The sequence below is a fragment of the Brassica napus genome, chromosome A7, assembly GCF_020379485.1.
Source record: "Brassica napus cultivar Da-Ae chromosome A7, Da-Ae, whole genome shotgun sequence".
NCBI lineage: Eukaryota > Viridiplantae > Streptophyta > Magnoliopsida > Brassicales > Brassicaceae > Brassica > Brassica napus.
This window is the reverse complement of record NC_063440.1, coordinates 11,202,008-11,332,776: the sequence shown is the minus strand read 5'-3', so window position 1 is coordinate 11,332,776 and position 130,769 is coordinate 11,202,008. Positions and strand designations below refer to the sequence as shown.

At 35.4% G+C, this 130,769-nt stretch overlaps 19 protein-coding genes, 2 long non-coding RNA genes and 2 pseudogenes across 24 annotated transcripts; 8 read left to right on the top strand and 15 right to left on the bottom strand.

Annotated features, from left to right (window-relative positions):
• Positions 1-5,640: 5,640 nt before the first annotated feature.
• On the top strand, positions 5,641-6,943 carry LOC106357704 (ethylene-responsive transcription factor ESR2-like). Its single transcript, XM_013797396.3, has one exon. The coding sequence runs from the start codon at positions 5,741-5,743 to the stop codon at positions 6,626-6,628; it is 888 nt and encodes a 295-aa protein (XP_013652850.2). The 5' UTR covers positions 5,641-5,740; the 3' UTR covers positions 6,629-6,943.
• Positions 6,944-12,114: 5,171 nt separating this feature from the next.
• LOC111199348 lies at positions 12,115-12,751 on the bottom strand (annotated as a pseudogene).
• LOC106357722 lies at positions 12,529-18,322 on the bottom strand. The gene is made up of 11 exons (XM_048736684.1): positions 15,400-18,322; positions 15,048-15,325; positions 14,879-14,962; positions 14,681-14,799; positions 14,496-14,597; positions 14,321-14,434; positions 14,179-14,235; positions 14,033-14,099; positions 13,874-13,927; positions 13,651-13,764; positions 12,529-13,479 (listed from the first exon to the last, which is right to left on the bottom strand). The coding sequence occupies exons 2-11, from the start codon at positions 15,228-15,230 to the stop codon at positions 13,360-13,362; spliced, it is 1,014 nt and encodes a 337-aa protein (XP_048592641.1). The 5' UTR covers positions 15,231-15,325; positions 15,400-18,322; the 3' UTR covers positions 12,529-13,359.
• A 6,681-nt stretch (positions 18,323-25,003) lies between these two features.
• On the bottom strand, positions 25,004-26,691 carry LOC125576487. 2 transcript variants are annotated; one of them, XR_007314873.1, is made up of 5 exons: positions 26,347-26,691; positions 26,199-26,261; positions 25,619-26,100; positions 25,459-25,531; positions 25,004-25,360 (listed from the first exon to the last, which is right to left on the bottom strand). It is a non-coding gene; the product is annotated as an uncharacterized LOC125576487 (long non-coding RNA). The 2 variants fall into 2 exon arrangements; XR_007314872.1 differs by having other exon boundaries at positions 25,459-26,100; positions 26,347-26,686.
• Positions 26,692-31,491: 4,800 nt separating this feature from the next.
• Positions 31,492-32,056, top strand: LOC106369769 (uncharacterized protein At4g04775-like). The gene is made up of 3 exons (XM_048735503.1): positions 31,492-31,566; positions 31,627-31,680; positions 31,766-32,056. The coding sequence occupies exons 1-3, from the start codon at positions 31,492-31,494 to the stop codon at positions 32,054-32,056; spliced, it is 420 nt and encodes a 139-aa protein (XP_048591460.1).
• Positions 32,057-32,268: 212 nt separating this feature from the next.
• LOC106370442 lies at positions 32,269-34,965 on the bottom strand. 2 transcript variants are annotated; one of them, XM_013810449.3, is made up of 4 exons: positions 33,792-34,965; positions 33,279-33,693; positions 32,673-33,190; positions 32,269-32,604 (listed from the first exon to the last, which is right to left on the bottom strand). In XM_013810449.3, exons 1-4 carry the CDS (start codon positions 34,815-34,817, stop codon positions 32,479-32,481), a joined length of 2,085 nt encoding a protein of 694 aa, XP_013665903.2. In that variant the 5' UTR covers positions 34,818-34,965; the 3' UTR covers positions 32,269-32,478. The 2 variants fall into 2 exon arrangements, with proteins under 2 accessions (XP_013665903.2, XP_048592640.1); XM_048736683.1 differs by having other exon boundaries at positions 32,269-33,190.
• Positions 34,966-36,905: 1,940 nt separating this feature from the next.
• On the bottom strand, positions 36,906-38,432 carry LOC125576127. Its single transcript, XM_048735502.1, has one exon. It carries the CDS (start codon positions 38,430-38,432, stop codon positions 36,906-36,908), a length of 1,527 nt encoding a protein of 508 aa, XP_048591459.1.
• A 3,770-nt stretch (positions 38,433-42,202) lies between these two features.
• Positions 42,203-44,322, top strand: LOC106373270. Of its 2 annotated transcripts, XR_002653359.2 has the most exons (5): positions 42,203-42,906; positions 42,988-43,122; positions 43,278-43,525; positions 43,600-43,835; positions 43,921-44,322. It is a non-coding gene; the product is annotated as an uncharacterized LOC106373270 (long non-coding RNA). The 2 variants fall into 2 exon arrangements; XR_001274810.3 differs by having other exon boundaries at positions 42,208-42,906; positions 43,278-43,835.
• Positions 44,323-59,311: 14,989 nt separating this feature from the next.
• Positions 59,312-61,158, bottom strand: LOC106358068 (protein JINGUBANG-like). Its single transcript, XM_013797807.3, has one exon. The coding sequence runs from the start codon at positions 60,693-60,695 to the stop codon at positions 59,439-59,441; it is 1,257 nt and encodes a 418-aa protein (XP_013653261.2). The 5' UTR covers positions 60,696-61,158; the 3' UTR covers positions 59,312-59,438.
• A 1,899-nt stretch (positions 61,159-63,057) lies between these two features.
• Positions 63,058-63,698, bottom strand: LOC106356347 (anther-specific protein BCP1-like). The gene has a single exon (XM_013796114.3). The coding sequence runs from the start codon at positions 63,611-63,613 to the stop codon at positions 63,254-63,256; it is 360 nt and encodes a 119-aa protein (XP_013651568.1). The 5' UTR covers positions 63,614-63,698; the 3' UTR covers positions 63,058-63,253.
• Positions 63,699-66,145: 2,447 nt separating this feature from the next.
• LOC106358069 (T-complex protein 1 subunit epsilon) lies at positions 66,146-68,945 on the top strand. Its single transcript, XM_013797808.3, has 9 exons — positions 66,146-66,451; positions 66,653-66,971; positions 67,060-67,408; positions 67,499-67,631; positions 67,713-67,765; positions 67,858-67,960; positions 68,120-68,286; positions 68,398-68,511; positions 68,606-68,945. The coding sequence occupies exons 1-9, from the start codon at positions 66,253-66,255 to the stop codon at positions 68,774-68,776; spliced, it is 1,608 nt and encodes a 535-aa protein (XP_013653262.2). The 5' UTR covers positions 66,146-66,252; the 3' UTR covers positions 68,777-68,945.
• A 141-nt stretch (positions 68,946-69,086) lies between these two features.
• LOC106358070 (ALBINO3-like protein 1, chloroplastic) lies at positions 69,087-72,283 on the bottom strand. Its single transcript, XM_013797810.3, has 10 exons — positions 71,747-72,283; positions 71,559-71,669; positions 71,404-71,478; positions 71,125-71,185; positions 70,941-71,014; positions 70,739-70,843; positions 70,406-70,519; positions 70,130-70,233; positions 69,807-70,037; positions 69,087-69,729 (listed from the first exon to the last, which is right to left on the bottom strand). Exons 1-10 carry the CDS (start codon positions 72,092-72,094, stop codon positions 69,456-69,458), a joined length of 1,497 nt encoding a protein of 498 aa, XP_013653264.2. The 5' UTR covers positions 72,095-72,283; the 3' UTR covers positions 69,087-69,455.
• A 107-nt stretch (positions 72,284-72,390) lies between these two features.
• Positions 72,391-74,894, top strand: LOC106358071 (cyclin-L1-1). The gene is made up of 7 exons (XM_013797811.3): positions 72,391-72,556; positions 72,751-72,907; positions 73,018-73,099; positions 73,237-73,377; positions 73,581-73,750; positions 73,972-74,245; positions 74,341-74,894. The coding sequence occupies exons 2-7, from the start codon at positions 72,756-72,758 to the stop codon at positions 74,761-74,763; spliced, it is 1,242 nt and encodes a 413-aa protein (XP_013653265.2). The 5' UTR covers positions 72,391-72,556; positions 72,751-72,755; the 3' UTR covers positions 74,764-74,894.
• A 233-nt stretch (positions 74,895-75,127) lies between these two features.
• Positions 75,128-77,766, bottom strand: LOC106355178 (uncharacterized protein At1g24485). The gene is made up of 5 exons (XM_048735501.1): positions 77,706-77,766; positions 77,519-77,617; positions 76,886-77,414; positions 75,830-76,449; positions 75,128-75,528 (listed from the first exon to the last, which is right to left on the bottom strand). The coding sequence occupies exons 1-5, from the start codon at positions 77,764-77,766 to the stop codon at positions 75,386-75,388; spliced, it is 1,452 nt and encodes a 483-aa protein (XP_048591458.1). The 3' UTR covers positions 75,128-75,385.
• Positions 77,767-84,274: 6,508 nt separating this feature from the next.
• LOC106356349 lies at positions 84,275-85,351 on the top strand. Its single transcript, XM_013796115.3, has one exon. The coding sequence runs from the start codon at positions 84,476-84,478 to the stop codon at positions 85,196-85,198; it is 723 nt and encodes a 240-aa protein (XP_013651569.1). The 5' UTR covers positions 84,275-84,475; the 3' UTR covers positions 85,199-85,351.
• A 996-nt stretch (positions 85,352-86,347) lies between these two features.
• On the bottom strand, positions 86,348-95,424 carry LOC106358072 (very-long-chain 3-oxoacyl-CoA reductase-like protein At1g24470). Its single transcript, XM_048736682.1, has 4 exons — positions 94,802-95,424; positions 93,445-93,730; positions 86,896-86,965; positions 86,348-86,765 (listed from the first exon to the last, which is right to left on the bottom strand). Exons 1-4 carry the CDS (start codon positions 95,121-95,123, stop codon positions 86,526-86,528), a joined length of 918 nt encoding a protein of 305 aa, XP_048592639.1. The 5' UTR covers positions 95,124-95,424; the 3' UTR covers positions 86,348-86,525.
• A 4,050-nt stretch (positions 95,425-99,474) lies between these two features.
• Positions 99,475-101,260, bottom strand: LOC106358073 (E3 ubiquitin-protein ligase AIRP2). The gene is made up of 4 exons (XM_013797813.3): positions 100,881-101,260; positions 100,463-100,619; positions 100,285-100,351; positions 99,475-100,202 (listed from the first exon to the last, which is right to left on the bottom strand). Exons 1-4 carry the CDS (start codon positions 100,958-100,960, stop codon positions 99,769-99,771), a joined length of 738 nt encoding a protein of 245 aa, XP_013653267.2. The 5' UTR covers positions 100,961-101,260; the 3' UTR covers positions 99,475-99,768.
• Positions 101,261-101,605: 345 nt separating this feature from the next.
• Positions 101,606-103,987, bottom strand: LOC125576126. Its single transcript, XM_048735500.1, has one exon. The coding sequence runs from the start codon at positions 103,985-103,987 to the stop codon at positions 101,606-101,608; it is 2,382 nt and encodes a 793-aa protein (XP_048591457.1).
• A 4,094-nt stretch (positions 103,988-108,081) lies between these two features.
• Positions 108,082-110,431, top strand: LOC106358074 (lysine histidine transporter 2). Its single transcript, XM_013797814.3, has 8 exons — positions 108,082-108,101; positions 108,196-108,395; positions 108,573-108,956; positions 109,135-109,528; positions 109,611-109,716; positions 109,803-109,894; positions 109,983-110,051; positions 110,158-110,431. Exons 2-8 carry the CDS (start codon positions 108,214-108,216, stop codon positions 110,254-110,256), a joined length of 1,326 nt encoding a protein of 441 aa, XP_013653268.2. The 5' UTR covers positions 108,082-108,101; positions 108,196-108,213; the 3' UTR covers positions 110,257-110,431.
• A 474-nt stretch (positions 110,432-110,905) lies between these two features.
• LOC106358076 (3-oxoacyl-[acyl-carrier-protein] reductase 4-like) lies at positions 110,906-113,527 on the bottom strand. The gene is made up of 11 exons (XM_013797815.3): positions 113,156-113,527; positions 112,913-113,073; positions 112,596-112,649; positions 112,180-112,260; positions 112,046-112,091; positions 111,875-111,969; positions 111,769-111,801; positions 111,547-111,681; positions 111,353-111,446; positions 111,184-111,266; positions 110,906-111,083 (listed from the first exon to the last, which is right to left on the bottom strand). Exons 1-11 carry the CDS (start codon positions 113,304-113,306, stop codon positions 111,051-111,053), a joined length of 966 nt encoding a protein of 321 aa, XP_013653269.2. The 5' UTR covers positions 113,307-113,527; the 3' UTR covers positions 110,906-111,050.
• Positions 113,528-113,702: 175 nt separating this feature from the next.
• LOC106358079 (uncharacterized membrane protein YuiD-like) lies at positions 113,703-115,026 on the top strand. Its single transcript, XM_013797819.3, has 5 exons — positions 113,703-114,032; positions 114,179-114,335; positions 114,423-114,473; positions 114,564-114,656; positions 114,798-115,026. The coding sequence occupies exons 1-5, from the start codon at positions 113,902-113,904 to the stop codon at positions 114,870-114,872; spliced, it is 507 nt and encodes a 168-aa protein (XP_013653273.2). The 5' UTR covers positions 113,703-113,901; the 3' UTR covers positions 114,873-115,026.
• LOC106358078 (2,4-dichlorophenol 6-monooxygenase) lies at positions 114,925-118,325 on the bottom strand. Its single transcript, XM_013797816.3, has 10 exons — positions 117,837-118,325; positions 117,666-117,748; positions 117,462-117,597; positions 116,903-117,396; positions 116,765-116,812; positions 116,515-116,689; positions 116,297-116,409; positions 116,115-116,211; positions 115,809-116,028; positions 114,925-115,665 (listed from the first exon to the last, which is right to left on the bottom strand). The coding sequence occupies exons 1-10, from the start codon at positions 118,036-118,038 to the stop codon at positions 115,104-115,106; spliced, it is 2,130 nt and encodes a 709-aa protein (XP_013653270.2). The 5' UTR covers positions 118,039-118,325; the 3' UTR covers positions 114,925-115,103.
• Positions 118,326-128,436: 10,111 nt separating this feature from the next.
• Positions 128,437-130,692, bottom strand: LOC106358080 (annotated as a pseudogene).
• Between the last annotated feature and the right edge of the window lie 77 nt (positions 130,693-130,769).

The window sequence follows — 130,769 nt, the reverse complement described above, 5'->3', positions numbered from 1 at the left end:
CCTTTTGCAATACTATAATATTTATTTTGAAAATACAAATATTGGTCTTTTAAATGTATCATCGTTATTGAAGAGTTAACGTATTACAACTCACTTTAATTATTTTTAAAATTTCATATGCTAAAAAAAATAAATTAAGTTTTGTGGCTGATACAAATCACAATAAAATGACGAAAGAAGATTAAATTTTTTGCTCTCGTTTTTTTACTATTGACTCTCCATCAATGATTTCTTCTACCTTTCTAAAATTGTGCTTTCGTTCTCTATGTTTCACTGGTATAATTTTGTTTTTTTTACTTTTTATGTGAATTCGATGAATTACATAAGTGTCAATTTAAGAAGATAGACATATGTATGTAAAAATTAGTTCCACCCCAGGTACATATTTAAAAATCAAACTTTTGAAGAAAATTACTGGCAAACTATATTCACAGGTTAGTGTTATAATGTATCAAGCTGTTATAGAATATAAGTGCAGACACGAAATATAAATGTATGTCTAGTAAATATTCACCAGTTCGGTCTAAAAATTATCTAATTCTAAAACAACAAAATAAATTACTTATTTTATTAACCTATGCTTTTGAGATTTAGTTACTTAAGAGTATACCAATAAAATATATATATATATATATATAATACTTTACCATTCTAGTATATGTAAACTATGTATAAATTAAGAATTGTTTGATTTATTAAATGATAAACCAGAAAACTTATAATAAATAGTTCAAATCTCAAATTCTTACAATTATAATAGCTAGATATAATATTAATGAGAAACAAACATTAGACGAATAATCAAGTCTTTCATTCTTCGAACAAATTCAAAATGAGGTGATTGAAGTTTTGTCATGATATTTCATTAAAATATTTTTAGAAATAAAATCAAGACTAAATCTGAATAAATTAATATATATATATATAATGCTTCCACTATCAAAAATCACTTCGATTTGAAGAAATGTATTTATGGGATTGTGAGGATCATATGACATATTAGAAATCACCTATTTAAAAAATAATGTGTATACATGAAATTATATACATTAGCGTAAACACATAAATTAAAACCAATACATTTTGTTTATTTACAATCATGTTTTTTGTAAATAAATCAAAACAATCATTTTATTTACTTTATATTGTATTTAATTAAACTTTAGTGATATTGACATAAATATTTATAGTATATTTAAATATAAATATTTATTATCAATATTTCCTACTCATATGATTTTATTAACATTTGTATATTCGTTGTAACAAAATTTTAAATCATTAATCATAAAAATTTTAATGCGAGATTTTTCAATACAAATTTTAAAACTAAAATATTAAGATCTCAATATTATTTCAATGCAAATTTTGAAATTAACATATTTTATTTTTATATAGTATATAATTTAATTAAAATGATATTAATATATATATATATTTATTATTATCATGATACTTCATTTTCATACGATTTATGATCATTTGTATCTTGCTTGGACAAAAAAAAGTTAAACCATTGATCACAAAATTTCCAATGTGAGATTTTTATCATTTTTAATAATTTATAGTCATTTTAAAAAATTCAAAATATAACTTATAAGAAAAAAAACTTATAACAAAAAAATCTAATTTTTAGTATATGCTCAGTGTGATTGTTTAATTTATCTTAATAATATAAAATTAAGCAAAAAAGAGAGAGGAAAATTTATTATCAAATATGTATTATTCATAATAGTTAATTATCATATATATGTTAATCATATTAGGTAATTCTGTAGCTTTTATTTAATGAAAAAATGAAGAAAATTATTTTGTACAGTACTAATCGATTTTATAGTTAGTTTAATAAAAAATATAATATATATTTATATGAACCAACTTATTTTTTTAAAGATTCTAAGAATCATCCTAGTGATGACATGTGGCTACAAAAACATAATGTAATGCTCTATGATTAATATATATACCAAATTAACGGTTTTCTCCGTGGTTACAGAAAAACAGAAAATTTATAACACATTTTTTCTTGTTAAGGCATCTTAGATTGCATTGTATGTAAGAGCATTTCTAACTCACTTCTATAATAGAAATCTCTAAAAAAAAATAGAGATAAATTTTTTGCTCTAATGTGTTTCTTTATAATTGAAGAATGCTATATTTACCTATATAAATAGAGAAATGCTATATTTGCATCTATAAATAGTTGAATGCTATTTTTCCCTCTATTTATATAGACAAATATAGCATTCCTCTATTATAGAGAAACACATTTGAGCAGAACGTCCATTTTTTAGAGAGATCTATTATAGATAAGCGTTGGAGACGGCGTATCTAAACGTGCGTTATTTTGTTGAAATGCATGCGTAGACATGCAAGTTGCAAAATGCCGTAGTTGACCATGTAAATGTAGAGTAGTTTGGATTTTGTAATTATTCGCGATCTGCATCACATTATATAACATGAATGCGTTCGTGTGTGCAATAAAAAGTCAAACAGATGCATACTACATATTCATACAGAGTGAGGCATTGTGCAGAGAGAAACCCACGCGTTTAGAAGAGAGGAGACAGTTCTGGTATCAACTTTAATGTTGTACCGTTGCATGTTACCTACTTTCCTAGCTTCGCCCTTTCATTTTTGTCTTCTATTTTTTTGTAACCTACTACTAACCAGAATAAGATACTTTAGTTGAGCAAGGTATTTTCTGTTTCTGTTTTTGATTTAGGGTCTGACTGGTTCAAACGCAGCGGTTGCGGTTGCGGTTGCGGGCGTTTGCGGATGCGGGTGGTTGTGGTTTCTAGCGGTTTTAAGAGATTTGTACGACTGGTTCTGCGGTTAGAAATTGGTGCATTTGCGGGATACTTATGACTGGTTAACTACTAGATACAGCAGCGGTTAAATAATAAATTAACAATATTTTCATTTTATATAATTATAAAAATATCAAAAATCATTATATTATAATAAATATATAAATTATATTTTCAAAGTTATAGTTTAAAATTATAGAAAATATTTTTATTTTAAAATTTTGTAATATTAATTAAAATATCATAGATATATTTTAGTATTTTTATAATTTCATTTTTAAAAATTTATTGAATATTTTTATTTTTGTATTTATATGGTATTTTAAAAAAAATAAAAAAAATTATCCTCCCGCAACCGCCCGCAACCGCAAACGCTAGCTGGAACCAGCTTTTGAATTTAAGAGGTTCGGAGCGGTTTGAAGCGATTTATAGCGGTTTGTATGATTGTTTCGAAACGCTGTCAACCGCTACCAACCGCAAAAGCTGCGTTTGCGGGTGGTAGCGGGGAAACCAATCAAGCTCTTATTATAACCTGGCCTTTCAAGAAGGACATTCACTCATGCCATGCACGATTTAACATTTTGCCACGATTTTCCATTTACCCTATTTTCACCCCCAAAAAATGAACTTGTTCATAAATCTCGCATAGCATTTTGACCATATATCTATGTTTCTATGTTTCATAGTGTATAAATACTATTATCATCTATAAAAAAAATGTTCTATATCCTGCGTAATCACTTGGCCACGAACATTTGGTTGGCTGCCACAAGGAATTCAAGACTTTGCTTTCTTTAATCTCATATCTTCTCCTAGCTAGACAAGATTTTGCTAACGTTTAGTTGAAAACCTAGTTATTGTTTTTATTGAGAAATGACCGTTACCTTTACATGCACTGAGCAAATTGCAAATCGTTGTTTATTGGTAGCGTGGAAAGTTCCCAAATGAAAAGAGTTACTCTTGCGATTCGATATATAACAATAGTCGTGTGATAACGTACATGATAATCTCCAAATAAAAAGAATACATGTTGCTCAGAGCACAATATATATATAATATATATATAATATATATATATATATATTGCATGCAACCTATGTGTATTGCGTTAGGGTTTGGAGACGTTAGGGGACGTGATCACTTTATCAGTTAAAAGATAGGCATGGGCATTCGGATATCCGTTCGGGTACGGTTGGTTTTTTCGTGTATCAAGTTTTTTGGGTTTGAAAATTAGGCCCCGTTCGAATATTACAAAATTTTGGGTCGGGTTTGAGTCGGCTACTCCCGGGTCCGGATGGGTTTCGTTATGATGTAAAAGAACCTGATAACCGAACAACCAACGTATCTGAAACGGATTTGGATAATAGTACCCAAAATAACCATATTAACCGATTTGGTTCGGGTATTTTGTATCTAAACTACCCAACCATACGAAAAAAGTAAACCAAAAATGCTCATTATATACTTTTTTTGAGGATTTATATCCAAACTATCATATTTTATCCAAAAACTATACAAAAGTATTGAAAATAACTAATATATTTAATTTGTAGTTTTAATTTAAATTATTAAAATAATTATACATATAATTATAAATAATATTTGTAAATATATATATATTTACATTTCAGATATCTTCAGATATTCATTCGGATCAGATTGGATACCGGTTCTTTGGATACATAAATTTTGGATCCATTCGGTTATTTATCTCATATCTGATCGTGTTCGGATCCTGTTTTCGGGGTCGGTTTTGGATCGGTTCTTCGGTACAAGATATTTTGCCCAGACCTAGTTAAAGATTACCAACATTGATCAAAATGGTGAAAGAGATGAAGTTAGTGAATGGTGATTAATTATGTTAGTTGTAAAACCTATGTGGACTTTAACTAACCAAAACGATATGAAATTAGTGGTGGAGGTTAAATTCTGCAAATGCGAGAAGGTCATTTAGTCACAATCGAGTAACAGTAGGAAACCAAAGAGGCTACACCATGAAGAAAGAGCCCTAGTTGAGACAAATCCACGTGACTTAGGTTTTCATAAAAAAATAAAAATATAATAAAACCCTAAATAAGCGAATTGACCACATAATCTAGTAAAAAAGAACAGACAAAACATAACCTCATGTAGAAGGAACAATTTCTGAGCGCCGCCAGTTATTAATTCAGAATCATAATTTTACGATTTTCAACCCCTCTCCTTACAACTCCCAACATCATAATTTCCTTTCCCATCCACAAAATACTGTCTAAATCAACTTTTAACTAATTTTATTGATTGTTATAACCATAGTACTTATTGACACTGTTCTTCTTTGTCCACAATACTATTCACGAACAGGTCTCTAAAATACAACACTAGTGTTACATTAGAATTGTAATCTTTGAAATAGTTCCAAACTTCAAAAATATTTAGTGTGAAAGCGAATTAGTGTTTTTCAAAATCGTGATTCAGTGTTCCAATTTTATAAGTTTAGTTTATTTTTTTCAAGAAAATAATGTTTTTGAGCATTAAAAACAAAGAACAAATCAAAAAGATATATATCCATTATCGAGACATCTTGAAACTTCTGAGAATAAGGAAAATAAAAATAGTATGTATAATAATTACGTTATTGTTACTTATCAAAAAGACATGCAAGTTATTACCCCAATTTTATGTAAGTCCGTAGGAAAATAAAGAAAGACACAAGACGTGGAACATGAAACTTCGTTAAACGTACTTTTACTTTCTCTCTCATAGAGGAGTGATCACAAGTCAAAAAGACGCAAGTCTCTTCGATTTTAAAGAAATGATGTTATTTTTCCCTCTATAAATACGTTATCAGCTACCAATATACATTCAGGTACCTCAAAAAACTCTAAGAGAACCACATAGCAAAGCAAATACTTTCTTTGCTTATAATAAAACTTCCCTCAGGTCAAACCATGGATGAAGCAATCATGAGACTAGAAGGTGCTGAGCACAGAGAAACCAACAATCATTCTCTGAAGAGAAAGCCATCAAGAACTTCCTCCACCGCTCCATGCTCTCCCGGAAGTGTACCCACCGCAAAATCTGTCCCCGGAGCTGGCGCTTCCGGTGGCACCACCATCAGGTACCGCGGCGTGAGGCGTAGGCCATGGGGTCGTTACGCTGCTGAAATACGCGATCCGATGTCCAAGGAGAGACGTTGGCTGGGGACATTTGACACTGCTGAGGAAGCAGCCTGCGCATACGACTGTGCTGCTCGAGCCATGCGTGGTCATAAAGCTCGAACCAATTTCGTCTACCCAAGCCCTTCACTTGACTCTTACCACCATCGTATTTTCTCGTCTCCTCCGATGAACATGTTCCTTCGACGCGACGTTTTGAACTCTCAGTCTCTTTCTCATTTTGCTTACCCACTCTCTAACGTAAGCGGCCCGGTCTACGATTCATTCGCTAATGTTAACGATGTCTCCGAAGATCACTCACCTAAAGCGAAGCGGTTTAGCACCTTTGACAACGAGAGCATGATATCAATCCTCGAACCAGAACCAGCTGGGTCTGGTCTTCTTCAAGAAATTGTTCAAGGCTTCTTGCCCAAACCTATCCCTCAACAAGCTGCTACACCTCCAACGACCATTGGTGTATTCCCGACAATGGTAGAGACTGGTTTTCAGTCTGAATTTCGTCTACCGGATCACGTCAATGTTGAAGGAAACGGGTACGGTCAGTTAAAATATCATGGAGAGTTGGGTTGGGTGGATCATGAGGGTGGGTTTGATTCAGCCAAGATGCATCAGAATGGAAATGCCGGAATGTTATATCAGTATTGCTTTCATGATTATTAAACCATAATGGTTGTGTTTTTACGTGCTGATCACTCCACTGTTTCTTTAGGATTATGACAATAGTTTGGGTTAGCTAACTCAAAAGCCTTTTGTCTTTTTTTCTTCATCTAGTTGTATGATAGTTTATCTTTTGAAAGGAAAAATCATCGGAGAGTATGAGAGATTTTACCTTTTTTTTGGCAAATCAGCATGGGAAAGCTTAATTGAATTGTATATTTATATGACATGTCGAGTCAGCAAAGTTAAGAAGAAAAAGATATGACAAAAAATATAAAAATTGGAAAATACTCGTCGTGGAGGGGGGAATGAAGACAACTCCAAAAGGACAAAATATGAGATATCTAGAAAACTAGATCTCTTCTAATAAGTTGACTTTGAAATCCATAAAAACAGCCTTTGTCTTCTTTCTTTGTCTCCTCTCCTTTACCCTCTCAAATCATCAGAAGCGCATATTTTGAAGTTCACAATATAGTTAAGGCTCTTGTTTTAAGTTTGATCAAAGGTCCAAGTAACTGGTCCATAAAAACTCCATAGATAACCGTATATTTACTCGAATTTGCATCATTGCATGTTAGTAATGTAGCCTAGTTTCCGTGAAGTAATCATATATAAATAGCAAACAATCGATAGAAAAGACTTATTAAAAGAAATAAGTTTGACCAAACAAGGTTGCATTTCAAAAATACACACACACACACATATATATATATATATGTTTTTGTTGTTAACCCTATATATTTTCTCGGACATAGGCTATAGTAGGCATACGTATTCAGTTATTCTGAGTCGGATTCATGTCGGTTTCTTTCATATCCAAGTCTTTGGAATTCTTGACGTTTAGATTTTATTAGGTATTTAGAAAATTTAAGTTGTAGTTATAAGTTATGGTCGGTTCCTTTCAGATCTAATATATTAAAACAGAAATCATGACTTTTTTTCATGTGTGATTTTTTTAGTTTGGACCATTCCTAGAAAATATCATATTTTACATAAGTTCATTATTATATCTTTTAATTTCTTTATCTTTTTATTTGAAATACAAATGAATATATTTAAAATGTTCTAACAAAATCTTTTTAAAATCTTTTTAGAATCTTTTTAAATTTACTTTTGAAAATTAGTTAGTTTTAATTTAAATTATCATAAAATATAATTAGAAACTAAAATTGAGTATAGTTTTGGTTTATAAACGAAAATTTAAATAAAATGAAATTAATTAATTTCAAAAATACATTTACTAATAATTTTTAAAGATTTTGTTAGAAATAAATAATTATTTCTATTTTAATTTTTTCAAATTTGTTTTCTAATAAAATAAAAATCATGATTTTTTGATGAGTGATATTTTTATTTGGACCATCATTTAAATTTTCTATTAAATGTATATCACTAATGCTAATATATACAATATTTTTAACTACTTTAATCATAATATCTTTTATATCTTTTATTTTTTTTAATTTTTTTTTTAAATTCTAACAAATCTCTTGAAAAAGATTATAATAAGATCTTAATTGTCATAAATTAAATATAAATATTTTCAACTAATTTTGTAATCAGTAATGAAATGTTTCTAAAAGAATAAAATTATATCCTATTTTATCAATTTTATAATAATATCTATCATTTTAAAACAAAAACGTTATATTGAAAAAATATGATAAAATTATTTTAAATTGATAAGTTCACATATTATTTTCATAAATATAAAATATTTATGCTAAAAATATAATATGTTGGTAGAACTAGGGATGTTAACATGGGTAGTTACCCATGGGTTTACCCAAACCCACTAATAATGGGCTGGGTTTTTACCCATCTAAGATTAATTGGGTCAACCATGGGTATTAATTTTAAAACCCATATTTATGTTGGGTAAATACAAAAGGGTAATGGTGTACCCATGGGTTTTCAATTATATATATAGATTTTTACTATTTTAATTAAATTATATAAAAATTGCAAAAACGTTTTTTTCCGTCAGAACCAAAAAATGATTTTTTTCCGCAAAAACCCTACCTAAACTAATATTTCTCACAGAAACCAAAAACGAGTTTTCCCGCCGAAACCGAAAAATCGAGTTTTTCTACCGAAACCACAAAACTTGTTTTTCCGCCAAAACCATAAAACTAAGTTTCCCGCCAAAACCGCAAAACTGAGTTTTCTCACCAAAACTGCAAAACTGAGTTTTCCCGTTAAAACCGTAAAATCGAGTTTTCCGACTGAAAGCCCCAAAATCGAGTTTTTCCGCCAAAACCGCAAAAGGTGTTTTCCCGCCAATGCCGTAAAACTCAATTTTCCCGCCAAAACCGCAAAAACCGAGTTTTCCCGCCAAAACCGCAAAAAATGAGTTTTCCCGCCAAAACCGCAAATGAGTTTTTCCGCCAAAACCGCAAAAAATGAGTTTTCCCGCCAAAACCGTAAAACTGAGTTTTTCCGCCAAAACCGAAAATTGAGTTTTCCCGCCAAAGATGAGAAACCGAGTTTTTCCCCCAAAACCGCAAAACCGAGTTTTCCCGCCAAAATCGAAAAATCGAGTTTTCCCGCAAAAATCGAAAAATCGAGTTTTCCCGTCAAAGCCGAAAACCGAGTTTTTTCCCAAAACCGTAAAAACGAGTTTTTCCATCAAAATCAAAAACGAGTTTTTCCGCCAAAACCGCAAAAGCGAGGTTTCCTGCCAAAACTGCTAAACTTCAGAATAAATAAGATAATACTTTGGGTACCCACGGGTAAACCTATACCATATTGGGTTTATTTTCTGGGTTTGGATTTCAACCCTGATGTTTCTGGGTTTTTGCAGGTTGGGTATAAACTGGGTTGGGTTATTTGTGGGTTGGGCTGGGCTGGGTTATTTTACCCTACGTTAACATCCCTAGGTAGAACGGGTTAATATTAGTAAAATATATAATACATGTATAAAAATTTATCTTATCTTAAACTTTTTAATATACAGTAATTCACTATATAAAATTAATAAACATTAAAAAAAATTACTAAAAAATCTAGCAATTTGAATTACGGATCATGATTATAATAAACTAAATACAAAATTGTTTTCACATATATTATTTCATGCATTAAAAAATATAGTCTAACACAAATTAAATAGGACATATATATAATAAGCAACATATATATGTGATGATTTTAATTTACAGCATGAAAACTATAAAATTATTATATTTGGCATAATTATACAAATATTTAAATATGTGAGTAACAATAAAAATATATAATAATTATGTAAAACGAATATCTATATATATAAATGTGAAAATATATACTCGCACGGTTGTGCGGGTGGAAATCTAGTTTATATTTAAATTTCTTATAAAAAATTTATAATTCGGATACATAGCAGGTCCGAATCGGTTCAGATATTTAAAATCCGAAAATACCGAAAGTACCCAAAATCGGATCCCTACCGTATCTCTCCATTTGGCTGTCCAGCCGGATAGTAGCATTTCTCATTTTCGTTATCTAATCCATGCCTTGTATTTATTGGTTTGTGGAAGGGTTTCTGTCACTTTAAGTGTGTGTACTACATATCTTCAGTCTGAAATTAAATTATAGATAATTTCTTCTTACTTTTTGATCTTGCTACAATATTTGAAATGTTTTTACGTTTTATCAGAAAGCGATTTTTTTAAAAAATGGTACAAACGTATATCCCCTCTAGATGCCTTCAACGTGTTTCAAAGGGCAGTATTAGATTAAATTTAAATGTTACTTGTCATGACAGAATAGTGCTACAATGGCAACACAAGTCGACTTTCATGATACTACAGAGAAAGACGACTGTAAAATTCAAATTAGTAGTGATGGTTGGGTTGTAGCTGACTACAGTCAAAACCTAATTTCGTTCTCATTTAGTTGGATTTCTGTCTGGAACAACTTTGCTGCTATTAGGCCAATTACATGTCAACTTCGATCCGAATATTTAACATGATGTATTTTTTTTTTTTTTGAACAATAACATGATGTATTTATATCCAAAACGAACTAACGCAGCTCCAGATTAGTGGGTCCGAATTATCGAGTTTATTTTCAAAAAATGTAAAAACGATTGCAAATTTAACCTGGGCCTGTAACAATCTCGTCACTTCTTTTTAAGGCCATTGGGCTTTTCTTATTTTTCTTTTGTTGGTATACAGTCAAATGCTGCATCACTTTTTGACCAAGCAACAAGGGCACTATATAGGACAAATAGAACCACGTTTTTCTTATGCTCTCCATTCAAGCTTTCGCATTAGATCAATCCAATGATGCATCATTATGAAAGCATCTAATTCTAGCAAATTATGACAAATGACCAACAACATTAACTACTATTTACCGTTCCATTTATACTGATGGCATATACCTTTGAACATTATAATCCCTTGGCCTACACCTCAAGGATCCGACGCCGTTTGAATAGTTTGCTCCACGTTGTAAAATGTTATTGAATCAATAATAATGCTTGTTGCTGAAGCTCAAATCTTACACCCCTATAGCGTATTAGATGCTAATCTATTAGACTATCATTATACCAAATCTATAGACATGTGCACCTATATATTTCTATATTTGCTTGGAAAAGACATAAGGAAAAAGGGAATGTGATTCACCTCTTCGTTTTATGTTGACGTCAGGTACCACACTACATCTCTATATAAAGATACCTCCGATAGTTTTCAAGGGTATCTCTAACAAAACCATACTCAGAACAAGCAAAAAGAGCAGAAAGGGTTTTATTTTCCAGAAAATGGTACTTGAATACTCCTCCAACCACAAATCTCATCACCGAGACTCAATGAAGGAGTTCCAAGTTTCCTATGTAACTGAAGAACTTATGCAGGTCTTCGAACATGCAGATTTGAGGAGGAAGAAGAGCGAGAAGATGGGTAGGAGAGAGGCTGCGAAAGAAAAAAAGGATGTTGACAAGGAAGCAGAGGAGTTCATCAAGTTTGAGCATAGCAAGTTCTGTAAGTGGATGACTTAGAGCGTCTAGTCTAGTCCACTGATGATGAAGAATAAGAAACAATAAGGACATACCATATTTTATATATGTTGTACTAATGATATATAGATATTGTGCTCATCTTCTTTTTTTTCTTCTTTTGGTGCAACCATCTTCTGGTTTTTATTTTGGTTTTTGTAACAAAATGGATTGATGTTGACTTTTTCTAAAAAGATGCATCTAAATAAACAAATAAAGACTATAAATGGTATTGTTCTTCACTTCCGAACCTTAGTCCCACTTTAAATGCAAAAGATATCACATTTCCATGAGTTTTTTTTTTGGTAAAACATTTTCCATGAGTTTCTAACATAATTTATGAGTTGGATGAGTGTTCGATCCATGGTTTAATCTAATCCAATTTGTCCGTTTGTATGTTGTTCTCCCCATGTATGGTCCAAGGTTTCTAGATGTCATGCCTTATATGAAAAAAGTTGTGATTTTCATATATTATTTAAAACAATTTTAAGGTAATTAAACACCCTAAAAAATCCCCAAAGTTCAACCAAATATGTTTGAGACGCGAAGCCATTATCGTATTAATTTACGTACACAATAAATAAAATGTAAACACAAGAGTCGAAATCTGATTTTTGCATTAGACAACAAAACACAACAATGAAAAAAACCTCTTTTCCATACCAACAGAGGGAAAACAAAAACACCAAAAGGGTAAAAAACATAGGATGTAGTAGAGGAAAAAATACAAAAACAGAGGAAATTGAATGTTGGTATCTTCCTTAACATAGCAAAAGCTAAAAAGAAACTGCAAAGAGGACAGGTCGTGTGATTATTACCAAACCAGTTGTCTAAAAAAGCTCTGTGGAAGAAATGCTTGCAAGAAACCAACTCACTCACTTCCTCTTTCTCTTTAAACCCACAATGACACACACAACACTCTACTCCTTTCTCTTCTTGTTATCCTCTGTTTTAACACAGAGACTTGAACTGCGTTATCGAGACTCTTCTTCTCCTATCCTATTTAGGCTTGTCTTCCTCTATCTCTATGGAGGGTTCAGTATCGTATCCAACAATTTGAAAAACAGAAATCACCATGCTCTTTAAGAAACAAGAAGTGGTACTACTCCTTCTGACGCTGTCAGAAATAGCGAAATACCCATTGGTAATAACGTTTTATTGTTGTATTGTATTCACAGAGACTGTACAGCGCTTTTGAGAGAGAGAGAGAGAGAGAGAGAGAGAGAGAGAGAGAGAGAGAGAGAGAGAGAGAGAGAGAGAGAGAGAGAGAGAGAGAGAGCCATCACTCATATTACGATGGGCGATTAGAGTTTTCTAAAACCAGCGGTGGTCTAAACATGTGTCACCACGACAGAGGTTGTCGTTAGAGGATCATCCCCACCCAATGATTGTGTTATGTTGTCTGCTGTTCCTCTGACACCTGTTCTGATCAGCCAACCAGATGGTGCGTTGCGGAGAGCTCATTTTTCTCCCGTGGTCGACTCACAACTGACGTGTGGAGACTCAACTCACACCATGGCAGCATGGCTAGGCAGGACGCGCTGACACACCTGTTCTGTCTCAGCTCTTTGAACTTCATTGTTTTGGCAAAAGTGATTTGATAAATCTTGAAGAGTTTATTAACAAGCCTCTTTCTATTATCCAGTAGAATCTGATATAAGAGGTATTTATATATATATTACTACTATATAGATCTGTATGTAAATATTGGGAAGAATCACTCCAGAATACAACAAAAATGGTTAAGGTCCTATTGAACGGTGGTTGACTTGGATTGGCTTTGAACTTGTAATGATTTGAAATAATCCTTCTCTGCGTTATCTACTCTGCTCTCGAACATTTTCCATTCCATATGGCATCTGTCCCTCACCTACAATAAACAACAACCACACTGAAACATAAATATGGGACACATCTAGTTGCTTGCTTATCAAGTTATTGTTCTAGAGTATATAAAAAAGACAAGCTTCTTATTCAGACAAGACCAAACCCTCCAAAACAAGACCAATCTTCTTATTCTGACAAGATCAAGCTTTCTTACCCCTTCCAATGGAGATTTTCCATTTTCTTCCTTTCCCTGACTGCCAAGTGAAGGGATAAACTGATGAACAATCCACTGAGAGTCTACAATTCCTATCTTCTCGTAAGCAGGCTCCTTCATTTTTCAGATATAAATATGAAAGCCTATTTGTTAATCTATTGAAAACAAGAAAATTGATTTTAATTAACAGTAAGCATCTGGTGATGTTTAATGTTTTTTGTACCTCAACACATCTTCTGAGTGCAAAGTCAAGACCCCAACCGTGAACCAAATCATTCTGTTATCGGTTCATAAAAAGGTGTACGTAAGAGTAATTGAAAAAATGGTATCTTTGAAAATAGAACAGAGCGAAGAAGACAAGAGATGATAAAGTAAATGTAACCTGGATCATATGCCACACGCAGCGCCATGCATCCCTTGAGAAAACAGGAGCCATAATCTCTACAAATCTGTTATATTATCAAAGACCTAAAGTTTTATACGAGGACATGTGAACATTGAGTTTGATAGAGAGGTTATTAAACATACGCAGCACATGGAGGCCGAGGAGGATTGGAGCACCATTCAAGTTTTTCATCTGTTTCCCTGGTAAGTTGCAAAGCCATATATGTAAAAAAAAAATGTGACAAAAATCTTGTAAGAGATGAAGTTGTATATGAGTCATATATACTTATGGACTTCGACATGTTTTCTTCTTTTAGTGATCTGCCATGTACAACCTTTCTCTGGGTCCAAACCAGGCTGTGAAATCTCAAGGCCATGCTTCTTGACCATGTGTACATATCTGCAACAATAACTTTAGTGAAATGATTAAGAAAATGCAAGTTAATGTAAAAGAAACTCACTCTTCTGCGTTAAAGTGATCAACTCCAAGATCTTCATCCCATATGAATATATAATCGTATCGCGCTACAATGTCCGGGTGCAAGAATCTCTTTGCGTACCACCTTAAAATTCATAATATATAGGAAAGTCAAGAAACTCGTATGGTTAGAGAAAAAGAGAGAGGTGTAATTAAGCAAAGCTATACCATTTGGTTTGCTTGAGGACACTTATGTGTATTACATTCTTTGACCACTCAAACTCATCATCCCACTCACTTACTCTCCCGTCATAATGAAACAGAACAATGGTGAAACTATCTGAAAACTGTTTTTTTAGGAAAACACAACATAATGAGTTTACTATTAAGCACAAGAACAGAAAATTATAAAGGGCATGAAGCAACCTTCTTAATACATGCATCTATATTGTGTCTCTGGTTATATCCCACGGTAAATGTTACTAGATATCTCGGTTTATTCTTCAAATCCTGAAGAAATAGAGAAATGAAACTGAAGCTATCACACATGAGAAGTGTAAAATCCAAGAATGAGATTGTGTTAAGAGAAACAAACCTCTTCAGGGTTCCCCCACAATCTGCGCAAGTACAAGTCTGATTCAGATGCAATAATACCCGGTGGCAATCTCTCAGCGCCTTGAGGATTTGAAGGAACCCATATCTGAGAATGTGAATCACATTGTTCTTGAAACATGCAAACAAAAGTTGTCATTCTTCTCAAAACAAATACATAAAACATGCCTTTGAGTTATCAATGGCCTGTGTAGGAGCTGCAGTATCTGAATCTATATGTGAGAGAGCAACAGAACGAAGAAGGGTTTTTGGTAGACTAGCCTGCACAATACAAAATGGCAACAGATGAAGAAAGATCTAAGAAGAAGAAAAGATTGAAGAGAAAGAAGATTAACCTTAGTGATCCATAAAGATGGAAATGATAGTCCAATCAGAATACCAAAAGTTACAGAACACAAAGCAGTTGCAAGAAGCTTCATGCCATGATCTTCTGATCTTCTACATTTAGTTGGACTGTACTAACAACAATTATCATCTGATCTAAAGCTTTATCTGCATCTATAGAGAGAAGAAGAAGAAGAAGAAAATAAACGAGATAAAGATGCTTGTTTACCTGCGTGACAAGATTCCCATAGTTATGTTTTAGTGTACCACTTTTGATTCTAAGCTCCAAATGCCATCAACACCTTTACTCCTGTTAATTGATATAAACAATACTATAAAGAGCCAAAACACTCGAGCGATACAATTAAAACATGTGACAATAGGAATGATCTAATCAATGATCAGAGATTTTGTTTACGATGTTGAAGCAAACGGCATTTGTATTACAAAATAAAACATGACATTACAAATCAGTAGAAGGCCCTGGAAAATTTGAGATGAGCAATGCGTTTTGATCAAGGTAGTGATAGCTTTCGGAGATCTTTGACTTTTCAGAACAGACGTGGGTTTTAGTTTTCTCACAAATTAGACGTGAAAGCAGTATGCTCTATTGTTTTTCCCATAAAAACGTTTAGTGAGATTTCAGATTCTCTGTGATACGGTTAGTGATTTGGCATATGGAAGCTTTCCCAAAGTTTTAGAATTTCTAAATTAATTGGCATTGATTTTGTACTTAGTTAAGTATTTTCCCTTTCTAAATCATATGTGCGAATATTATCCCTTTCTGAAAAAGAAGGTCAAGAAGTAAAAACCTTTTGTTTTAATTTTGAACGCTTCAGAATGAAAAGTTATATATCATCCTTTTATTTTAGCAACTATAATACATCACATAGCTATAAATTTAACATTAGAAAGGATAGTAATAATTTTATTTATGGTTACTGAATCACATAAGTATAAAATAATCAACAATTAATAAAATAACAATTTTAATTTACAACAATGATGATCCAATTTATGTATATCAAATTATAAATAATATACTAGATGGTTTCTTGTACCATGCGAAAAATAATAACTTTTATTTTTTGTTCAGAAAATATTTTTATTACATTAATTTTTAAAAGTATAAAGTAATCATTTGTAATTTTTTATCTATTTTAATTTTATAATTTCATTGTATTTAAATTATTGTATTTTAAAAAATAATTTTCGTTTTTTGAAATAATAATTTTTATACTATTTTACTTATTTTTTAAGAATAAAAATTTATTTGTCGGTTTTAGTAAAACATATTTAACTTATAAAAGATACCTGAATGCTAATGATCACTACATTAAATTATTTTATCACAATTAAATTTTAAATACAATTCAATAGTTTACAAACTTGATTAGATATAGCTTTACTTATCTTTGATATTTTACAAAGATTATTAAATGTCTAAAAATCTTATCAAAATGTAAATATCTATAATAAATTGGTCATGTTACAATAATCTTAACATCATGTAATAACTGCCGAAAATAATATAATATTATTTATAAAAATATGGTAGTGACACAATATCTTATTACAATTTTACCATAGATTGATGTTCTCTTTAGAAAAATTAAAATATATAAATTACTATTAAAATAAATAAATATTTTATTTATTTTTTATTAATTTGTTGAGTGTATAAGTTTATGATAAATTTTATCTAAGATTTAATTTATGTTGCTTATAATTTTTTTATGGTTACTACTATATATTTATTGTTTCTATTTGAATTTTATGTCATAATTGTGGTAAGACATGTCATAATTAAACCCATATTGTAGACTTGAAAACTCTGAAAGTCAAATCTTGGATGAATTTTGGTCAATTGCAAAAAGTAACATTTTTAAATTGTACACTGAAATGAAAGCCTACATTTACAAAATCACAACTTTTATTCAACTATAGAAAGCAACCCGTAAAATGGTCAATTGCAAAAACCAACCCAAAGAGTAGACCTATTTGACAGTCTACGTCTGTAAATTGAAAAGAACGTCTACATCTTCAGAGACTAAATATTAAGTCTGCATAGAAAAATCTATAAAAATGTGAATTTGTGTATTATTCATTAATTTTTTTCTAGTTTTTTTTGTTTGACAGTGTGTGTTAGTTAATCCTAATGGGTTTGAGTGATTTTGAAAAGAAATTTTTTTATAATTATGAAGATATAATTCATTTGATTTGACAATGTTATTAGCTAATAATTGTAGACGTATTTGTAAGTCTTCGTTTATAGTTTTGCTAGTAAGGCTGAGCTTGTTTCAAAGCTGAAGTCGGTGGCTGTGGAATATAAATTTACATTCTCAGCATATAAAACAACGAAAACTCTGTATGTGGCTAAGTGTCGTGTTCGAGGATGTGGTTGGAAACTTAGAGCGAGTGTGAAGCATGGGCCAAATACATTTTGGGTGACAAAATATTCGAAAGGGATGAAGAATCGGAAAAGTTGAAGAATGTTCCTTGTGCATGATGACTGTATACATGGTAAACTTTTTGAAATGACACAAGAAGATTATGATTTGGACAACAAAATTGAGAAGATGGTGCTAACATATTCCTTACCAAACATCATTTAAAACAAATGACTCCGAATAGGCAAATACTCCTCTTATACCTGTCACGAATAATCAACAAGTACGGAACTTGATCGAGTTATCTAAGACACACTTTGTACGCCTTTGTGTATCAGGCATGCGCCAAATACACTAGAAATTTTTGGATTAACTATATGTTAGATAATAAGTGTAGACGTTTTTGTAAATCTACAAATGTAGACTGCCGTTGAAGTCTACGTCGTAAATTCTATTAAAAGTGTATTTGTGTATTATTCATCATATTTTTTCATGATTTAATTATTTTATAGTGTATGTTAATAAAATTTTAATGGTCTTGGATGAATTTCACAATTTAATGTGTTATAATTATACACTTGATACTTATTGCAAATTGTTTTGATTAGTGTTACTCTTGAAAATTTTTGGGAAAATTTTGTATAGATTTTCTTCTTCTCACATGTGTGTTAGTTATTATTTTAGCTTATGGTGGTTTTACTTGTTTGGTTGGTTAGATCTTGTGAAAAAATTGATATCTAACAAAAAATTAATAATATCATACAAGTGAAAACAACTAAAAATGAATACAATGTTTATAGATTATGCATTAAAAAATTATTTAAAAATTAATATTTTATTATGAAAGTTATTACAGAGCAATATAATAAAAAATTTTCTTGAGTATGTTTGATTTTTCATAACCTTGATGCCTCAAATAAAGTCTTGGAAAACGTACCTGCAAAATAAGATAGAGTTATGAGAAAAACATAAGATAAAAAATGAAATCATATTTTAGTAGACTTTTTATTAAGTCTACGTAAAGTTATTGTTTAGTAGATTTTAGTTGAAGTCTACACTAATGGAAAACTTTCATATCTAAAAGTATGCCTTTAGAAAATTTGAAAATACTTTGTTCTGGAAAATATTTCAAAAATGGTTTTTTTGTCATCCTTGTAACAAAGCAAAAAAATAATGTATGAATCTATAAATTTAGTTCATTATAAACACAAAATATCTTATAATGAATATAGGGAAAGCTTGCATTTTTGGGAAGATAATTTGAAAACATTGGAAGAGAATACCTGTAAAATAAAATAAAATTATAAAAAATAAGATAAAAATTAAAATCAGATTTGAGTAAACTTCTAATGAAATATGCTTAAAAGTCAAGGCTAGTAGACTTCATTTGAAGTCTACCAGCCGTAAGTTTTAAGTAGATTTCAAATGAAGTCTACTCTATCAAAAAAAAAAAATAGTTCTGACAAATAAATACATTAAAAATATGAAATAAATTTAAATCTAAAAAAGTTTTAAAAATATAATTTAATAGACAAAATAGTTATAAATTAAAGACATATTAATATGAATTTTAATATGTAACTTTATTTGAATATAAATACTAGAACACATATTTTAAATCTATAGATGTAAACCTTACATTTCTAGGAGGAGAAGAGAACAACTATGGAAGAAAATACCTGCAAAATAAGATAAAATTATTAAAAACATATAAAAAAAATTAAAGTCATATTTTTGTAGACTTCCAATTAAGTCTGCTTAAACTTTGTGGTTTAGTAAACTTCATATGAAGTCTGCAAGCTTTAGTAAACTTCTTTAGAAGTCTACACTGTCTGATAACTTTCAGATCTGAAAAAATCTATATATTTTGAAATGTGAAAATAATTTTATATCTGAAAATACTTTACATAATAGAATTTATAAGGTAAACTAGTAGCAAATTAATGTAGAGAGCTTGATCTATAAATTTATTTGAATATAAACATGTAAATACATATTTAAAATCTATTAATCTAAAACTTATATTTTTAGAGGAGAAGATGAAATCCATGAGTGATAATACCTACCAAAAAAAGATAATATTGTGAGAAATAAATAACATAAAAATACACATTTAAAATCTATAGATCTAAAACTTACATTTTTTAAAGGAGAAGATGAAAACCATGAATCATAATATCTAAAATGACAAGATAATATTGTGAGAAAGACTTGAGAAAATTTTAGAGAGAAAGAAGATAATGAGAGAGTTTAAGAAACAATTGAGAGAATTTTAGAGAGAAGAGAGAGAGTTTTGGAGAGAATGGAGAGAGTTTTAAAAACTTGTGCAGCCACTTTAGAGAGAGACTGTATAAATTTTGTTTATATAGGGAGACAAAAATGTAACTAGGTTAAAATTTACGATACTGTAGACTTCGTTTGAAGTCTACTAAAATTAAAAATTTGGATTAGATCTTACTATAACTTAGTAGATCTTTTTGGAAGTCTACTATAATAATTTAATTATTGTTGTTTATTCTTTATTATTTTAATAATTTTAATATATGATTTATTAAATTTATTTCTTTATTTTTTAATAGTTATTGTATATGATTTCACTTTTTTATTCGTAAGGAACTTAACTTAGTTTAAATATAATGATTTTTTGTAAAACAAATTGAAAAATATAGACTGAAAAAGACGTCTTCAGATAAATAGACTTTATTGTAGGTCTACAAAACCCTAAACCACAAATCTCAAACCCTAAATGTTTTGCTTGATAATCAAAAAGTCTCATTTATACAAAATATAAACTACTAAACATTAATATGCAGATTTAAGTTAATAAAACAAAAAAAATAAAATCTAAAATCTAACCCTATGAAATCAACTACTAAAAGACATAACATGTTAGAACCTTTTGTTTCTAAACTATGAACATAGTCTAACACATGATAACCAAATTAGTATATATTCTTCAAAATTGTTTGATTATATGAAATTTTAATTTATTTACTTCATATTATCCATTATATTGATGATTAGTTAAAAATATCACAATAATTATTTTTATACATTTTCAAAATTAAATTATTAGATCAAATTAGAGTGTAGACTACAAAATAAGTCTATAAGGTAGACTTCGTATGAAGTCTATATATATGTAGACTTCTTTTATTACGTGTAGACTTCCAAATGATAGAAACGTAAAATACATTTCTGTTTTTTGTTTGGTCATAAGGGTTAAATAGTACTTTCACTACTCTTTTAGGTTGGTTTTGCATTTGAGTGAAAGTAGAGTACACTTTTACATTTGAATTAAATATTTGGGTTGGTTTTAACAAATGTCCCCTTGAAGTATTGAGTCATATTTGCAAAAAAAAATCATTTAATAAATTAGTCTAATGAAGAATATTATAAAACTAAACATTGAAACTCAAATAAATATTAAAAATATAATGCTATTTATCAAAGAACAGTGAAGGTTATTGTCATTATAATTCAAAACAAAAATATTTATTATAATGATCTCATAATTCTTTCATTGTTATTTTTATTTATAGTATTTTTAATCTATAATAGTTTTTAAATACTTCATAAATTAATATAAAATAAATTTTATTATAATTTCTCACCCGCAGAGCGGGCAGACCCAAGTATAAAATAAGAGGTTGTTTTGTAAGGAAAAAAAATTCTCTGAAAGTAAATCAAGCAGATGTGTTATTCTACATTTAACGTATAATTACTGTTCATATTTCTTTATTTAATGGAAGATGTAACACACCATTGAAAACACTTTTTACTCTCTAAATAGTAATTAGAAGGAAAATAAAATACCATTAAATATGGTCATCCAAACAAAACAACTTAGGTCGTCAAAAAAAACAACTTGGTGTGTCCGAGGAAATTGTCGCAACAAAGTTAATTCATTGTCGTTTTGTTAAATGGCCAAATCTTTTAATCCCACTGGATAATGCATATCAATTATTTTCTCTATTTCTAAATAATGACTTTTCTACTGTTATTATTATTAATGAAGATAATTATTTGGTTTTAACTAATGACCATTAAAACAATAAGAATGAAAAGTAAGATCAGAAAAGAATAAAATAACAAAAATAAAGAAGAATTTTTGTTATTTATGTTTTTCTTTCCAAATTTTGTGAAGAGTATGTATGTTCTATCTTTCTTTATAAATACTAGTGTCTTTGTCCGGGCTACGCCCGGATAAATTTCTTCTTATAATTTTTAATTAATTTTAGCTTGTTTATTTTTTATAAAAGCATGTATATATATTATTTCAAAATTGACTACCAAAAATATTAGTAATAATACACAAATTAATTTATTATATTGTCCAACGAATTTGAAATGAATAAACTCAAGGGTTGATTGGTAATGGTGGTAAATGTTTTAGACATCCACTCTTTTCTAAATTTTTTTTTAAAAAAAACAAACATATTATAGCTTTTAAAATTAAAGATACAATATAAATTTTTTTGTAAAAAATAATATATTAGTTTTCAAAATCAACTTTTCTAAAGATTTTATTTAGTGCTTTGAAAATAAATATACAGCAAAACAATTAAAGCCGAAGCAAAACAATTCACAACTTATTTTCTAAAGTAAAAACAAAAACAAAAACTACAGAACAACCAAACAACCACTCACTTTTTGTTGTTTATTTATTATTAAAATTAACGGAAAGTGATGAATAGTCAATATTCTTATGTTTCAGCTAAAATATTTTGTTCATATAAAATAATTGTTAAATCTACATTTAATTTTACAAAACAATTATGTATTTAGAATTATTGATTTTACATTTTAAATTTTTGCCCTCTCTACAAAAAAATACAAACTGACATATATACATGCTTTTTCCGATCAAATAGTAATGGAATTAAGAGAAATGAAATTGCTTTACATGGTTTCTGATTAAAATAGATGATTTAAATCGGTTATTTTTACAAAACCAAACTATTTTATGATAAAGAATAAACTGAATAAAAATATCAAACAACAAAAATGCTATTTTTTTTAAATGTCGGTTCTTCACGAAATTCCCATCCCTTTTGATGAAGATTGTTTCAGGTTTCATTCATATGAAGATTTTGAAGCTAAATGTGATCTCAAAGGTGACATCTACGGTAAGCTCTCTAATTTTACAAATCATCTCTCAGTTACATTACTTTATGTTTTGTTGTAGTTTTTAGTCTATCTTCCTGCTTAGATAAAGAAATCTGGAATTTTTTTGGGTTAACGTAATAAGTTCAAGTTTTTAGAGTTTTGGTTTGTCTTGAACATTCTCTGAAGTCACTCTTAAAAGAGGCACATGTCGATGAATTATTTTCGGTCATTCGGTTTGTGAAAGTTAGTAAGTATATACCAAGAATTTTTATTAGCCATCTAACTTACACCCTTAATAGATGTTGTTGGGCACCAGGCCCGGCTTAATTTTGTAGGGGACCTTGTGCAAATTCTAAATTTTCAAGAGTAGTAAAAGGAATTTGCAAAACAGGGCCCTAATTCTACAAAATTAGACCCTAAATTCTAGCTAAATTCTTCTTAATTTTTGGTGGACCCTGTGCAAATGTGCCTTGTGCACATGGCAAGAGCCGGCACTGTTGGGCACATGAAGCTGGTCAATGAACAGACTCTTATTGAGCATCCCATCCTTGACGAAGTGGAGATTGCTACCACTCTGCACATTTTGGTTCATGTGCAATCACATGAGTAAGTGTTTTTTTTTTATTTTCAAGTCACCATCTCTCGGTAGTTCCTAAATCCGTAAGAACTTATTTTTTGCAGCGGAAAGCTCTACCTTTGGGACCAGGCTGCAACAGACTTCTGCAAGAAATTCAACTCTTATGAAAACACTCTCACAGTGCTTTTGGTCACGACTGTTAACACCAAACGTCTCGGAGGTTACCATTTCTCTCTTTAGTCTCACATTTTCACTGATAATTGTGACATGTTTTCCAAAAAGTTTGTCATTGTTCGCTTATGTGATACTAACTTATTAACCATACAAAAACGTTTTGTTTTTTTTTTGTCATTGGTTGCTAATTTATCATGCATCACATAGATTGTATATTTTTACAGCCTTATTAATCATATATAGCATGCAGAGTTAGTCCATTGAAGCAGAGCATTTTTATCTAAAATTTTGAGACTATCAGGTAACATGTAAAACTATTGTGGTTTCTAGCATGATCATTATTGATTCATTGGTCCCTTATGTTTCTCATGCTTGTTTACATCCATGTTTTAAGAAGAACTCAGATGTGGAGACTTCTCTTTTGCTTAATCAAACTCCATTAGTGTGCTATCCTTCAAGTAAGACTGACATTCTTACAGCAAACAACAATACAATGTAGTATGTTTGTTTGGAGGAACTGCCTCTATGGAGAAGTTTTCTTTCATGAGTTCATTGAAGATGATTTTGAACATGTCTTTGTTTCTGTGGTTGCGAAAAAATTGTTGGGACTGTATACGGAGTTTGGTTTAAGGCGTTCTAAATAACAGTTGCCTTTCGAGGCAGAAACAATGTTTAGGGTGAAAATACGTTAGTTGTTGATGTGTTTATAATCATTTAGAGAATGGATGAAAGCGAAAGTTGCATACATGTTCGTTGATGAGAAGTATTTTTGAGCTAGATGAGTAAACCATCTTTTGTTTGATTCCGCACCGTCCATAAATAGATGACTCCTAAATCCAGTTTTTCATTGATTAGTCTGATATGACACCACTCCAATTTTTTTCCTCTCGATCTCACCAAAAAATATTTTGGATTGTGTCTTTTAGGAAACGTAACCTCGCTGACGAACTGTTTATTACTTGGTTATAGGAAATCCCAGAGAAACACTAAAGGAACAATAGATAAAAAACCAAGGATTTGTTCAAAAAGAAAAAAAAAAAAAAACCAAGGGATGTGGTGGGAGGAAGAAGTAGGTCACAGTCTGAGTTGTTATCAGGTTGTATGAGTCGGTGTGTTTTCTGCTAAAAGATCTTGGGAGAAGATCAATTACCTGTGATGTTTTTTTTCTTCTACGTTTTAGAAGTACGTTTGTTTTTTTTTTTTTACTATGTTCCTGTAACCGTTGTTAGTCTCTGTTTTCTCTGAGTTAGTAATTATGTAGGTCTGGACATCATTTGCACCATTATGGTTTATGTGCAGGAATGATCATGAATTGTCTTTGCACTCGATCTGAAGTAAAAGCAGGGCTACATGTTAAATTACGTATTTTCAAATAATAATAAGCCTTGGTATAGAAAATAGGAGAGGTGCCAATGCCAATAACAAAGATTCATCACAGGAAGAAGACAAATTTATGAAACATGATAACATACAATATTATGTTTTGATTACAGGGAGTAGGATTTTATATGAAGGCTAAGAGATGTAAAGAGGATTCAAACAATGGTGCAGCAGCTCCATTATCATATGTACTAACTGTTACCATGTCACATGTATTGTTGTATGGAAGGCAAGGCTTGTAAGACTCTGGCTCGGGCTTCTTCCTTAGCTGTTATGCAATGCAGACCAGATTCATCGTACCCACTACCGTAAGAAAGCTCTTCTCTTCATCGAGCATAAAACCTGATTCACACATGCATTCAAATCTCAATATTTGTATTGCATCTCTCATACATCTGAGGGTTTGGAAGAAAAAAAAATTGTTTGTTTTAGAATCATACCTTATAGCTCAGTGACATCGCATGATTTTGTAATTGCATTTCCCACAGTTGATATGCATTTTCATCTGACTTTCTGCTCAGAAACGAACCAAAACAAAACAGGAGTCATGAAAACAAACCATATGGCTTTCATATTAACAGTATGAGCATGTTTTGTTACCTTGGCCAGTTAGCCGCCACGATGGAGAAGAGATTAATGGGAAAATAATGGAATTTGGAAATGAATAGAGGAGTTATGTACATGTTTTGTCTCCTATTGTTCTCATTTCTCAGCATTTATGTTACTGTTATGAGCGACTTTACTTTGAAATAAGTCTTTTTCACCCGAAACTTTTTGTTTCAAGGAACTCAATGTAGCTGTGTATACATATGTGATACATTTGTCTACATCTAAACTATTTACATATATACATTTTGAGTCATTGAACTATAGGTTTTCTTGATGGCATTTACCTGGTTATTGTCGTGGACCCAATCCACAAAACCTTATTTGGCTGGTCATCTCATTTGGCATCTTCATATCAATAGCATAAACATATCAGCAACAACATGAGACAAACTACTTTAAAAAGAACTTGCGGTTTATAGATTATAATTCACATTGACATTCCTGTTACCGTAAGAAGAGCCAGCCCATTGTTCCTAGAGATAAGAGAAAATATAACTTGATTTCAGAATAATATATGTTGCTGTAGTGTATTTTGATAATTGAAAAATATATTTCAAAAAAGAAAATCTACCCCATCTGCTTGCCATTCATGCTCGTACTGTCGTACATGATCAATAAGAGCAGAAAACATCGCCTGAGAGAGTGGAATTAATATCATATAGGTAACTGGATTTGAATGTGAAGAGTTAAAAATCAGTTTGAGGATATCGATGAGGTACCTACTCGTCGATCAGAAGCAGCTATGCGACAATTAGAATTCCTCTTCCTCATCCCAGAAATGGATTAAGACGAATCGGAACTCGGACTCTCCCAATGCAAGACAGAGATCTTTGAAGAACTGGGCATTTACTGGTGAATATGCTGAAGTAGGTGAAAGTGAGGGATTTATAAACTTTTGAGCTGCGAGAATCTGAAGCGATAAAATAGGGTGACTGATGAAGTAATTAATGGGATATTATGAGTAGTAGCTGTGAAGGGCGTGGGCGTTGAGGATGAGAATCGGAGAAGACAATTATTGATTCTATTTTCAGATGAGATGAAGCTCAAAAGACAGAGCCGCCTAGGTTTAAGGAGATGATGACGTGGCTATAGAAAGTTCTCTAATTGGTTGATTTTTTAAACCAACGTGGACACTCTCTTTGGACAGCTTATTCTCCTTTTATTATTGTTAGATTATTATTTTTGGTTCGAAAATGAATTTCCTTGTTCACTTCATTCATTTGACACAAAAGAAATTAAAGCCTTTAAAAAAAATTAATGCATATTTTATTAATTTGTTAATTTCGGAAGGAAACAATAAATTAATTAAGGAAACATAATACATATCGATTCTTAATTAATCGGTTCTAGCAAGGGTACTGACACAAACAAAGACGAGTATTACCAATGGAATTACAAATTCCATGTCCACCGGCATGCAGCTTTGCGCAGTTCGTGTCACAGCAATTGTCCGAACACTGTTCAGTGCATAGAGTAGTTCCACTGTTGCAAGTGGGCGGTGTCGGCGGCGACGGAGGTGTAGGAGGAGTACATTGGTAAAAGCACGTGCATAATGCCACTCCAACACTACGGTCGCAGCTGCTTTCGCTTGATGGTCCGTGCTTAGTTTTACATTTCTGGTCGCAGTCCTCACAAGTGCCTAGACCATCTCTGCACAAATTCCCTTGTGCCTCAATCATAACTGTAATAACACATACAGACAAAGCATAAATATTTGTATAAAAATAGACAAAGCATAAATTGTGCAAGAATGATTAGACATTACAAGAACAAAAAGCGTATAAGATATTAAATATGTTAACTGAATCATAGTGAGAACTTGTAAAATTGTATAAGGTATATTATACCCCAAAAAAGAAAACGAAAAATAGAAGACGTAATATACCTAACGCAGACATGATAAAGAAGGTGACGAATAATACATAAGAAATTGTCCTCTCCATTTCTGATCAAATGAGGAAAAGTGTTGTGCTATTCCGTTAACAAAGGCTAAGTATTTATACAGCAGTCATGAGATTCACAATTAATACAGAGAATCATGATGTGTATATATACTAATTATGTCAGTAACTATGGTGTATATTCGGCTTTAATTGGTGATCTGATTAGAGGAAATATAAGGAAAACGTGATGCTTCTCTAAATATACACTATTTAAGAAGAATTAATACTTTCTTGGCGCTCACTTTCCACAGATAACCATTGTATCTAAACCGGTTTAATCAATGTTTCTAGGTAACGACATCGTTTTTGTCATTGCGTCCTCACGTTACTTTGGCGCTTACGTCACATCCCACATATAACCATCGAATACTGAGAACTAATAAAAAATGTGATTTTTATAGTAAAGTTGTAAGATTGTATAAGGTATACGGGAACTAGAAACACTCTTGCTTTTGGGATCGGTCTCTACAAGTGGCGAATATACTCGCTGAGGTTTAGGAGCAGAAGAGCATAGAAACAACATCAAAATCGAACCGTGTCTTTTTTTGTACTAGAGAGCTTTTGTCTGGATCCCAAAGTTGTTGTGTTCATGTCGTGAACATATTTCTGTCTCTGCAGAGCATGATCAATATGCTAAAGCAAGACACAATATGCTAAAGTTTTTGTGGTTTGCTCCGTAGCCTAACCTTATTGGCCAGCTTCATCTTCATCCTCTGTTCCAGGAGAAGCTTCTCTTTAGCTTCTTTTGATTCCAGTGGGTTTCTTGGGACAGCAGCGACAACAGTCTTAGGTGGTTCCTCATTGCTCTTGGGCTCAGCTCCGTCTACTCTAGAAGCAGCTGCCTTCACAATTGTTGATCTTCCATTCCTTTTTCTCAAGTTGTAAGCACTGAGTGAGACTCTGTTCTTTGACTCGATGGTTTTGGGATTAAGGATGAAACTGAAACCCATGTGAAGAAAAAAAAGAAAGAAAAAAGATCAGAGCTTTCACACCAAGTAAAAAGCTAAGAAATTAATGTGTTCCATAAAATGTCTTGATGAGCTTATGTTTACTATTAGATATAGAAAAGTGTACATAATACACGTGTACATACATGTATATATATACTCACATGTACATTAATTAATGAGAGATATACTTTAAGTTTGTTACATTCTTGATATTTACTTATGAGCTTTTAGCCATCCACTACCACCTAATCTGCATCAACCAGGCAGGATTATTTCAGCTTATATCCACCTATTATTGTTGATTCAGTGGCAAGCCTGATCATGATAGCTTCAGTTTTCGCCTTCAGAAGCTGGGGTAAGGTAACAACAGGGACGCAACCGTCAAGAAGATAAGTGTCAATGAAGGCGCGGCATCGATTGGTTTTTGGTTTATTAAGAACTATCGAACTTGCGGAGAAATTCAAACCTTGGAGTGAGATTCAAGATAGAGCAAAGATCGGACCAAATAGGTGTGAAGTCTTACCTCTCTTGGTCGTGAGAAAGAAAAAGAATAGTATTAGCCTAGTGGTTTTCAGACTGATCAAACTTCAGAGTACGAACCAGGGACAAGCCTATGGAGCATCCAGCGATGCAGTACATATAAAGAAATACATTTTTACTTTAATTTAATAGAGTCTCATTCACACACATAGCTTTGAGATCAATACCCAAATCGAACCAGCTTATCCCAAACCAATTTGGTTTTGATTCAGACTCGATTATATCTTAGCTTCAATTTGAAAATAGTTTTATTAAACAAATTCGATGATACCGTCAATCAACTCCAATCCAAGTTAAATAAGTATAGAATATAATATAACTTAATAAATTATAAAATAATATTAAAAATATTCGGTGAAATTCTCTTCCAACGACTGCTGTGAAACATTCGGTGATAGCGTAATGTTTGCTTTTCCCCATATCCGTAATGCCGATGAGCAATGGAATAAAACATGATTTACCGTCTCTACTCCACCATTGCAAATTTTACAGTTCGTCTCGACTCCAAGTCCTCTTGAATTTAATCTCTCTGCCACTGCCAAGGCTCCTGAGAGCGCCCTCCATAGAAACATTCTGATCTTTGGTTTTCCAGACTTTCTTTTTTAAGTCAACTCGAACTTATTCCTGTGGGGAGATTTGACCTGCTGCCGAAACTTTAGCTTTTGCCAGTAACTCATATCCAGTTTTCACTGTGTAAGCTCCATGTTTTGAAAACGCCCAGACAAAGCAGTCCTCTACTTCTCCTGGGATCATTGACCTGATTCGAGTTACTTCATTAGGCGGGAAAAGCAATGATAAAAGCTCCAGGTTCCAGTTTCCTGCGCTATCTATAAGCGCCGAGACTTTCAAGTTTATATCCTGCATCAGTTGACGGTTCACTGGCCGACGAGGAACCATATCCATAACCCATTTCTCTCCCCAAACCAATGTGGATTTCCCATTACCAATGGATTTGATCAAACCTTTTATCAGTAGCTCTCGACCAAAGATTATGCTCCTCCACGCATATGATGGTCTATACCCAGTTCCGCACTCAAGGAAATCTTTATTTGCGTAGTAACGACCCTTATAGATCCTAGCCAGCAAGCTGTTGGGATCGTTAAGTAGCTTTCATGCCTGCTTTGCCAACAAAGCTTGATTAAAATCTTCAATGTCTCTAAATCCCAATCCTCCAAAGTCCTTAGATTTGCACAGATCAGGCCAAGACACCCAGTGGATCTTTCTCTTGTCACGGCATTCATTCCACCAAAACGCAGACATAGCACTCATGATCTTTTGACAGTGATGTTTGGTCAATCTGAAGCACGACATAACATATACAGGCAGAGCCATCGCAATAGACTTAAGGAGTACCTCCTTTCCCCCAAGAGAAAGCGTTTTGGCATACCATCCAGTAAGTCTTTTACTAAGTTTCTCCCCTATAAAGGCTAGTAGCTGCTGTTTTGAGCCACTGAAACATTCCGGCAGACCCAAGTACGTCTCTGCCCCTCCTTCATTCTCAATTTGAAGTATTTCAGCTAAAAGCCGTTTCATCATCGGATCAATATCTGCACCGAAAGTTATCGAGGACTTTTGAAAATTGATTTCTTGTCCAGAAGCCTTGCCATACAAGTCCAGGCAGTGTAGAAAGTTGGAGCATTCTCGCAGAGTCGCCTGGCATAGGAAGAGACTGTCGTCAGCGAATAGAAGATGTTGGATAGGAGGACAGTTTCGCGTTAATCTCATGCCTGAGATCTCTCCTTGCATCTCCGCTCTCTTCATAACATGTACCAATGCCTCTGCACATAAGATAAATAGAAAAGGAGAGAGCGGATCTCCTTGACGTATGCCACGTTCCGGTACGATTCTTCCATGTGTTTGACCATTGATGAGGACAGTATACGAGACCGAGCGAATGCATAGCATGATCCACTGTATCCACTTACTATCAAAGCCCATTTTCCGAAAGAGCACCTCCAAGAAATCCCATTCCACTCGATCATAAGCTTTAGACATGTCTGTTTTGATCGCAATGTAACCATCTTTACAGTTAGGATTAGTTTTCAAACCATGCACCATTTCATGAGCTATAAGTAAGGGGAAGACGTGCTATTTCCCCACCAGAAGTATCGTATCCCTCCATATGTCTCTCAAACTATGATCTCATCTTAAATGTCCCCGAAACGAAAGTTCGAAACCTATTTCCCCATGAAACTCAATTAAATATTGGTTAAGACATTTCTTGGTATAATCACAAAACCAAACCGAGAAAACACGGTTTAATTAACCGAAACGGTTCGAAACTAAACATAAACCCAGATTGACCCGACCCGTTGACCCGCCCTCTTTAAAATCAAAAGATCGACTTCCCGACGAACAAGAACCCTAAATCTCATTAATCAACTTCGATTCTCTTCTCCCCCCTAATTTCCGACTGTGAGAGTAAAGAGTGATGTCTGGGTCTTCAAATGTCGTGTCTGGAGCTACCTCTGGAGCATCAAATGCGCGTAGAAGAGGTGGACGTTTTGTAGGTGTCCCAAAGAAATGTTGGTGTGGTGAATCCATCATTCCCTTGATGTCAAATTAGACTCCTAATCCTTACAGGAGATACTTTCGATGTGCATATGCAGCAAAGAAGAGGGTAATTTAGTTGTTATTCACGATTAGTCTTGTTTAAGAAAGTTACTAAAATCGCTTGAATATGTATGTGTATGTGTATTGTTTAGCTGGAGAATGATGATCATAGATTCAAATGGATAGATGAGGCAATATTGGAGGAGTTAGAATCGCTTGAATGCAAAAATGCAAGTATTGAGCAGTATGTGAAAGAGATTGCAAGAGAGAGATTGGTCGTTGAGAAGGAAGTTCTTGATCGAGTTGAGGCACAAGTTCTTGATCGAGTTGAGGCAGTACTGGCTGAAGAGAAAACAAAGATGAAGAAATTGATGATTGTCCTAGGCATTGGAGGTGTGATTTGTGTTGGGTCGATGGTGCTTCTCTCGTTCAAGAAATGGTGAAGCTGGATGAAGAATGTCTGTGTGTTGAGACTGTGTTGAATCTATGTTTGTTTTTCTTTAGTTATGAACTTGAATCTATGTTTGGTGTTGTAAGAACTTGCATCTATGTTTCTTATGTAGGATGATGATTTTAAAAGCTTTGTGATCACTTGTTTTAGAGCTTTGTGGTCATTTGCATTGAAAAGAGATAACAAGAAATTATAAAAAAACAATGAAGCCAACATAAACCTGAGCAAGATAATGTTTAAATAGATACCACCATCCCTAAAGACACATCGGTTTGAACAAAAGAGGGTTACATAATTTTAAAACAATTTGAGACACCAAAACCCACAAATTCCGAGACTCTAAAAACACAAAAGCTGAGAGACAAAACAACACCAAATCCGAGACTCTAAAAACCACAAAAGTCGTGACCACCATCAACACATATCTTCATATCCATGGATGATATGACAACCAGCTTGAGAAGAAGCTTGCGAAGCAGCTGGAGAATGAGCTTGAGAAGCAGCTGGAGAAGCAACATGAGAAGGACCAGCTCTAGAAGCCTACCAAAAATGAAAATTAGTGAATCTTTGTTTGAGCTTACCAATGGTGAATTAGAAACAGAACAAACCTGTTTTTTACTATGAAACCTTGAGTTGTGATCAGGTTGGCCACATATTCCGCAGTGCATAATTCTCTTTTTATGCTTTGGTTGCTTCTTTGTTGGAGACTCATTAGCAGGTTTCTTTCTTTTCTTGTCAGCTTTAGTCATCTTCTTCCTCCCCGGTTGGTCTGGATCTGGTGGAATATGAACGTCCGGAGCACCCGTTTGAGGCCAAAATCGAGCACCTCTCACCGGAACAAGGCCATCAGTATAGTTTCTTCTCCACATAGATGTTCTGAACCACTTACATACGAAGTCCTCAGCCTTAAGCTTCTTATGGAGAATGACTCCATAGGCATGCTCACATGGAATCCCACAAATCTCAAACTTCATACACGTGCAAGTCCATCTATCCAAGCTGACACGGTGAGTACATCCACCCAACTTTGCTTCATACATTCCGTTGGTGCTTCTTGTAATTGTGCATGCAGTAGCTTTCTCCTTCTCTATTTTAAGAAACTCAGTCGCATATGGTGTACAAATACCTAAGAAAATAATGTCATTAGAGATTATTAGAGATTAAAGCATGAGAGGCATCATAGAGGGAATAAAAATAATCAAATAATCTTATACCTTTGTGACCATGAGAGATTGCCGATCGTTTTGCAATCCGAGCCATGGCAAGTCTTCTTATTGTCTCTAACATAGGGACAAATGGGAGTTCTCTTGCCTTTCCAATAGTGTTATTGAAAGACTCTGTGGAATTGTTTTCCACATCTTCACAATACGGCCCCAACCTATGGTATGCTCTACACCAAGACTTCGGATTTGTCTTCATAACATCATCATATACACCAACATCGTAATTGAAAATCCTATCCAGCCTTTCCTTATATTCTGCTTCGTTGTAACTCCATGCTAAGCTCCATAAATAAGACTTCATGTCGCTTTTACTTCCATGTTTTTTCTTCAGATTCTCATAGATGTGTCTCACACACTTCCTATGCTCTACCTTAGGCAATTCCTCCTTAACTGCAGCTATCAAACCCTGTACCAAAAAGCCAAAAAAAATAAGCAGGTTTAATTCATATAAACTTATTCAATTAGCTCAATTTTTAAGCAAAAAAATATCATAAAGACACTAACCTTTTGGCGATCAGACACGATAACAAACCCATCACCATCATCAAGTCCTAAGTCTTCCTTTACCATCCTCACAAACCATGACCAATTATCTGTATTTTCAACTTGAACTACACCCCATGCCACTGGATATATGGCATTATCTGCGTCTCTTCCTAATGCCACCAACACTTGCCCTTTGATCTTGTGTTTAACGAAGCATCCATCAATTCCAAGCAAAGGTCTACATGTCTCCTTCCATGTCCTTCTTATGTTGTCAAAACAAGTGTAGAACCTGTTGAACTCATCTTTTCCTTCAGTATTTTTCGAAGTCTCAATCACCACAGTAGAGTCTTTGTTTGATTCAAGTATCTCAGCTGCATAATCTCGAAGACGAGCGAACTGATGATCATACTCAAACTCAATCCACTTCAGCGCCTTAGTTCTAGCAGCTTGACATTGAGCCCTTGAAACTGTGATCCCCCATTTCTCAAGAACTAGTTGTTCAATCTTCATTGGCATGTAATAATCCGGTTCTTCTCTGATTTTATCAATAAACAATCTGGCTATTTGAGGAACCTTCAGCATCGAACACTCTCCATTAGGCACACACGAATGATTCTCAACAAAGACTCTCACTTTCCAGACATTATCACTAGGCAGAACTGAAGCATATATTTTCCATTCACAGCTTCCTCCCTCATTAGAACCCACACACTTAAAGCCAATTTTCTCCTTATCATACCTGTACTGCTGGATATTGTGGCCTGTCTTAAGAGCGTAGTCTAGAACACTATCTTTGAAACCAACCCCGTTTACGAAGGTCTGCTTTTTGTACAAGCTTCCATCACCGCGTTTGATGTGAGTTACCTCTGGTGGTTTCTTCTTGCAGCCTTTCTCTTCCTCGTCATCACTCTCAGGAATCTGATCATGGCGAATACAAGGCTCGTCGACAAACTCGTTGAGCAGGTGCTCAATTTCACATTCATCTCTCTCTTCTGCTTCTTCATCGAAGGTTTCTCCTCCATCGACATCATCAACTGAAGCCATCTCTCTTCTCTCTTGTGTTTTCTCTCTGTGATCTGTAGTTCTAGGGTTCTTAATTTCAATTTTCGATTGAAATTGGGTATAAGTGAAAGGGGGAAAGGGTTTATGAGTTTGTCGCTTAGGTTTCTAATTTCTCGTTTGATTTCTATAATCGGATCTTAATCGGGTCGTTAATTGGTCTATACTGGTTTAATTAACCAAAACGGTTGAAGTTTATAGGTTTAAACCGAGTTATTTATCTTTATGGGGTTATGGCTTTCGAACTTTTGTTTCGAGGTGATATAAGTGGTTTCTTATAGTTTCATGGGGAAATAGGTTTCGAACTTTCGTTTCGGGGACATTTAAGATGAGATCATAGTTTGAGAGACATATGGAGGGATACGATACTTCTGGTGGGGAAATAGCACGTTTTCCCTATAAGTAAGTTATCTGAGATCAATCTCCCTGCTACAAAAGCTCCTTGTGTAGGCGAGACTAGTTGAGGAAGAAAGGCTTTCAATCTTGAGCATAACACGTTTGACACAATCTTATAAGAGACTGCACAGAGACTTATCGGACGTAGATCTGTCATGAGTGTGGGATTTGGCTTCTTAGGCAGCAGGCATAATTGGGTGAAGTTCCAGTCCTGCGGTATAACACCATTGGAGAAGAAGTTCTTCACCTCTGTGGTGACCTGTGGACCTGTGATAGACCAGAACTGTTGGAAGAAATGCCCCGTCATACCATCAGCCCCCGGCGAGCTGTCACTCTTGATACTCTTTACATCACGTTTTATCTCAGCATCGGTGACCGGTTTCGTCAATTTGATGTTCATTCCGTCTGTTACTCTTGGCGCGAAATCCCTCATAAGCTCAGTTGCGTCAGACGGTCGTGTGGAAGAGAAGAGCTCTGTGAAATACTTTATCGCAATCTCTCCTTTTGCCTCTTCAGATGTATGCTCAATCCCACCAGGGTCTGTGAGGCTAGGGATGTGATTCTTCATTCTCCTGGTCTTAGCCCAACCATGAAAGATCTTTGTGTTCTTATCCCCTGCCTGTAACCAGTTATTCTTGCTCTTTGTTTTCCAATACTCTTCTTCTTCTTGGAACAATTTAGCAAGCTCAAGTTTGAGATATATCATCCGCGGCATGCTGGGATTAACTTTCTTTTCTTCCTCTTCAAGTTCCACACGAAGTTTGTCTATCATCTTCTTCGAGTTACTCACTTCCCCGCGCTTCCATTTTGCTATCGCCTTACGACATGACGCAATACGATCTGATATTGAGGCGGGGTTGTTGTTATGTGGCTCATTCCACCCCTTTCTCACCAGTTCCATCATCTCTGATTTCTTGCTCCAGCGTTTATCATAGACAAATTTCCCCATACGTATAGTTTCCTTGCCAATAACACTCGTGAGAATAGGCCTGTGGTCTGAGCCAAGTCTTTCAAGGTAGTAGGTATGTGATCGGGGAAAGGTACGGAACCACTCTGAGTTCCCAAATGCTCTATCAAGCCTGCACTGTACCCAAACCTTTTCCTTTACTCCGTTGTTCATAATTTCTCTCGCACCAACCCATGACATTGTATCTCCTGAACTTGGAATTTCCTTGATACGACAATCCCTTGCCATAGACCGAAAAGGGTAAAATGATGATTCCTCTCTTACCGGTCCTCCACTCTTTTCAGCCACATTCATCATCTCGTTGAAGTCTCCTACTAAACACCAGCCCGCATTCCTGTTAAGCCCCATCGTCTTAAGATTATCCCAAACAATGTGACGTTTATGGCGAACAGGATCTCCATAGACAAAAGAGATGAAATAGACCAAGTCTCGCTGCTTCACTCTAACGTCGATAATTCTATCACTTGCAGACAAAATCTCCACCTCATGTGAATTCCTCCAAAATAAAGCCAATCCTCCACTAAGACCCACTGGATTTACCAAAAAACTGTGGTCATAACCCAATGATCTCTTAAAACCTTCTACGTGATCACTAGAGTTTTTAGTCTCTAGGAGAAACAGGAAGTCTGGGACATGCTCACGACACATCTCCTCTAGACGTCGAACTGTCAGGACGCTCCTCAAACCCCGACAGTTCCAACTGAGCGTCGTCATTGAGAACTGGATGGTTTCTGGTGAACCATCAAACCTTCAGTATGTTTGGAGAATTTCAACGTTCCCTCCATTTCCTCCCTTGACTTCCTCTTCACACTACTGTCTGCCTCATTCTGTTCCTGTGAGTTATGGTATGCCTTATGAGACCCTCTTGTTCCATTTGAGGTCTGCTTAAACCTTTTCCAAGATGACCCTTTACGCGTTGAGGAATGACTTCTCCCACTAGCACCAGAGACCGAGCGGTGATCATGGCCCATACTAAAGAGTGCTCCTGTTTTTGGTGGTTGATAATCCCCAGACTCTTCGACAGTCTCCCGATGATGTCCTATAAGACGGTTCTGGCTTGATACCATTGAGGTTCTGTGCTCTTGAGGGTTCTCCTTCCTTGCGTCACCCACATGTTGATTGATTTTTGTGGCCTCAGTACTCTCTCCACCGTCATGTGTATTATTGACACCTCTTTCTTCTGTCAATAGTTTCTCACTTTCAATCTCCGCCGTGCGAAAGTCAAAAACTCTGCCTAGCATACTGTTCTGGACGGCAGATATCCTTGGCTGTTCCTCCATACGAAGGTATGAGCTTTGAGCCCCCGGATTAGAGGATAAAACGCGTAAAACCTCCTTCATTCTGAACTCTCTTATGCGTCGTTCCTCAGGGTCAGTGCAGTTCATATATAACTGCATCTCCTCAAAGACTTCAGGAGCCACAACCGAACGAGGTGCAAAACCAGGCGGCACAGATTGAGACAATAACGGCATTAATGTGTCCACCAAGTCAGTGTGATGTTTTCGATGGATCACAGGAGTCCCCATCACTTCTTTTCCTTTGTCCGACGATGACATCCCTCTGTTCTTCACTCCTTTCAATAAAAGGCATCTTTGTTTCTCGTGTGATAGACGAAGGCAATGAAAGCACTTCTTCCTTATTCTTTCATATTCCACATCCACATTAAAACTGCCACCTTTAGCGAGATTCACTGATTTTGTATCTCTCACAGGCTGCTGTAGGTCAATGATCACTCTGACTCGAACATACTCTTGCAGGTGCGGCTTCAACGGATCGAATTCGATATCCTTAACATGACCAATCGGGTGTGAGATAGCTCGTATGGTTTTCAAGGTCAGGTAATTCACTGGTAGCTTGTGAATACGAATCCATACTGACGCCATTTGTAAGAAATCTGATGGAGGAAATTCCACCCAACGGTCCATAACCATCCCCCAATCATCAAAGGTCCAGAACCCTTGTTTCAGTACCGTCTGAAGATCTGTTTCCAGATCAAAGATGAACTGGAAACTTTCTTTAGAGAGAGCTATTCCTCGAACCCGATCATAGATTCTCCAAATCTTTGGCATCGTACGGAGCATTCTTGCCATGTTTTGGCACTCAGGGTTAAATAATCTACCAATAAGGCTTTTCCCATTCCGAATAGCAGCGCTGTAGTCCTCATCGTCCGTAAGCAGGACTGGTTCATCCTCCTCTAAAGACATTGCCTGCATCACTTTTGAGAGTCCGCCGTCCATTAGAAGTAAAAACAGTAAGCTTTCACCGATTAGAACTATCTTCAGAGCTCAGAAGTGTGTTTGAAAGGAAAGCGGCTGCTTACAAAACCCTACGAAAACACCTTCAAAGTATGAAGATTTGATGAGAAAAGAGATATTTGGCGATATTCGTGTGATATCTTGAGCTAGAATTTGGAAAATTTCCAAATTAATTCGTTTCGCAGCAAGAAACAAAACCCTTCGGTAGTTATCTCCATCCTGATTGGTCGAGGCAAACCCTCTGACTGAGGAAGAGTATTTGATTTTGAGAGAGAATCTCAGCGACATCTTTTTTAATTTATTATTTGTCCATGAGCATGTTCTATCTTTCTTTATAAATATTATTATTTTTGGTTCGAAAATGAATTTCCTTGTTCACTTCATTCATTTGACACAAAAGAAATTAAAGCCTTTAAAAAAAATTAATGCATATTTTATTAATTTGTTAATTTCGGAAGGAAACAATAAATTAATTAAGGAAACATAATACATATCGATTCTTAATTAATCGGTTCTAGCAAGGGTACTGACACAAACAAAGACGAGTATTACCAATGGAATTACAAATTCCATGTCCACCGGCATGCAGCTTTGCGCAGTTCGTGTCACAGCAATTGTCCGAACACTGTTCAGTGCATAGAGTAGTTCCACTGTTGCAAGTGGGCGGTGTCGGCGGCGACGGAGGTGTAGGAGGAGTACATTGGTAAAAGCACGTGCATAATGCCACTCCAACACTACGGTCGCAGCTGCTTTCGCTTGATGGTCCGTGCTTAGTTTTACATTTCTGGTCGCAGTCCTCACAAGTGCCTAGACCATCTCTGCACAAATTCCCTTGTGCCTCAATCATAACTGTAATAACACATACAGACAAAGCATAAATATTTGTATAAAAATAGACAAAGCATAAATTGTGCAAGAATGATTAGACATTACAAGAACAAAAAGCGTATAAGATATTAAATATGTTAACTGAATCATAGTGAGAACTTGTAAAATTGTATAAGGTATATTATACCCCAAAAAAGAAAACGAAAAATAGAAGACGTAATATACCTAACGCAGACATGATAAAGAAGGTGACGAATAATACATAAGAAATTGTCCTCTCCATTTCTGATCAAATGAGGAAAAGTGTTGTGCTATTCCGTTAACAAAGGCTAAGTATTTATACAGCAGTCATGAGATTCACAATTAATACAGAGAATCATGATGTGTATATATACTAATTATGTCAGTAACTATGGTGTATATTCGGCTTTAATTGGTGATCTGATTAGAGGAAATATAAGGAAAACGTGATGCTTCTCTAAATATACACTATTTAAGAAGAATTAATACTTTCTTGGCGCTCACTTTCCACAGATAACCATTGTATCTAAACCGGTTTAATCAATGTTTCTAGGTAACGACATCGTTTTTGTCATTGCGTCCTCACGTTACTTTGGCGCTTACGTCACATCCCACATATAACCATCGAATACTGAGAACTAATAAAAAATGTGATTTTTATAGTAAAGTTGTAAGATTGTATAAGGTATACGGGAACTAGAAACACTCTTGCTTTTGGGATCGGTCTCTACAAGTGGCGAATATACTCGCTGAGGTTTAGGAGCAGAAGAGCATAGAAACAACATCAAAATCGAACCGTGTCTTTTTTTGTACTAGAGAGCTTTTGTCTGGATCCCAAAGTTGTTGTGTTCATGTCGTGAACATATTTCTGTCTCTGCAGAGCATGATCAATATGCTAAAGCAAGACACAATATGCTAAAGTTTTTGTGGTTTGCTCCGTAGCCTAACCTTATTGGCCAGCTTCATCTTCATCCTCTGTTCCAGGAGAAGCTTCTCTTTAGCTTCTTTTGATTCCAGTGGGTTTCTTGGGACAGCAGCGACAACAGTCTTAGGTGGTTCCTCATTGCTCTTGGGCTCAGCTCCGTCTACTCTAGAAGCAGCTGCCTTCACAATTGTTGATCTTCCATTCCTTTTTCTCAAGTTGTAAGCACTGAGTGAGACTCTGTTCTTTGACTCGATGGTTTTGGGATTAAGGATGAAACTGAAACCCATGTGAAGAAAAAAAAGAAAGAAAAAAGATCAGAGCTTTCACACCAAGTAAAAAGCTAAGAAATTAATGTGTTCCATAAAATGTCTTGATGAGCTTATGTTTACTATTAGATATAGAAAAGTGTACATAATACACGTGTACATACATGTATATATATACTCACATGTACATTAATTAATGAGAGATATACTTTAAGTTTGTTACATTCTTGATATTTACTTATGAGCTTTTAGCCATCCACTACCACCTAATCTGCATCAACCAGGCAGGATTATTTCAGCTTATATCCACCTATTATTGTTGATTCAGTGGCAAGCCTGATCATGATAGCTTCAGTTTTCGCCTTCAGAAGCTGGGGTAAGGTAACAACAGGGACGCAACCGTCAAGAAGATAAGTGTCAATGAAGGCGCGGCATCGATTGGTTTTTGGTTTATTAAGAACTATCGAACTTGCGGAGAAATTCAAACCTTGGAGTGAGATTCAAGATAGAGCAAAGATCGGACCAAATAGGTGTGAAGTCTTACCTCTCTTGGTCGTGAGAAAGAAAAAGAATAGTATTAGCCTAGTGGTTTTCAGACTGATCAAACTTCAGAGTACGAACCAGGGACAAGCCTATGGAGCATCCAGCGATGCAGTACATATAAAGAAATACATTTTTACTTTAATTTAATAGAGTCTCATTCACACACATAGCTTTGAGATCAATACCCAAATCGAACCAGCTTATCCCAAACCAATTTGGTTTTGATTCAGACTCGATTATATCTTAGCTTCAATTTGAAAATAGTTTTATTAAACAAATTCGATGATACCGTCAATCAACTCCAATCCAAGTTAAATAAGTATAGAATATAATATAACTTAATAAATTATAAAATAATATTAAAAAACTTTTATATAAATAAATAGTTTTATTCATCATGAATTAAAAGACTATATAAAATTTTATATAAACAGAAACAAAGCAATTTATTTGTTATTTTACTATAAAATGATTTCATCTATAATTTTATTTTACATTTTAACATTTTGTGTTATTTTATTGAATTACATATACAAATTTAGTATTCTATCATATCGATTCAGCACACACAAAATATATCAAATCCTAATAAAATACCTAAATTCAAATTTATAAAATTTAACTAATATATAATATTGTGAATAAAATATGTTTCAATCCTGTAAATAACAAAAAAATATATATTCAAACAATCTTAAGGGATTATTTGTATAATTAAAATTTTGAATATATAAATTATCATAATCTAAACATTATTGTAATTTCCAAATACACTTATAAACAAACTTTTATCTTTTTGTAGACAAATCCGCGCGAAGTGCAGACTTGCCCTAGTCTTTATATATAAAGAGTACAATTGCTTCTGTCACAGCCTTCCACATCAGCCTCCACATATGAAAGTCGTGCGTCCTGAAGCCGCCACGGGTCCATCCACACAAAACGCGCCGTTTCATTTATTCTTCAGCATAGTGGGCTTTCTTTGGGTGTTCTGTATCTAGGCTTTGGACTGTCGAGTTTAGTTCCGTATCCGGCCCGAGAGAACAGAAGACGCCACTAACCCTAATCAGTAGGCATGGGCGTTCGGGTTTCTTGGATTTCGGTTCCATTTTGTAACACCTCCTAAATCCCATTCTAGTAAATTTACAGGTACAGATCGGATTCGGATATAACACTTCGGTTTTGGATCGGTTCGGATATATCCGAAGTAACCATATATCATTCGGATTCGGCTTATATCGGACCGGTTCGGATATATACAAAGTAAAATCTAAAATTTAAAAGTATAACATAAGAAATATATTTTTCTTTGCATATAATAGAGTATTTAAGGTATTTATTTAAATTTTCAATACTTATTGTTATATATCATATCCAAATAAATATGAAATTAAATATTTGAAGTACATATTTATAACAAATATTTATATTATGTATTAATTTGGACATTCGGATTGGTTTCCTCGGATATTTTTTCGGGTTTTCGTGCTTTTCGGATTTTCGGGTTTTCGGGTTACCCGTTCGGGTTCGGTTAATAACACTCCGGGTTCGGATATGTTTAGTAACACCCTATAAGATCCATTGAAGTATTTTTTACATTTCGGATCGGGTACGGATAGGTTTTTTTGGTTCGGATTCGGTTTGGATTTCGGGTTTCGGATTTTATGCCCAGCCCTACTAATCAGCTTCAGACAAGAAACGAAGGTTGTATCTCTGCATCCTTCGACGGCGACTCGATGTCGTGTCCTCTTTCTATCACCATCTGAAACAGTCCGAGTTAAGAGTTCGTGTTTAATCCCATCGATTCGCTCTCCCACAATGTGTATTCAAAGCATTCTTCGAGCTGAGAGGCGGTGTGGTTTTTGTATAAATATATGTGAGATTTCTCCCTTTCAACTCATCTTCTCTTTGAATCTCTTATATTCATCCTGATAGATTTTGATATGGCTAACTCCAGGGTTTTTTCTCTGATCTGAAGTCCGGCAAGTGTACCTCCGTCATCGAGGCTAGGCTCCTGCGGTTCTGGGAGGCCAGGAACATTAAATGCGGTGGGGAACTCATGTGGGTTGATATGCTCCCGGTGGATGTTAACGTAAGTCTGTTCTCCATATTTTTATTATTCATGATTCAACAATGTTCCCGCGAGCTTCTTCAGGTTTGTTCACTATTGTTTTTATATTATTGTTTTCTCCTTATATTCTTCTCCTCCTGATGTTTGGTTTTTCTATGAATTGAATTATGTTTTAGGCTACCATGATGCAAGCCACCATCAATGCTAGCGGGCTTCCGAGATTTCGGTCTAGGCTCGCCGCCGGGACGATGTTCTCCGTCTCCGGATTTGATGTGTCTGGTGTGCCCAGAATTTCCTCCTTTCTTCACTATCACCACGAGTAGAAAGATGACCATCATGAAGGCTTGAGTCATCTGTAATTTTTTCCTCAAGATCTAAAAAACAAGATTGAAGAATCTAAGTTATAAAGAAGCTTTGCAATTTGGTATTTGGAGTTTTTTTATAAATCTTCAATAATGATTTTGAGATTGATTCTTCTCCTGTTTCATTACATCTCAGTGTTTGCTATCTGAGTGTTTTTTACGCTCAAGCCAACCATCTTAACCAGAAGTTATTGGCCTTGGATGTGGAGCCTGAGGTGATGTCGCTACCAGTAATAACCTCAAGTTCATGGGAGGTAACCTTTCATTGATCTCCTACAACTTGCAGGCTGGATTTTCCTAAATGCAATTTCTGGCACATATATATACTTACTTTGACAAAGAAACAAGTGACAGTGACACCTTCATAGCCAGGTAGTTTGCTCTAGCTTTAACAATTTGTTCTTGATTTTTTTGCTTGAAAACCCACAATGTAGACAAATACGACTGTTTTTTGTAGCTTTGGTAATGGTGACTTAGCCTCTTCCCAGCGCCGGTCAATATGTTTCATGGCCCTACTCAAAATTTGGGCTTTAGCTGTGTAAAAAATTGATGAAACAGTACCTTAAAGGAAAAACGAGAATTATGTATGGGCCCGTAAGCGGCAGCTTATACTGCTTCCGCAGCGGGCTGTGCCTGCCTCTTCCACAAGTTTGATCAAATATGGTGGTGCTGATAAAATAGAAACAGTAACAGTGTCAGAGCTCAACACCTATGTGCTCAACTCTACACCTCAGATCCATTGCCTATATCTTTCCTAATGCTTATTGTTTTCACATTCATTCATTGTAGTGTTCTACTTCAGGTTGTAGTGTTCTTTATTCCTTAAAAAATAATTTTTTATTAGATCTGTCGTTATGCATAGTGCCGGTATTAGAGACCCTTTAGATGCAGAAGTCCCACGATTTGTACAAGAAATTGTGGGGGAAAACATACACGTTCCATCTGACTGAGTTCAATTTCTCCTCAGAACATCAGACCTTCACTGTTGCACTCATGTTGGAATGCCACCATCGTCTCTCTACAGCAACATTTGATGTTGATACACCCTAAACTCAGTTCATACTTTGCACACCTCTTTATTGATATGAAGCTTTACATTTTTCTTTTTAAAACAGAAAGGCACAACCAGGGCCGGCTTAAGGCTACAAAGGGCCCCTGGGCAAAAATCTTTTTTAGGCCTCTTAACTAATTAATTTTGATATTATAATTAAAATATTTTTAAAAACAATATTAAAATTTTAAAACAAAGTAACTAAATTTATAATTTTTGTTTTCAACTTTTAACTTTTAAAAACATAGATTTCTATATCACTAAAATATTGTCAAAAGTTAACATTAAAATATCACAAATAAAAATCTGGATCCTTGTTATAAAAATAAAATAATATATATGGACCCTTTATATTAATAAAATTTGATGGATTTTAGATGGGCCATGGCCGGATGTACTGTTGTCCTGCCCATTAAGCCGGCCTTGGGCACAACTATCCCAAAGGTGATATATACCTTCTGCCACATGTATCGCCTGCAATTGCTCTGATGGTGAGAAAGCAGCTATTGACCAGATCACCGGTGGTGATGACATCCTCTCACACCCCCCTGGGTTGGCTTGGGAATTTGAATCATAGCCTTCGGGTCCCGTCCCGTTTGACTCGCTGCATAGCAGGTGCGGATCGAGCGTTTTGAAAAAATCGAGTCGCGGGTGCGGATGCAGGTTAAGACGATTTTATGCAGGGCGAGTGCGGGTTAGTGGATTTTGATTCACAGGTACCCGCCAATCCGCAAAATTAAAAAAATGATTAAAAAGTCTTTTTAAAAAAAAAACTTTATTTGAAAATACGAATTTTCTTTAAAAATAAAATTAAAATTAAAATAATATAAAACTTATTATAAATATATTATTTTATAGAAAAATTAATTAAATAATTATTTTATTAATTAAAAATATAACATGTGGGTCCCGCGGGTTACCCGCAAAATAAAGCGGGCGGGTGCGGGTAGTAGTTTATCTCTTTCCGGGTTGAGCGGGTCAGAATTTAAGTAAAAGAATAGAGTTAATCCACGGGTTGGCGGATCGAACGGGCGGGTTGATCCGCGAACACACGCCTACCCCTAGGGGGGATGCAACAGCCGCTGCTGAGCAGCCCACTTCTGGCGGAAGCAATGCAGAGGAACATCTGGTTCCAGCAAGAGGAAGCACACCAAAAATCACATATCTCCATCAAGTTTTATGATATCTGAACCATGTTCGCTTCTTCCACGAATAATAACGTCTAAGCCTATCAGTGAGACAAAGAATTTGTTCAGCTCAACTGCACATATTTTCCATTGAGTGTCAATGTGTCACTGGATAAAAAATATATTTACCCCGACCTCAGTCTACTTGATCATATCTCTAATTCTATTACCACATCTAAATAAGGATTAAAAAACGATGTAATTCATGTATGATCTCTTCTGTGTCCAATGAACTTTCAATGTAGTAAAATGTGCTTATAATAATTCAGGAGCATTAACAGATTTAACAATATATGTACATATATGTACGCTTTGAACATGATGACACCCTCTCTATGTACGCACATTTCAAAAATCTTGCAAATTTATAACATAGTTGTCGTTATGTTTTCGTAAATGATCATGCAATATTACTTTCAAATATTTGTTATGCTTTCGTAATGGTGGTGACCGAGTGGCATTCTTACTCTAGGCAAAAGCTTAAAACATTTCCAATATATATTTGAAAATATAGGTGGTACAAATAAATCTTAATACATTTCCAATATATATTTGAAAATATAGGTGGTACAAATAAATCAAAATATATGTAAGACAAGTTGAAGAAAAAACTTCAAAAAAATAAATGTTTTAAGACCCTTAAAAATTATGAAATTATTGGTTCTAAAGCCAAAGTAAAATTTTATCCGTATATCTTTAACAATTATTTTAATTCATTATTTATTTGTTTTGCTCATTATGTTATATATAGCTTTTAATAATAAAAATAAAAAGTTTTTTTTTGAAACACCTAAAAAGTAAGCTTTTATTATTAAAAATTTAGGTAGACAAAACAATGAAAATAAATTTAAAATTGCCTAACGACACATATTTTTATAACACATATATATATATTCTATATAAAAAATATAAATACCTAACATATAATAAAAATTATAGGAAAATCCCTGGCGACCGACCCTAGTATATATATAAATATTTCTTTAGATTTACGCTTGTATGTTTGTCATCTTCTACTTAAACAACACTGCAGCAATCGGGATACACACAGATGAATCCATATTTGTGAGATGATGAGATCTTTAGGGATCAATGAACTTCAAAAAATATATCCGAAGTCTATAAATGTCATAATCGGAAAGCAATCTTCTCCACTAAATATAGAAGAAACCAAAGTTTGGGCCACCTGATTGTAAGGTTGAAATATATCTGTGAATAGAAAAGGAAGTATATATCATCTTGAGAGAGGACTTTTTTGTAACAAGACGAGCTCAAGTTGGGCAACTTACATCTCTACTTTTCATTCTCACGGTCATTTACAAGTACCAAGGTATGTGCCAAGTTTGTCCACTTTTGTCACTCAAGATGGGTCTTCTCATTCCAATCATGTCTAAAATGTGTGATGTACAGTTATGTATTTGGCTTGTCTGGTCGTAAATCATGTGGTATAGAAATAGTATAGCAAGATTCTCTGATTAACTAGACAAATTTTGAATAATTCATGTAGATGTAAAATTGGTTACAAAGAGAAAAAAAATATTTTCTTGCGTATAACTTTTATCTATCTTAATGCATTTCATTATATATGCATGTACTTATAAGTATACATTATGAAAGTAATATGTAAAACTAGTCGCACACCATGTGATTTTCATTGTGGTAGACCTATAAATTGCTTTCTTTATGTGTGCCTTGAAATGCACTGAATCAAAATTAAGAGTCATAATGATAAATTCGCTAGTTTTAGTCCACATTTTGTTTTGATCATGTCTCCCCATGCAGAAAGGGGATATATATACATTCATGAATCATGAATCTTAACGCAAATGACGTGGTCATTGTAATATTACGTTTGTTAAGAATGTGTTCCTTTACTCGGATACGAAAGAAATATCAGTTACTTTTCGTGTTGAAAGAGTAGATCTCGAATTCGTTAAGAGGAAGAGCTGCAGGATGTTTGAAAAGATTAACAGTCAACCTTCATATACGCTCATAATAAATGAATTTGAAGCTTTAAATGATGTGGTGGTGTGTTGAGGTTCTAAACGTCTAGAACCGACATATATCAGTTAGAGAGTATATTGGAGAGACTATCGTTTTTACAATAGTTAGAGATAAGGATGAGAAGATATGTATCTATCTCTGTTTGGCTTGTGTATATATATCGATGTAACCTCAATGAAGTAAATAACAAGTATTCTTCTAGTCTTTCTCTTGTTTGTCATGGTATAAGAGCCACCCAAAAATTAAAACTTGGTTGTGCGTTCTTTGACGAGAGAAACATGGTTGATGGAAAGGACGTCGTAAGTTCATCAAGTGTAACAGTTGAAGGCGCAATGTCGCCTTATTACTTGGCTCCGTCGGATAACCCTGGCACAGCGATCACGCCGGTGATTCTGAATGGAGAAAAATATGCCGAGTGGGCATCAGAATTTGAAAACGCTTTACGTGCTAAGCGTAAGATTGGTTTTGTGAATGGAAGTTTGAAGATTCAGGATGAGAAAGAGAAGCCCGTGGAGGCAGAGATGTGGAGGAAGGCTAATTCCATGATCGTCGGTTGGATTAAGGCGTCGATCTTGCCAGTGATACGATCAACAGTGTCGTTTTCACCTGACGCATACAAGATGTGGACAGAGCTCCGAAAGCGCTTCTCTGTGGGAAGTGCTGTCTGTGTGCATCAGCTCAAAGCAGAGCTAGCTTCGTGTAAACAGAGTGGATCCAGCATCATGGATTACTTTGGAAGGTTATTTCAGAAGTGGGAGGAACTCTTAAATTGCAAGCCTATTCCGACTAGTACTTGTAATGCATCTGAAATCTACGCAAAAGAGTACAAGGAATAGAAGGTGCATCAATTCCTTATGGGCCTCAATGAAGCAAGATTTAGCAACGTCTGCACCAACATCAGTGGGATGGAAGTGTTTCCAGATCTCAACTCTGGTTTATCAACGAGTGGTCAGAGAGATGGAGAGGTTGGGTGCTTCTCGTCTTGATTCGAAAGAAGCGCCAGTTGGCTTTTCTGATACAAGAGTACAGAGAGATGGAGAAGATGCAACTACGGGAGGCGTAATGGCTGCAGTGGCATGTAGTCGAGGATCAGTGGTGTGTAGAAATTGTGGTCGTGCTGGCCATGAGAAGAAGGAGTGCGGGCAGCTTATTAGATTTCCTGAGTGGTTCACTGAACGGAATCAATCGAGTGGAAGTGGAGGTAGAGGTCGTGGTAGATTGAAGTCCAACTCCACGCGAGCAAATGTTGTGCACGTACAAGGCGGCTCGACTGGAAGTTCGTCTACAAAACCAAGGGAATTCTATGCCACAGTTCACTGTAGAGCAATGGGCGTCCTTGACATCACTGCTGGAGCGTCAAAAGCCTTCTCCAACTCCTAATTGGTTAAACGGTACGGTACAAACTGGTGAGGTTATTATAGACACCAGAGTATCACATTACAGGAAGGGGGATGTTCTATTACTGGTTGATGTACGTAGTATCATTCCTGTCATGTGAGCTTTGCAGACGGTAGTCACGTGATGGCTACCAAGAGTGGCAGTTTGAGATTGTCTGCGAGTTTATTGTTGGCAAATGTTCTATTTGTTCCTAATCTGAATTGTACTCTATTGTCTGTAGCGAAATTGCTTCGAAAAACTGGCTGCTTGACAGTATTCACAGACACTTTGTGTATTTTGCAGGAGCATTTTACGAGGACTCTGATTGGAGCCGGTGAAGTCAAAAATGGTGTCTATGTTTATCGGGATGTAACAGTAATGAGAGGTCACAGAGTAAAAGCTTCTGAAGATCAGATTGTGTGGCATCGTCGTTTTGGACATCCTGCTTATGGTGTTTTGAATTTTTTGTCGTTTGTTTCTGGTGTTAAAGACGTCCCAAACAAGTTTGGTGGATGCGATATTTGTTTTCAGTCTAAATCAACTAAATAAATGTTTTTTGAAAGTCTTAATAAAAGTTTAGCTCCATTTGATTTGAAACATGTTGATCTTTGGGGCCCCTAACATATGGCCTTCGATTTCGATTCAGAACAAACCCTTTGCCTTTGATTTCGATTCAGAACAAACCATTCTCCTCCCAAAACACTATCAACGCGACGCGTGTCGTTACAAGAGGCGTATCTTATGTCCCCTAATTAAGAAACGTTGCTTAAGTTAATTGTTTTTTTTTTTTTTTTAAATTCCTAATCAAATTAAAGACCTAACTAAGAGCCCCGATAATCATGGTCTTAAGAAAAAAGTTTTAATGACTTTCTTATTAAATATTTTTTGTTTTGTTTTGGTTCTAAAGTATAGAGAGACGTAGGAAAAAAAAAGAAATGCAACGAAAAAAAAAAAGTAAACCAAAACCACAATCCGGTTTATTGAAAACAAATAGGCTTGAAACCAAAAACAGATTAATGTAATGTCAGCAACATGTATTTTTATGTTTTATCTAATATCATATAGAATTAAAATATTAATCACATTGAAACTATAACTAATAGTGATTGGTAAACATAATTTTATTAAATTAACTTCATAGTAATATTAGTTAATGTTATCATACATATATTTCACTATAGTCAATCATATTTTAGTAAATAATTTATCAATACAAAATGTCACTTTTAAAAATTATTATTATTTAACAATATACTTATTTAATATATTTATAAGGAAAATTTCTATAAATAAGGATAAAAATTCTTAAAATTATTATTATTAAAAAGTTATAATTTATATATTATAACTTATGTATGTTATAAATTAATTCACATATAAATACTAACGAAAATTCTTACAATTATTATTATTAAATTAGTTCACATATAAAACTTTATGACATAAGCGGTCGTTTGGGTGGATTCTCCTATGGACCAGCCCTGGCTACTCTAGATCAATTGCAAGTCCCTAAAACTATGGATAATATTTTGATACGCCACCAATAGTCATGAGGAATGCTTTTTTTTTGTCCAACAGTCATGAGGAATGCTATGATAATAAATTGCTTGTTGCTAACAATGATCTAATATCAATACAAGTTTGTATGGACATTTAGTTGTAATGGCGATATACCTATACTCAACCCGAGTATTATTATTGATTGGTTGGCAACAGGTACTATTAAAATTGTTTTTCTTATAACTCAGCAATATGTTGCTTGCTAATTTGTACCTGTTTGACAAAAACAACAAGTAAAATGTGATTTACCATGCAATTTCTGTTTTCTTTTTATAAGTCTTGCCTTGTTTTCTTTTTGGCTTTTCCAAGTATTTTCTTTAGTATTTTCAAAGTACTATTCTTCCTTTGAAAATGAGTTGGTACTTTCTTGTATTATGCTAAAAATTTGTAATTTCCATTTTTCAGGTCAACCTATGAAAGAGAGATGTTTCACTTAACAAATTGTTGTTTTGCTTTGTGTATTCACAATGAATGGATTACAGCGGTAAGTAATCGTTTATTAAGTAATTTAGTCTTATTCACTGCTAAAATGTTATATGTCTTACCATTCCAATGCGACTGGCTAAGCAAATCCATATAAAAGAAATATGAAAAGGTGGAAATGAGGGTAAATATAAAAACGAAAAAGAGAGGAAAAAGGAAGAAAATAAGTTACGCTCACTAAAACCAGCGAAAAAATAAGTGTGAGTTTTGCACTGTTTAAGGAGCCCGTGCGATATCGCACGGGAGCTCCATTTTGTAAAAACAATTAAATCACATTTTATAAATAAAAAAATTTTGTAAAACTTTTTTACAATTGCTAGCGAACATCATAAGAAAATAAGACGATTTCCGACCGAGTTACTTCGGAAATAAATCCATCGGAAATTCTTAAGGAATTTCCCACAAAAATCCGTGGAAAATAAAAATCGCACAAATCTTCGGAAAACCATCAGAAAATGTGTGTAGTTTTTGATCCAAATTAGATGTATATGTGGCTACACAAATATATGTGACGGTTTATAAATATATAATATTGTAAAATAACTAAATTATCTAAGAAATAAATGACATGATATTTGTACTCAATCTTAATATTCTTTAAAAAGTAAAATAGATATAAAAATGAATTCAACTATAACTCATTAAAAACTTATGCAAATTTAAGATAAAAACTAACAAGATGAAAAGCTACATATATATACATTTTGACAATTTATTTTATTTCAATATAACTTTTAAGATGAAAAAAACACAATCTTAAAGTAAAAGTTACAGTTTACTTATTTTGACAATTTCTTTTAAATTAATGCAATTTTATGATGAAAAATACATTGTTAGATAAAAAAAAATATTCGCCCTAACCTCCCAGACACAAGTTTCGAGGTTCAACCTAGATCCATGGCCTCTGGCGCCGGCAACTCGTTTTCTCGCCGGCGCTGGACATCTGCGTCGAGTCTACTTATCTCCGTCACTCTCTGCTTCATGTTTCATTGTGCTATCTGCTTGTTACCGGTTCGATTTCTTTGGCTATTTGGAGGAAGGAGGTCCCGACAGATGCTACGAGGAAGACAGGAGTTTCGAAATCTTCGCCGTGCTGCTACCCGCGGTCCTATCCCTTCGTTTGGTCCTTCCTCCAGCGATGAGTTGAGAGGATTCTCTCGCCGCCGCAAAGCTCTGGTCTTCGGGTTTATATCCTGTTGTACCTCTCTCTGGCGACTTTGTCCAAGCCTTTCAATTGCGTATGGAGCATCGTTCTAAACTGACGAACTCAACCTCTTCGTCCTCGGAGGGGCGCGAGTCCCACCAACCACCGTGTGCTGCTCCTCCTCATCTAAACGGCGCCAGATCTTACAGTATCACGAGTCCAGATCCGAGTCTAATCGGTAAAACTCCAATCTCTCCATCTTGTAAAGTGATGCTCTATTCTCCTCCGGGTTGTCTACGTGACAGCGGTAGTTTTCCTCTCCGGCCAAGCTCTTCCGGTGGCCTCTCTGTCGGCGTCGAAGAACATCTTAGATCCAAAGCTTCCTGGCTCGTACGGACAACGTTTACTGAGCTGATGTCTCTTAATGATTGGGCCTGGCCCATTTGTTTGATGAAGCTAGTCAGCCTGCCAAGGCCCAGTCCCATAAAAGAAAATTCGATCCAAATCCCAGTGGCTTTCCATGCTTAGGTCAGTGTTTCAAAGATTCCCGGTGGGATCTCTCCTTGCTATTTATTTTCATATCTTTCCAATGGGATGAATTTACTGGTGAAGTCACCAGCCTCGGTTCTATTTCAATCAACCTCTTCTGAGGAGAAGGTTTCACCATCATGCCCTCTTCCTATGGATAGAGGTGTCTCATCGGACTCGTTTCCGAGCGTCTGTTTCAGTTCTCTCATCGGTTTGTTATCTTGTGGAGCGGTCTCTACGGGATCTGAAGATGCAATCGAAACTACCTCGGTAGTTTTTGTAGATGCGGTCTGGACTTCAACGTCACTTTATGTGACTATATTCCAGTCGTCAGACTTTGTCGTGAAGGTTCCTTCGACGCATTCAAGCATCGTCTTGAATTCGCTGTCATCTTCGGTTGAAGATCTATCTTGCTTAGCTTATATATATGTTGTAGTTTATGCTTATTGCTTAAGAGGATGGCTAATTCCCTCTTTCTATTGTAGTGAAGAAGATTGAGTATGAATGAAAGTAAGTTTGTGTTCAAAAAAAAAAAGATAAAAAAAAAATATTACTATATATTGACAACTTATTTTAAACCAATATAAATAAAAAATACAATGTTAAAATGAAAAGTTGTTAAAAAATGAAAAGTTGCATCATCAGACATTAATAATTGAGATTCATGTTATTAGAAAGATACTTATTGAGATATTATAAGTATAGAAATTTCATAGGATAGACCTAAAAAATTTTGTGTCACAAATATAGATTTTAAAAATAAAAATAACCAAAATAGACTTAAATATTTTATCAAAAGAAGTACATATATACTTATACCATGGGGTTAATTAATCTAGACATTAGGGTTTAGAGTAAAGGGGTAGAGTTTAGGGTTTAGGGTTTAGAATTTAGGATTTAGAGTTTAGAGTTGAGGAGTGGAGTTTTGGGGATAGGATTTCAAATTTTAAAAATTTTAAAAAATTTAAAATTTAAAAATAAAAAATGCTATTTTGGTCATTTTAGTTTTTGGAGTTTATTTTTTGATAAAATTTTAAAAATGTCTATTTAAAATAATTGCTCTTATAAGTATTTGAAACTAATTATTTTTAACTAAAGAACACAATTCTTAATAGCAAACTCAATTTTGTTGCCAGACGAGGTAATCATTTTTCTTATAGGAAAATAAAATCTAAATCCAACGGTTGAGTTTTCAATACTTTGTAATCTTACGGACAAGATTTTCTTTCTCCTATAAAATCCAACGTCATCAATCTCTTTCACTAAAAGACGTGTCTTTCTGGTCTTCGCCTTAATCAACGTCTCTCTAAAAGATGCACTCCTTCTATAGACGCCCCTTTGTAAAAGGTATCTCATTTGTTTTCTTTTGGATTCAACGCGTCTTATCACTCTTTTTTTTCAACCTATATATGGAAATTTCAAATTTATTTTCCCTTTTAACTCATCGTCATCCAAGTATATGACATTAATTTTCCTCTCATTCAGTTCCATCATCTCCCTTCGTAACTGTTTTTGTCTCTGCAATATTTATTTCGATTTCACCTTTGTTTTGTTAATTATAGGAAAATAAATCAACCAGTGGTTGCTGTTTTATTTGAAGGGGCATCTATCTCTTTTAAAATGTTTCGGATTGCATAGGAGGAGATGGAGTGAATCATGTCTTCTTTTTGGCCAACCAAGATTACTTACCGATTTCCAACTTATTTTGTCTCTGAGATTGGTACTTTCCAAATTTTTTTTCGCTGCAGTTAATTATAAGAGTTCTAATTATAATGTTTTCTACTCAATTTTCTTTTCACTTTTCTGTATTTTTGTTAATTGATATTTGATGTTTTGTCAGAAGAACTGATCTGAGAGTAGCTTTCTATTTTCTAATTCTATTGACGTCCCTTTTCATACGTGTATGAATAAAACTATTTATAAATGAGGCATAATTGTTCAAAAAACACCGAATTAGAATTTAATAAGGAACAACTCTCATTAAGGCACTGAAAGATGTAAGAGACAAAACGTTTGAAAAACAGAGCAGGTGAAAAATGGTTGGCTGAAGAATTTGATTATGTTTTCCAGAAAACAAATTGGTTTACGAATATAAATACAAGCATTAACTCTTCATAATATAACGTACTCTATGTATTAATTTTAGTTTATAACTCAACTGATTACTTTATCTTTGAAATGTCTCATAATATATATAGACAATCAAGAAACACTATGTGAAGAGTCACATATGTTCAAAGAAAAAATACATATGTTCACTAAAGAAAAGATACATATGTTCAACAAAGAGATACATCTTTTAAGTGAAGAGTCATGTATCTTCGTTTAAAGAAAAAATAAATCTCTTTAGTTTTTTATATGAAAAGTTGCATTTATTAGTTTTTAAAAAGATACAACACTTAAAATTTATATATTTTAAAAAGTAAAAAAAATGAAAACATACAATATTTGAAATTATAGTGAAAATTCAGTTTTTATGAACAAAGGCAACTTTTCAACATTAATAAGAATAGGGATTTGGAAGTATATTTTGATGTAATCACTATTACGAAATTTAGATCACTTGATTAGCAGCCTTTTACAAAACATCTTTTAAATCATTATATAAACCGCGACTTTTAACCACCGTAACATCTACTTATTATTTTCCTCACATCAAACCATAACCATTACATCATCTTCTTAGTTCTCTTTGAAATAGATATCGCTGTAACCGCTATTTTTTTTGTATTTTAGATCCCTTTATTATCACCCTTTCACAAAACAACTTTTAAAACAATATATAAACCCTGACTTTTAACCACCGTAACATCAACATAACATCATCTTCTTTTATTCCTCAAATGAAACCATAACCGTTATGTCTTTTTTTCCTAAACATTGTAAAAGATGATAGTTATAAGTACGTGTAAGAAAACAGCAGAAAAAGACAAATACGCTTTCAGTATAAGCTTAGATGGTAACACCGTATCGGTTGAATCGGTTTGTGTTTCCGATTTGCTTTCTCATATGAAATATATATGCTTGGATCGACAAAAAAAAATTCTGCACGTTGTAACATTTTTTTATCCTTCGATCTTAAAATGCGTGTGTATGACTTAAGCTAAGTTCAGGCCCGGCCATGAAAAAAAAAAAAAAGACGTATTGTATATTTTTGTACAGAATAAAGTTTGCATTTAACACAATAAGTAATCTCTACACTAATGAACACATCAAGACATTAACTTAGAATTTCTATATGTAACAAAAAAAAATAGCAACAAATAGCAACATAAACATTTTTTTTGAAACTGAACAACATAAACATTTATATAAACTAAAATGGAATATTATTATTTATGGGTTTGTTGGTTTGTTTTACAATAGCAACAATGACAAGAAGGACACGGTAATAACATGTAACGGGTATAAGCAAATTTGTATGTACGAAAGACAAACATTTTCATATAGTATAAGAAAATTGAGACTAATGATTTCATTATTTCGGTTAGGATTTTTTGTTATCCAAACACGTAAAACTCTTCCTACTATTTTTTGTTTATAACATTTCATTTGAATATCTTCTAAAAATTTGTAATCAAATAACTGCTTAGATCTTTTTTTCCACCATTTTATTATTAGTTTGATTAGTAAAAATTTTATTTTGAGAAATGCATCTCAGTGACTATTTATACATTTTAAAAATCAATTTGAATAATCACAAGTCCTCAATTTGAATAGTCACAACTCTTCAATTTGAATAGACACATTCTTTCAATTTAAAGATAGTTATTTTGAAAAGATGCTTATAAGACTTTTAGAAAAGACACAACCTTTTTGACATCTTATAAAAAAGACACAACCTTTCAACATAAGTGAAATTCACAACCTTTGGAATTAATTGGGATTGCTATTATTAGTAGATAGTAATCAGAGTAAATGTTGAATAAAAGAATTTCACTTGACTGTCAATTTTTTGGCGTAAACTGGAGTAATAAAATGTTTCACCTTTATTATTTACGCTATATATACCATACAATCAGATGCTTTGTAGTCAGGAAATCCAAAGTCCAACCAGAGTCTCATCAAACCGGCCATCTAGATGGTATCAGCGAGAGAGGTTCATTCCAAAGAGTGCATATCAACAACCATACTGAATTTTGGCATGAAACCAATTTTCACGGAAGACCAACTCAACAATTCATTACTGAGGTTTGGAATTACAAGAAAATCTTCACGGAGGAAAAAGTTATGGATTTTACAAACATGAGGTTTCCCAGACCGTCCAGTTGTGAGTATCAGCTCTTAGAAGTGGATTTGAGCCCAACCATGAAGCGGTCCGAGCCAAACTCAATTATGGACTTCAAGAGGGATTTTTTTGGATCCAACAAGCCAAGAATCAAGAGGAAAGGCCCAGTGAAAAGTTGAAGATATAACCATTTTCCCTACACCGGTTATAAGGAGAGAGTTATGGAAAGATTGGAAAGTCAATTCGGCCAACAATCTCCAAACCAAGAATACTCAACCAAGGCAGCTTCCACACGATCCAAGACATCCAGAGGACACATCCAACATTCCAGAAGAGCCTTACATCATTTTACCATACACCAGCAAGCATTGGAACAAGATAATCTTCATTTTGGGTAACTTGCCTTTTTCAGATTCATTCTTGCTTGGAGGAGTTAAGGACTAACAGCTCTTTCCCTTCCAACCAGAAGATACCAAGATCAATGTGAGTTTATTCAACAATCAGAGACTCCTATTTCGTGGATACAAAACCAAGATATCAAGATACAAGATCAGACCTTCCAAATGGCTACAAATCAGCCTAACGGCTAGTTCATTGAAGACAAAGACCATCAGCTTTATTTTCATGTATTTCCTTTCCTTTCTAGAGTATTAGAACATTGTTGTTTAGTCAAGGTAGAGCCTATATAAGCTCAAGACCATTCATCATTGTTACCCACCCATGATCATTTTGAAAGTAATAAGAAATTGTTCTGTTTACAAAGTTGAGAATTCTTTGTTAGTTATTTAGCTCTAGGTGTGTGATTCACTTGGTGCTACTGAAACCACGTCCAGAGAGTCTTGTGTGATTCAAGTCAGTCGGTTAGTCCATTAACTGAAAGAGTCAATCCCTATCCATCGATCCATTCCATCCACCGGCTTAGTTTGAGAGTGTTCATACGACCAACAAACTTAAATCCATTGCATCCACCATTTCGACCATCCTTTCTATCTTTTCATCATATTCTTATTCTATGTTTTGTTCTTAGTTTAATTCATTTTAATCCATTTGCATTCGTTTTAGGTACATCTTTCTTGATCAGCCTTCAATCGGCTCATATTGATCCTATATCATATCTACGTTCGACCAGCCAGCGAACCATCTATCAATTCGTGGGTTACCCCCATGTGCCTACAACACTCGTGGTAAGAAATCAGATCGATGAGACCTCAAAGCGCCGGTGTGTCCAAGAACCATACATTTTTTCGCCTGACCGTCAGACCACCACCCGCAGAGTCGCCCGCTGGCCCCAAAATGCTGGAACCGAAAGATTAAGGTCCGACTTTGTAACCTTAAATGACGCAATCCGCCGGAGAGAAACCATCAAGGGAACCTCCTCCTAGGTCCTAGACATCACATACCTTCTCACACTCATGGCGACGAAACCGAAGACTCCGAGCCGGAGAGAAACCATCAAGGGAACCTCCATCCCGTATAACAAAACCTCTGACATCGAAACTCTTTCCACCAATTGCTATGAGTACCAATAGTGACATAAATAGTCAAATCAATCCTCTTAAATCTTTCCATATATCACAATTCGGAATGTTACATGTTGACTAACAGTTTCTGGCACTGTTCCCATCGTCCTCTGACGGGAAAATTGGCACCTTCCCCGACGAACCACCAGAGCGGCAGTGCTCACCTAGCATCCTTCCGGATTTTGTATCCCACTGGATAGACTTTTCGAGTACATTTTTATATTTTATAGATTCAAAATTATGATCGATTTCAGTATAGGGCAACCTTGATTACAAAATAATAATATCGTATCCTAGTGTTAAAAGGAAATTGTCTTATCCACTCTCACGGGCGCCTTTTGACTTCTTGTTTCGGCGGAACCTATTTGTCTTGAAAATCTCACTTAAGGTTCATGAACTTTATAACATGCGAATATTATAATGATCTTATTTTTCATCTAAGCAACCCCCATATATAGTTTAAAGAGATAGTTTAAAAGTATATTTAGTCTGACAACCAATCACAAACTTACACAGAATCTAATACATCAAAATGTCATAAATTTATCAAACTCAGTACGTCATCCCATTGACTTCCCCAGGTTTTAAGGTGACACAGGCAGCATCTTCATTCCTGCGCCTGAAGGAACATGTGCAGATGTGCCAACTTGTTCAATTTTAATCTATTTGATCAAACCATTAATGACCTTATTCTTAAAGCATTATTACCAACCTTTGTCTTTTTATAAATCTTAGATGCACACAGATATTTAAACATTCTGTCACGTAGTGCATTAATCTCTTGTTTTATAAAAATGACAGTTAAAAAACGCCAAATTTGTTTTCCGCCAAAAAAATGATAAATTATTTTGACAAAGAAAAAAGGAAAACAAATTAATAAATAAGATAAATATTCACAAGACAAGACTCTTGTAAATTGAATTATCCGGTTTGGAGACGGAGACCTTCCAACACTTAACCTCTCCGTCAAGACTTCCACTAACGATTGAAAGGACGCCGTCTGACTCCGAATCTCTAACTGCTGCAAGCGACTTAACCGGTTTCGTGTGACCGGAAAGCACCTCCAAACAACTATAACAACCGTCGGTTCCGCGCCGCCAAATCCTGACCGTCCGATCAGCAGATCCACTTAGGAGCAAATCAGACACGTTAAACAAGCTAAGTATTGCTTTGTCGTGTCCTCTCAAAGCACCACTCACCGCCATGTAGTTAGAGCTGTCCACTCTCTCCCAAACCAAAATTGACCGGTCACACGAACCGGAGAACAAGACCGATCCGTCGTCGTTTAATGCCAGAGCGTTAACAGCAGATTTGTGTTTTTCCAATGTCGCGACTAACTCGTGTCGTTTCGAGTCGTCGGGTTTCGCCCAAACCCGAATACGTCTGTCCGCGGATCCAGTATAAACGGTACCGTTAGCAGAGACGGCGACGGCGTTAACGGCGTCATCATGGGCTTTGACTGATTCCTTGCAACGAAGATCGGAAGCTCTCCATATCTTCAGTGTCTTGTCCCAAGAAACGGAGTAAATGAAGCCGTTATTAACGGCAAGAGCGGTAACGGCGTCAGCGTGTTCGATCCAGAGACGTTTCTTGTGACGGCGAACCTGAACGTAGTTTTTAGGGAGAGCGAAACGTCGCAAACGGTCGTTTAAAGTAGGAAGCGTCGTTAACTGTTTGTAACCGCTTTTCGCGGTTAATTTCCAAACTCCGATTTTACCGTCCTGATGAGCGGTAAATATTTTCTCACCGGAGAAACCGACTGACTTGACGGAGCCTGAGAAAGGATCATGACCGTTGAAAGTGTCGAGATGAGCACACATGGCGCGATCGTAGATGCTGACTTCGTGTCCGGAGACTGCGAAGAGATAACCTCCGTTGACGGCGAGACAAGTGACGGGGAGACTCCGTTCGCGGAGTTTGAACGAGGAGGTAACGGAGTGAGAGACGGTGACGGCGTGAGTGTCGGAGGGGATTTTCTGAAGAGATGGAACAGAAGGGAGTGTCTGGAGAGAGAGACTGCTATGGAGGCTGCTTAAGCCGGTGGCTTCGCTGAGCGACGATGACGTGGCGCTATCGTCGGAATCTAAATGCTTTAGAGATTTTTGTACTCGTCTTCTCCGGGAAGAATCCAGCCATGACATAACCCTCATGCTTGTTAAGTTTCTCCTTTCTCTTATGAGTATGTATCCTGTTTGGTGAGAGAAGTTAAGCTTCGTGTAGTTGAAGATGAAGACGACGAAGAGATATGTCTATATATATAGAAGCACTTCGTGCAGAGAGATTCGCCACGTGGCAGTTAAGTACAGAGCTTAAACTAAAAAGATTGAGCATTTGTACTTGGAAAGATCCAAGGGTATTATGGTAAAATCAGCGCAAATAGTCAAATACTCAATGGTGTGTTTGTGGGGTAAAAAACAAAGAACTCGAAAACAAGTGAAAAAGAAGAAGAGATAGGGTTTGCGTTACAGCATTGATGAGGTTGGAAGATAGCGCATGGGTCAAAGAGAAAGTAGGACCCAATAGTTATGAGCAAGTTCTATCATCAATATAGCTAAACTAATGAGGTTTTTGAAGATGAATCATTGTGATCAATAGTAGTAACAAATGGGTGTGAGTGCATAAGTGGGTTACTTGGAGGAAAACCGAAAATGATTGTAGATATTGGTCACATCGTTGCTGGAAAGTGGAAAGTTGCTAATTAAAGAGAGACACAATGAATGGCCCGGGCCAATGTCAGAACTCAGAACAGAACCACATTGTTCATTGAATAGCCGTAACCAAATGGATTGATAAATATTTTACTTTCTAATAAAAAGATGCAAGTAGGAAAAGTTGGTCGTTACCTCGAGTGGACTGGGAAGCAGCGATGATAAGAAATTGCCAGCCAAGAATAGTGAAAGGTAAGTTGGGAGGCTCTCATACCATATTCTTTCTGATATTCCAAGAACCTACGATTTGATTTGTAGCCAGGAGAAAACGTCAGGTATTTTACGTCAGCTAACTATAGTTTGCTATATGATCTATCATACTAACAAAAACAAAAAGCTCATTTCACAAACAGAAAGAGAATACATGTATGTTAAAAGCTGACCAATCCGAAACCAACGTGGTCCAGACTTACAAGGTTCGTTCCATGTCTTTACTATCCTCAATAGGATACTTGTTGGTGTTGAATCACAGTACTCATAAAATGGGCCGTTCAAACTCGCCCAACTCCCCATAACTGAAAACCAAAGATTTAGTGGGAGTTAACACAAACTACGAATTGATCACCTCACAGAGTAGAAGGTAAGATTGAACAATCAACATTAACGGTGGACCATAAAGATTTGGTGCATATGAACTGTCTTTGCTAATGAAGATTAGTGATAAAATTATATTATTTAAAAATTAAAAGACCAATGGCGGATGCATCTTTTTCCTACGCACAAAAATAGCCATATATAATTTATTTGTACTACCATTCTTTGGATTCAGACAGTTCTTCGATAGATACATATTATTTCATTCATTTGTTTTATACCAATTTAATTATAGCATTTATCTAAATCATAACGAGATATATCATAGAAGATCAACATTCTAGAAAGTTATATGTTTTTTGACATTCTAAAAAGTTAAGCACTCCTACGGTCTTTTTTCTCTTGTATCCAAAACTTCATGATTCATTTACAAACACCATTCCGTGCATATTAATTGGCACGTTTTACATTGTTATTCGAAAGCTTTTCTTTTAAATAGTCGGTTTGAATGTTTTTTTATGCTAAATCGAATATTGAATATCCGGACGGTTTGTAACAATTGTGGAACTTTCCCTATCAAGTATGACAGATGAGAACGTTGAGTATAGTGCTTTAGATTGTTGTTATATATTTGACAAGAATAGCCCAAAAATGTCGTTATATTTTGATAAATAAGACTAAAGAGATAGTAAAGAGAAGAAATAGATCGAGAAAGCAAAAGAAAAAGAAAAGAGGTCGCACTTTAAGTAAGGACCAAAAGAGCAAGTCACCAATATATGAATTATGAACCGTATGCACTACGCGTACGGCTTTTTCTTCACTCGTCGATGGGTCCCTGAATGAGCTTCTTCAGTGGAAGATGACCAAACCCAACCAAGAAACTTGCATGTAGCCACATCCTTTAAATTCCATGATGTTTTTTTTCCCTAAAACACCTAAATTTCAAATTCCATGATGTAATGCACGTATTTGTGAAGCCAAAGCTAATTTTCTTCATTACTTGGCTACGAAAACTAGTGGAACTAGTACTTGTTTAATATTACACATTTATAGAAGAAGAAGCTATACCTAAAAAGATGGTATCGTGTGTATCTTCGATCATAACTCCCATAATCAATGCCCTTCTCACCGTTCCATAATCTATCAAACACATGCATTTAGAATAAGATTGTACTTTCTTTCTTACTACGAAAAAGATTGTATCCAGTGGTTACGGACTTCTACGGCTCTACCTGATTAATATGTATTTTTGTATCTCGAAAACATGAAAGGATTGAATAGTACTATTTAATCCGCAATTCCGCATTTTATCCTTGCTAGAGGAAATTTTCGTTTTTTTTTTCAGTTTTATTACAAAACATCGTTTCTCACAATAAAGGAGAAACATATTACAACACGACCATCACAATCATCCATACATATTAATAGTCTTCAGTCAGAATAATCTTCTCATGATAATACACACCTCAGAGAAACAAGAAAGAACCGGCGATGGATGCAACACCAACGAAGACCGCAGAGACGCCAAGAGCAGCCGCGCCGCTGTCAGCAGCATCAGTAGAAGGTGAAGGTCCATTACTACCGTAGGAGGAGTCACTTCCTAGAGGACCAGCCACAGCTACGTCACCATCACCTGGAGAAGCAGCTGCATCGTCATCGGTGGTTCCAATGGTGTCCTCGCTCACTGGAGCTTCGACATCGGTTACGGTAGCAGCCGGAGCTTTGGAGGGTGACGCTGAAGGAGACGGAGAGGAGGCAGCTGCGGCGAGGCCAAGGATGGCCAAGAACACAAGGCCAAAAACTACGACAGCGTTTTGGCGACCCATTCTTCTCTCTGTCTCCTTGTACGTAGCTCTCTTTTAGTTTGTCTTAGGGTTTAACGTTAGAGATTGTGATGATTGGAGAGGAGATGGGGTTGCTGTGTATATATAGTTGTGTTGTATGACTGAAACAAAGAAAAATAGAAAACGTTCTTACTACGTAGGAGGAATACCGTTCAATCTAATGTAGATCAACTGGAATGTCTAAAAATGGGTTTGCTAAGGTATATATTTTTGAATGGTAACGAGCCAATCAAGAAAAAAGAACGGTACCATGCCAAAGCATAGATGAATACGAATATTTAATTTTTATTTTTTTTGGTTGATGAACCGAATAAAATGAATGTACAATATTCATATTATTTTATATACTTGTTTATCGAAACGTGAATGTCTGATATCTTACAGGCTAAAACGAATGCATACAACAATTTTATAGTTGAAGTCAAATTAATTGAATGAATATTTTGATCAAAGTTTATAAAACATCTTTAACTAAGCCTTACTTAGGCATGGATACCTAAATGTGAAAAAAAGTTCTAAGAATAATTCTGCTGGGAAGGTTATCATCATCATGATAAATAAGAAAAGAAGAAGGTTCCCACCATAAATCTTTTAAAAAATCTTTAAAACTCCAAATTGAGTGAATAAGAATTGTGTAAATCTCATAATACGAATTAACTATTTATTCGTTAAAGTTCTAATTGGTAACAATTAAAGAAACAATATGAATGAAGAGGAAAATAATGACCAAGAACAGAATAGTAGGAATGAATCCCTTGTTCCTTCTTAATTTTTATAAAGAACATTTTTTGTTCTATAATTCCTTGAAATTAAAGGAATGATAAAGAATCAGGTGTCACAAATATGAGGTGTAAATTTGAAGGAATAAATAAGAACTAACTATTCTCATACATATATTTTTGAATTATACAAGAGTATTCTGGCCACATTGGTCCAAACTAGTCACGTGTTGCCACATGTCAGTTTCTTGTCTCTTGTAATATCGAAATGTTAATTTCTCAGTGGCCAGGAACTCTGGTGGCTTCATCGTATTGTGCTTTTTACACTCAACTATTCTCATATATTATTTTGGTCATACTGTTGGTCATCATTTACACCCTAAAACATATTTTCAGTTCTGGACGCTATAGTAGAACGCTTAAATCAATACGTATTTAACATAGTGAATTTTTTTTGAGCAAAAGTTTAACAATCAATACCATTAAAAGAGGATCATTCACTTAATAAAAATTACACTTTCTCAAAAATACCCTTATTTTTACAAAGGATGAATAAAATTCATTAATGGCATTTAAGTCTTTTGGTTTTGGGCCTACATATACACCTAAATAAATCTATAAATAATGGGCCTATATATATTTAAAAGATATACTAACTTTAAATATAATATATGTATAAATATATTACGAACTATAAATAAATTAGCAAACATGAAAATATCATTTTCTTAAATATACATTTTTCAATACAAACCAAAATCACATATCCTACACCATATATCATATACATATTTGAATATCATTTTTCCATTTATAATGTCATTTTATACATAATATTGATATGACAATTACAAGTGTTCAAGAAAATTTTAAAAACTATATTAAAATTAATTTTTAAATCTAAAATAAAAACACAAACTTATAATAGGTTATTAATGACAAAAATAAACTAATATTGTCATATCAATAAGTTTTTTGTATTATCATTTTTTATTTGGATAACATAATAAAATTTTATCAAATTCTAAGGAATCACTAATTTATGTAATATTAATAAATATATGAGTAATTTAATCAATTTTTAAAAAAAAATTACTATTAGATATTTTGTAATCGGATCAATGGTATCAGATTGCAGGTTAATAGTGAGTTTTTGGATTTTTACCTGGTTATATCAGATTTTTAATTAACGAATTTTTCATTAAATCCGAACTGGATTATATACAATGTATCGGGTCTATAGGTCCAACCATGAATCTAAGTCAGATATAAAAACAAATCTTAAAACTCAAACATTATCATAGAACAACTACCATATTTCAAAAAAATACCATATTTTGAAGAGAGAAAAAATGATAAAACTCTAAAAACTCAATTGTTATGGTTTGACACAAAAATAATGGTAATTTGCAAATCAGTTTTCGATTAATAAATAAAAAACAAACAAATCCGCGCTTTCTAAGCGCGGATCAAAATCTAGTAGTGGTTATATGTGAAAGATATACTATAGAAACTAGTAAATAATCATATTTACCATCGGAGTTCACCTCTGCAGCTATTCCCACCAGAAAATTGAAATCGTAGTCCTCCATTGCAAATTCATTTGGCTATGCATGGGGCCTTGTCGATTCAATTTTGACCCCAAAAAAACATCTTTTCGACCTCAACTCAAGTACAGGGAGTTCCAAAATAACCAACGTGCCAAATGAAAATGTATATATGGGCCTTAAGCGGACGGCCCAAATACTTATCGTAGGCCCTTAAATAAGTCTCGATTTTACGATTATGCCATCATGTTAGGGTTTTAACACAACCATTTTCGCTCTCAAATCTTCTCTCCACTCTCCTTCTCCCCCCAAGATCTGTATTTCGATCGGATCGAAGAAAGCTTAAACCTCGAAAATGGCGCTGGCGTTCGACGAGTTCGGGCGTCCGTTCATTATACTGAGAGAGCAGGATCAGAAGACGCGTCTCAGAGGCATCGATGCTCAGAAAGCCAATATCGCCGCCGGCAAAGCGGTGGCTCGGATCCTCCGTTCCTCTCTCGGACCCAAGGGAATGGACAAGATGCTCCAGGGACCTGACGGAGACGTCACCATCAGTTCGTTTTCTCACCTCTTTGATCTCATATCTTCGTTTCGGATCATAGTTTCAATACTCTCTGTGAACGGATCCATCGATTTGTTATTGTCTGCGAGCTTAGTTAGTTACTATTGATAATCGATTATTTATCCATCGAGCTTAGCTTATTTAGTTTCTTTTCTTTTTTTTGGTTTATAACGTCGTCGTTTTGATTATCTAGCTAACGATGGTGCGACAATCTTGGAGCAAATGGATGTTGACAACCAGATTGCGAAGCTTATGGTTGAGCTGTCACGGAGTCAGGATTATGAGATTGGTGACGGCACAACGGGTGTTGTTGTCATGGCTGGTGCGCTTCTGGAGCAAGCTGAGCGTCAATTGGATAGAGGGATTCATCCTATTCGTATCGCTGAGGGATATGAGATGGCTTCTAGAGTGGCTGTTGAGCATTTGGAGCGTATATCTCAGAAGTTTGAGTTCGATGTTAATAATTACGAGCCTTTGGTTCAAACATGCATGACTACTCTGTCCTCGAAGATGTAAGATTCCACCTTTTAATGATCTCAACATTTATATGGGTGTTTAGAATATGTTACCAACTTTTTTTTGTTTTGCTTGTTGCTTCAGTGTGAACCGATGCAAGCGCAGTTTAGCTGAGATTGCTGTGAAAGCAGTTCTTGCTGTTGCTGATTTGGAGAGGAGGGATGTTAACTTGGATCTGATCAAAGTAGAGGGTAAAGTTGGGGGGAACTTGGAGGACACTGAGCTTATATATGGAATACTGGTTGACAAAGACATGAGTCATCCACAAATGCCGAAGCAAATTGAAGATGCCCACATTGCTATTTTGACTTGCCCATTCGAGCCACCGAAGCCGAAGACTAAGCATAAGGTGGACATTGACACAGTGGAGAAGTTTGAGACGTTGCGCAAGCAAGAGCAGCAATATTTCGATGAGATGGTTCAAAAGTGCAAGGTAGGCTTTAATTTTTTTTTTTCTTTTGTCAATGAAAAGTTACCTTTATGATATAATTTAAGTATGCTCCATATGTTTTTGAAACTGCAGGATGTTGGAGCTACACTTGTTATTTGCCAATGGGGATTCGATGATGAGGCAAACCATCTATTGATGCACAGGAATTTGCCTGCTGTCAGATGGGTCGGGGGTGTTGAATTAGAACTTATCGCAATAGCTACAGGTATGACATTTCCTCCAACCTTCTACTGCTAATGATATAATCAGTTTTGTAGAGTTTATAGGATACTTGTTTTTTATGTAGGCGGCAGAATTGTTCCAAGATTCCAGGAGTTGACCCCAGAGAAGTTAGGGAAGGTACTATTTACTTTCAGTTGTGTTGTTGCCTGTATAATTAGTGGAATGTTAATATCAGACCATTGAATCCTCACACTTGTTCATGTTCTTAGGCTGGCATGGTCCGTGAAAAATCATTTGGCACAACAAAAGAACGAATGCTGTATATTGAGCACTGTGCGAACTCAAAAGCTGTCACTATATTCATCCGTGGAGGTAGTCATAGCTTTTTCTTTTTTATTTGTTAACAACATTGACTTTTAAGGAGCTGATAAGATATAAACATTGATGTAGTGAGTTTAAATGCTTCACTGTATATGGTGGACAAAGATATTGTACTAATTGATTAACAATTCGTTATGGTATATGGTTTAGGTAATAAGATGATGATAGAAGAAACAAAGCGTAGTATCCACGATGCTCTGTGTGTGGCAAGGAATCTCATCCGCAATAAGTCAATTGTATATGGAGGTGGTGCAGCTGAAATCGCATGCTCACTTGCGGTTGATGCAGCTGCTGATAAATACCCTGGCGTCGAGCAGGTAAAGGACGATCTTTACTCTTGGCTTTGAATCCCAAGTGAAATCATTTATCTCACAAATCTTAACGCTGAAGACATATTACTAATAAATAAACTTCCGTCTACTATGCAGTACGCAATAAGGGCATTTGCAGAAGCGTTGGACTCTGTACCTATGGCTCTTGCAGAGAACAGTGGATTACAGCCCATTGAGACACTCTCTGCGGTTAAATCTCAGCAACTAAAGGTATGTGACCTGGTTTTCTATTTTGCCATCGTTTTGTTTGTTGCATTCGGTGACTGAACAAAGCATTGGCCATTTGTGGGTGTATGATGAACAGGAGAACATTCCTTTCTATGGGATAGATTGCAATGACGTGGGAACAAACGATATGAGGGAGCAAAATGTGTTTGAAACATTGATCGGGAAGCAGCAGCAGATTTTGCTTGCAACTCAAGTCGTTAAGATGATCCTAAAGATCGACGATGTCATCTCCAATTCTGAGTACTGATGATGTACTGTGTCGACCTTAGTACTATCCTTCGGCTTATTGCGTCTTTATTTTGTTTGCTTTCTATTAGCTTTTGACACTATTCGACAACAATGTTTTGTTCCCCTCTTGGCAAGCTTTTATTGTAAGAACATCCTCATTTTGTGTTCAAGGTTTTGATTCTATCCCACTCTGTGTTTTTCAATACTGAACCAAACATAATACGGATACGGTGTGTTGTTTGCCTTTGTTCCATCAACAAATTTACAGAAGTGAAAAAATTGGAGTTCCGGATATTGTTTACATTTTCTATTCAAAGTTTAATCACAGATTCACCAAACAAACCTCCATTTTTAGAGTTTGTGACAAAAAAAACCTGTTCTTTTAGAGTACAAACCATAGTCGTATTAGGGTAAAACCTGAGAACGAGGATAAACGTATTTATACTTATACGTAAGAATATGAATAAGGAACACGAACTAAGCTTCAACGAATTACAAAACCCATTTGTGATTGACCATTTCCTAAGGTCTTTCTGCACATATCTAAACTGTAAAGACCACTGTCCCCCCACTCCTAAGATCTTCCAACTTTGTTGCATATGGGCTAAAAGACCAAAGACCGAGATTCCTCCTCTCGCCTTATTCAAATCTCACTTCCTCTTTCTTTGTTCAGCTTCCACCTTTAGTGTCACCCTCTTCTATTCTTCATGAGAATGGTGTTGTTCTGTATCATGGCCAACGCCATGAATGGATGGCTTCCCATTCACAGCGACAGAGCCATCAGCTGTTTCTCCCACTGCTGAAAGTTTGGCTTTCTCATTATTTCCTACAGCGACATCAGCTGTATCAGATTTCTCCTCCTGTTCCTGTACGCTGCCTATATTTTGATTTGACAGAGCTGCTTCAGCTTTCTGCCTAGCGTCTTCTTTTTCTCGTCGTCTCTTTGCTTCTTGCTCTTTGAGCAGCCTAAACCTGTTGAATTACATCGACATGTTAAAGAACAAATAACTTCTAGTAATGAATGAGACGCTTCAGAAAAGTTTAGTCACCTTTCACCAGGTTTGGGCCCTTCTGAGGTCACTTTTTCACCTCCCTTCTCTTTTGGTACTTTCAGTTCTGAAACAGGCTTCTTAACTAGCGGTTCTGAGATAGACTTCTCAACCTTTTGAGTTTTATCTTCCTTCATGACCAAATTAGTTAGCTTCTCCATCGGATTTTTGGCACCACCGTATTTTTGAAGCCATACTTGCTGCGCTGTGCTCAAAATGTTATTGGTCAACCTGCAAAATCACACTTCAAAAAGTGAGATTGAGAAACAAAGTGGAAAGTTGAATCCCCACCAAAATACACAAAACTAGTTGCTGCTCCTCACCAATAGAGACTTAAACCCGAAGGAACTGATAGTGCAAAATAACCAATCATCAGGGGAAGAAACTTCGTCACCGCTTGTGAGCTCTTCATTGCTGGATCATTACTCTGAGAAAAGACACGATGATTATAAATGTCATACCATAACTTTCTACGTTGCATAAAGGTTGAAATTAGTTAACTGAATGAACTTTTACATATTTCTATTTATATAAACAGCTTATTGTTCAAGCTATAGCTTACTGCTCACTAGACTCAAATATGCCAGAAGATGCTATACCTGCGGCTGCGAGGACTGCATGATTTGAATGGAGAGATACTGAGAGAAGATGAGCAATAGAGGTAAGACCAGATATGCTAATGTGTCCGACCATCCGAGAGGTGGGTGTCCCTCCTGAGAAATAAATTGAAAGTTTGTATACATCAGCAATGAGATTCAACACCTCCACCACTCAACTCCTCTTCGATCAGTTCATTTAAAATCAGTTTATATGCTTGAATAATAAAGTTTAAGCAGAGTTACAGGAACTAGGCCTATGGTGTAGAATGTAGATTCTATTTAACAATAATAAACCACGCCACTTAATATCAGAGGTTCAAGATTGCCACTTACAATGAAAGGGAACAACCAAGAGATTCCACTGCCGCTCTGTCTAGCAGCAACAGTTGTTGGACCGGCAAGAGAAGGTATCCAGAAAAAGCCTTCCGTCAAGAGTCCCTTGAAGTTGGAAACAAGTATCCAACAAACAACTTGTCAGAAAAGAATCTCGAAACAATTAACAGATATAAGAAGATAAGATTTCTTCTGCAGGTACCTCATCGGCAACATTAGAGAGGGCTCTATATAGGCCAATCCAGACTGGTATTGTGGCTAGTGTGGGGAGGCACCCTAACAGAAAAAAAAATGAAGATATAGCTTAACCACAAGCTGGAAGACGTTAAGAAAGAGATTATGTTTCTACTGTCTCAAATGGAAAAATCTGAAGCAATCAACTTTACCTGCAAGGGGATTGATTCCAGCGAGTTTATACAATCTGGCAGTTTCAAGCTGAATTCTCTCCTGCAAAACATAAACAAGCTCTCTGTTTTAACAAGAGGGCTACATTCATAAAAGTTAAAGCTATAATCTTTGGTAAATTCATAAAAATCACTCCACAATGATGAAACCAAAAGCTACACGCTTGTTCCTACATTTTTTCCTTCAAAATCCATGAACTAATGATGGATTTAGTATGGACATCAGGAAAAGCTTTTCTTTATGGAAGAAATGGTTATTACCTGATCACCAGCATAGCGTTCCTGAATGGCCTTAATTTGAGGCTGCAAAGACTTCATAGCCATAGCAGATTCGACCTGTACAGAAACAAACCACCATTTCAATAAGATAATTGAACCTTGGCTCTTAGCAAGTAATAGAAACAAAGTGAAAAGACCTGCTTTTTCGTCAATGGGAACGTAGCAGCCTTAACAAGCACCGTCAGTAGAATGATAGCGAAGCCATAAGAGTAAGGTACATGAACTGTCGATAACCCATCTTTCAAAACCTGCAATTCAAATCCTCACCAAGTTCAATTACACAGCAACTTAATAGATTCACAAAAAACGAAGAAGAGAACTTTACCTTGAGAATAGTTTCCATGTAATTGGCGATACCAGAGAACCAATCACTGTTCTGCTTTGTAGTAGTGCCGGAAACAGATTCGAATGTTTCGGAGGACGAGACGGCGGCATCAGCGATGGTGTAGAGAAGACTCTCGGCATGGTCCTTTATCAAATCGAGTGAGAAGCCTGGGTCGGGAAACGAACCTGGTCCCAATCCGAATTGAGCCACCAACGTCCGACGACAAGACGAAGAGGAAGACGACGGTCTGTGGATGAAAGGGGAGCGGCGGAAGTGGAGGACTCTGCCTGTGGAGAAAGATGATGAGAGGATAAGGCTCGTCGGCCTTAGAGATATCGAAGAGGCCATCTCCAGAGAGAACACAAGACAAGAAAGGTGAGTGAGTTTTAGGGTTTTGGTCCAGAAGAAATGGGGAGGATTTGGATTATCGCAAAGTATTGTATCTTTGCTTCACGTCTCTCAGTCTCAGTGCGCGAGACCGACCATGAAGTTAACAATCTTTGTTATGTTCTGAATTTATCTAATCCTGTCGCTGCCACCAACTCACTCACTGAGGAGTTTATAATTCCATTTTAAATTGGGCCAATGATAAATAATTTTATTTTCGTTGATAAAGCCCAACTAGGGCCTAGTTAAATTACAGGCCCAATTTATTTTATTTTCTCTCTTCTTCTAATTTTCCCTTTTTTTTTTCTTACATTTATGTTTGCTGAGAACTCTTTCGATCCCCAGATCGATTCCCTTCCGTCCGTCGTCTCTCAAATCACCTCGCCGTTGTTTCGTTTCGCCGCCGTCTCTCTCGCCCTTCCGGTACATACTTCTTCGTTTTTCAATTAAGCTATCAATTGACTTAGTGAAAGAAGCTAGATTCTTGACTATGATGGAGCTTCTTTCTCGATTTCGCTGCAGTCATGATAACATCAGATTCTTTAATTTTGCTGTGTGCTTTCTCAATCAAAATATCAATCAGAATCTAAGCTAACTCTTTCTCTGGATTGTAACAGAATCGATGATTTACACAGCAATCGACAATTTCTACTTACCAGAGGAGCAGATAAAGAACTCACCTTCCAGGAAAGATGGGATCGATGAAGCAACCGAGACGACACTTAGAATCTATGGATGTGATCTCATCCAGGAAGCTGGAATCTTGCTCAGACTGTATCCTTCTTTTCTTCTTCTTTGTCTCCGTATGTTTTTGCTGATAGCTCAATTGTCACATTACATAGAGCTTTAGATATTCCTTAACCTTTATATTGTTGAATCTTTAGACCACAGGCTGTTATGGCTACTGGGCAGGTTCTTTTCCACCGTTTCTATTGCAAGAAGTCTCTTGCCAAGTTCGATGTTAAGGTACTACTTACTTATCATCTGTTTCTTGAGGCCTTTGAACTTGATAAACACATATGGTTTTAGTCTCAGTGTGAAGATTCTTTACTATTGTGACAACTGCTTGTAACCATAACGGTTTTGGTGTTTACCTTATACAGATAGTTGCTGCGAGCTGTGTCTGGCTTGCGTCCAAGTTGGAAGAAAACCCCAAGAAAGCAAGGCAGGTCATCATTGTCTTCCACAGGATGGAGTGCCGCAGGGAGAACTTACCATTAGATCATCTTGATTTGTTTTCCAAGGTTAGTATGCATACTGCACCATTACATGATCGATTCCATATTTGTCATTTTGAATGTTTTTTTTTTATGTATATCTGTGTCGTGTGCAGGCAAATAGTTGAGGCGCTGCCTTTTCTTTTATATGTTTTGCTTATATCTTTTTCCTTCCCTTTTGTTTATCATTTTTGTATCTCATCTTATTCCCACTTGTTGATTTTCTGCAGAAGTATTCTGAGTTGAAAGTTGAACTAAGCAGAACTGAGAGACATATACTCAAAGAGATGGGCTTTGTTTGTCATGTTGAACATCCTCACAAGTTCATCTCAAACTACCTTGCCACACTTGAAACACCTCCAGAACTGAGGCAAGAGGCGTGGAACTTGGCAAATGATAGGTAACCTCGAGTCCTACTATGGATATTATTTAATATGATTGATTACTCGAGTTAGATGTACATCAATTTGTGTTGATAGGTTTTAGTGTTGACTTTTCAGATGAAGCTCGGCATAACATATGCACTTTTCTATTTTGAGTAGTGTTGCTTTCTCAATGTTTGATCATTACGTCTGTGATGTTTTCTTATTTGATCTCTTGTGATAATGTCTATATATGCAGTCTGCGTACAACCCTTTGTGTAAGGTTCAGAAGCGAGGTTGTGGCTTGTGGGGTCGTGTATGCTGCTGCACGTAGGTTTCAAGTACCTCTCCCTGAGAATCCACCCTGGTGGAAAGCATTTGATGCAGATAAATCTGGTATTGACGAAGTGTGTAGAGTTCTTGCTCATCTATACAGTCTTCCAAAGGCTCAGTATATCTCAGTCTGCAAGGATGGGAAGCCTTTTACATTTTCCAGTAGATCCGCGAATTCTCAGTCTCAATCAGCTACAAAGGTGAGATAGATCGCTATCTAAGTTTTTTGTAATTTATGCGAAAGCACTAGAGTATTCCCCATATCATGTTGATGTACTTTGCCACTGTGTTACAGGATTTTTCACCGGCGGTTGGCGATGCTGTTGATACCAAGTGTCCTTCCGGATCAGAGTCTAAGGATGGAAAGATTACTACACCGCATGAAATGGCTACAGATGCGAAGAAGAGTGATACTGAGTCAAACAGTCTGCCAATTGTTGGAGACTCGAGGGAGGAAAGAAGGAAAGTAGGAGAGAGTGATAGAGAGAAGGAACGAGGTAGAGAGAGGGACAGGGTTAGTAGGTCTCACAGAGACAGAGGCAGAGATTCTGACAAGGAGAGTGATAGGGAGAGAGACAAACTAAAAGAGCATAGTCATCATCGGTCAAGAGATAGACTGAAGGATTCTGGTGATAGGTCAAGACATCACTCTTCTCGCGATCGTGACTATCGCGAATCGTCGCACTCATCGAAAGACCGTCGTAGTAGGCACCATTGAGTCAAATCTTCTTGTCACCAAATCTTTCTCATCGTGTGGGACAAACCCTTAAACGTTCTGCTTGATGTTTAGACATGAGAGTCATGTACTTGATTTGTGTCAGTGAAACACCCATGTCACGTCTGACCGTACTCAATTTAGCATTATGTGAGGTACCACATGCCTAGTTAACGTTTAAACACAACCAAATGCAGACGCACATACTGAACCTAAATTCATCAATTCGAATCTAAACCGATCTGAATCAAATGATGATGGAAAGACCAAAATAGTAAGCGACAACAACAAATAATCAAAGAGACAGAATAGTAACATAATAGATTGGAGGGTGATGGTTGAAGTCGGATTCATAAGTAATCACTTTGCATTATGTATCTGTGTTACGGTGTCTGCATTCGGTGCGATGACCGTCTGTTCACTCCCATAATGATGATGATTGATGGTGGTGGTAAGTGGCCCTGCAACAAAACATCACGCACGTGATTTATGTCAATAAAAATTATGTATCAGTGTATATAATTCGAATAAATTGTATACTATTGAGTAAATGAGTTTGTGTTCCAAAAAATAAAAATATTGAGTAAATGAGTTTATTTGTACTAAAAGAAAAAAAGAGAGGGTGCTATGTACTTTCTGATTCAGGACTGCGCTTGGCTTTGAAGAAAAATTTATATGCGAACCAACCACCAGTTCCAAGAACAGCTATCGACGGAATTGAAATACTAAGAGACACAACTAAGTTGCCGCTTTTCTCCCCTGAAGAATCTTCACACACATTTATCACAAATTAGACTTGAACCAGCACTATTGTTCCCACCAAAAACAAAGATTTGAACCAGCACTGATCTCATGTGTTGAAACCATTATTTATTTCAGTTAACATACTTATTTACGTGACAATTTTTTTTCCCGTCTATATTAATTTTTTTTCTTTACGTGAATATCTCATTTACAAAATGAAATTTTTAGATAATTGTAATCAATTAATAAGTTTTACAGATTCGTAATTTTTTTCTGGTGTGTACCGTATTAGTATAGCATATACGATTATGAAAAGAACAAGTACCGGATTTGCCTCCACCACCACCGGAGCCTGAGCTGCCACCACCACCGCTAGGGCTTTCCCCACCACCGCCAGTGGTAGGGCTTCCGCCACCACCACCTGTGCTAGGACTGCCGCCACCACCACCACCAGTGCTAGGACTACCTCCACTGCCGCTGCTAGTTGAATTTGTCCCGTTTCCAGCACTATTGCTAATAACATAAAGCTCGAGAGCATTGATGAGTGGGTTCAAAGTCGAGTCTGGTTTAGCTTTAAATGTTAGATAGGGAAGACTTGTCGTCACGACAGCCCTCAGAGAAGCTTGAGTCACTGCCCCGAAAGGTGGCGCAATTACACTTGGACCCACTTGTTTGTTATCGTAGTTAACGTAGAAAGTCCGCTTTTGGTCGGAAGCAAGGGTCAGTGGTTCCGAGAAGTAAAGGACAATGTAAAATGTTACTCCGGAAAAAGGTAGTTTTATATCATAGAAAGCCATGTCTTCCCGAGACCAAGCGGTCCGAAGGACAATCTCAGGTGGTCGATTGTCAGCCCCTGAAGTGTTGATAGAAGTGGCAGCACTTGTTAGAGTTACGGTTGAAAGTGGTGTTGGCGCCCAAATTCTATCGTAAGGATCAAACGGGGACCTGTAATAAATATTTTATTTTCAATTGTTTTTTTTTGGTCTAAATGTTAAGAAATTATTTTCAATTGTTTTTAAAATACATTCGATATCAAATTTGTGAACTTTTTAAAAAACTGTATTTAGTAAAAAATTTATTGGTTTTAATTTATGTAAAATAGTTAAATACATTTACAAAATTCTGTATGATTTTTAATACGGGTGAAAACACCAAAATATATATTAAAAAAATAACTATTTATTTACCAATTGAAGAACTGCTTATATGATGATCTTTGACTTTGGATCTATCTAATGTTTCCAAAGACATTAATCCGGTTCCGTTTTACCAGGAACCATCGAACATGTTCCGATTTAAACGAATTTGTCTTTAAGATGATTTTAAATATGCATATTGAACAAATGTTAATCGCCTAGATAAAATCCGATGATATGTTTACCTTACTAAATCCTGTACCCTACCGTAGGCGGTTCGTTGCTGGAGAATGAAACCTTCCTTAGGACCAAGATCGGTGTACATGGAGTCGTCCAGCCTCCGTATTTCAATGGTAGACACAAAAGGGTTTTCGTTCAAAAACATACGGAAAAAGCATACACTAGTATTACCGCTCTCAGGAATATATATCGCCTCGGATCGTGTACCGCTGATCGATGTCACCGTGACGACCGAATCTCGATGTTTCCCATCATACACGACATCAAACTTGGGAGCCTTGTTCTCTCCGTCGTAGTTCCCATAGTTGAATCTCGTCCGAACTAATACTTTCCCACCTTTATCGACCGGAATGTTGGAGTAACAGTTTGTCTCCCCCGTAGGAAAATACCGGAGCGTGGTTAGAGATTCAGCGGTTGTGACTATTGGTTTAAATGTGGACGTCAAACCGGTGGTTTCAAATCCGGTGTCTCCCACCCACGTTCTGTTGTCCGCATCAACGTGCGAGCTTGATGATCCACAGTCTATATTTATATCTGAAACCAAGCCCCATCAAACTAAAATTAAGTCTAACATATCCATTATATATGACAAATTAAATATTTTTGAGTTACTTAAAACCTCAATTTGAATAACCAACCAGCTGCATTAGAAAGGATTATGATGGAAAAACTGAGGAGAAGGCAAATAAAAGAAGCCTGAGCCATGCTTGTTTCTTTGGTCACCAAGAGACGAAAATCTGGTTTTCATGGGCTTATTTATACGTGCATGGAAAACATTGTTTTTACATCTATAGTCCCTATATTGTAAAGAAAATATTTGATAACCTGCACTTTCTAATTGTTCTATAAGAGCACCAGCATTAATGTACCCTTGGTTGGGGTTCATAATTTGAATTTTTTATTGTTTTTTTTTTCATTTTTCGTTTATTATTTAAAATAAAAAAAAATTAACCAATAGCGAATCGCCACGTGGCGTGGAGCCCGCTGAACAGTAACGACCCAGGTTCATACAGAAGGGGCGTGGAGAGCCAAGATCATCACTGTTACATATTATAATATATTTTTTTTCTTGAAAAACGTGTGAACCCCCCTAGTGAACCTCCAATGCTAATGCTTTAACATCCTTGCTTTAGTGACGAAAACAGAAAGAAATCATAAATGTCGTTTATCAATATAATATTTCAGTTATGATTTAGGGCTCCGGATGTCAACTCTTTCCAATGAAATTTAATCTTAGAAACACACACTATGCTTTTTTTTAAGCACATTATCTATATTTGATATGATCAAAACGTGGGTCGAGGTAATGCCACAAGATGTACATTTATAAAGACTGAATAATTCGATGACAACAAATTAATCCAAGAAATATGCGACGAGTTTCTAAATCCAACTGTTAGTGGTTAAGGAATGTTCATTGTAATGATAGATTGGTTGACTTAGTCGACTGTAGAAGTTCGATGGGTCGTCGTCGTCCGTTGTATCAATCATACGTAATGTGGTACCGACTAATTATAAACCAACTTCCTTGAGAATTAGTTTACATTTATTTCGTACGACATTGATGTTATAATAGAAAGAATACGTACGACAGCTTTTCCGCAAATTTTAAAACAAATGGTTGTAAGTAAAGTAACATTTCAATTTTTTGTTTGTTTGAAAAACATCATTGTTAAGCTGTCTAAACGGATTCAAGTTATTAAAAGTCAGGCTAACATACTTGAGTGCAACTTGAACTTATTAAACGTTTTGGCTCAGTTTATTTATCTACACATATCTAGCTGGAAATAATCTTGTGTGTTTGATTTTACTTAACCTCCGCTCACATCTATCATCTGATTCAATATATACCTCATCTCCCTTCAATCCTTCTTTCTTCTCACTCTCTGTTATATCTAGCTTTTAAATATATTCTTAGAAAGTTTATTTTTCGAATGATATTTAAAATAAAACTGTAGACAAGTCACTACAAGAAAACAGCGTAATTCTGACGGACATTCTGACGGAAAATGAGATCCTCGGAATATACCGATGAAATACCGAGGAAATCATATTTCCTCGGAATATTCCGAGGAAATACCGAGGAAATCATATTTCCTCGGAATATACCGATGAAATACCGAGGAAATCATATTTTTTCGGAATTTCTATTAATTTATATTGTTCCTCGGAATTTCCTCGGAATATTCCGAGGAAATTTCGAGGAACACATGTTTGGGGTTTCAAAACATCAAATTTTTTTGCCCTATATCATTTCTTATACAAATGCAATGCATACCATTGAGGAATCTTTGTATAGATGATCATAAACCATGAAATAACAAAATTTCAAAACGAATTGTAAGTATTCCCTTTACCGTTCATTAAAGTGTATAAGTGTTCCTCTTATGTTGTGGGGATTTCGTTCATACAATCGGAAAAGTGTTATATAAGTGTTTCACTTAAACAAATTTTTGACTTCATAATCAGTCTAAGACACTTAATAAGGGTTATATAAGTGTTATTCAAACCGCAAAACGTTGTTTTCGGTTTAGAAACCCTACTTCCTCGGAAAAGCCTCGGAATATTCCGAGGAGATTCCGAGGAAAACCAAGTGTTCCTCGGAATTTCCTCGGAATATTCCGAGGCTTTTCCGACGATTCAGGGCTTTGCTTTTAGGGTTTCTGTTTCTTCGGAAAAGCCTCGGAATATTCCGAGGAAATTCCGAGGAACACTTGTTTTTCCTCGGAATTTCCTCGGAATATTCCGAGGCTTTTCCGAGGAAGTAGGGTTTTTAAACCGAAAACAACGTTTTGCGGTTTGAATAACACTTATATAACCCCTATTAAGTGTCTTAGAGTGATTATGAAGTCAAAATTTGTTTAAGTGAAACACTTATATAACACTTTTCCGATTGTATGAACGAAATCCCCATAACATAAGAGAAACACTTATACACTTTAATGAACGGTAAAGGGAATACTTACAATTCGTTTTGAAATTTTGTTATTTCATGGTTTATGATCATCTATACAAAGATTCCTCAATGGTATGCATTGCATTTGTATAAGAAATAATATAGGGCAAAAAAATTTGATGTTTTGAAACCCCAAACATGTGTTCCCCGGAATTTCCTCGGAATATTCCGAGGAAATTCCGAGGAACAATATAAATTAATAGAAATACATGCACAGGATATTCTTTTTCCTCGAATTAATGAAATTATTCCGAGGAAATTCCGACGGATATTTAAGTGGCCGTCGGAATTTCCTCGGAATATTGTCATTTAACCGGGCAAACAAGCCGCCAAATATTTCGCAAAAATTGAAATTGAAAATACTGAGGAAATTCCGACGGAAAATATCCGTCGGACCCTAGGTTTTATAAACTCGAAACACATCTTCTTCCCCATTTCTCTCTTCTTCCTCTCCGGTGATCTCTCTCTCCTTCCGGCGTTCTCCACCTTCTCTCGCGACGATATCTCCGGCGAATCCTCTCCATTCCCTTACAAATCATGTAAGGACCTTATCCCACTCTCTTATGTCCTATTTGTTAGGTTCTTAAGTAGATTTGATGATTTTAGAAGTTTTTTGATAGATTTTTGTTAGGGTGATTGGGTAGGATTGTGATTTGTTGTGTAATAGGTTTAGAATTGTGATTTGGTTGTGTTGAATTGATTTAGAATTTTTTTATAAATTTTTTATTATTTTTGTATTTACAAAACGTTTTTCTATATAAATTCGATTTTACAAAACGTTTTTTGTATATAAATTCGATTTTCGGATTTATAAAAGATGATTTCATATTTATAAAAATATTTATATTTATTAAAACTAATTTTGTATTTATAAAACATTTTTTTGATTTATAAACACTATTTTTTTAATTTTTGTATTTATAAAAACTATTTTTAAATATAAAAAACGTTTTTTGTATATAAATTTGATTTTTGGATTTATAAAAGATGATTTCATATTTTAAAACTAATTTTGTATTTATAAAATATTTTTTTGATTTATAAACACTATTTTATTATTTTTTGTATTTATAAAAGCTATTTTGTATTTATAAAAAGATGATTTCATATCTATAAAAATATTTATATTTATAAAACTAATTTTGTATTTATAAAACATTTTTTGATTTATAAACACTATTTTATTATTTTTTTGTATTTATAAAAACTATTTTATTTTTATAAAAAGATGATTTCATATCTATAAAAATATTTATATTTATTAAAACTAATTTTGTATTTATAAAACATTTTTTTTTTATAAACACTATTTTATTATTTTTTGTATTTTTTAAAAAATATTTTGTATTTATGAAAAGATGATTTCATATTTATAAAAATATTTATATTTATTAAAACTAATTTTGTATTTATAAAACATTTTTTTGATTTATAAACACTATTTTATTATTTTTTGTATTTATAAAAACTATTTTGTATTTATAAAAAGATGATTTCATATTTATAATAATATTTATATTTATTATAACTAATTTTGTATTTATAAAACATTGTTTTATTTATAAAAACTATTTTATTATTTTTTGTATTTTAAATATGTTTTCTATCTCAATTTTAATTTTATATTTTCGAATTTCAATTTAAAAAAATAAATTTATATTTTTTTTTTTTAATATTGGAAATATTTCGAGGAAGTGTATCCCTCGGAATATTCCGACGACATCTTCCTCGGAATATTCCGAGGACTTTCCGACGAACTTGTGGTCCTCGGAATTTCCTCGGAAATTCATTTCCTCGGAATTTCCTCGGAAATTCATTTTCTCGGAATTCCGTCGGAAATTTCCGAGGGATTTCCGAGGAAAAATAAATTTCCGAGGAGTTATTTCCGAGGACTTTTTTCGTCGGTATGTCGTCGGAATAGCTTTATTCCGACGACGTACCGACAATTTTTTTCCTCAGTATGTCGCTGTTTTCTTGTAGTGAGTACAATTTTAAAATCTGGATAAATATCAAAAATATATAAGGAATCATATTAATTGGAATTATGATGTACATCATCTCTTCATAGTATTGGAACAATATACTTTCTACATATAAAGTGTAACAAGCCTAAGTTATTAAGCAACGATTAAGCCAGCAAATTTAAGAAGTATTAGAGGTTATGGATTGATTTTCCGGTTACGTGTATGACCAAGCAACACCACTCCGTTTCTCTACAGATTTAGATGGAGTTGTAACAAAAAAAAAAAACACAATTTACGTCGCTGTTGAAGTATAATCATCTTTATTTTCCACCCACTTTGCATCATAGATGAAATGGCATGGAGTGATAACTTGTTGCAAGAAAAGGAGAGGCCACTCTATGATTGTTGTTCTACCAAGATAACATGAGGTGCTTTTTCGGCGAGTCAGTGGACCGGTTTAAGGTGATTATGGATGTGACGATAGGCTTGATTAAGGATGGTTTTAAAAAGCATAATTTCAGGCCCAAATTTCTTTGTCTCTTTTACTGGTTCAAGTGGATCATAAAGATGGTATCTATCTGAATGAGTCCTCTATCATCTTGAAGCTTCATATTCATTTATCATTGATACAAAAATGAAGCTTCAAGATGATAAAGGAGTAGTATGACATGATAAGAATTTACGTTTGCAATATGCAAGGGCAAACATGTTGTACATAAGAATCCTATCATTTTGTATGGATTTTTTCTTTCATAAATTTCATGTATATTCATAAATCAGTACATATAATTAATACGTAGGGATAATATATATATGGATTGAAAGAGATAGTATATTTATTTGAGTTCCAAAATAGGACTTAGCTCGTTCATATAATGAAAATGATGAAATCGGAAATAATCACCTTCCCACTTCACGTTAACACCAATTTGGTAGCCTCTGGTAAATGAGCTGCATGCTTACTTAAGCAAATCGACGGCTGAGATTAAACGCTCCATTAACACGCACTTTCTGAGTCACTCAACACCCTCGACATTCATGAGAGAGTTACATATTTAGACACATTTGTCTTTCTTCTTACTCAATTAGACACTTTATGTTTGTAGGACACAATTGCCGGTTTTGATGCAATATTGAGACCATAATACCCTTCTGCTGAGGAAACAAGATTGGCTGCCGTAAGAGAAAACATAAAGGTAGTTTATTAGTTTAGTTGACATATTAATTGGTTTTGTATTCCTCCAACATATTTTATTGGTCACTATTGTAAATTATAATGTATAAAATTTTATATTTATGCGTAAAAACAAATTATGATTTTTTTTCTTGTACATTTTGATATCCATAATGTATATATTTCTTGAAAAAGTTATAATATATATATATATATATTTATGGATGGTACAGTCGTGGATGGAAAATATGTGAACGTGTGGACGAAGCTACGTGGACGAATTTTCGTGGACGAGGTTTTTAATCTTACAAGAGTTTCGTAGACGAGATTTCGTGGACGAAGTCTTGTGGATAGTTTTAGTGGATTGTAAGTTAATCATTTTCATAAAAAGATGATCAAACTTTTCTTTCATATATAGTAAATTTATCATCAAAAGGACAATAACTAATTTCAAATAGACCGAAAAATTCTAGCTAAAGTTTTTTTAACAAAGTTCCATGAATAAGATTGTGTGAATGAGGTTTGTGAACGAAGTTTCATCAACAAAGTTTCCAAACGTATCAACCTCCGTATCCACTACCACCTTCATATCCATAACCACCACAACCTCCATTCCGGTATCCACATCCACCTCCACCGTAACACCACCAAATCCACCTTTCGAATAACCACATCCACCACCATTATATCCACGAGTCTCTTGTATCTATCCTCACGTTTTCCATCTCTGTAACCACCTCCTCCATAACCACCACAGTCTCCACTGGATCTATCTTCTTCATCATCAAAGAGATTGAAGTGACTAACAACTCAGAAATCTTAGGAACTACTTGCTGCGGTGGCTTCTACGGTGGCAGAAGCAGCAGCGATGGCATCCTCCATGTTCTCACAAAACTTGATTGAACCGGTTCTTTTTTTTTTGCGTGCTTGATTCTTCAGCATATGTTAAACTTGATTAGATAATCTGGAAACAAAAAAAAGGAGAAATTTACGACGACACAAGTAACCACTAACACTTTGGATTAATATGAACAAAGATTTTACAATGGAATATGAATTGGGAAATGAAAAAATTAAAGTTCTGGAAAAAGATAAACAATTAGTTCGCAACGAGATAGATATGCTTTAGATGAATAAGAAAGAGAAAAAATAATAAATGAAACAAATTGTTTTCTTACGTAAAAAGAGATCAACTTGGTTAAAGGGTATGGTCGTAAAAGCATCTTCAGAAAGTGCTCTTCAAGCACTATGTGCTTTAGAGTATAATTGCAAAGTGAAATTGTGTCTCTGAGTGTAATTTTCTCGACATTCATTTATTCTTTTAACTAATACTCCATCTGTAAATAGCCAATCATTAAAAATCAACACGTGTCATAAATTCATTAGCTGGCATATTCTCAATTTGCCTTCAACTACACCTTATTCCTTGCTTTATTTTCGATTTCGACGCTTTAGAACGAGAGAGATTCAGAGGTTTGTGTTTGAACCAAAAAAAAACACAATGAAGCGATCAAAGACGGTTCTGAAATATCTCTTCGTCTTTGTTTTGGTCACCCTCCCTCCCATGCTCTTCTTCTTCTCTACACAACAACGTAAACCTTCCTTCAACGCCCAAAAAGATCTCATCAAGATCCGACCCGGTTACAAGTCTTACGATTACTACATCCAACGGCAGCTCAACAAAACGCTTAACCCTAGGCTACGTACGATATGGATGACACGAGACTGGGACCGTAAGATCAAAGTATTCTCAAGATTCTTCCAAGACCTCAAGCGTCAAAAGTTCTTATCCAACGCTTCTAAGTGTCTCTGCGTTGGAGCTAGAGTCGGACAAGAAGTGGAGGCACTGAAACGGGTGGGCGTGACTGACTCGGTCGGGATGGATCTTGTTCCTTATCCACCGTTGGTGGTCAAAGGAGACTTTCATCACCAGCCGTTCGATGATGAGACTTTTGATTTCGAATTCTCTAACGTGTTTGATCATGCGCTTTACCCGGAGAAGTTCGTTGGAGAGATTGAACGGACACTACGACCAGGTGGTATATGTGTGTTACATGTGGCTCTCTCTACACGCTCGGATAAGTATTCTGCGAACGATTTGTATAGTGTGGAGGCGTTGGTGAGGCTGTTCAGACGATCGGAGGTGGTTCACGTACGAAATGTGGACGGCTTGGGGTTGGATACGGAGGTCGTTTTTAGGAAGAAAAGGGATTCATCAAAGTAATCCAGTCTTGAATGTTTTTGCTCCTTCTTCTTTTTTTTTCAACATTTATTGTTTATCTATTATTTTCCATCGAATCACATAAAAACAGGATGTATTCTAAAATTTATAGTTCGTATAGTGTTCTAATTGCATGGTTGATGGTATTTGAGGGTTTCCCAGATCAAACCTTATAATAGTACCGACATTATTAAAAGAAATGGAGTGATAATATTAGTAACCGGAGTATAGGTTGCAATTTGCTTGTTTATTCCCCTTGTAGTGTAAAAACTTTTCGAAATTTTGATTTACGATGAAACAAATGGGGGAGAAAGAACATTTATTTGCATATTTTATCTTTCCACCTCTATGATTTATTGTATCCAACTAATTTACATCTCCAAAATTTTAAAGCAGTTTTTCTGAAAACTAGTTTCTTTCATTACTCGCAACTACCAGCAATAGTTTTTTTTTTGTTGAGAAAACTACCAGCAATAGTTGATTTATAAACAAAATACCATAAACTATTTATTTAGAAAAATGAAAAAGCAACTATACAACCTTAACTAAGTATGCAAGTAAAAAAAAAAATAAAGTATGTAAGTTGTTAGATGGAACAAACACGCAACGCAAGTAAGCAACTAAACCACAATCAATACTCTTTTTTTGAGCAACACCACAATCAATACTCAACTTACATACATATAGATATGTGTGTGTTTGACGTTTTGTATAGATCATTGTTGGTGGGTATGTTACCGTCGATTGACTTATGATAGAAGCCTTATTATAGTAGCAGTGAACATACTGATTTGGAGAATAAGTGGTTCATGGCCCAACAAAGAGTGACTTATTGAGCTAAATGAAAATATATGAATGGTTATGTGAAATAATACTCCTCTAGAGTAAATGGATTCAAATTAATAATATTATACTAATACACGTAAGATATGTTCCTGATCTGAATTATAAACTCATTCTCTTGGAAATTTGGAGGCACAAATTAGTTACATGTTTTCAGCATTGCTGTTTTGTTTTAAAAGAGACAGTGAACATTTCACATCAGGTAACAAAAAGAGTCTTTACATTCTTGTAGGGATTGGTGTTGAATGGCAAAAACTTAACCATAAAAATGTTTCATTTATTTTCATGTTCCTGTTGTGGATCTTAAAAGGTCTTAACGAAAAAAAATATAGCACGCTCTCAAGTCTTAATAAATTTACATAATGTTTATTTTTGGTCGATAGTATGCTTAGTTACTGTAGATAGTAAGAGAAAAACGTTATAGTAAAAAAAGGTAACCGGAAAATATATAGCTAAAAATATTTAAAAACATGATTGATCGAGCGAATTAAGACATACTTCTTCTATGAAGGCCGATAGAGAGACGCCAAGTATCAAGAAGGTTCTCCGGCATAAGTTCTGCGAGAAACCATTGAAGGGAATGAGCCCAGAATGGGGAGCATCGTGATCCAATTCCGATCTGCTCCACCGCCGCTTTCGCGTAGACTTCCGGCGACGGTACAAAGAAGCTTGGTTTATCAACAGCTGCTACTACTGACACCATCCTCGTTGCCACGTATAACGGCACCTACCACATTAGTTTTACTTTTACACAAGTACGTGCCTAGTAGGATTATTTTTTTTTCTTACACATTACGTGCGAAATCATTAAGTATAAAATTTAGTCAAAGAGAAGAGAAACATAAATGAAAAGGTACCTGGCACTGGACGTGGATACCAAACTGCTTATATTCCACATGTAGAGATCTTGATATTTTATCAACATAACTGCATGCACCGATTCACTTATTCGTTAGTTTATACATGTCTAGTTGATGAAAAAATAACATCACAAAATTCATTGAAGCACTTGTTGGCATTTTATATTTAATAACATGATATTCATATTAATAAGCAAGCTTTTTCGAATAACCAAATACATTTTTATCAACTTTGGATGACAATTGTACTTTGATTGCTATCAAGGGAAAAGCGTTACTTACTTAGTTATCATTTTATACAAATAACACACTAGTTATAATGAGGTTTGATATGCTCAAAGCTTCAACTACGCTAAGTCAACCATATGTTTAGGATGTGTGATCGTAATAATTAAGAATCAATTCTAGATGATCAAAGTCAACACACTGAAAATGTAAATATTTCCTTAAGCTAATTGAATCAAGACAAGTTATTCTGCATTAAACATGAATTCATATTGTCCCTACACTTCAATTATCAATTTTGGTTAGCTTTTTTTTTTGTAACAGCAATTTTGGTTAGCTAAGAATGCAAAAATACTTATAATATTTATTCAGGCATTTCATCAAATATTTTTCAGATATGAAATACTATTTTTAATTAAACTAGCATAGAATAATATAGCATTAAAAAACCAAATAAGAAAAGATTAATATAAATTGAAAGCTTAAGAATTATAAATCAACACTTAATTACATTTATCTACCTAATCTAAAATCTCAGTAAACTATTCATAAACATTCATGATAATATTAATATTCATTATCATAACGTGCAGAACTAATATAAGAGTTTAAGACAAATCTCAAAATTAACATTTTACCCAAAAATATATACATCTTAATAAATCTCAAAATAAGTTTTCTAGCGTGGTTATTCTCCATTAATTACTTTAAGCATCTACCTAAGATTAAATGCGTGTATCTCTTAACATGGGTGGTGGGGAGGTATACATCGACCTCAATGGAGTCGAGTCATTAGACAATTTTGGATGATCAAGGTCCCCCATATACTAATGACTGAGTAGTTCCATATTTATGATACAACGACCACCAAGAAATTGAAGACCGGAATGAAATTAACCTTAATCTGGATTATATGCAAGTCACCAATATAGCTGTAGTCAGTAATTTGAAAAGAAACCAAATTTTGTAGTCGTTTCCCTTATAAAGTAGATTTTTAATACCAAAACATATAGAAATAGACTTTATTTTGATTTAAAAACATACGGTTTTACATTATAATATATGATTTTAAAGAAAGCTTATCAACAATATTAGAAAAAACTGCTGAATTTTACTTCAAAAAGTATAAAATGGTAAACGTAAAATTGCAGAATTTTTCATTTAATTATATTTTCTGTAGACACCTTTAGTTATAATCGCTAAGCAACTAATTTAAGTAACGGTCTTTTAGTTATACCTCATGATAACCACTTTGGTTTCCTATGATTTTATCATATACTCTTAGTTATTAAAATAAAATGTAATCTGTTGTGTATATTGATGTACGTCATAGTGTATATATACAAGAAGGATCTCTTAACCCTTAAGGGATTTAGATAACTACAATACATAGTTATCTTTATCTACAAGTTATGTCCTTATCTCTACACCCTCCCTCAAGTTGGAGGTGAATCTCCAACTTGGAAAGAAGATAATCAAATGTAGTTGATGGTAGTGCCTTTGTAAGTAAGTCTGTTGGCTGTTCCTTGGTCTTGATATGTTCAGTTGTGATGAGTTTTTCCACGACCGCATCACGAACAAAATGACAATCAGATTCGACATGTTTGGTGCGCTCATGAAACACAGGGTTTGCGGCAATATAGATGGCAGATTTGCTGTCGCAAAAGAGACGCATAGGTTGATCATGGCGAATTCCAAAAGCTGCAAGTAGTTGTTTGATCCATTTGAGTTCCTTCAAGGTGAATGCCATGGCGCGATATTCAGCTTCAGCAGAGGACATAGACACCGTCTTCTGTTTCTTTGTCTTCCAAGAAATGGGAGATTGTCCGAGCTGAACAATGTATGCGCTGACAGACCGTCGAGAGATAGGACATGTATTCCAATCGGAGTCGCAATAAGCAGTGACACGAAGATCAGAGTCTGACCGTAGTAGTATTCCCTGGCTTGGAGAACCTTTAATATACCGGACTGTACGCAAAGCTGCATCCCAATGATCCTGACGCGGTTTTTGCATACACTGCGAAAGAAGATGAACTGTATAACAAAGATCAGGTCGTGTGAACGTAAGGTATATAAGACGCCCGATAAGGCGGCGATAAGACGCCGGATCAGTAAGTAGAGGAGATTTCGAAAGGAGGAGCTTGTCATTGAGTTCAATGGGAACCAGAGAGGGCTTAGACCCAAGGAGTCCAGCCTCGGTGACAAGGTCAAGAGCATATTTCCGTTGGGAGATGAAGATACCATCGTCATTGCGAGCCACTTCGATACCTAGAAAATACTTGAGTTTTCCCAAATCTTTCATGTGGAAACACTTGTGTAGATAATTCTTGAACCTCTGTATTGTGGAGATGTCATTGCCAGCTATGATGAAATCATCCACATAGATAAGAATGTGTAGAGAGATCTTGTCTTTGATAAGTGAGAAGTGAGAGTAGTCGGCTCTGCTCTGTTTGAAACCATAAGACTTCAACGCCGTGCTGAGTTTTTCAAACCAACATCTAGGTGATTGTTTGAGCCCATAAATGGACTTGCGGAGACGACAAACCTTTGTAGGATCAGGATCTTCGAAACCAGGTGGCAACTTCATATAAACTTCCTCTTTTAAATCACCATGCAAGAACGCATTATGAACATCCATCTGATGAAGTTCCCATCTTTTAGTAGCGGCAATCTCAAGGAGCAGACGCACGGTAGTTGGTTTGGCTACTGGAGCGAATGTATCCGTATAATCAAGGCCTTCTCTTTGACGATTCCCACAAGCTACCAAACGAGACTTTTTGCGAGTTTCCTTGCCGTTGGCGTCAAACTTCGTTTTATAGATCCATTGGCAAGCTATCGCCTTTTTGCCTTTTGGTAATGAGGTAATGTCCCATGTGTGATTTGCGTCAAGCGCTGTGTACTCGTCAGTCATGGAGTTATTCCAAATATCATCAAGAGAAGCTTCTTTGAAAGACTTAGGATCGTTAGTAGACGTTAGTGCAGCCAAAAAAGCTGTATGTGCAACTGAGAAACGAGCTTGAGACAAGTAAGAGTCGATGGGATAGGGAGTAATACCTGAGACCGAGACAGGAGGACCTTGAGTAGGAGTCGATGAAAGAGAAGTGATGGGGGGTGTACTAACTGTAGAAACATTAACCACGTAGTCTTTGAGAAGAACAGACGGCTTGTGGCTACGATGACCACGACCTAGTAACTCAGGAAGACCAGGTGATGGAGGAGTGTCTGAAATAGTAGTAGCAGGCGTAGACTGCGCAACCGGAGAACTAGGTTGAGTAAAGGAAGATCCAGGTGATGGAGACTCAGACGCATTAGTAGTATCATGTGCCGCTGGTGGAAGAGCAACGTCTGTAGTTTGTGTAATAGGTAGTAATGGAGAAGGGACCACTGGTGCAGGGTCAGAAGCCACTGGTGTAGTGGTAGAAATCACTGGTGGAGTAGTATCACCGGAGCATGCTGGTGTAGTAGGAAGTAACCAGTCATCGATTGTAGCATTTGGTTGATAGATTGGTGGTGTAACATATGATGTATCTGTAACTCCTGGAAACTGTTCTTCAAGAAAAACAACGTCGCGGCTGGCAAAGAATTCATTACTGTCGATATCATAAAGTTTCCAGGCTTTCTTTCCGTAGGGATAGCCCACAAAAAGACACTTTCGGCTGCGATCACTGAACTTGTCTCTGTTGCGAGGTCGTCTGTGAGCGTAGCAGAAGCATCCAAAGGTGCGTAAAGAGTCGTATGAAGGTTTTGAACCGTGTAACAGTTCATACGGAGTACTTCCATGTAGAACAACAGACGGTGTCCGGTTAATGAGATGAGCCGCTGTGAGTATGCTCTCGCCCCAAAAAGTAACTGGTAGTTTGGCTTGAAACAGAAGTGAGCGTGCGATGTTGAGGATGTGCCTATGCTTGCGTTCAACGCGAGCGTTCTGTTGAGGTGTGTCGACGCAGGAGGTTTGGTGTTGGATACCATTTTGACGAAAATATGAAGACAAGACCATGAACTCAGAGCCATTATCTGTTCGAATGGTTTTAACTTGTTTCCCGAACTGTTTTCCACTCATAACACAGAAGTTCTTGATCAAGTCCTTAACTTCTGACTTTTCCAACATAAGATATGTCCACACAGCTCTAGAGTAGTCATCAACAATGGTAAGAAAGTAAGCAGCACCACATGATGATAGAGTTCTATACGGACCCCAAACGTCACAATGAATTAATGAAAAAGGTTCCAAAGCTTTATTAAAACTATCATGAAAGACTGAACGTGTTTGCTTGGCACGAAAACAAATATCACATGAGTGAGAATCCTTAAAATCGACTTTTAAATCAGAAAACACAGGTAATGTAGAAAGCACTTTGTAGGAAGGGTGACCAAGACGTCGATGCCATAGGACTGCATGAGAAATAGTTTTCGCAGAAGTCTGATGTGAACGAGCAACTTTGACACCCTTGAAGTAGTACACCCCATCTCTTTCTTCACCGGCTCCAATCAGGGTCCTCGTAAAACGGTCCTGTAAAACACAAAGAGTGTCAGTAAATATAGCAATACAACCGGTTTGCTTGAGTAGTCTTGATACTGAGATCAATGTGCAATTGAAGTTTGGTACATAAAGCATATTAACAAGTATGTAATCTTTAGTAAGAGATATGCGGCGAATTTTTGTAGCGCGCGAAGCAGTGCCGTCCGGGAAAGTAACCGCAGACGGTATAATATCTATTGCATCTTGTAAGAGAGACAAGTCGCCTGTCATATGGTGAGAGGCACCAGTATCGATAATAACATCAGAAAGATCAGTTTTACCAGACAAGCGATCAGTGGAGAGTTGAGATTGTTGTGACTGAAGCAAGGTGATGAGAGCTGAAATTTGATCGGTTGTAGAGGTAGATGATGGAGCACTAACAGAAGCGGAGGCAGCATTCAAACGTCCACGTCCACGTCCACTGGAGCTGGATGAACGTCCTCCACGTCCTCTGTTTCCAGAGAAGTTACGTGAAGAATTGCGTTGTTGTTGTTCGAGAAACCATTCCGGGTAGCCATGTAGAAGAAAACATTCGGAGGCTTCATGTCCTGTACGTTTACAGTGAGTACACGATCGAGCAGGATCACGACTTCGAGTCGCAACAGCTGCGGCAGTTATAGAAGCGGGAGTGATATCTGATTTGATTGAGAAGCCAACTGCGTCCTGTTTTGTATCTGCAGTGCGCATGTTGTTGATGTGCTGCTCAGCTCGAATGACTCTTGAATAAACGGTGTTTAATTCTGGAAGAGGGTCCTCGTCAATGATTTGAGATCGAAATGTATTGAACCTCACTTCATCGAGACCAAAGAGAAACTTGTGAATTTTAGCGTCCTCTCGCTCCTTCTCAAGTTCAGCAGAAGCAGTGCATGTACAAGACACAACGGGTTTGAAGTTTTGAATTTCTTCCCATAACTTGGAAAGACGGCCATAGTACTCCAGAACAGACTGGCCATTCTGTTTACAATTAGTGATTTCGTCTTGAAGAAGATGCTTGCGTACGGCATTCTTGACTGAGAAACGTTGTTTTAGAGATTCCCACAGTTTCGAAGCATCTGCAACATGAGTCACGGTTGAACGAACTTGAGGATCGATAGACGTTCGAATCCAGCCTACTATCATAGAATTAGTAGAGGTCCAGCGGGCAAGATCGGGATTGGTGGTAGGTTTAAGTACTGAGCCATCGAGAAATCCGATCTTTTGTTTAGCCTGTAGAGAGTTCCACAGCTCTACTGCCCACTCGGAGTAGTTATCTCCTCGGAGAAGTACTGGTGTAATTAGGGCACCAGGATTATCAGAGGGATGAAGGTTGTAAGGAGAGTTTGAAACAGAGCTTTCCGTAGTAGAAGAAGTAGAAGTAGAAGAACTCGTTGTTGACGACATGAAAAACGATCAACACGATTTGATGTAGTAGAGAAAAAATATCTAAGCGGAAACAGAGAGAAAGGTCAAGGATCGTGCCTTAGCTCTGATACCATAAAATAGAATGTAATCTGTTGTGTATATTGATGTACGTCATAGTGTATATATACAAGAAGGATCTCCTAAACCTTAGGGGATTTAGATAACTACAATACATAGTTATATTTATCTACAAGTTATGTCCTTATCTCTATAATTATAGATAAATTTCCGTCTTAATTGACATAACATATCTTGTAAAAAAAAAATTAGTGTCCTAAATATTTTTCTTAAGACCTAATAGTTCTGCACGGTTATGTTGTTCATGAGTACTATAATTTTGAAATGTGCATTGACCAGATGAAAAACTAAATAAAAGAAAAGTGAGCGTGGAAAGTCTTAACGCTTTGGTGGCGGCGTAGATGGCGTAGAGAGGATGAGAAGGGACAACAACGGCAGCACCGGAGCTAATATTGACGATGGCTCCTCGACGGCGGTGAAGCATTGGTCCGATGAGTGATCTTGTGACCCAAGTGGTGGCTTCAAGATTAACCCTAAGGATTTTAGTCCATGTAAGTTGGTCAACCTCGTGGAAGAACATGGCTCGTGGATAAGTTATCCCCACGTTGTTGATAAGAATTCCAACTTCAACGCCTTTGATTCCCTCCTCGATGGCTCCATATCCTCCTTCTGGATAATTTTATCATTATTCACTACTCACAAATACATATTTGATATTTCTAATTCTATATCACATTTGCTATATTTCTTGAGTTTTGTGTCTCATTTTTGTAGACGGAAACTCAGAAGTATATCGCCTAAATAAGTGGTAAAAAAAGTTTTTTACAAAACAAGTAAATATTTATGATGCAATCACCTTTAAGAAATGAAATGTTTTCCATTGATTTTACTGAAACTAAAACGGTTGATCCTAAGCCGAAGTTCATACTAATCTTTGTAAAACCCGAATGGTTTTTCTAAACATTAAAATCACAATATAAAATTTACTTAATTATGCCCAACTGAGTTCTTAATTTGAATTGGTTTATTATTAAATATTTAATTTCAATAATTTCTCCAACGTCTATAGCTTTGTGATGGATGAACCTAACATGGCATGATGGCGTTTACCCTCCTTGTCGTTTTACTACGGAACCATTGCAAATGAGCAACGTACAGTTGTTTTCTTGGATTATTCATTATTGTCAGGAAATCATCTTATTATCCTAAATTAATTGGATGCTAATAGAATTTTTTTTCGGGCAATGATTCTAATAGAGTTTAGGTCCATAAATACTCTTAACAAAATACATAGTGCTCAAATTTGTATTAGAGTTCGAAATAATTAACAAATATGTATTTTAAGAAACATTTGGGTTTTAAATTTTAATCTTGTATTTAATCTTGTAAGTGCATGTATTATTTTATTTTTTCGTTATACTATAACAAAGTCTAGTATATTTTGCGGCTCTCTTACAAATACACTTCTAAATGTAATTGTGTACTCTATATATTCATTTATGTTTCGAATTATTTGTACGGAGTAATTATATTTTTCATCCTGGCTGTTGAATCAAGATTTTTCTTTTGAGAAAGAACAATAAACTATCCAATGTTACAATCATGTAGTAATTATATGCGTGAGCACACACACACAAACGAGTAGTCGATAACTCTTTGTGAACTAGCTCAATACGATTGGCCGAAGAAGAAGTGAGGCCAGACTGCATTGAAAAAGTAAGAAAGTGCATTTAGAATTACCAGAGGAGAAGTCAAAGGGAATGATCTTGATCTTTATTTGTGGAAACTCTTGTCGGAAATCATCGGAGACGGAGGCGAGCTTCAAAGGGTTTCTGCTGACTAGGATAAGGTTGAGGCCGTGTTTTGCTAGCTCGTGAGCGAAGGCTAGTCCGATTCCATCTGTGGCTCCAGTGACCATAGCCCACGAGCCATAACGCTTGAGCCGCTTAGGGTTTGTGAGTAGGAATCTCGTGATGAACCATTTTAGGAGAGGGAGGAATAGTCTAACGAGAGAAAGAAAGCCTATGAAGCTTACGACATGGAGATGCCATGTTCTTTGCATGTTCTTCTTTCTATCACCTTTTAAATTGTTTTTATCTGTTTCCTAATTTGTTTGGTCATGAGAATTGGCTTGGAAACTCACTCTTTATGTAGGAAAACTAGAGTTGAGGAATAGATTTATTTTGTGTTCCAAAAAGAAAAAAAAGAAAAAGAAAGAGAGATTTATTTGTGTTAAAAAAAAAGAGAGAGATTTATTTATTATTTTTCTTTGCTCAATCTTAATCATATTAAACAAAATTGATACTGAAATTATAAATTATAATAAATTGTAGCTTTACAAGGAAGACCAAGTCAATATGTCATATACTATTTAGGATATTTTAAAACTATTTACAAAAAAAAGAATAATAAATAAAAACACTTAAACTGTTGAATTTGTAAAAGTCTATGTCTAATTCTATATTATCTGATTAGTACAATATTATTCATTTTGTGCTTAAGAGACTGACCTGCATGTATTTATTTTTGGATTTTTATTCCAAAGGCATCGTATTAATTAGAATTGAACATCTTTTTATTTATTAGACATTTTTTATCCAAACTTCCAATGTGAAATTTGAATCGATATCTCTCATAAGTGAATGTAACAAAAATCTAAAAAGTACTTTCAAATACACATCAGGAAGAATTTGATTTTAGGGAAATTGGTAGACTATTTTTGCATTAAATTTGTGGACATTAATCATGTTATTATAATACCCACCTAATTTTTCCTTTCCCCTCTACTTATTAAAGACAAGCTTTTCTATTGAGATAATAATTAGTGACAATAGTTGACAGTAACAAGAGGCAGAGTGAAACAATGAGTGACCTTTTTTTACCACCCACTGTAAAATACCGCTCTCTGCTTCCGCCGCCGGAGAGTTAAAATACCGCTCTCTGCTTCCGCCGCCGCCGCTCTTATGACTAATTAACTACCAAATGTAGCATCAATTAAATAATAAATTAACAATATTTACATTTTACATAATTATAAAAATATCAAAAATCAGAATATTATAATAAATATAAAAATTATATTTATAAAGTTATAGTTTTAAATTTTTAAAAATTATAGAAAATATTTTTATTTTAAAATTTTATAATATTAACTAAAATATAATGGATATATTTTAGTATTTTATAATTCCAATTTAAAGTTTTATTAAATATTTTTATTTTTGTATTTTTATTATTTTTTTAAAAAGAAAAAAAAGTATCCTCCTGCAACCGCCCACAACCGCAAACACTAGCTGAAATCAGCTTTTGAGTTTATGAGGTTTAACAGTTTGAAGCAGTTTAAAGCGATTTGACTGATTGTTGCAAAATGCCAATAACCGCTACTAACCGCAAAAATTGCGTTCACGGATGGTAGTGGAGAAACCAGTCATACTCTAAGTAGTCTAGTTTAGCTTTTCTTTTTTTGCTTTACTTTCATATTTTATTTCTTTGTTTTAGCTAAATAAGTATTGTTAGTTAACTAAAGGTCTTTTCAATTTTCAAAATTCAAGTATTTCTGCCGAGACTCGAAGAATATTTTCTGTACGCAATAACAAAGAAGAAAACAAAAAGAAACTAAATTCTTAGGTTTAAATGTAGGAGAGTCCCTGTATATTAATAATTGAGAAACATTACAACTTATTTTTGTAGCCATGTGTCATCACTAGAATAATTATTAGAATCATTAGAATATAGGTTGATCCATCTAATTATGTAATAAACTTTTTATTAAACTAACCATAAGCTCATTATTAATGTTCTTTATTATTTCATTAAATAAAAGTTACGAAATTGTCTAATGTGGCTAAAGTATATATACCAATTAATGATTTTAAATAATAAAGATTTGATAAAAATAGTGTAACTTCTATCATATTTATTTAATTTTAAACTATTAAAATAAATTAAACAACCACGTTTTTTTTTATGAAATTTTAAATTTATTGATCATCAACGAAAATAATATTTATGTACAAAGGACTAAAGATCGAAAAAGATGAATAAGAATTCTAAAAACCTAAGCATGTGTTCTGTACCACTCTTGAATAAGATCTCTCAAACATTGCTTCTCCCAATCAATATCTGATAGCTAAAAGCCGATTACGAACTGTTTTATCAATGATCTTCGCCAGTTGTTGATACTGCTAGGTTTTTTGAGATGCCTTCTGTCATTTTATTTCCCCCATATCATATATATTGTAGCTTGAAACACTAAACTCGATAGAATGTAGCCAAGATAGCTGAAACTATGAGTTGTTAAGTGTTCAAGCGTTCAAGCGTATAATAAAAATTTATTTTATTTTGTATATGTTATATTTTAATTTTTTTTAAATGACTATAAATTACTAAAACTGTTAAAGGTCTCACATTCAAATTTTGTGATCCATATTTTAAAATTTTTGTTATGACAAGATACAAATGCATAAAATATCGTTTTAAATTAAACTATATACCATGTAAAATACATTAATATTTTAATTTCAAAATTTACTTTGAAGAATTTTTTTTTTTGATAAAAGCTTTGAACAAACATTCACAACTTAATTTAAAAAAAAATATAAATTCATAAAACTATTTATCCCACAATGCAAATTTTGTTATAAGTAATTTAAAATTTTTGATATAAAATATACAAATGATCAAAAAATCATATGAGTAGAAAACATCATATAATAGAAATTAATATTAAAAATATGCTATATATATGTTAATATCATTAAATTTAATTATATATCCTATCAAATAAAAAGTATATTATTTGGATTAATAACATTTACTTATATGTTCGCAACAATCCCATATATATTAATAGAAAAACATTTAAAAAGTTGTAACATGTACTTTGTAATAATTACAAATGAGCCTTGCTAAGTTGCATCCTTCCTCATTTTTGTTTAATTTTATATTATTAAAAGAAACTAAACAATCACATTAATTATATAATAAAAAGATAGATTTTTTCTTATATGTTATAGTTTCAATTTTTTTAACGAATTTAAATTAAAAAACTATTAAAAATCCCTTTGAAAATATTGTGATCAATGGCTTAATTTTTTTTTGTTATTACAAGATACAAATGATAAAATAATCATATTAATGTGAATCTTTATTTAATAGATATTCATATTAAATAATATATATGTATATTACAATTTAAACTATGTACCATATAAAATACATAAATATGTTAATTTTAAAATTTACATTGAAAGAGTATTGAGACCTTAATATTTTAATTTTAAAATTTTCATCAAAAAATACCACATCGAAAATTTGAGATTAATGGCTAAAATTTTTGTTACATCAAATATAAAAATGTTAATAAAATCATATGAGTAAGAAGTCTCAATAATAAATATTTAAACTAAAATATACTATATATGTATATCAATATCTTTGAAATATAATTATATACCATAAAAAATAAATAATATTATTATTTTAATTTATTTACCATAAATATATTGTAAATAAACAAGATGTATTGTTTTGATTTATGTGATTACTATAATCTCTTATTTATTAGTTGAGAAACAATTGATTACTGTAGAAAATGTAAGATTTTATTAATTAATATTGTTCGCAAATCTTACAAGATCGATACAACTAAGATTTATTTAACAGTTATTGAAATCAACTAGCGAGAACATGAATTGCACAACAAATTTTTCGTTTCTAACCCTAACCTCTTTCTATTCGTTACAACACCGATAGAGAATATTTGGAAGTATCGATTGACAATCTGAAATGGTAACGTGTTTTTAAGTTCATATGACATTTTTAAGTTGTCCAAAATACTTGAAAATATATACAAATAGTTATAAGTGCATGTTTAAAATAGTTAAACGATACTTATAATACCTAAAATACTTAAAATATCTATTGATTTTCTATCTAAATATTTAAGCTAAACCAATTTTTATGTTAAGTTTAAGTATTTTGGCATACATTATTCAAATTTATATGTTATATATTTTTTATTTTTAGATTTTGAAATAATTTAAAGTATATATGAACTTTAATTTTTGAAAAAAATTTAAATAGATTATCCGAACCCAAACTTGAACCAAACCCGTAAAGATCCAAACTGAACCAAACCCTCAAGGATCCAAACTGAACCAAATCCTCAAGGATCCGAATCGAACCAAATATTGTTTAAAATACTTTAATATAATATATTTTTTACTCGAATATTCACATCTAATCAAATGTAAAAATTGTTATTGATAACAAAATGTATATTGTTTAAAATACTTAAATACAATATATTTTTAAAAAAAAATTACCCCGCGCCCTGCACGGATTTTAATCTAGTTTTAGTTAATTGACATCTTGACATCTAACTTGATTACTTGTATATATAATTGAGGAAAAACAGCACGAACACCACTAATATAAACAAGTTCCGAATCTCTGTATCCAAACAAGTTTCTAATCCTCATATTTGATTCTTGAAACATGTGTGTGCTGTCAAGAAGAAACAAGACGTGAAATATCGCTTTCATATTTCATAACAAGGGTGACACATTATGACAATTTTTTATCATCATAATCTGAAATGAAGGATAATCTTGGATCACCCAGACTCTTTATATACACTAAGTTAAAGGTCTGAGATCTTTCTCCCTCTCTACACCCACCGTATTGTGCGTCACCATGTAACCAAATCATATCAAGTACTCGTTGTCAACTAAGAAGACGGCTTCAGGATAATCTCTAGGCAGGCTATTTATATGGAGGTAGAACCTAAGAAGATCCTCCTTCGTGACCGTCTCTGTATCCACCACATCTTCATCGCAAGTCAGCACCCACAGATCCTCAGAGTTCACTCTCTTGATGCTGCCTCTACAAAACGGGCATGACTCCGACTTGGTGTTCCAGTTCCTGTAACATTTGATGCACATGGCATGGCAACAGTTGGGCAACACCATTTTGGTGCAAGGCTCTAAGCAGATCCCGCATTCGTCTTCTCTTTCCAAGTCGACGGTAGACATGATGAATCTGTTATCATACTTCTTGGTGATAGCTTTTGGATTCGGATACCATAAGCTATCGTCAGCAAAGTTGATGTGAAGACGCTCAAGAGATGGTAATATAACACCTGCACTTAGCCAAATCCTCTGTTTTGTTAGACTAAAGCAAATAATGAAGAAAAAAAAAACATAACCGGGTTTAGGGCTTACCGTAAAACTCCCTGATAGTAGCTTTCCTACCGTACCTGGATAGATTCCACCGCCCATCAGCACCTACCTGAACAAGACAAAGAAGTCACCCTATAAAACAAACAAGCCAAGAGGAAAGGAAACACACACACACGCAAGCCATGTAAACAGAGATACATATATATATAAAGTAAAGAACCTTGTAAATGAGAATGTGGAAGAAATCAAAATAGCTTGGAAGGAGACATGAGATATCCATCCATTGTAACAAGAATATGAAGAATGGAGCCAAGTTACTGCACACCAGTTTCATCTGAAGTCGCACACCGCTCTTTCCCATTGGAATCTCAGCAGCCCTGAACCACATTTTCTGACACTAATCAGTTACTAGTATCCTTGTGTAACCAAATAAACCATTTCTTCTGTTGGAATACTTTTCTGTAATATTCTAAGTTTTTTTTTTTTGAAAAAGGGCTTATGTAATATTCTAGGTTTGTGAGCAGAAAGTGAGAATCTAAATTTTCACACACCAATCATGTTGATTTGATAATCAAAACCCTAAACTCAGAAACTAAAAAGATAGAAAATAAAAACCCAGAAAAAATGAGATGACTCACAGTGAATTAGCGTGCTCAATGTCAGCCTCGAGAATCTTCAAAGAATCTCTGTAAGAAGAGTTGGTCAACTGATAATACATCTCCTTTCCTGTTCAGTTCTCTCTGAAATTATTACAGAAGAGAGGGGAGAGGAGAATCCAAAGGTTGGGTCTTGAAACAGACAATCCTTGGAACCCGATGAACAATACAGCAAACGAGTGATCAACACATATACCTCTGCTTTATTATTTCTAAAGAAATATTCTTATAAATTGAAAAAGAAAAAGCGACTTTCCGCTCTTTGATATTTTGCGGACGAACTTCGTGAAAATGAATAAAAAATTCCTAAGAATTTAAAAACGCCAATGTTGGATTGGATAATGCGATAATGAGTTGTGTGATACAGAAAATAGTTTTTTGTGCTTATCTATACAAAAAAGACATTAATATGTTCTTCTGTTAGCAGGTCTTCGTTACCATATTAGCATCAAAATCTCTGACCTGTCATACCCAACATTATTTCCATTTCCACTGTGTTAATTAATCATCGAATCAATTATCAAGTTTTTTAAAATTATCTGTTTTTGTTTAACATCCAAATTTTGAAATTTATTATTAAAAAAAGCTAGTGTAGTATTAATGGGCCTAGCACTGAAAGTCAAAATCACTATCTTAACCAAACAATTTTAAAATAACACTTGTTCTTAGTGCCTCTTTTTTTTTTTGTCAACTTCTTTATATTGATATTAAACCCAAGTTATTACATAGTTTTGTTTATTACATCTAGCATTTTTGGCAAGTTTATCTACTAAGCTTAATCTATTCCTAGACATATAAGAAAAAGTATAGCCATTTGCTTTGGAAGCTTCCACAATGTCCTGTATCATGGAGAAACTCTCCGTGTTACGGACTTTGACGATGGTTGCTCCTGTTAAGTGCTGAGCCAACTCATCCATAAGGGACTTACAGTCACTTATAAAGTGAACTTTACTAAAAGCAAGTGCTCTAACCTGTCTAACTGCCATGCGCAATGCTTCTGTCTCTGCTTCTCTTGGAGTGTTTGTTGCATGGATGGAAGAAGAACCTTGAAGTAGTTGGTTGCCTTGTATGCTATGTAGGGACCAACCAACACCTGCTACTTCTTCATCATTTCTCCAGGAAGCGTCAACCTGACAATAATATTGAGCACTTATTGGCATTGTGTGCTGAGCTTGCAGGGGATTTTCTTTTGGTCTCTCCTCTCTTGCACACTGCTGTTTGAGAGAAGAATTTGCCTCCTCCCATTGGCCAAGATCTCTTATTGCATCATGAATTACTTTCACAATGTGGTCTCTCTTCTGTTGGAAGATTAAGTTGTTTCTCTTCTTCCAAACTCTCCATCCAATAAAGAAATTAAGGAGTTCTCTTTTGTCCTTTTTTACCAATGAGATAAGTTCGTTTACGTTCTGATAGATATCATCTCTAACTCCATCAAGCTGGCCAAAACCTGTAGGAACTAGGCCCCATACTTCCTTTGTCACTTTGCAGTGAAACAATAAATGGAGCTGTGTTTCAGGATATTCTCCGCACATCTGACAAGTAGTATCTACCTTTATGTTCCGTTTCCTTAAGTTCTCAGCTACAGGTAATCCATCATGCAGTGTTCTCCACCAGAAAGTTTTAATTTTTGGAGGTAAATCTAATGTCCATATACCTGAGCAAGTTTTCTTCATATCATCTGTTAGATTCTGACTTCCTTGTCTTTCAGAGCTCTGATGGTTCGAAACTTGATTGCACAAATGGTAACCTGACCTGACAGTGTACTCCCCTGTTCTTGTGAAGTTCCACACTGGAGTATCCTGACATGTTATTGAACCCACTCTTGTATTGAGAATATAACGAGCATCCTCTTCTCTTATGATGCTCTTAATAAACTGCTCGTTCCAATTCTTAGTTCCTTCAATCATCAGATCATGAACCTTTAAAAGCGGGAGAGTATCCATACCTGATCCTAAAGCTGGCCTAGCAGGTTGAGTGTGAATCCATCTATCCTCCCATACTCTTATTCTCCTTCCATCTCCCACTATCCATTTGATTCCTTGCTGGAGTAAATCTCTTGATTGTAGTATGCTGCGCCAAGCGTAGCTTGATGTTTTATAGTTGGGAGCTTGTAAGAAATCTGTATGCCTGAAATATTTAGCTTTCATTACTCTGGCCATTAAGGAAGAAGGATTTTTAATGATTCTCCACCCCTGCTTAGCTAACAGAGCTAGATTAAACATCTCCATATCTCTTATTCCTAACTCCCCTTCTCGTTTTGAGGCAGTGATCTTTTTCCAACTAATCCAAGGAATTTTTTGTCTATCTTTCTGCCCCGACCACCAAAAATTCCTCATACTAGTGGTAATTTCATTTAGCAGCCCCTTCGGAAGAAGGAAACAAGACATTGCATAAGTTGGCAATGCCGTAATTACTGCTTTCAATAACACCTCTCTTCCTGCTGGAGTTAGGAATCTATTGTACCAGCTATCTATCTTATTCATTACTCTTTGCTTAATGTACTCAAAAGCATCCTTTCTCCTCCTACCTATTTTCTCAGGGAGTCCTAGATATTTCCCAAAACCTCCTATCTTTTTTATTCCTGTTATCTTCATAAGGTTTTCTTGAGTGTTTTGAGGAATACCTTTTGCAAATGTAATAGCCGATTTGTCAAAATTAACCGCTTGTCCTAATGCCTTTTGATACTCCTTGAGCGCTTGCATTAGGGCCTGACATTCACTTTCCGATTCTTTGCAAAAAACCAATGAGTCATCAGCAAAGAATAAATGGGAAATAGCCGGACCTCCTCTTGATGCTTTGTATCCATGGAGATGCTTCGATCTAATATTGTTCTTTATCAAGGAAGATAAACCTTCAGTACAAATTATATATAAGTAAGGTGATATAGGATCACCTTGTCTTATCCCTCTAGAGGGCATAATAGGCTTCGAGGGTTCTCCATTCACCAAGACCGAGTAAGAAACCGTTGACATACACGTGAGGATCCATCTGCACCATGTCTCGGAGAAACCCATCCGCTTCATCACTGCAATGATAAACCCCCACTCAACTTTGTCAAAAGCTTTTGAAATATCAAATTTGAGGGCCATATACTTTGTTTTCAAGTTTTTCGTATGCAGAGAATGCATCAACTCGTGTGCTATGAGCACATTATCAGTGATTAGTCTGCCCGGGATGAAAGCCGACTGATTCTCAGAGATAATTTTATCTAACCACGGTTTTAATCGTTCAGCCAAAACCTTGGAAATGATTTTATACGCAACATTCGAAAGACTTATCGGTCGATAATCCTTCATAGTATTTGGAGAATCAGTTTTAGGAATGAGGCAAATATGGGTGTGATTTATCTTTGGATGCAGCTGACTATGCTCAAAAAAATATTTAACATGAGAGATCACACCTTGTTTAATGATGTTCCAATGCTGCCTGAAGAAACCGGCGTTTAGTGCCTCTAATTTTTACTGTTTCCATGAAAATGCCTCTAAATATATTTTTGGGTTGAATCTAGTGTTGTTGAATGATTCCTTATTTAGTCAGTATACTTAATCCTCTTAGTCACTAATGAAAGTCAAAAGACTTTTTTTAGATTTACTATGAGATTTTGATTAGGGAACATTGAGCTTATATGGTTTCTTGGTTATGTTTCTGTTAGTCACCTACAGTATGATTTTAACTTTAATGAAATCGTTACTACATCTAGTGATAGACGCTTGCTCTTAGAACTAGATCAGATACCCTTTGTTGGGACTAGACGTTCTACTAGATCTATATGTCTATCACCATTATATGTTCAACTTCTCATTTAATATGATATTATTCGATTTAGACTTAAACTCTTATATATAGATTTATTCTTAGGTTGATTGCTCTACAAAATACAGTTGAACTAGAATCATATATATTGGATTTTCTTTAGTAATATGTAACATAAGACTTCGATTGCTTATTTACTCTAATAAAGCTGAAGATTTCCTTTGTTCGCCTGAAGTCATAGACCACATCTTGAATGCATCGCATGTATCATACCTTCTTAGTTCTGGAGAATCATGAAGGAAATCATATTCACTTAGTTCTTGTTAAATACTATTGGTTTGACGCAATGCCTATAAATTTCTTGGTTCCTTATTTTTGATGCTTCTGTTTTTAGTTGTCCCTATTGTTGGACAAATAATCAAATATCATTCGCCTTTAACTGCGTAACACTCGATATGAAGAGAAACATACCTACACAATCAACTAAAATTACAAGGACAACAACCTTACACAATTAAAATAATTTGATTGCTAGCAGTAAACACTCTCAGAGAATTTGTAAAAGTATATATTTGTAAAACAAATATGTATAAATGAATCTCTACATATTGCTAGTAGTAAACACTCCAAGTCTACTAAGATTTTCTCCAATGTATTCCCCTATTTTTACTTCTAAAATAGAGATGAATTTTTTCTCCAATGTATTTCTAAAGAATATTCTCAAAAGATTATAGTTGTAAACATTCTCAGAGAATTTGTATAAGTATATATTTGTAAAACAAAAATGTATAAATAAATCTCTATATATTGCTAGTTTTAAACACTCGGAGTTTACTAAGATTTTCTCCAATGTATTCTCCTATTTTTACCTCTAAAATAGAGATGAGTTTTTCAATGTATTTTTCTATTTTTGCCTCAATAAATGAATATTCTCAAAAAGTATATTTTAATTTTACAAAAAGTACCATTTATTTATAAAAATTGATAACCAATCCTATTTACTTTTAACTTTTAAAAAAAACTTTAAAAAAAAATTATGAAATATTTTCAAAAAATTATGAATTTGTTTAAACTAAACTTCTATTAAAAGACTATTATGTAAATAAGAACTGTAATTATATTCTTACAAAAACTGTATTTCTCTATAAAAATAATTATTTTGATTATAACTATAAAAATTGAAAGTTAAAAGACTATTTTAAAAATAAAAAAGTATGACTTTATAATATAGGAATACTATTTATTTCTCTATAAATAGAGGAAAAAATAGTAATCTTTATTTTTGAGGTGGAAATAGAGGTGGAATGGAGTACCTTTGACTCTATTATACTCTTTCTGTTTCCGAATAAGTGTCACAATGACATTTTTCACACATATTAAGAAAGTTGCTGAAATATATGTAAGTTGTTATTAATTACATATCTCTGACCAATAGTATTTGAGATACATAAAATTATTTATAAAACTAATGCAGTTTACAATTAATTTTTAGCTGAAAGTAATTATAATTTGTATTGGAATTGTAAAGTGATACTTTTTGTGTAACAAGAAAAAAATGATAGAATGACAGTGTATAGAGGTAAAAATATCAATGAGTTGGAGATGTTCTATCTGACAATTTGGAAATAGAGAAATAGAGATGAGATGGAGTACCTTTGTTTTATATATAACAGTGTAAACATAATTCATAAATTACACTTATGCCATTATATACACACTGATCTATACTATTATTTGCGAAGTAAATTTTTGGAATCGAGCTTTCACGTTAAAAGTTAGAGTGGTTAATAACATTTATATCTTTAATGAATAAAATGTATAACTAATTAAATTAAAAAATAAAAATGAAATTTTAATTTATTTGATTAGATAATTGATTAAAATTAATAATAGTAAGAATTATCTAAAATCTGAAAATATAATTTAAAAAGAAAGATAATTTATGTATATATTGTATTGTTATCTGAAAAAAGTCTTTTAATAAAATGTTAAAAACATGAATTATATAACTAAATATTAATCAAATAAAATGCATAACTAAATTAAAAAATAAAAACGAAATTTTAATTTATTTGATTAGATAATTGATTAAAATTAATAATCGTAAGAATTATCCAAAATCTGAAAATATAATTTAAAAAAGAGATAATTTATGTATATATTGTATTGTTATCTGAAAATTTTTTTTAGTAAAAAGTTAAAAAATGAATTATATAACTAAATATTAATCAAATAAATTTCTTAATTATATAATTAAAAATAGAATATTGAATTATCCAAAATCTAAAAATATAATTTTAAAAAAGAGATCATTTATATATATATATATATATTTATTGTATTGTTATCTAAAAAGTATTTTAATAAAAAGTTAAAAAAAAAATTACATAATTAAATATTAATCAAATAATTTTTTTGAATTATATAATTAAAAATATAATATTAAGTTATTTTAAGATTTATTTTAATATAATGAATATAGTATACAAAGAACTTTTCAAAAATTATGAAAATGTTTAAGCCCGCATCGCGGGCAAAACTCCTAGTAAAGGTTTATTTACGGATTGAAAAAAAAATACAGAACAGGATAATTAACTTATTTAACGTGGGTTTACATTTTACAAATAAGAAAGAAAAATCTTATTTTACACAAAAAGAAACATATGATGAATAAAAAGATATGGTCTAGCTGTTAGATAGAAGGGAATTAGGTCAATGAATACAAAAAAAAAAAGATTTTTCTTTTCTGATAAATCCTATTGCCACCAGACTATCATTACTTAGTTTAAAAAATAATAATTCTCGATAGTTTTTCTTTTTTTGGAAATATCACGGGGTTCAAGTGAGTCTTTTTAACCATAACGATACCTTCGTATATTGAAGAGTCTAATTGACTCTTCATACCCACAATTACTATGGAAATGTAACCCTATTTTAGACGTTGAGTTAAGAAAACACTGTAATATACATGTCAAAGATGTAAGAAAATGAAAAAAAAAAGAGATACAAAAACAAAAGATATTGTTGCCAAAAAAAACTAAAGATATTAAAATACCGAAAGGTATCAATTCTTGGGATCATCCGAACAAATTTAGTTTTTGCTCAAAATATAAACTAAAGTTATAAAATTATCCAGTTGGCTAAAAGATCTTGTTATATCTTCATGATATTTATTTCCAGATTAAAAGATTCATGAAATGCAATCAGGTGATCTGAATGAAGAGAAAATCTTTTTCCTAAAAGAAAAAAAACATGTGAATTTAGTCATTACAGAACAAGTGGTGGGAATAAAACACAACGGCTTCTCAGCTGTTGTTGCCTTATACAACGGGTTAAGACCAAAATATTTAGTAACATAACTAACTTGAATTTTAAATCTGTTTATTACAAAAAAGAAATTTAAATTAACTAACGTAAAATTGAATAATTAAACCAGACAAAGTCGTTAAAGTGAGTGAATCTCGAATCTTGATCCACTCTTATAAATACTACATAACTCTCATCTCTTCATATTCATTCTAAAATCTTCTTGTATCTCAAACAGTATCTGTCAAAGAACAATATGAGTAAGAGCGAAATGTCAGCGAGCGAGATTGCTGCGGCGAAGCAGAAGAAAGTCGACGACTGGTTACCGATCACATCCTCAAGAAAGGCCAAGTGGTGGTACTCTGCTTTCCACAATGTTACTGCCATGGTTGGCGCTGGTGTTCTTAGCCTGCCCTACGCTATGTCCAATCTCGGATGGTACGTTAAGATCTATATTTTAAGCCGCCTTTGAGATCTATGAGGCTTGAAACACTTACTAAACATATATTTTTCATAATCATTTAGGGGATCAAATGATATATATACATATTAACCACTAATATATGATTCATTTCATTGATTTGTATTCACTATATACTCTTTTGTTGATCACAGGGGACCTGGCGTGACGTTGATGATATTGTCATGGTTGATAACTTTGTACACACTATGGCAAATGGTGGAGATGCACGAGATAGTACCAGGGAAGAGGCTTGACAGATATCACGAGCTTGGCCAAGAAGCTTTTGGCGAAAAGCTTGGTCTATGGATCGTTGTGCCTCAACAGCTCATCGTGGAGGTCGGTGTGGACATCGTTTATATGGTCACGGGAGGAAAGTCCCTCAAGAAAGTCCATGAACTCCTCTGCCCCGATTGCAAAGACATCAGAACCACATTTTGGATCATGATCTTTGCTTCTGTCCATTTCGTTATCTCTCACCTACCCAACTTCAACTCCATCTCGGGCATTTCACTCGCAGCTGCCGTTATGTCCTTAACGTAAGACCTCTAAACCGTTTTATTTTTTGAAATGATATTTACATCTTAGCAAAAAAAAAAACCTATTAAACACATTCATTAAGTTTTGTTTTGTAACTTGAACGTTACGTTTCATTTCCATTTAAAACATTTATAGCAATCATATATTGGTTTGTATGGTTTTGTGATGCTTTTATAGTTACTCAACTATCGCATGGGCTGCATCGGTGCACAAAGGGGTTAAACCAGATGTAGACTACTCGTATAGAGCCTCGACAACTCCTGGAAAAGTATTCAACTTCTTGAACGCGATGGGAGATGTGGCTTTTGCCTACGCAGGTCACAACGTCGTGTTGGAGATTCAGGCCACCATCCCTTCGACTCCGGAGGTGCCATCAAAGGTTCCAATGTGGAGAGGAGTCGTTGTAGCGTACATCGTAGTCGCCATTTGCTACTTCCCTGTAGCGTTCCTAGGCTATTGGATCTTTGGAAACAGCGTTGACGACAACATTCTCATGACTTTGGAGAAGCCAGTCTGGCTTGTCGCAATGGCTAACTTGTTTGTGGTCGTCCATGTCATTGGAAGCTATCAGGTCTCCACTTATCTGATCCCTCTGATTGAGTTGATAATATAACATGAGTATTGACATGTTGTACTTTTGTGGAGACAAACAGATCTTTGCAATGCCGGTGTTTGACATGATGGAAACCGTTTTGGTCAAGAAGCTGAATTTCGATCCTTCCTTCACACTCCGCTTCATCACTCGTAGTCTCTATGTTGGTAAGCCACACACTCTCCTCATATTATACACACCTAACTTTCATTATATAGCTACTCCATTAATTTGTCTGATTTGGACCATGCAGCTTTCACTATGTTCATTGCAATATGTATCCCGTTCTTTGGTGGACTACTCGGTTTCTTTGGAGGATTTGCCTTCGCGCCAACAACTTACTACGTAATCATTCATATTGGTTTCATTCTTTTTCTTAGAAACTATAGTTATGATTAATTATATAACACACATATTGATGTTGCCACTGCAGCTTCCATGCATTATCTGGCTCATTCTCAAGAAACCAAAGAGGTTTGGTCTATCCTGGACGATTAATTGGGTATGTTTTCGTTTTTACTAATGATCTATAGTTCTTGATTTTTATTCTTGTACACTAATAACTTTTGTGTTTGGTTTGGTGTTGTGTGAAAAATGAAAAATTGCAGTTCTGCATTATAGTAGGAGTTATATTGACGATCCTAGCACCCATTGGTGGCCTCAGAACCATCATTATCAATGCAAGCACCTACAAGTTCTTCTCTTAGATTTCTTCTGCTACAACAAAAAAAAGGAGGAAACAATCACGGCCTGTCTTCGTTTTCTACGACTGTCTGTTTTGCTTACCTTTTTTTAAAAGCTTTTAGTATAGTTAAAGACTCGTAATAATTTTTTTTATGTGTTTTCTGCTTTAATAATTTAAAACTCTCCATTTTCCGGTTCTTTTGTTATTTGGTAACTTTATGGATTGATGACGTACGAGAAGTTGATCACTAGATCATCTAGTAGTCTAGATGCAGAGTGATAGATATCACACAACTCATACTACCGGAAAATATACACAAAAGGGATTCAAATGTTAAAAGTGGAAGCAGACATGACAAGAAACATAGTAAAATCTTAGAACTAAAGAATAGTAAAGTAACTCCCCTTTCTCTCTCAGAAGATTTGCAGTTGAAGAATGAGCGCCTGCCTTAGCTTAAAGATGAACACTCGTTTACATAAATTGAGAGATTATCAATTGCTATATTTTTCATGCTTGATTGTTGTAAGTGATAGACATCATGAGTCATTCATTCTCTTTCGCTATAACATAGATGATCCGTTTAACTTTAGATTATATCTCAAAATGTTAAGTTCAATGAATTTCATGTTACCAAAATTTTCGTTGATTTAATTCTCACCGTAAGAAAGTAGTGAAATAATAATATCTTTGATTTATAGATATAATATGTAACGGAGTTTAAGCAGTGAGAGTTATAGATCTCTCCAAACAGAAACCGACCAAGTGCCAGAAACAACTCAACTTTGTCTGTTTTACCAAATCGCTTTGCCTAATGGCCTAGATGGCAATACCTCCATCGATGGTGAATGTCTGCAGACCAACGATTTTGAACCATGGTTAGGCAGATAACATAAAGAGAAACCAAGGCTAATAATACCAAATCTTAATTTGATAAGAGAAATGAACTAACCTGTCCAGTTATGTAACTCGCTGCCGGGCTCAGAGCCAAAAATTCTACCAAGCCAGCTACATCTTCTGGTTGTCCATATCGTCCTGAAAAATTGCTTCGTATCAGATTCATCCTAGCCTACGTAAAGTACCCGCAACACAATGTTAAAGTTGAACCCTCTATTTTTTACCTAATGGGATTGTTCCCAAGATTTTCTTTTCCATGTCTTCTCCAAGCTTTGCAGTCATGTCAGATGCAATGAATCCAGGACAAACCACATTCACCTGTAAAAGAGCAAATTGGTCAATGCACCAAGTTTAATATCTTGTCTATGGAATGAAAAAAATAAAGAAAGGAGTATGATGAGGAAGATAGGTTACATACATTTATATTCCTACTTGCACCCTCTCTGGCAGCAGTCTTGGAAAACCCAATAACTCCAGCTTTTGCAGCAGCATAGTTTGCTTGGCCAATATTACCAATGAGACCAACAACTGACGCTATGTTGATGATCCTTCCCTGCAAGATCATATGCAAAACTATTACCATTCAATGAAGGCGGTGACAGTTGAGAGATTTAATGTACAAGGTGAAGTGAAATAATACCTTTCTCTTCTTCATCATGATCTTTGTTGCTGCCTACAGGGAGTAAGTAAAAATGAGTTTCAGTCCCTAAGATTCTGAGTATCAAAAATTCAGTAGGAACACTAACCTGGGTACAGAGAAACACTCCAGTGAGATTCAAATCTATCACTTCATCCCATTGAGATTTCTTCATTCGAATCAACAAGGTATCCCTGGTAATTCCTGAAAATCATGTTAGTCATGTCAGTAAAAAGATTACTAAGTAAAAATCAAAGGGGGAACTAAGGTTTGCATATACCTGCATTGTTAACCACGACGTCAATGGTTCCCCATTTATCAACAGCCTACAGAAAATAAAAAAATTAGATGAAAAGGGAAATGATAAGATGTAGGAGGAGAATTATAAGATGAAGAGTAGAATTGATTAGTTACAGTTTTCATCATGGCGTCCACATCAGCCTCTTTCGAGACATCGCCTCCAAAAGTAATAGCCTCGCCACCATATTCTTCAATCTAGAAGTCGATAGATAAGACATGGAAATAAGGTGGACGTGGGAGATGAAAACACTATTGACTGAACATAATATTTATTAGGTAAAAGATGAAACATTTTCCAGATGCAGAGAAGAGAGTTGTAATTCAGTTCTTGTCTCAGAGACCAAAACTGTTTCAAGGATTCATTGTTGAATTCAAAAGGTAACACATTTCTTTCTGTATAGCAATTAAAAAAGCGCTGTACAAACTAAAGAGATCTATGATTTATTGATCTAAAGTGATACCCCAAAACAGAAAACAAGGAAAGAGCTTCGAGCTAAAAGATAGTAGTGTAATTTAGAGCAACAAATCACCTGTTTGGAAACTTCTTCAGCTTCCTTTGCGGACCTAGCATAGTTCACCAAGACCTGTAAGCAGAACCACAATGTTTCAGTACTAGACCTTACCTAAACTGTATATATTTTCTTTCTTTCTGTAGAACTAATAACTAAGGCTTATGGGTACCACACTAGGGAGAGAAACTGGAAGCAAACCTGAGCTAGAATCTTGATTACTCAAAAGACAACTTAAAGACTAGTAAGGTGCAAAGTGAATGGCTTTACATACCAAAATCTATAACAACAAGTATGAATTCAAAACAAGGAAGCAGATGGTGTAAAAGTAGTATAACCTTACAGCCAGCTTTGCCCAAGGAAAGAGCAATAGCTTTACCAATGCCTCTAGAGGCACCAGTCACAACCACAACTGGAGATTCCACTTTCGGAACAGCTTCTTCTTCTGTCGTTGTTTGCTCAACAGCCGTGGCTTGAGATTGAGCTTGAGCTTTCACAACTGCGTGAAGATAGAATCTAATGAGAAGTGAGAGAGAGAGAGAGAGAGATTAAAAATCTTAAGGGAAAAGAAGTTGAATTACCAGTGGATGTCGCACATCGCAGCATACCGAAATGAGGCATCGCAGACTTAAGCGGAGACCATTGCCGGACCTGGCAGATCTCACGGTAACCGAGCTTCCCGGCGGTGGCTTTCAAGGACGTGAGTTTCGTTGCTGCGACGGTGGTGGCCATCGAACAGTTGTTTTAACTGTGAGAGTTGAGGAGATGGTAAACTCCGTCCGTCAAGATCGATTCAGTGGAGCGGAGAAAAAGAGAGAGAGGCGAGTGACGAAAGTTAAAAAAAGTCTGAATTTTATGTATTTTATATTTTCTAAACAAATATTTTCAAGAGAAAATAAAAAATAAAAAAATTCGAAAAGCGATAGGAACGAGGTTGTCTGTCTGTGAACTGTGCAGTGTAGTTGAGTTGGAGAGCTGGTGGGATGTGTAGACAGCAGCAGGACTAGTCAGATAGAACCGAACCAAACCGAATCGATTTCAATTTGTAGTTTACCAAACCGTAAACCACATCGAACCAATCTTCTTTGTATTCGATTTTGACGGAAAAGTAGTTGGTCAAAGTAAACGAGGAAGAGAGGAGTAATGTTAATACGAAAGAAGATTAAACGTCACGGAGACGCTCGCTATTGGATTAGATTTCGAAGACGAACATTCATAAAAGGATTCGAGTATATGCCCTTAATTGTGGATTATTTATTTGTCATCTTCTCTTTCCATCTGAAGCTATCGCAGAAGCCTTTACGAGATTCTTCCATCCATCGTCGCCATGGAGGATTCTTCTTCCACGCCTACTGCTACGTCTTCGACTCATTACTTCTCTATTTTCACGAACTACCCCCTCATCTCCGCCTTCACGGCATTCGCCATCGCTCAATTCATCAAACTCTTCACCTCCTGGTACCTTCTGTCTCTCCCCCCCATCTCTCTATACATGCCTCTTTTTTTTTTTGCTTATATTCATAATTCAAGGAGTGATCTTGATACATATTTGTCCCTCTTAGTGGGAAAGGATAGATCTTTTACATGTTTTGTAGATTATGCAGGTATAGGGAAAGGAGATGGGATCTCAAACAGCTTCTTGGGTCCGGAGGAATGCCTTCTTCTCACTCAGCTACCGTTACTGCTCTCGCTGTTGCTATTGGTTTACAGGAGGGCTTTGGTGGTTCCCATTTTGCTATTGCCTTGATCTTGGCTTCAGTTGTAAGTTGGTCACCTCCTGTACCTCGTGTGACACTTTATTAGCTACTCTCTGTTCTTTATTCATAATGTGAGGGGTTTGGGTGGTAGGTTATGTATGATGCTACTGGTGTGCGGTTACATGCGGGTCGCCAAGCTGAGGTTTCATTGCTGCTCCACCTTTTCTTTGTTTCACCTTTTAACCTGACTGGCTCTGGTATCCTGATCTCTGAGGTCTGATTCATTTTCCAGGTTCTCAATCAGATTGTGTTCGAACTTCCTGCTGAACACCCACTCGCTGAAAGCAGACCATTGCGTGAACTTCTAGGTCACACCCCTCCCCAGGTATCCACTACACATTTTATCGAACTACTATAAACCCTTTTAGAAGTGTCTGTTTTGACTTTGATCGTTATATGAATTGATTCGTATGAATAGAGTTCTTGTTTCTCATCAGATTCTGTTTTCAATTTGCTGGGAGATCAGGTAATTGCTGGTGGAATGCTTGGAACTGTTACAGCAGTCACTGGATACTTGTTTACCAGGATAGCTACTAGCTAACGTGAACCAACAATCATAGATCCAACTCCTCTACCTAGTGAAACCGCTGAACAGAACCGAAATACACTTTAGTATATATAAATATTCTTATTTTTGAATGTTCTCCTTACCATTCTACACTTTATGTAAAGAAAGCTTAAAACACTATTACAAACAAAAAAAAAAAAACAGAAATGGTTTTATTTGGAAATAAATAGAATACAAAGAATATGTGGAGTAATTTGGCATTGTTCATTGTTTACCAAGTATGATGTTGAAGACATCTCTCATGTGCAGAGTAGGTTCCGAAGGAACACTAGACTTCATACGCCAAGCAATGTGTTCATCCGGGCGTACCAAAATAGATCCTCTCTCTGTCATCTTACAAATACTCCACCAAGAAGCTTCTCCACCACTTTCTTCTTTAACTTCCATTACGTCCACAACATTTTCACATGGAGCTAATGCTGATTTGCTATCCCTTACAGCACCATCATCACTGCTACTAGGCCAGATTACACATACCTTTACATTAGCCTTAAACTCTTTTGCGACTTCGAATGTAGCGCGAGCTAGCTCATAGGACTCTTGTAAAGGCGATATTATAAGTAGAAACTCCACTTTGTCAATGGAAACAAGATCCAGTGTAGAAACAATAACTTCTCTTGTGGAATCTGACAGAACTTTCACATACATATGGGGCAGTCTTGAACCTGGTTCAGCACAGGGAACATAGTCTCTTCTACGACCACTTGGTGCTTCAGGATCACCAGCTCCAGACTCATTATCAGGAACAATGCCTCCCTCTTGGTACCTAAATAGTAAATACAGTAGCTTGGTTACTCAGACTACAAAGCAGATTACAAAAGCAGTCTGACCTAGTTTCTACTCTTTTTTATTCTTAGTACTGCTAAGACTAAAGTGAGTGTTCTACAGTTCAAAAGATGATGATGATACCTGAAACCAAGATCCTCTGCAGGAAACTGTAGTTGAAGGCTTTTTCCTCCTTCAAATATACTCTTTAGTCTGCTAAGTCTCTGGTGCCCTAGTGGATTGCTCTCATTCAACAGAGACTCCGAAAGCTGTGCACGACCTATTGCAAAGACATTATCCAAGATTGCCTTTTGCAGACCAGTTGGAAGGATGGAACCGACTGTTTTGTTTATAAACCTATGAACTACAACACCACAGAGATATAATTACTTTAAAAGCTGATCACTGAACGATGAACTGAGCAAGAAGAAAAGGTAGTTTTAGTTTTACCTGAGTTTGCAATTGTTGGGTCAAGACCTAACGCTGAAGGAACCGACATAGCTGCTCTGAAGTTCTGAATGCTGAGTGAAGTATTGAAAAGAGCAATCTAGCAGTAACAATAAGATGCTTATTAATGAATCAGTTAAGAAGAGAGGATGGCCAGAAAAAAACTGAAAAGATAAACACAATACCGGTCTACGCTCTGTTTCATAAGTATTAAGGATCGAAGATTTTGCAGAGCCCTGAACAAGAGCTGCTATTTTCCATGCAAGATTATGAGCATCTTGTATTCCAGTGTTCATTCCTTCAAAAAGTCATTTAAATTTTCCAAAATTAACAATCACACACGACAAAACTGTCAAAGAACCAGGATATGGTGCACTTTTTTGAAAAGAATAGGAAGACATACCAAAACCTCCAGCAGGTGGGAACCTGTGAGCAGCATCACCAGCAAGTATCACTCTGTTCTCACAGCACATGAATTTCTCGGCGACTTCAGCATGCATGACCCATGGCTTAATATCAGCTACATTCAAGTCTGAAAGCTCATGTCCCACCAAATTGAATATCAGCATTTTGCACATCTACAAGAATATATCACCCAGTAACACAAATCACAAGCAAAATCATAGTTGAACTTGGTCACAACTGAGGTGTACCTCTGGACTGAAATCAGATAGACTCTGCTGAGGAGGATAGTATGGAATCTGCAGAAAAAAAGAAATGGTTACACGCTAAGATACTGTATATGAAGTAAGACTAATTGAGATTTTCTATGTCAGGGCTATAGCTACTACCTGTAAGACAAACTCTCCTTGTAGAAGATCATGGGCAACGAGAACTCCTATCCCTCCGGTGTTGAAAATGAAAAACAACATCCCTGGTCTGTTATTGATCAAGTACTCACCGAGCTCCCTGCTCATGAAATGGACACTAATAAGCTTTTGCAAATCTCTTTCCCCTCGCATTTCTACATTTGTGAGCCTTCTCACAGCACTCCCAGCACCATCAGCACCAACCACTATACTACATTGGATGTTTCTTTCCATACGCTTGCCTCCTTTGAGAAAAGCAACAGTTGCAGTAACACTTTCCTTGTTAGCATCGATCGCCACACACTCATGACCCATAAGAACTTTCCCCGTAACATCAGAGTCAAGCTCAAGACCATCCGATTCTTTGGAAATTTGAACATTAAAGCCGAGGTTTTCTAACCGCTTAAGCATTAGACTTGTTAATTTGTACTGGGAGAAGTGAGCAACGGAAGCAGGGCTGACAACCTTCTCAAAATCTGTTTAAATTAACACAATCAAGGCCTGCATTTTTCCTCGACTAAATGTAGAGAAGAACACACACCTTGAGGCTGCATGTGGTCCACTGTGCCTAGAGTTGAACCGGAGAGAGACGTACAGTATATAAACTTCCTCCACAAATCTACAGGAGGCTGTGATCTCTCAATCTCCCCAGCTAATCCATCCAATTTACGAAAGATCTAAGCATATGGAAACTGAGGGATTAAGGATCTAAATCAAGAACCACCAGAAACAAACTTAACCATACCTCCATAGACCGGTTGTTGATGAAATGAGCTTGTGGATGTTTAGAAAAGCATGTGGCTTTATCAACAAGAGCACATTTCACACCTAACATGAAAGATGAGAATCCAATTCGATCAAAGACATGAACTCAACTTTAACACAAAAGGAAAGTACTTTTCAATGTAAATAGTACCTAGTTTGGTGAGAAGGATGGATAAAACGAGGCCTACCGGTCCAGCACCGACGATCAGAACAGGAAGCTTAGCATCTTTGCCGTGAAAGAAGTTTGAGCCTGAAAGGTCCCTGCTTTGGAAGTATCTCGCTGGGTACACTCTGGCCCTCGAATTGTTTCTGCTTATTCGTGAAACCATCTTGATCAGCCCAAGTAATCCCATTGTCGAGAAGCAAGAGCTGAAAACTCTGTTTCAGCTCCTGGACACAATCAAGAAGAAGACTTTCAGGTTCTAGAGAATCTATATCATGAAAGAAGTGCACCGCAACTCCAGATAATAGGGTTGCGACGGCGACAGAGATGACGCTGTAGTGACAGAGAGCGATGGAGTTGCTGTGACAGAGGCGACGGAGATGCGGCGCAAGAGACGGCGTCTCTGGTGGAGCCGACTGTTTACGATCTTCCCTTTTTTATATTTTTGATTTTAGTTATATACCTAACTCGATTCATACGTGGTTCCATAGTTTCCATAATAATTCATTCTTATTTTTATAAATATTTTAGTATTATGAAATTGGACAAACAATTTTCGTTTAGATACTTTTTTTTTTTTAGATACTCGAAAAAATCAATCTAGATGTCAGTTTAGTTAATAATCTTGTACTCTCTCCAGTTCAGTTTAGTTGTAGTTGTAAAATAATTTTTTTGTTTCAAAATAAGTGTCATTTTATAATTTCAATGCAAAATTTATTTTTTATATTCTAATTTATTTTTTTATTAGTTGAAATATGGTTAATTGTAGGGATAATTTGCTTAAAACCAAAGAAAATTTATGATATTAGCTATGTACTAAAAACAGTAAAACTTGTAGTTTTGTTGGTATAATAGGTAATATATAATGACGAAATTAGCCTCAGAAGCTTCGGATAGAACTTGTGTCCTATAGGAAAGTACAATTAATAGGTTAGCTGATAATATTTTATTAGATTTGCTGATATTTGGCAAAGATTTAGTATAGATTTGGTTATATTAAACAAAAATACTTGTTTTCTCTCTCATTATTGTTGTTTCTTTCTTCATCTTCTTCTACTGTTTTTTTTTTTACATTTGCCTGATGAATCTAAACAAAATTAAAAAGATCGTGAATTCTGAACAATCTCATGAGTTCATAAGTTTCTCTGCTTATTTCTTTAGGAGTTCATGAGTTGCAAACAACCAAAGAAGATCATGAATTTCCTTGCTTCTTTTTCCATTTTCTTCCTCTACATAAACACGTGAGCACATCCAACCATTCATCATCATTATCACAGTCCCGAACAAGATTATGAGTTCTCTCTACCAGAGTTCATTCTCTATCGTACAAAAAATTCTTCGGGTCATTTTTCCAACAATCAAGACGGTACCGTCTCAGAATTAGCTGGCTCTCTGGTCGTGTATATGGTTGTTATTCGTTTAGCCAGCTAATCAAATATGGACCTGGTCTACTTTACCATCCTCCACTTGATAAAAACTCAGTAACACGATGTGAACTAACACAAACAAAGATCATAATTAGTTGTTTTATATTCTTTTCAGTGACACATAATGAACTGCTGCAAAACAGGTTTGGAGATGAGCTTGAGAAGTTCTAAATAATTTGTATTGAAAATGCTAAATTCTTTGAGTACTATATATTGATGATAGTTACAATAAGTTAAAAACTTCTAATATGATGTATCAAAGAGCTATGCTATGATAATATGATAATTAGACGAGTACAATATATAATGGATGTATATATTAATTCTTAGCTTGTGTATAGAGAAGTTTAGCCGGTTATAAATGATTCAAATATATTATTCTTGAAATGATAGTTATTTACATTTTAGCTTAGCCATACACATTAAAATATTGATTTGCTTATCAGTGACACAATGTGAACTAACACAAAGATCATAGTTAGTTTTCTTATATTGAGTTCAATGACACGAAGTGAATTAATCTTGTAAAACAGGTTTAGAGATGAGCTTGAGGAGGTCCAACTAGCTAATTCGTATTGAAAATGTTAAATTCATATATTGATGATAGTTACAGTAAGTTAAAAAATTCTAATATGATATATCAAATAGTTATGCTATGATAATATGATAATTACATGGCTACAATATAGCATGAATGTATATATTAAATCTTAGCTTGTGTATAGAGGAGTTTAGCCGGTGTAGATGATTCAAATATATTATTCTTGAAAATGATTGTTATTTGCATTTTAGCTTAGCCATACATATTTGATTGAAATGAAAGGTTTTAGCCTATCTTTTTTATTAGTTGAAGTAGTGGATGGCTACAATATATCATGGACATGTAAATTAAATCTTAGATTGCGTAGACCATATTTAGCTGGTTACAAAGGATTCAAATATATCATTCCTAAAAGTGGTGGCAATTTGACTTAGCCATACATATAAAGTGATAGACAATACTTTATTTTCCAACACGGATAACAACTTGAGAATACAAACTCAGGAACACTTAACAATCTACATATGAACAATATACATAACAAGAGAATGTTAACTATATACATAACAAAGGAGTAGTAAAATAGAGAATGGTAGATGACACATAGAATTACTTTTAAGAGTAAAAAAATTATGTATTTTTTTAAACATAATATTAGTTTCAACAAAAGGAAATACAAAATATTTAAAAATGTTGTTAACCGGATAAAATAGGCAAACCCGAGCTAAACATAAGTTTAGCCTGCAAGAAGAAAGGTTAGACGTCTAGATGACTCAGTATCACCAAAACTTGTTTTAAGTTAGGCTATGGACAACTAATTTTATATTTCCATTGCTAACACATTATTTACGTTATATTATAATAGTAGCATATCAATATAAAATTAGGTAAATTACTTATTATAAGATATGCTGCTTACATGTTAGTTAAATGAAGTTTAACATTCAAATTAGAAATATCATTTGTAATTGTATTAGAAAAATATATGACTAATTGCAAATGTTATACTACATGGTAGTGTATAGCCGGCTAAAAACATTATACATCTTTTTAAAAGATAATATTAGCTTTAACAAAACAAAACAAAACACAAAATACTTGAAAATGTTATTTACCGGATAAAACAAGCAAATGACAGCTAAAAATAGTATTAGCTCGCAAAAACACAAGTTAGATGTCTAACAATGATTTAGTTTTAACTTATACTGTATATGAGACTTGCTATTAATTTTGAATACAATTTTGCATTATTAACATATTCAAGATTAATAGCAAGTAGATAAATAAGTTGTTATCTGTTATTAAATAAGTTAACCATTCAACAACAAATCTCAAAAATCTAAATTCAATGATACATGTAGAAATATTATCAAATTGTTACAGTGTTGTTAGATATGTTAATAGGTTAAGGTACATTCTTATAACAACTTCTTACATCCTCCTCATATTCCCTCACAACAACCACAACGTATTCTAGATATACACCATTATTTTCCACAACCTCGGTTTTTGCTTTACAGTTGCTAGGTTTCAAAATTGCAGTTTCACACATCAATATTACATTCTGCATCTTAACATCTTTCATCCTCGTCAGACAAAACAGATGCGGATCTTCAGTGGCCTCATATAATGCATCTAACTTGTACCTATATAGAGGTGTATTGTTAGAGTTAAAAATAGCAGTTACTCAAAAAGTTATCCAAGTAATATTTTTGATAACGGATTTAGTGTATAAAATTCTGAAACTATTTACCTTAGCCTCGATTTCAATCTCTCTTGCATGACCAGAGATCATGCTTAGTTTCGCAGATGAATTCTTTGGTGTGTCATCATCTTCATCGGCATCTTACGACTTGGCGAAAAAAATTCCAAGGCGCTACCTGGATCGATTAGGTAACTTCATGCAGTTCAAGCCAGTCAGATATGCGAATTCTCAAAGTGAAAATCTTACTAGTTTTCCGGCAAAAAAGAACCACGCCTCATGTTTCTTCGCGACCTTTAGCTGCTTAGAAATGATGAATCGACCAAATCGTTCTGAGAAAGAGGGCTTTTCAGGTATCTCAATAAGTTTGCCAAAGGGGAGGATCTGATGGTATCTACTTGGCGTTCGTCTTGTTCTATTTGGTGTCTTGAGATAGAGAATCTAGGGTTTGTTTGATGGATTGGAGATTTTTTTGAGAGGATAGAGGTTGGGAGACTTTTTGGATTGCTTAGGATATGATGGAATAAAGAAAAAAGCTGAAAATTTTGATTTTTAAAATCTTAAACAAGAGAAGGGTTGTAATTTTGGTCTGCCAAATCCCGTTACAAAAATCCTATCCTATCTTTGGATTATATTTTGCCTATACACACCGAATATGAAGTATAGGGGTATCAGTGTCCTCCATAATTATCAACAGTGTCTGAAATGTGAGCTCTTGGCACTATGCTAAATAGCGGATAGATGGTTGGTAGGCTTCCTAATTTCCCTTAATTGTATTAATAATAATATTTTTATTTAGTAAATATATAAAATTAATTGTTTTTTAAATTTTTGTACTACAACTAAAATGAAACATAATATATAACTAGATCCTAGCAATTTCTAGAACATTGAATTTTTCCTTCATAATTTATTTTTATTATAAAACAAAGATCAATGTTTTACTTCAAGGCTATTGTATGAATCTTGTTGAGAAGAAACAAGAACTGATATTTATACAAAAACCTGATGATACATGAGTAAGCTCTATCTACATGGATACAAGACTCTGGTGAGAGGGGAAGGTGAGCAAAAATGGCGTTAATCACAGTGTACTGTACATATCTTTTTATCTATGCAGATGACTTGTAAGAGCCTAGGAGGTAGTAAAAGTTGAACAAAGCAAAACCAACACTTTACATGAATGTGTGTGTTAATGTGAAACACTCCAATCTATTTTTCTTTCTTAATGGTGGAGCGAGTAGCTTTTCTTCCAGAGGAAGCTCAGTGGTCTTGTTAATGTCTTCCTTCTTGATATTGATTTAAACAAAGGCTTTCCTTCCGCCTCTGGAGATGAAGCTTGACCAGATACAGACATTGGTAACGGTGCCGATACGCTTTTCCTGGGAGCTTCCTCTTTGTTTAGCGATGGCTGTTCTCGTTGCCTCTGTTCCCTGAACATCATCAGAAGCTTCTGAGACTTGTCTCTTCCACGGGGACTACCGTTCACCGAGATTGAAACCAGAGACGGAATCACACCTTCTTGTAGAACCATCTGGATACACCGCTCGCTCCCCGTGCATAGGATCACAAGGCATGCAACGGCTTGCTCTTGTTCGATCGTGTCACCAGTGTCTAGCACCGTTGCAAGAGTGTTGATCATGCCTTGTGATGATATCATCTCTTCTTTCCCTTCCTGGCTAGAGGCTAGGTTTAGTAACACGGCTAGTGACTTCTCTATCCACAAGTGTTCACCTGTTGACGCAAGGAGTTGAAGGGTTTTGATTATGTTACTGATAAGAACTTTGGTGTATATTCAAGAATAACCGCCCAACCACCCCTCTTAATCTCCACAGGCGGAGGATTAAGCCAAGTACAATCTTGTATCTCTCTTGAGATCACAAGCCAATGACACCACCAAATGTATGCGTAACCGTATTGTAATCCTATTGGGTCCTTTTATACTTAAGGCCCAAGTACATTATTATTCGATTAATGAAAATATCTTCTTTCTTTAACTCCAAGTAACTCCTTCATTCTTCAATATCTTCACGCCTTACTCTTCTCGCTCTCCTTGTATATACACGTAATGGCCTATCAATACCCCCATTGAGAAGACCCAGCTTGTCCTCAAGTGGAAAATCAGGAAACTGATGCTTCACCCCCGACACTCGCATCCATGAGTTCTCATGAGAAGGCAGATTCCTACCTGCACTAACACTTCCAAATGTCCTTCATCATCATAGCGGGTCTCCAACAACTCCTCAGGAGCGATAATCACCTCATCCTCCCGCGAAAGAGACACTGGTAATGGTAAAGGTCGATGACCCTGACCCATCACCTTCTTCAGTTGCGATATGTGAAAGACCGGATGTATCCTCGAATCATCAGGAAGTCTCAAACGATACGCCACTTTCCCTACTCTTTCTATTACCTCAAATGGCCCATAGAATCTTGCCGCTAACTTCTGACACAGACGTCGACTAACAGACTGTTGTCTGTACGGTCGCAACTTCAAATATACCAAAGCCCCAACTTCAAATTCCAAATCACGTCTGTGTTTATCAGCTGACGTCTTCATCACATTTTGAGCACGAAGCAAATGTTGTTTCACCTGCACCAACATGTCATCGCGTTCCTTCAGCATCTTCTCCAAGTCAAAATTCGTTGTAGAACCATTCTCATAAGACAACAACGAAGGTGGTTCTCTGCCATAAACCATCTGAAAAGGAGTGCATTGTAGCGATGTGTGGAAAGATGTATTATACCATAACTCAGCCCATGAGAGAAACTTAGCCCACGCCTTAGGATGCGAAGACGCAAAGCACCGCAAGTAAGTCTCTAAACATCGATTCAATACCTCTGTCTGACCATCAGACTGCGGATGAAAAGAAGTACTGAATCGAAGTTTCGTCCCAGCCAATATAAAACAATCCTTCCAGAAATTGCTCAAGAAAATCCTGTCACGGTCGGAGATAATAGAACGAGGGTATCCATGTAACCTGACTATCTCTTGAACAAAGGCATTCGCCACATCAGAAGCCGTGAAGGGATGTCGTAGTCCAATAAAATGTGCGTATTTGCTAAGCCTGTCCACCACCACAAATACCACATTAACACCCTTGGACAATGGTAATCCTTCAATGAAATCCATTGAAATGTCTTCCCAAATCCTTGTAGACAACTCAATAGGTTGAAGTAACCCAGCTGGAGATAGAGTAGAATACTTATGCGTCTGGCAAACTGCACATTCAGACACATACTGCTGCACTCTTGCACGCATACCAGACCAGTAAAACACCCGCTTGATACGACTCAGTGTTTTCAACACACCTGAATGTCCTCCCAACAAACCATCATGATACTCTTCTAATATCAATGGTATAAACTTCGACTCTGTAGGTAGCACCAACCTCTGTTTGTAAAACAATCTTCCTGCAACTAGTGAATAACCAGCTTTAAGAGGTTGTTGATTCCTAAGCTTCTGCAACATCGCCTGTATCTGCGAATCTCCATCAATCTCTGAGTACAAATCCTGAATCTGTAAATTCGCTGGCATTGTCAAGGCCATCAATAAAGAAGAATCTGCCTGAAATTCTGGCTGAACAATTCGAGATAAGCCATCTGCTACCTTGTTCTCACTGCCAATCTTATACTCGATTTCAAAATCATACCCCATTATTCTCGTCAGCCATCTCTGATAATCAAGTGTAACTTCCCTCTGTTCGAGCAGATACTTCAAACTATGTTGATCAGTTCGGACCGTGAACCTTCTGCCCAGCAAATAATGTCTCCACTTCTGAATTGACATCACTATCGCCATCAATTCCCTTTCGTATATGGGTTTCATCTGCTCCTTCTCTGTTAACGCATGACTAAAATAGGCAATAGGGTGTTTGTCCTGCATTAGCACTGCTCCTAACCCAAAACCAGATGCATCAGATTCGATGATAAAACGTTTGGTGAAATCAGGAAGCGCCAATACAGGTGCTGTAATCATCGCCTTCTTCAATGCCACAAACGCATCCTGAGCCATATTCGACCAAGCAAACATTTCCTTCTTCAATAACTCTGTTAGCGGTCGAGCAATCATGCCGTAATACTGCACAAACTTCCTATAATACCCAGTTAGACCCAAAAACCCTCTCAACTCTTTGACTGTTCTCGGTTTAGGCCATTTCTCTACTGCTGCAATCTTTTGTGGATCAGTGCGTACGCCCTCCCGCGAAATAATGTGACCCAGATACTCAATACTCTGTTGCCCAAACGCACATTTCTTCCTGTTGGCAAACAGACTATGATCTTCAAAGACTTGTAACACCTCAGCCAAATGCCGTTGATGTTCTTCCAAGGTCGAACTGTATATAAGGATATCATCAAAAAATACCAGTACGAATTTCCTGAGAAACTTGCGGAAGACTTCGTTCATTAGTGCTTGGAAGGTTGCAGGAGCATTAGTCAACCCAAAAGGCATGACCATAAACTCATAGTGGCCCTCATGAGTTCGAAATGCTGTCTTCTCAATGTCTTTTTCCTGCATCCTTATCTGATGATAACCGGACCGTAAATCCAACTTGGAAAACCATTTAGAACCATGCAGCTCATCCAGTAATTGGTCTATCATTGGTATTGGAAACTTATCTGGAATTGTTGCACGATTCACTGCTCTATAATCCACACAAAACCTCCAACTATTATCCTTTTTCTTCACCAACAGAACCGGGCTAGAATACGGGCTCTGACTTGGTCTAATAGCCCCTGACTTCAACATTTCCTGCACACTCTTCTCCATAACTTCCTTGTGAGCCTGAGGATAACGATATGGTCTCACACTTATAGGACCCATCCCTGGTTGTAGGTTAATAGCATGCTCACGACCGCGAAGAGGTGGTAGAGACTTTGACTCCTCGAAGACATGTTGAAAATGTTGTAAGACCTCCTGTAGTAGTGACGGAATGTCTTCCACCGGCTGAATTGATTTACACAGCCCAGCTGGTGTGTGTAACACATGATCACCCATCAAAGATACCTTCCTTCCTTCATACCAAAAATTGTATTCATGCTTCTCCCAATCGATCTCACATCTTCCCAGAGTTCTCAGCCATTGCATTCCTAGTATGACGTCCACATTACCCAATTCCAACATAATGAAGTCCACAGTAAAAGTTAAGTCTTGCAACTGTATCTGGACTCTGCTGCAAACACCAGACCCCTTCACAGAAACTCCCGTTCCCAAAAGAATATCCAGCGTCCTGTCTGTATCTTGCATCAACTTCAATTGACTTGCTACCGTTGGAGAAATAAAATTGTGAGTAGCACCGCTATCCAACATTACAATGACGTTCGTCTTCTTGATCACTCCTCTCAGTTTGGTAGTAGTCGGATTATCTAACCCCAGTAACGATTGGATAGATATTGTCTTCAGTTCAGGTTGCCAAACAATATCCTCTTCCTCCAACTCTGCTTCGCACTGATCCAACACAGCCATCTCCACTCCATCGATCACCGTTAAGACTCGTAGAGAAGCATCTGGGCATTTATGCTGTCTTGACCACTTCACATCACAAGTATAACACAAACCCAGACGCCTCTTCTCTGCCATTTGTTCTGCAGACAATCTGAACTGAGGTTTCGGATTCAGCTTCTGCTTCTCTTGGCTTGGTTGAACCACTGGTGGAGTCTTCTGTTTCCACCCAATGTTAGTGTTGAAATTGGAGTACGATTTACTCACGTTCTCCTGAGACTTCTGCGAAGCAAACATCTTGTTCTTCATTCCACGTTGCACCACACTGTATAAAGAGCTTGATTCCATTTGATAAGCCGTAGAGATCATATCAGGTAAATCAATTGGCTTACACATAGTCACCACTTCTCTCATCTCTGGTGTTAAGCCATTCATAAAAATACCTTCTCTTTGCGTGTCAGTCACTCCTACTACTTGTGTAGATAAATCTTCAAAATGATGTATGTACTCCGCTACAGTTCCCGTCTGTTGAACTGCAAAGAACGGCTGACTAGGATCACGCAGTTTCACTCTATTGAACCTTGCAATCAACCTGACTTTGAAATCATTCCAACTCACAAACGGACTCCGCAGGATCTCACTGTTGAACCAACTCAAAACATCACCACTCAGACTCACTGAAACCAACTCGATCTTCATCAACTCACCATAACCCCCAATTCGGAAAAAACGTTCTGCCAACGCGATCCACCCGTAAACATCTTCTCCCGAAAAAATCGGAAGCTCTATTTTCCTCAATACACTCTCACGACTATCCATCATCGGAAATCTAACCGTTCCCTCCGAATCTCTATAGCTACGGCCAGGTTCCAAGTTAGAGATCGGTACCTGATGTTCTCGTGAAAGGACGATCGGACTCTGATGTGGGATCATCTCCTCCATCGGGCGCTTATCAAGCTTTTTCAAGATCGCCTCGAACTTCAGATCCAGTCTCTGCTCTAGCTCGGTCATCGAAGATCGAATCTCTTCGATACTTCCTCTCATCTGTGCGCTCGTCTCGCGTTGCTCCGCTACTTGCGCCGAGAGCACGTCGATATTTCCCGACGGAATCGTCGGTCTCGTCATCGTGATTCGTCGCGATCGTTCTCTCCAGATCGCTCACCAGCACCAATTTGATAAGAACTTTGGTGTATATTCAAGAATAACCGCCCAACCACCCCTCTTAATCTCCACAGGCGGAGGATTAAGCCAAGTACAATCTTGTATCTCTCTTGAGATCACAAGCCAATGACACCACCAAATGTATGCGTAACCGTATTGTAATCCTATTGGGTCCTTTTATACTTAAGGCCCAAGTACATTATTATTCGATTAATGAAAATATCTTCTTTCTTTAACTCCAAGTAACTCCTTCATTCTTCAATATCTTCACGCCTTACTCTTCTCGCTCTCCTTGTGTATACACGTAATGGCCTATCAGTTACATGAGAGGAGAGTGGGGATGTTGGGAGAGTGGGTGGAAAGGTTGTAGAGGGCGTGAAGAGCGTCCAGCTTGCATTGGGTCTCGGTGTGTTCTCCCGGAACAAGAAGTTTTACGAAGAAGGGAACTGCTTGGCTTGAGCCAATCACTGGCTTGGCTTTCTCCAGGCAGGAGAGGTTTAGATATAACGCAGTTGCTGGTCCTTGGGAGTGGGAACAAGTGATCATTCTCTCCAGCAGTGGGATGACTCCTGAAGTCAGCATCAACTCTTTGTTCCTACACTCCATGGAAATGAACAAAACATTAACACAGAAACTTCAACATGTAATAATAGTTTTGTCCTAGCGGTCATTCAAGTTGGGGACCTCTGACACAATGGTCAGGATCCATTCCAGCTAAGTTAATGACCTCTGGTAGTGAACAGTGATATTAGAAAGAAGATCAGACCTGTTATTGTTGACTGCTAAGTTAAATAGAGCCATAGCTCCTGTTTCCTGTGCTGCTGCATTGTTTTCATCAACAGCTGATCCTAGAAACCGTGAAAACGCTTCAACAAACCCATTGGCTCCCATAAGGATCCTGGCCTCTTCATCATCCTTCAGCACTAGCCTGACATTTTCTACTACTTTGCACTTTTTAGCTAAGTCTTCCTCTTTCTCCAAGATAGCCAATATATCCTGATACTTCTCTAGAACATTGATCTCAGAAGTCTCCTCACTATAGACATCAGCCACATTGACCTCTTCTTTGTGTTGTTGTTGTTCGGAAACAATAGTACTAGTCTCCTCCAAAGGAACGGTTTCAACACCCTTCAGTGTGCACAATCCTATACTATCAACTGACTTTGAATTAGCGGATTCAGTGTCAGACAGGGCCAGTCTCCAATAGTTGAGGTCGAGAGACTCTGGTGGTTCAGCAGGGACTGAGATCCCATTCTGCTCACACCAGCTCGCAATCAGACCTTTAACACAGTAATTAGGAGTCAAGGAAAGATGTGGGGAGCTGCTGCTGAGTCTTGGGGCAAGAGTTATGTCCATCGTTAAACCATTTCTCGATGCAGACCCGTTCATAAGTCTGTCCAGAAGCAATAATGACAGGATCACACATAAGCTGCAACGATATGGGACACCTCAGTTCTTCCGGTGGAGTGGGAACCTGTCCTGACTTCTTAAAGTTAATAGAACCAAACTTAGATAGTTGACGCCCAAACGCATGATGAGCACGGTCTTCATTACCAGTGGGGGGAAGCTGGTGGTGAGCCCTGAGAGTCATTCTCATCTGTGATCTCGTTTCTGAAGAGCTTTGAGTATTTTCTCATGAGGTGCAAGAGGTAAGCTACGATAGACTCTTTACGCTTGTCTTCTTCCGCACGTGCCCTGTCAATGAGTTTCTTTAAAGCACGGCGCTCCGCTAAAGCTGATCTAGAGGAAGTTATGCTGAGTCTTGTAGCTGCTTGGTGGAAAATTTCGAGCTCGGAGTTGTCAGTGGCGTTGTCAAATTTCTTGCCTTGTTGCAAGAGTGCAATGATTCTGTCACCAACTTCTTTTTCTGATGGATCAAGCAAGAACTTGGTGTGTTCTAGTTCACCAACAACTTCCAAAATCTGAAGAAAATCAATCAGTCAGAACTCTAAATCAAACAAGTATAATAAACATGAGGGCGTGTTTGTATTTTGTAAAAGGAAACATTGAGCTGTGCATTGAAAGAGACATACCTGAGAGCCAATAGAGCTAGGAACAATGTCCTCCACGCGTCTAAGACTATCGATGAGCGCAGATTTTGCTTTCTCAAATTTTAACAGTACAGCATCCCCAGTTATAGCCTGATTCAGAAGTGCCAAATGAAATGGAGGGATTCAAGAGAGGAGATGCATCCAAAAAGAGATAATAAGGAGGAGAACTGACCAAGTAAAGTTTGCTAGACTCAGAGCAGTGTTGAAGAATGTTCTTTGCCTTTTCGAGTGCAATGTGTAAGGAGCACAAGGCTTGAATCCCTGATTTGCTCCGAGGTCTTGCCTCTTCCAAGGAAGGGAAGATGGACAGTACCTTGCAATAAACAGCAGATAGTTCCTTGCACATGTCTCTATGTAACTGCATTGTCAGCAATGGCCATAACACACAAACTTATCAAAGAAGAAGAATAAAAATCCTGATTTATCATCCCCAATTACAATCTCAGCCCATAATACAATAACAGAGTCAATGGAAAAATAAAGGATGGAACTTTTCACAATTTTCTATCAAAGGCAAGAACTTTATTGGAAAGAATCACAATTCTATAACATGAAAAACAGAACAAACCCAACAAAGGCAAAGCCTTTTTTAATAA

Coding starts and splice junctions, on each gene's coding strand:
- LOC106358073 (XM_013797813.3), bottom strand. CDS start 100,960: ATGTATTATCAGTTGACCAACTCTTCTTACAGAGATTCTTTGAAGATT. Junction 100,620..100,880: donor ATTGAGCACGCTAATTCACT/GTGAGTCATCTC, acceptor AATGTGGTTCAG/GGCTGCTGAGATTCCAATGG. Junction 100,203..100,284: donor TACTATCAGGGAGTTTTACG/GTAAGCCCTAAA, acceptor GGCTAAGTGCAG/GTGTTATATTACCATCTCTT.
- LOC106357722 (XM_048736684.1), bottom strand. CDS start 15,230: ATGTTTTATGTATTTGTTTTGAGAAGAATGACAACTTTTGTTTGCATG. Junction 14,435..14,495: donor GATCACTTTAACGCAGAAGA/GTGAGTTTCTTT, acceptor TTATTGTTGCAG/ATATGTACACATGGTCAAGA. Junction 13,928..14,032: donor GCGTGTGGCATATGATCCAG/GTTACATTTACT, acceptor AACCGATAACAG/AATGATTTGGTTCACGGTTG.
- LOC106358079 (XM_013797819.3), top strand. CDS start 113,902: ATGGAGGATTCTTCTTCCACGCCTACTGCTACGTCTTCGACTCATTAC. Junction 114,336..114,422: donor CCTTGATCTTGGCTTCAGTT/GTAAGTTGGTCA, acceptor TTTGGGTGGTAG/GTTATGTATGATGCTACTGG. Junction 114,657..114,797: donor TAGGTCACACCCCTCCCCAG/GTATCCACTACA, acceptor CTGGGAGATCAG/GTAATTGCTGGTGGAATGCT.
- LOC106358076 (XM_013797815.3), bottom strand. CDS start 113,306: ATGGCCACCACCGTCGCAGCAACGAAACTCACGTCCTTGAAAGCCACC. Junction 112,092..112,179: donor TGGACGCCATGATGAAAACT/GTAACTAATCAA, acceptor TATTTTCTGTAG/GCTGTTGATAAATGGGGAAC. Junction 111,267..111,352: donor CTTGGGAACAATCCCATTAG/GTAAAAAATAGA, acceptor GCAATTTTTCAG/GACGATATGGACAACCAGAA.
- LOC106356349 (XM_013796115.3), top strand. CDS start 84,476: ATGAAGCGATCAAAGACGGTTCTGAAATATCTCTTCGTCTTTGTTTTG.
- LOC106358070 (XM_013797810.3), bottom strand. CDS start 72,094: ATGGCCTCTTCGATATCTCTAAGGCCGACGAGCCTTATCCTCTCATCA. Junction 70,520..70,738: donor CTTGGTTGTTCCCTTTCATT/GTAAGTGGCAAT, acceptor TTTATTTCTCAG/GAGGGACACCCACCTCTCGG. Junction 70,038..70,129: donor TCGGGTTTAAGTCTCTATTG/GTGAGGAGCAGC, acceptor GTGATTTTGCAG/GTTGACCAATAACATTTTGA.
- LOC106358078 (XM_013797816.3), bottom strand. CDS start 118,038: ATGGGATTACTTGGGCTGATCAAGATGGTTTCACGAATAAGCAGAAAC. Junction 117,397..117,461: donor GGACCACATGCAGCCTCAAG/GTGTGTGTTCTT, acceptor TAATTTAAACAG/ATTTTGAGAAGGTTGTCAGC. Junction 116,690..116,764: donor TATCTGATTTCAGTCCAGAG/GTACACCTCAGT, acceptor ATATTCTTGTAG/ATGTGCAAAATGCTGATATT.
- LOC106370442 (XM_048736683.1), bottom strand. CDS start 34,817: ATGGCTTCAGTTGATGATGTCGATGGAGGAGAAACCTTCGATGAAGAA. Junction 33,694..33,791: donor TCGTGTCTGATCGCCAAAAG/GTTAGTGTCTTT, acceptor TTTTTGGTACAG/GGTTTGATAGCTGCAGTTAA. Junction 33,191..33,278: donor AATCTCTCATGGTCACAAAG/GTATAAGATTAT, acceptor TTATTTTCTTAG/GTATTTGTACACCATATGCG.
- LOC106358068 (XM_013797807.3), bottom strand. CDS start 60,695: ATGAGGGTTATGTCATGGCTGGATTCTTCCCGGAGAAGACGAGTACAA.
- LOC106358074 (XM_013797814.3), top strand. CDS start 108,214: ATGAGTAAGAGCGAAATGTCAGCGAGCGAGATTGCTGCGGCGAAGCAG. Junction 108,396..108,572: donor GCTATGTCCAATCTCGGATG/GTACGTTAAGAT, acceptor TGTTGATCACAG/GGGACCTGGCGTGACGTTGA. Junction 108,957..109,134: donor GCTGCCGTTATGTCCTTAAC/GTAAGACCTCTA, acceptor ATGCTTTTATAG/TTACTCAACTATCGCATGGG.
- LOC125576127 (XM_048735502.1), bottom strand. CDS start 38,432: ATGGACGGCGGACTCTCAAAAGTGATGCAGGCAATGTCTTTAGAGGAG.
- LOC106358072 (XM_048736682.1), bottom strand. CDS start 95,123: ATGCAAAGAACATGGCATCTCCATGTCGTAAGCTTCATAGGCTTTCTT. Junction 93,731..94,801: donor TCCCTTTGACTTCTCCTCTG/GTAATTCTAAAT, acceptor AAAATTATCCAG/AAGGAGGATATGGAGCCATC. Junction 86,966..93,444: donor ATCTACGCCGCCACCAAAGC/GTTAAGACTTTC, acceptor CGGTGCATGCAG/TTATGTTGATAAAATATCAA.
- LOC125576126 (XM_048735500.1), bottom strand. CDS start 103,987: ATGGCCCTCAAATTTGATATTTCAAAAGCTTTTGACAAAGTTGAGTGG.
- LOC106356347 (XM_013796114.3), bottom strand. CDS start 63,613: ATGGGTCGCCAAAACGCTGTCGTAGTTTTTGGCCTTGTGTTCTTGGCC.
- LOC106358071 (XM_013797811.3), top strand. CDS start 72,756: ATGATTTACACAGCAATCGACAATTTCTACTTACCAGAGGAGCAGATA. Junction 73,100..73,236: donor TTGCCAAGTTCGATGTTAAG/GTACTACTTACT, acceptor TACCTTATACAG/ATAGTTGCTGCGAGCTGTGT. Junction 73,378..73,580: donor ATCTTGATTTGTTTTCCAAG/GTTAGTATGCAT, acceptor GATTTTCTGCAG/AAGTATTCTGAGTTGAAAGT.
- LOC106369769 (XM_048735503.1), top strand. CDS start 31,492: ATGTCTGGGTCTTCAAATGTCGTGTCTGGAGCTACCTCTGGAGCATCA. Junction 31,567..31,626: donor GTAGAAGAGGTGGACGTTTT/GTAGGTGTCCCA, acceptor ATGTCAAATTAG/ACTCCTAATCCTTACAGGAG. Junction 31,681..31,765: donor CATATGCAGCAAAGAAGAGG/GTAATTTAGTTG, acceptor TGTATTGTTTAG/CTGGAGAATGATGATCATAG.
- LOC106355178 (XM_048735501.1), bottom strand. CDS start 77,766: ATGAACCCCAACCAAGGGTACATTAATGCTGGTGCTCTTATAGAACAA. Junction 77,618..77,705: donor AGAACAATTAGAAAGTGCAG/GTTATCAAATAT, acceptor CATGAAAACCAG/ATTTTCGTCTCTTGGTGACC. Junction 75,529..75,829: donor TGGTGGTGGAGGCAAATCCG/GTACTTGTTCTT, acceptor ATGTGTGTGAAG/ATTCTTCAGGGGAGAAAAGC.
- LOC106358069 (XM_013797808.3), top strand. CDS start 66,253: ATGGCGCTGGCGTTCGACGAGTTCGGGCGTCCGTTCATTATACTGAGA. Junction 66,972..67,059: donor ACTACTCTGTCCTCGAAGAT/GTAAGATTCCAC, acceptor TTGTTGCTTCAG/TGTGAACCGATGCAAGCGCA. Junction 67,961..68,119: donor CACTATATTCATCCGTGGAG/GTAGTCATAGCT, acceptor TATATGGTTTAG/GTAATAAGATGATGATAGAA.
- LOC106357704 (XM_013797396.3), top strand. CDS start 5,741: ATGGATGAAGCAATCATGAGACTAGAAGGTGCTGAGCACAGAGAAACC.